Below are 144,179 nucleotides of genomic sequence, written 5' to 3' on the forward strand. Positions count from 1 at the left end.
GTTTTATATGTATATATATAACTATATATATATATATATATATATATATATATATATATATATAAAATAATCAGCTAATGAAAGCCCCCAGAGCAGTAGTAGTAAGATTTGCCTTCTAGAATTCATAGAACTCATATTTTAAAGAGAAGTAATTTCCCAGAACACTGATATTCTGGAGTATGTATTATTTATTTTAATGATCTTTAAATAAAATCTTTATTATAAGCTATGACTATCCTTAAGGCCATTCATCATATTTCTCTCGATTCTTTTGTTTGTGGAGTGCATTTCATAATGATAAAATTGGAACTTACTATCCTCTGACAAATATTATGGGCTGTTTATTTATTTTTCTTACGAAGGCCTTAATTTTTTTTTGTTTGTTTTTTGAAAGTACAGCTGGGTTCCCTGTAATAAGCAATCTACAGATTCACTTGTAATGGAAAAGTTGGAGGAGGGAAAAAGTTTTATTCAACAATATTATAACCTTAGGAAGGAAAAGAAAAGATGGTAGATATTCTACATCTTTGGTGAGAGTTGATACTTAAAAAATATCTAGTGAGGCATAATAGTAATTTTAAAACTAATACATGATTAAGTCAGGAAACTAGAACTTCTCCTAGAAGATGTTCACTGGGGCAATAAGTTTTCTTCATACAAATTAAAAATAAATTATCATATAGAGGACAAAGTTTAATGAGTAAACCTATTTCTCAAATGTTAGCTTTAAAGCTTTTAGTGGTTATTATGTGTCAGGCATGGGCTAAATGGTTTACATAATTATTTAATTTAACCCTTATAAATACCGAATAATTTAAAACAATATTGCTATTTCCATTATACGGATGAGAAAATTGAGGCTTAAGGAGAGTAAGCAATAACTCAGACCATAGCTGGTAGATACTGGAGCAATATTTAAATCCAATTTCCCTCATACTACAAAACCTCATTATTTGAATGGCACGGTCATATATATGGTCATATATATTAACAGAAAAACTCTTAAAGAAGAGTATCCTTAAATACATACAGCTATAAAAATACTTTATAACAAATGAAAAACCCAAGTTGTATCTTCTTAAGTATGTATTGGTAGCCCTTTATATTTCCAACATGTCTTCAGCAAAAGAAAATTGCCTTACATTTAGAGGGTATAACTTTAGTGTGTTCTCCAAGAATGTATAAAAAGGGAACATGTAAGAAAAAAGATGAATTGCTATATGCTTTTGTGAATTATAGGTATTCAAATCATTAAATTATCTATTTATTGATTCTAAAAATTAGAATTATCAAATATTTTAATAAACACCAATATATGTTTAAAGCTTTTCTTTGTAGAAAACATAAGCAATGACTTAATGTAAAAGAAAATTCATTATTTAGAGAATGCTTTTTCATTTTGATAAAGAATCTCTGTGACAATTATATATATATAAACTAATATATAGCTATATATATATATATTAGTTTGCTTTAAAGTAATATATATTATGTATTAGTTTGGTTGACAAGATATATGGTCTTAGCACATAACTTTCATTTAGAAGTACCTAGCTTATTCTTGTTGTCTCTATGTGAAATGTTCATATACCTGTACCTGCCAGTGCACTAGTTGAGATACCTTGTTTCTATTTAAATCATATTTAATTCATCAAAGTAAAAGAGATTTTAGTTGTACCAGATGGAAAAGGAGGAAAAAAAGGAAATATCTTGTTTAGTTCTGCTGCTTTGAAGAAAGTAGTAGCTTCTGTGGTTGCTGCTGTGACTAAGAATATCCTAAAATTTAAGTTGTTGCCATAGAAATTTATTGTTTAACCATTTTTACATGTTTATCCAGGAGGAAGCTGGAATGGTTGATCTAACATTAATGTAACAGGATTCTTTTTCTTAACAGTATTTATATCAGATGTAATTACATTTGTCAGGCATTTTAACAAGTGTTAAAAATTACATTGGTGATTCCAAGGACAGTTTGCTAATTTAGTTTTTTCCAGGTTGCTAATAAATGTCATTTGGTGTGTACAAAGAGGTGGATAAATGTGCAAGGGTGGGTACCGGAAGGATGCATTTTTAACGTGTTGGTAGAATATTAAGTAGATTGGTTTCTAATTCAGTTCTTATGCTAGCTAATTTATAAATATTATTTTTTAATCTGTAAGCTTACTCGAAGTAAAATGGAAATATAAAATGTGCTAAAGATTTAATCTTAGCACACATTATTCAGGTGAAACATATTATTTAATTTTTAAAAGATGAACTAACTCTGTATGGTATCAGTAGATACAATAAATGCATACTCAAGATTTTTAACTTATCTGATTTGCTTCAGTGTGGTGCTGAACCATAAAAAAAAGAAGGCTAAAATTAAATTTTTCATATAATTCCCTGGCATTTCTTTTATCTCTTTCTTTTAGTTATTTCTTTTATCACCAAAAATATTATTATTATGAAAAGGAATATGCAGGACATGCAAGACTTTCTTCTTAGTATCAAAACTTAAAAATATGCCAATAAATGTTTCCGTGAAAACACATGTTACAAACAGAGCAATCCTGAAAGCTGAACCAATATTGACTCTACTGTAACCCATCAAAATTTGATGGGGTTTCAGAAAAAATTGAATAGCTAAGATAATTACAGATTAAGTATTTAAGAACTACAATTGTATAATGAAATGAACCACTCAAAAAAATCATCTTAGATTATTGAAGTTCAGTATAGCCCTTTGGACTCAATCGGCAATTTCAGTATATTGGCTTAGACTTCAGTTATCTAATTAGTTACTCTCTTCCTTCCATTTATTTGTTAAATTATGCTATATTACATACTTGAAATATAATTTTATTTCCAACTTGAACTTTGCACAAGTGTACAAGGGGAAAATTATCTAATAGTTTAAAGAATTTTGAATGAGTTTGAACTTAAATATTCAATAAACAACATTAATTGGGCACTTGCTGTGGGAAAAATACTGTAGAAGTTCTTTTGGAAAAAGAGAATAAGGCATTTCTAACCTCAAGGAGTTTATAACCCACAAAACTGAGATGTACCCATCCTTGTAATTATAGGATAGTACATCATTTGCAATTATTAAAGAATACCACTAGAAACTTTTTTGTTTCTTTGGAGTAGTTTAGGTTTTTAGCCGTTTGGAAAAGTGCAATGGTGACATCAGTTTTATCACTTACTTCAGTTTTATGAGTTGTTATATGAATAGTTTAAAATCTTAAAACAATATTTTTAAATAAAAGAAGAACCTTATTACTTTGCTAGATTTATTTCTTTTTCTGTAAAATGGGAATAATGTCTGCAATTTTGTAACGTCAGTCAAGTTTTTTAACTAATCATTTCAAAAAGAGACGATCAAGCCAATTTTTACCTTAAGTGAATGATAATTTTTCAATTTGAATTATTTGAGAAGTCAAATAAGTTTAGGAAATTGAATAAAATATTTTATGATATCATAAGAACTTCAGGATAGTTGTCTTTGGTTACTTAGCTTTGATTTATGTTTAGATACATAAAACACATCACAGTAACTTTAGTATAATATTAAACATGCTTTTATAATTTTACTGTAAAAATTTTACTATAGCCATTTGTAGTTTAGTGAAACCTGATATTCAGTTACTTAGTAGTATGGTCCAAATGTTTAACATGCAGAAAGCAATAAGCAAAAGCATACATGTATTCACTTCTATGCCTTATTCCCTTTGCTTCTACTTCAATTTCTTTTCTTGGCAGAAGAATACAGGAAGGAAACATGTTCAGCTGCAGCATATCAATAGAAAAAGTCAATATATAGTGAAAAATGAGAAGTGCTTCAAATATAGATGATAAATGGCTAATCCATACTGCTATCAGAGAAGCAGTGCTTCTCAGGAAAGGGAGATGAGTGTAAAGGACCACTGTTACCATAAACGGTAATGGCTTTTACCAGATTCTGTGGTATTTATTGTATTTTCTCTTTTTTTAAGTCGAACTTTTTTTTTAAGATTTTACTTATTTATTTGAGGGAGAGAGACAGAGAGAACATGAGCAGGGGGAGAGGCAGAGGGAGAAGGAGAAGCAGACTCCCTGCTGAGCTAGGAGCCCAACATGGGGCTCACATGGGGCTCCATCCCAGGACCCTGGGATCACGTGACTGGAGTTGAAGGCAGATGCTCAACCATCTGAGCCACCCAGGCACCCGTAAATCAAGATCTTTTTAACATTTCCAAACTGCACATGACGTGAGAAAGTAATGCTCATTATTATGATAGCAATATGATTTGGATAAATTATATATATATATGTATACATATATATATACATACATACACACAAAGAACTTCTTACCACCATAAAATATTTTTACCACTGAAAATTTTTTGCCACAAAATAATAGGATAACAAAATAGTGAATGAATTTGAAAATGTCATTACCTATACACTATAGTAGAATCCACACGTTTTAGGCTATGCATTTTTGTTTATTAAAATAATTATTTTTGTCAATTATAATTAGCCCTACATGATTAAACCCATTTTATCTAAAATATATGTTGTGTAATATATGAAATGGTATCATATATTAATTATGTGCTAGTTTCTGTTCAGTTACATAATTTCTATAGCTAATCTGATTCAGTTGTGAGTCCTGTTAAGTTTATTTAATTGGATATATTTAGCACCAGTTTGTGTTTTGGTAGCTTATACAGAAAATGGTTAAGTATGGGTTTTTCATCATGGAGTTGTAAATTAGTGTTAGTGAACTTTTCAAGGATTCTAAATAATGAATCTAAATTGGTTTAATTCATTATCAGATGAATCTAAAGGAAATGAAAGTACTACAGCAGAGAGCTTAATGCTGTTAATTCCTCTGTTTCCTGAATGACTAAATGTTTTCTGGTGTTTCAATACATGCTTTAATGAAATCTAATATTATTATTATGATGATGATGATGATTGGAGTCAGGGAACATTATATTTTGTTATTTTTCAGCAAAACTTTGATTTTATGACATTTGTGTTTTTCACTAGAATGGTCATCTCTCTAACAATCAAATTTCATGTTACAGATGGTATTTGGTATAATTAGACATTAAGACATAGCAAGCAGAGTATTTCAGGAGGGTATTACATCTTATGGTGTAATATTATGAGAAATAAGACTTGAAGCCAAGAAACTAACAGCTGGAAGCAGCAATAATCCCCAAGAAATGAATTACATGGAATGTCATGTTACTATTATAACTCAAAATTTATAACCTCAAATTAAGAAGAAAGTCAGATCAGAGCGCTTTTGAATATTATTTGCATAAGTGTGACATCACTATTAGCCAGCCCAAAATTATTTATCCCACAAGCTTTTTATTAATATAGAACATTTTTTCAGCATTTTTACATGAATAGCTAATATGGTGCCTATTAAATCTCTATCCCTGCAAACCCAGTTTATACACTTGGTAAATAATCAAATACATAAATTGGAAACAGAGTTACTTTCTTTTATAAACTCAGTTTTTTTTTTTTAGTTCATAATATCTTACACTAGTATGACATACATAAAGAAGAGAAATTTCAGCCCATATTTATGTTGACTTTTAAACCATGACTGAGAAATGTTTTGACTACTGTCTTTATAATGCTGTATTCTTCAAAACTAACACAGTTCTTTAAGGAGGCATTATAGCATTGGTGTCAGGGAGATGCATCTTAATCATGCCAAGTTTAGAAAACAAAAGGCCAAAAAAGAAAGAAAAACTATGGATGATGGAAATTTTACTTTGTTTGATTCAATATGTATTTATCAATTATCAACTATGTGACAGGCACTTATCCACAGGCTCTAAAACTAAATGGAACAGACTAGATTTCTGCTTATCTGAATTTACATTCTATAGGGGGGATAGAGAAACAAAACAAAAATAATAGTTAAGATAAACTGGATTAATGAAGAACCATGAATGAAATGAAATGGGGGAGGGGCTGATAGCCTCTTTAGAATGATCATGAAAGTCCTATCTGAGATCATGCATGAACTGATTGCAAATGGTAACAGACAACCATTTGAAGATTTGGAGCAAGACAGATCCTGACAAATAAAACAGCAACTATAAAACATCCTGATTTTAAAATGTGCCTAGAATGTTTGAGAACTAGAAAGAAGGCTAGAGTGGCTGGTATCTGACCATGGGAAGGGTTGAAGTTGAAGAAACAGAGAGAAGCTGGATAATGCCTATTAAGCCATACCAAAAAATTTAGATTTTAAGTATAACAGAGAGTTTTAAGCAGTCAAGTGCTATGGTCCAAGCAGTATATTTAAATATCCATTTTGACTTGTGTTGTGAGAATGAATTACAGGAAGGCAAGGAACCGAAGGAGCTCCTGTTGGTTTGAGAGAGACATGGTTATCTTGTACAATAGAGGCAGTAATGGAGATGGACAGAAGTGTGGAGAGCTGGTGGGCATATTTTTGGTGTCAACAGAAGTCCATATTGCAGCAGATATGAGTGAAAGATAGAAAAAATAGTTGTATGTGAGAGTGTTTTCTTTATCAAACAATTTGATGGTGGTGTCTTTTGTTGAGAAGGGAAATCTGAAAGAAGCAAGTGGTAGGTTTGGAAGCTGGATTTTGAACATGGTAACTCTGAGATGCCTATCTACATGTTCTAGGTAGGCTGTTGGACATGGACATATGGAGATCAGGCACAGTTTAGAGAGGAAATTATACACTTGTCATTTATCATTAGCCTTTTATTTTTGACTGCATTTGGTAGAATTAAAAACTAAGCCTGTGGTTGCATTTAACTGGTATACTCTATCTTCAGGGCAGATTTACTCAAAATTTAATATAAAGTTGATTTTAGAGGAAAACGAGGTAGAAAAGTTATAAAACATGTGTAATATCTTTAGTATCTATACATTTCCCTGAAAACACAAAACTATATATAAAAACTTGCAAACTATTGATTTATGAAAATCAATTGTAGACAGAAAAAATCATATGGGAGAGGATAAAAAACAGCTTGTGACATAATCATACACTGTAAATTTTAAATTGAAATGCTTAAGCTCTTTGCTTTAATAAGCATAATTCTGAGTGAGAAAGAAGAAATAAATCTTACCCACCACAAGTGATAAAAGACTTCTTTTCATCCAAGAGGAAAGATTTCTGACAAAGGAAGAGAACTTTAGTAATCAATAATAAGAAAAGAATGAAGATCAGGTCATTCTTAGTTGGTACTCAAAGGTTGGACTCCATTATGGATGCTTTAATTTTACCCTTGCCTATGGTCAACTCCGTGGTCTGATTATTTTTTAAAAACCCTATGATACATTTGGCTTTTAGTCCAACACTTGCATAGACAGCAAAATGACATGCATTTCATGTTTTCTTCATAGAACCATTTATCCACGTGTACCATTCAGCTCACCATCAGTAATGATCCCCAATCCTTTATAATGTAAGTGTAATTGAACTAATTTTCTGAGTAAATTGTGATAACCTTTCATTTATTGTAGTCCTGCTGTAACTTAGATTTTCATTTCAGACATTGTATAAGCATAGTTTTCCATCATCATAAGATTCTGAGTGGCTTCAGTTTTTTCTGTATAGGTGTGATGCCAAGTTGTAAATACTCAGTTTATTTATTATTTTTTAAATATTTTGTTTATTTATTTGACAGAGAGAGAGAGAGATCACAAGTAGGCAAAGAGGGAGTCAGAGAGAGAGTAGGAAGCAGTCTCCCCGCTGAGCAGAGAGCCCCATGCGGGGCTCGATCTCAGGACCCTGAGATCATGACCTGAGCCAAAGGCAGAGGCTTAACCCACTGAGCCACCCAGGTGCCCCAATACTCAGTTTATTTTTAAAAAGAAAGTTAACTGACTGAGTTAACTGCTTATATTTTCATAACACAGCCTTATGGTGAGAAAGTTCAAAGTCTTCAGGATCATTTATGGGGTCCACAACAATGAACCTGCAATCAGAAGGCCTGGATTTTGGATTAAGTCATTCTCTAACTAGCTCTGTGATCCTAGACAAGGTTCTTGATTCATACCTGAAATGAGACTGTTGGACTGGAATAAGAAATCAAAAAACTTTTTCTGTAATGGTCCTGATGTAAGTATTTACTCTTTGTAGACTAAGAAGCACAATCTAGGACATTATACATATTACATACATAACATATATACATATATATATATGAGAGAAAATGAATTTCCAAAAGTATGTATTGACAAAATTTAAAACTTTATTCATACATACTGAAATTTGATTTTATATAATTTTTACATGTCACAAAATGTTATTTTTATTTTTCTCAAGTATTTAAAAATGTAAATACCCTTCCTAGCTCACAGGTGGCATAAAAACAGGCAGCAGGACTGATGTGGCCTGTGGAAGGTAGTTTGTGAATTCTTGGACCAGATAAACTCTAAATTCATCTAATAAAGCTCAAATAAAGTCTTTATTATATAGTCATTATAATATCTCCAATTATTTTGCTCTATGCAAGTTATGTAAAATTTTCAAAATTATACAGGATGTTTGTCTAAATTTTTTCCATTCAGTGTTTTATATTTTAAATTATGTCAGGGAATTGCATCAGATTATAATTATAACTGTGTATAAAGTAGCCCAGGGATAAAATAATGATTGAAGAGAACTGACAATAAATTAATCATGTTTGATCAAGAATTATTAGAGTGGTTAAGAGTCCCATCTCTAGAATTAGACTGTATCAATTCTTATCCTAGCTCTGGCGAGCAATGTGAACTTGACCAAGTTATTAACCTTATTGCTCCTAGATTTTCTCACTTGTAAAATGTAAATGACAACGTAGTGCCTACTTCATAGCTGTGCCGTGAATAGTAAATGTGTTAATACAGTTAAAGTGCTTATAAGAGGTTTTGATACATTATGAACTTTCAGAAAGCATTAGCCATTAATTGTGGCTCTCTGTTGCATAAATAATTTTTAATAATCCTAAAAACAATTATAATTAGTAGGTCATTTTTTAAAATCGCTATTTTTCAAATAAAGAATCTGAGGATTAGAAAGCAACTTGCCTGGGAGAATGCTGCTCAATGCAGAGGCAAAATACAAAGCCAGATCAGAGGGACTTTAAAACAAGTACATTTTAACTACACAACCATGTATTTGATGAGAGATTATCAATGTCTATCCACTCCAACCTTCTGTGACATTTTGCTGACATCCATGTTGTTTTCCCTAGGATTGCAGGTCTATAATGTTATTTTACTATAGTCCCCATCCATACTTACCTGAAAATAAACACATGTATTTTTTTTAATCTGATACAATTAAATTTACCCCCCTTCCCCAACTTGTTCAATTACTGGACAGTAACTGACATTCTAAAATTTTGTTTCTCTTCCTTTTGTACCTCCACTTCCTAAGCTTCTTTTAAATTTCTGCATTGTAGCTGATGTTAGCCAATGCACTGAAGGAAAAGAAAAATAAAAAACAAAACAAAACCCCTCAAGCTAAATGGCACTTGGATATGTCAAAATTACTTAGTACAACAATTCTCTGTAAGAGGTGGGATACTTAAAAATATTTAATAAGAGTATGTAACAAATAAATGCATTTTTATTTTTTTTTATTTTGGGACCATGACCTGAGCTGAAGGCAGAGGCTTTAACCCACTGAGCCACCCAGGCCCCCTAAATGCATTTTTAATGCTAGCATTTCGACGGGACCCTTGGTAGGAAGAGTGTTTCTTAGGGATTCTGATTACATATAAATAAGATATGCCAGCTAACATTTTTTTTTTTGCATTTTATTTTATTTTACCATTGTTATTATTATTATTTAAAGTAATCTCTACACCTAATGTGGGGCTTGAACTCAGAACTTTGACATCAAGAGCTGCATGTTCCAATGATGGCACCAGTCAGGCACCCATTTTATCATTATTTTTTAATTGAAGTATGGTTGACACAAAATGTTACATTAGTTTCAGTCATACAACACAGTGATTCAACAAGTTTATGTGTTATGCTATGCTCACCAGAATTGTAGCTCACTTCTAAAAAAAAAGCTTTAAGTAAAAAAATCAGAGAGGTTGCTTCTGATCATATCAGAAGATGAAAATGGGGAATTTTGCCTTTTTGCTGCTTCCAAAATGTCCAATAGAACTGGAAAGGGAATTTAGACTAGTGTTTGTATAAGGCAAATTCTCCACCAAAATCAATTACAGAATTAGAGCAATTATTATATTTGGTTTTGAAAATTCTGTATTAGTTATATATCAGGGACCACAGTTCTTTTTGCTTGATTACCTGTCTTCGAATGACTGTATGATATAATATTGTTGCTACTGTGAGAGCACTAATAATCTATGACATCATTTTGGAAGGCAATTAATTTCACCTTCCAATACCAAAAGTGAAGCAGGCTAAGATGTCAGGATACATTTGCTTGGGATAGGAAACTTGCTTTTTCTCCCATGAAGTGCTTGTACTATAATCTGTGTTGATTCTGTCATTTATAAAACCATGTTCCATGATTCCAAAGGTCCAGGAGATAACAAAAAATCTGTAGCCTCTAAAAATGATTTCTTGACTTCAAAATTTGGAGAAATACTGCATTGTGTAACTTAAGTAAAAGTCTTTACTCTAGGACTTCTCTGATGTCAAGAAATACTCTGAAGCTCTGTCAGATTTCCCATTTATTGACCTCAGAAACTCTACCCTCCTGTCACCTACCACCATTTATTTATTTGTTTCTTTTTTCAGAATCCTTATTTAGAGACTTGAGGGGTGAAAGAGAGAATTGTCTGATGTACCTAATCTAGGAGGGAAAAAAAAACAAAACAAGCTCAGATCTTAACTAAATTTATAAGGGTTCTAAAATAATAGGCTTAGAGCTGGTTACTTCTGACAGGAAATTAATAATCCAGAGAAATATTAATGATAATAAAACAAAAAGAGAAGCCATTATATTTACTTCCTATGGCTTTCAGGCATTTCTGAGTCCAAATTGTGTTCCATTTACCATGAAGAGTTTGGACTTTCTTCAATTGTGCCATCTGTTGAAGCACAGGATAGATCACTACTTCATGACCTAGTGGTTCAAAATAGGTTGTGTTTCAATAAATATAGAACACTCCATTGAACAGATTTTCTCTATTAATCTGATTTTCAAAGATTCACCATTTAGTCCCATTTCTTGGGAATAAGATTAATTGATCACAGTAGAGCTTCTTAGAAAACAGTGTACAACTCCAAATTATCCCAGTCCCACTTGTCTATGAGTTGTCTTTTTCCTATATGGACTTAATTAGCCTTACAAAAAACATAACTAATAATAAACTAATAGTCTATGCTGATGAATAGACTAATTAATCTAATTAATTAACTAACTAATTAATAAATGCAGGTCCTTAAATCTGTAACTGGGTTACTTTCTTACCCAACTTTATAAGCAAGTTTATTTCCTCTAATTTGGTGTGTTAAAATGCTGATTGATTTTCCATCTAAACTTATCAATTAGCACCATACTTAATGAAACAAAAGGTCAATTTGTTCTAATTTGCTACTGTTTTGTTAAATCAGTAAGCACATTCTACTTATTGAAGAATTCACCTTTCTTCTTAACTCACCTTCTTTTAAAATAGTTCATAACTATGCTAACAGTGATAAATAGATATTATCATTCATTAGCAAATCTGTACCCTCTAAATTCCACTGACATTTGTAAGTTCTTGAGCAAAGCTCATGTCATGTCATTTTTTATCCTCCCTGCTTATTTGGAGAATGATAGTTGACTAATATTAGATGATTGAATGAGTACTTATGAAAATACATACCGTTATGCTTTAAATATGGTTATAGAGTGGCAAGGCAAAATTATTATTTTCAGAACCCATACTCTTCCTACAACAAATATTTTCCAAACCAGAAAGCATGATATTTATAAGTAAATATTTCCATTCCTAGGTTTGTTGTGGAGATAAAGGTGGCTAGATTTCAAAGAGTGTATCAAGCTTTATCTTCTTGTTTAGTTAATCATAATATATTTGCTAGATAGAGCTAGGAATAGATTTATATAAAATCAGATTTACACAAAAGGTAAACAAGTCACAGGCTTGTGGCTACTAAGAGATTTTTTAAAAATCCACTGGAGTCTTTCAGGAAATATTTTCTCCTAACATGTGCACACATACCCCTATAGTGTAAGCATGAGAGCAGTTGTAGACCACAGCCTCTGGGGCATTAACTCATGAAGGATGGAATGGGACAGAGCAACACTGAATATAGGTCTATATTGAAAACAGAGAAATACTGTCTTTTTTTTTTTTTAATGTACAAGTCCAAAAGAATGATGAGAATAAAAATGGTTCATTTACATAGTTTATTGAATAAAGGAAAGCTTTGTTACAGATTTATTAAAACTACTTAGTTAAATAAAACTGGCATAATGTTTTACCTATGTGAAATTTGCCAAATACTTATCACACAGCTCTGAAATAAGTGTCAAATACACTTGCAAATAAGACGAGTTCTTGAGATAATTTGAAATTTAAGCTTTCATTAAAAATATGTACTAAGAATTGTCAGTTTCTATTAAACTCAATCACATCATAACCCAAATTGCTTTAGGCCAAAGCAAATTAGTTATTCAACATTGATTTTCTTTTCTTAGTAATACTTTATAATTCTTGTAATCTTTTTTTATATTTCAAAAATAGTTTTATTCATAGGCAATGATTAATTATCATCCTTAAGAAATTACAAAGTTTATTGTCAAACAGAAAGCTTTCAATTCTTAGAAAATTTTAAGGACATTTATTGTTTTGTAACTGAATTTGAAGTTCATTTCCTAATTTACGGCTATAAAATAAACTGTGTCTATGAATGTTAGAGCAGAAACAACTGTATTACAAACTATGTATTCCATATTATAAACTTTAATTAAACTATATACTGAAATCTTAAATTCCTTTAGGTTCTACAAGGGATCCTGCTTTATCTGATTTTATTAGTGACTTTAAAACATTTTGATAGATTCACATCAGCCGCTAAAATTAAGATTGGGTTTTTTTTTTTCATGATCATGGAACAGAAAATTTTTCTCTTTTGACAGAAAAAAAATAAGCTCTGTGACTCAGAATCTTCTTAAAATTTTCTTAAAATCAGATACATTCTAAGAATGTTTACTTCTGTTGCTGAAGTATTTAATCCATGTTTAGAGACATCAAAAATTTTGTTGATTTACTGAAAAAAAGCTCCTACCTAATCCATGAGTGTTTGGGAAGAAAATAAAAAACTCAAATTTAAAGGAAAAGTACATGTACTGTTTGCTCATTACTGCTCTGGATAAGAGGAGAGAAACTCTCCAAAGTGTGCTGTAGGCATCAAAGGAGTTGATAGGAAACAAATAATGGACTTATGTTGCCTTTGTGTTGTAAACACAGTTTGAGTCTTTCCCCTTCTGTAATGCATTATGGTTGACACCACTTTGAGATAAAATTAAATGTGATTTTGACCCAAGCTGTGTAGCATGAATGCTGCTGCAGAGATAATTTCTCCCCTTCCACATGTATGTTTCAGAGGGTTAGGAAGGTAGGACAAAAATGCCAGGAGAGCATAGTCATTTTGGCCTTCTAAACAAAGGAAGCCTTAAGACCTTTATCCTACTGATCATGAAAAGGAGAAGTGAATCTGTTATTCAGATGTAAAAAGACATTTTGTAAATTGGGCTGTTTGAGTCTATGGGACCATAGATAATTATGAATCACATTATTTCAGCAGCCTGATATTATGGCATAAGTACTTTACCATTAGAGTTTTTCTGTATAATGAAAGTGCAACTCATTTGCAAAGGTTATTTGTTCTATTGAATTTGTTTACTCAGTAAAATGTATGTTTGAGCTGTGTTTCATTTATATTAAGGAAGACTTTGTTTTGTGTTATATTTCTGAGTTATGAGATTGCTTGAAGAACATTTCCCATGCATTTTCATGTTTATCTATTATTTACAATTAACCTAAGGCCTAGACGACTCAGAATATGGCTCTGCGTATTCTCTCATATTAAGAGTAATTGTATAATTAATTACAATTCTTCTTTTAAGCCAACCCTAAAATCTTTAAATTTGTGTGAACAGGTAAACAAGTTCTAATATATCTATCCTCTAGCTGATACTGAAAACCAGCTCAGAGAAGGAAAAAGTTACTGTTTAAAGAGACAGTGCCAAATTGAAGATACTTACTGGTACTCTAAAAACGTGGCTAGGGCTAAAATATATCACCCCGAGACATTAGTCGGGAAACCTGCACAGTTAATGGGATCCCTCAGTTTGACTAATTGTTGGCATTAAGAAGGAAATTTCAAGGTCTATTAAGAAGGAAAATGAAAACCCAAGTGCATATGTGGTTTAGAGTATTTAGTGGATTCTGGCAAGGACATGGACAAAAAGTGATAAACAAAAATAATAGAAAAAGTTACAAAGAGGCCTTATGAAAGACAAGTGCTGTAAGAGGGACAAGAAGTAGCCAGGGGTGATCCTGAGAGTAGCCTGATCTATGGTTGAAAGAATGATTATTCCTCACATTGGTAGTATATACCCTAACTGTAGGTATGTGTCTTTTAACTCAAGCTGACTTTGATTTTTAAGATTTTATTTATTTGCTTGAGAGAAAGAGAGAGAGAAAGCACACAGAGTCATGGGTGAGGGACAGAGGAAGAAGGAGAAACAGACTCCCTGCTGAGCACAGAACCCAGAGTGGGGCTCCATTCATGACTTGAGCCAAAGGCAGACGCTTAACCGACTGAGCCACCCAGGCACTCTTGTACTTATTTAGATTTAATTTTTAAAATGTTCCTGTAATATTCCCAAACCTTTGGTTTATGCCTGAAGACAAATTATTTCCTATGTGATTTTCAAGGAAATAGACCAATGAGAAAAACATCTAGGGTGACAAGGCATCTGAAATTAGGGGTATTAAAATAGCCACTTACCTTTTTATTAGTTAAACACAATAGTTTTACTCTTGGTAATCCAAATCAAAATGAAACATACACATTATTTTGAAAATTAAGCATATGATCAGTCACTGGAATTATTGAGTGGCCAGTACATATGGAGTGCTGCATTGACATTCACAGATATTTATAGATATTTAGTTCCCATTATAAGGAAGTAAATACCACCTTTGAGTAAACATCTTTGTGCTACTGGTCTACTTGGAGCTTTGTGTCTAGGAGTTAGAAACCTAGATAAAACTCTAAACACTCATATTTTTGCTTAGTACAGATGATGCTAACCAAATTCTAACTGATAGCTTGTCAGGCTGAGCCAAGGAACAGAGGTGATGCCTGTATGTACCTTTTTATTAAATTGACCTCATGACCTGCAAGGATTCCTGCTTCTCCCAAGTGCTAGAAGACACTTGTGTTAACAAGCATTTATTGAGCAAAAGGCAGTGAGCTAGGTGTTGCATATAATATGATAAATAAAACAGCCCAATTTCTCCAGGAATTCACATTCTGAAAACATTTCTTGTCAAAATGAAGTTGTTGCCTTGCCTGTGCAAAAATTATCAGAGGTGCTTGTTTCAAGTGCGGGTTCCTGGGCATGGTCTTAAGTTTACTGCTTCACAATCTCTGGAGTTCTGGTAACCTGAATTTAAAAAATAACACCCTACATATTACTTATGCTTTTTTACTTACAATACTTTTTTTTAAGATTTTATTTATTTATTTGACATAGAGAGAGAGATCACAAGTAGGCAGAGGCAGACAGAGAGAGAGGAGGAAGAAGGCTCCCTGCCGAGCAGAGAGCATGATGTGGGGCTCGATCCCAGGACCCTGAGATCATGACCTGAGCCGAAGGCAGAGGCTTTAACCCACTGAGCCACCCACGCGCCCCTACTTACAATATTTTTGAGTCATAGATTCTTTTGCAGAAATTTATTTTTAAAACAATATAGTAATAGTAGGCTCAGGGCATTGCAACCGTGGAAAGGGGACATGTAACCCAACCTGGAGGAGTGGGAAGGCATCCTGTAAGAAGGAACATCTTAGGTCAGCTATCACAGTGGGCCCCCTACAGCTCATGTGCTGTTTGGAATGGGAAGCATTCCAGGCCCTTTCTGGCAGCAGATAATTTCTAAATCAAGGAAGAGATGGTTTGTCAGAGACTGGTAGAGATAAGGAAATGCAAGGAGTTTGTTTAGGGGGAGAATAAAGGACAAAAAGGAGTATTAAGAAAATGTTTAGACACCAAATCATCACAGGCCTTGAATGTTACATTAAGGAAATTTGGATTGTATCTTGTATTTCAGTGGTTTTGATATTCAAATGCAAATAAAATTAATTATTAAAGAAACAAGTCCAGAGAGGGAGACAATGCAGAATTTTTAACACGAAAGCTGTTCTTCCCCAGCCAGTCGTTGCCATGGGGAAATGTGGCATAGAATTGCCAGATTGTCCACTCCTTCAAAAATAGCCAAAAATCTGGTGTATTCATTAGAATTAGGTTCAGCTGCAAATAACAGGATATCCTAAAATAAGTGTTTCAGCAACAATGAAATTATTTATTGCTCACAAATTAGTCTTGAAAAGTGCAATCTGAGGCTAGAATGTCAGTTCTGTTCTACCAAAACTTTATGGAGCCAGATTATGTCTAGCTCATTTCTCCACCATCACTGGGGTCTAACTCTCACTGTTGTGATTTGTGTGTCTAGGCACCAGAAGAAATGAATGAGATGATGCAGGAGGATAGTGTTCTCATCTAGATAATGTTGCTGGAAACTACTATAGAGTTGTATTCTATGTTCACCTGGCTAGGTGCAAGGAAGACTATAAAATGGATTTTTTATTCTGAGGAACCACTGCTCATTAAACATTTCATTAAAATGCAGAATGGTTATTGGGGGACCAGAAGCATTTTTTAACTACATTCAATTACACATGAAATATTAAGTATCTATCTACTGATCACTGTGTATAATCAACGCTAGTAAGTCATATATACTAGTGAGCATACATGACCTCCAAGCTACCAGTTTATTAATGGGGGGTCTTTGGCTTATAGGAGTCTCTGGAGATTATGAAATAGCAGATTAAGCTATTCAATATGTAGAGGAGGGATGTGTTCCTAAGCTATTGAATGGTCAAATTGTTTAAATTTGTCTAAACTATATTGTTGGATAAAAGGGAGAAAGAAAATTAAGGAATTATTTCCAGAGTCCCAGTTTGATTTATTTGACAGACTAAGATACCACTAATTGGGACCAAAAAAGTACCAAAAGAATCATTAGTTTTTAGGGGAAGATAAGTCCATTTTTACCCATTCTAACTGATAACTGTGCATTGGCATACTGCATGCATTTTGATATCAAGACCAAAGAAAGGGGAGAGGTTTGAATTATAGATTTAGAACTTACAGATATGGCAAATGAAGCCATCATCATAGCAGAAATCACCAAGACACACAGAGTGGGTATAGAGTTAAAAGAGCAGTGATAATGGTACAGAATACTGGCAAAATGGTTATTCAAGAGTTCATCAAAGAGGTCTTAAGACCACACTCTTCATGAAAGTAAATGAGTGAGAACGGATGGAAGTTTGATTATTAGCTCAGCAGATGTGCTGTAGGTAATGTCCACTGAATTTATTAGTTGGCAGTATGCTAATTAGTGAAAGGAGGTTTCACTCAGTAAAAGGAGATGTCTTGGGAAGGAAGACAAATTTTAGGTGTGGATGAGTGAATGGTAGGTGTGGAAGTGGATATAAATAATTATTATAAATACATATCTTTTATAAGCATTGGGTAAGAAAGTATTGGACACAGCTAGGGGGTAAAATAAGATCAAGGGAAAATCATTGGTTTGTTTAGAAGGGAATAAATATGAGTTTATTTATTGGATTAGAAAAAGAGACAATATAGAGGAAGACTTTGAAGGTGTCTAAGTAGGATATGATGATGACTTGCCCAGGGTCTGAGGAAGAAATGACATAAGACATAGTAGCATGGCTTACTATTTAAGGAGGTTATTGGTGATGTGGCTGTACATAAGCTTTAGTTTGGGGTTTGAGAATTTATGGACAACTATTCCTCATCAATACAGTGTTCATAATTAATTTATCTTCTGTGAATAAAGGTGGCAAGTGCCAATGAAAAGAATTCAGGGATAGATCAGAGGCTCCAGCTGAATTAGGAAACAATGATTTTGTAATGAGGCCAATTAGCAGAGGGATTTCTCTCTCTCTCTCTCTCTCTTTCTCTCTCTCTGTGTGTGTGTGTGTGTGTGTGTTAAGCCTTGGCAATGGGATGAAAGGACACACATGATATTAACGCAGATATGAATTTGCTGAGCCTATTTAGTGAAAACATAATGGTACAAATGTGCTAGAGGATCTCAATAGAGAATTATTCAATGGATAAATAATTGGGTCCAAACTACAGAGGAAAGAGAAAGAATAGTTCCGGTAGACATTGACAAGTTGGAAGAATGGACAATGGTGGTCTTTAAGAATCTGAAGAGCAGATTTAGCAGAAAGAAGCTTTAGAAAGAACTGAAGAAAATGGAGTTTGTAGTCAAAAAGGAGGATGCTGTGAATTAGATTCTGAGCTGGACTACTCTGGGGTAATAAACTGAAATAAAGGCAAAGTCTTAGGTACTATATTTTCCAGGCATTTCAAAGGCTATTAGTTGTTGGCTGGGTATATATCAGTACTTTATAGACATGTATTATGCACTTTACAAAGATCAGGTTAAGATTTTGATACATAGGCCTTGGAGTAAAAATAAATCCTCTATTTCCAACACCTAGTTGATTTTTAACTACTAAAAGGTCACCTAACTTTTCTCCATTTTAAATACTGTAATGATAAAATGGAAGTTGCAAAATTAATTACCTTCGATAGCGAGTAATGAAAAAAAAATAAGCTTTTCAAAATCAGAAATCAGCTGTGTCATTTCATAAAGAACATCACAAACAAAAAGATAAAGAGAGAAGTCTATTCTCCCTTGCCCGTTTGTAGCTCACTGAATAAACAGCCCTCTGCAGCCACTCTCCTTCCTTGGCTTACTATGCAGGACAATTGATCATCACTAAGACACACAGAAGGAGGAGTTGCGGATGTTCACATTGATTTCACTGAGAGGTCATAGTGATTTTTCTGAAGTTCCTAATGCACTAAAATCTGACGAGAATTTCAGAGAGATTACAAATAGGACATGAGCCATCAACATAGTCCCTCAACTGCAATTGGGGAATTTCTTGAACACTGGGGGAAACAGGAGATTCCTTTATTGTTTTTAAGAAAGAAGTTGTTTCAACACTGAAATTGACAGTATTTCTCAAAATAGTTCCCAAGAAACTTAGTGTGTATGTATATATGCATATATACATATGTTTTTATATTTAGATAAACACCAAATCCATTTCAAGATGAAGACAGCCTAATATTTTTACACTTCCAAAAGTAATGGGGATCATAAAAGTAGAATTCAGGAATTTTGGGAAGCATGTGAATTCAAGCAAATGTCTTACCCTAAAGGAGTAATAAAAATTTCTTATGTATCAGCCAGTGGTAGGGGTTTATTTCTATCATGAGTTAGTTTTGATAAGGGTATGGAAAACTAAACCTATGATGAGGTCAGGAATTTTAGATCATGAGGTGAGTTAAAAACAAAAGCAAAAACAAACACCACCAATTAGGCCATGGTCTAAAAAATATTTTGGAGCCAATTATACATGGAAAACATGGCTGTGATTTCAAAGCTAAATATTTCAAAAAAAAAATAAATAAATAAACATCTAGGGGTTCCAGGGTAGCATAGTTGTTTAAGTGACCAACACCTGGTTTTGGCTCAGGTGGTGATGTCAGGGTCATGGGACTGAACCCTGCTTTGGGCTCCTCACTCAGCATAGAGTCTGCTTGGGATTCTCTCTCCCGTCTCCTCTGCCCTTCCCTGCCGTGCCCTATCTTTCTCCTTCCATTTCTCCCTCTCTTTCTCTCTCTCAATCTCTCTAAAATAAATAAATAAATCTTAAAAAAAAAGGGATAAACATCAAATAAAAAAAACTATATGCAATAATATTATTTTAAAGATTATTGGATTTTTCTGATATTTTCAACTCTGAAACAAGATAAACTTGTTTTAATTTTCCTTCACATCAACAATTATTTTACTAAATCAACTTGGATTTTTCACTGAGCTGTTCAGTATTTTGTAGTATGCATTGTGCTTCCTTGTGGACCACAAATGATACCATTGGAAATTTGCCTAATAACCATTCTCTTGTTTTGTAGGATTCAATTATAATCATAGATTTGGAAGATACCTTAGAGATCAGTCTAAACCAACTTCCTCATCTTTAAATTTTAAGTACAAAAAATTGTTTGTAAAACACTTCTTTCCTAGCTTCTAGTTTGAAATTCTTATTATAGCCAAAGCCTGTTTCCCTGAAATGTGGGTGAATAACTAATAAGAGAGATGGGGGAATAAATGAAGGAGATTGTTCACTCTCTGTTTTTCCAAAGTGCTATTTACGGTTAAGGAACTTCATTGGTTTAGCTGAAAATTCTTTGCATTTCTTGTGTAGCTAATAAGGTTGTAAGATGACATTTTGAGCCATTGCAGAACAGAGAGGAGACTTTAGTCAGATTTAAGAGGTGTTGAAAATGGAAGGTAACTAGGCAGGATTACTTCTAATGTTGGCAGATGGAGAAAGAGGAATTGGGATTTGCATTCTTGGAGGAAGGGGGTTGCCTTGGCAGATGGCTGTAGTTTATGCTGCTTTTTGCTCCTGTAGTCTACAAGCCCTTATTCTTGCCGAATTCTCACATTGTACTAGACCCAGGAGTCAATACCAGTGGTTTACAGTTTGATAATCTGTGTTCTCATTTTGTAGCAGGTAGAAAGGTCAAGTATACAGAAAACCCCATTTTTACCGAAGTGGCAAAAATATGCTTCTGAAATATTATAATTCTGATTTAATTTGCCCATAATAATAATTTCTTAACTGAAATATGTAAGTGAGTCAATTATTCTAAGGTGTTATGTTTTGGGGGGACAGCAGGTTAAGACATAATGATAATAAAATGCAAAGATACATAGAACTGCACATATTGATCAGTGACTATAGAATTACTCGTACAGACCACTCATAAATTATATTAAGGTGTTTTGTAGATTTTTGTGAATGGACCTAAATCCCTACCATCCTTAAACTTTATTGATTCTTTGTAAAAATTAACCTTGTGTGCTAAACAATATGAATTTACAAATTGTTTTTTGAAGCAATATTCATATGCGAGTTATGTTTTTTTTAAATTCATTTATTTCTCTGTTCAACAGAAACTGTTCTACAAATTAGAGATAATACCACGGTCCTGTGTTCAAGGGATCTTATGGTCCAGTAAATAAAACTGCTCTTATATTCTCTATTTTTTATGACATAAAATTTATATCATTAAATATAATTTATAGATTGATTCCTACAACCATAACTGCATATAATTGTATAATTTATAAATATATTTTTAAAAGTCAACCTATTAGTTTTCTTACCTGCAATTGAGTTGGAGTGTTTTTATTATTGGAGAAGGTGGTAGGGATGATAGTATTGTGACTTTGCTTTGAAACTGATATTAATTGGGATGTTTTTGGAGTTTCATTCATTCATCAACTATTAATGAAAGCCTGAGATGTAACTAGCATGGAACATGTTTGTAAGTTGTGCATGGAATTATCTCCTTGCAAACATAAAGCCATCAGCATAGTCTTTGTATTACATTTAACAGAATTGGAAAAGATGAATGATATATTTGGTAGTAGATGAGAGAAGGATCCAAGAGTCATTCTATTCCTGCAGCACAGATAAGTGGGAATCAGTTTCCTGCTCTCTTCAAGGCTCATGCTGGGTACGACATGTGACATTTTCCTGTGATGTAAGGTAACATGTTCCAAGCTCCCTTGATGTTTTCCAGGAAATACAACTTCTTAAAATAATTCAAATATTTATATTTTCAGTGATAATTACATTATTTTCAGAAAATGTATGAGGATCTTGAGATGATGTTTATGAGCCAAAAATATTACTCCAAAAACAGCCAGACAGATACATTTTCCTATATGCTTTCCCAAATAAAATAAGGCCAAAGTTAAATATTTGCTCCAAAAGAGTCGATGTTGCGTTAAGGTATGGGTCTATTCCTTAAAGGATTTATTCTTCATAGAGAGTATTATTAAGCTTTTCTTCTTTAAACACCAGTGTTTTTCTCTTGATATTTCTCTGTGCTCTGTCATGGAACAATTTAATTGCCTTCATATAATCCACAGTGATTGGCTTTACCCATGGTGTTTACCATTATTCCAGGTTATTATCCAGTGTTCTAGGATAATTTGTATTTGTCCTTTACAAATCATCTCATTACATTTCTTACTGTCACTGTAATAACAAAATAAGTCAAATGAATTTTCAATGATGCTCTGATTAATTTTAAGGATAGTAATATTTTTTAAGACTTTCCAACGGTGCACATCACATGGTGACAAAATGTTTCAGTTAGTAAACGTGGATAAAATACAACTTATTTTTACTATTACAATACACGTTTCTATTTTCCCAAAATCTGTCAAGAGGAAAATCCAGACACTTCAGTTTAATTTATTTGCTAATAAGGTTAAATTAGCACATTTTTAAATACAAGTCAAATAATCATGAATTTAAATTGAACTTAAAAAGTAAAATGACCTGTGTAATAATAGTTGTCACAGTCACAAAGACTGAGTGCCTAGGTAAGTTTATCACAGAGCAGATCTAACAGTTCATATTTTGTAAAGTAACCTGACCTACTCTCACTTTTTCCACGAATTTTTAGGTAAAGGAGCTGCAGAAGAATCCTGCCATTCAGAGTATTTCCCACTAGTGTTGGAAAACATTAGATCAGTCCCTGTCTGGGAAAAAATGTTTTGTTGATTCTGTATTTTATGAAAATTTGCCCCTTTATCACAGACAAATACGAACAAACATTTTAAAATGCCAAATACAATGTTAGTCCTTTTCTAAATAGATTAACACAGGGACAGTCCAAATGATTGCAAGTCAAAGGGAATTGTGAGATTGCAAAAGAAAAACTGGCAACCAAAATGGTTATTCTTTATACCGATATACAATGTACTATAATATACTATCCCAAATAGGTACGTATGTATCATAATAATGTGGTTCTGTCCTTACAGGCAACTTTCAGTCTTCACATTCTAACCATTGTTTGCTACACTCAACTAGAAAACAAAGATGTTCTCCAACAACCTCTTACAAATGATAACCATGATGGCAATTGAAGCCACTTTCAAAAATACAAGCTTCAGACACAGATTTCTATAACAATAATACATTTTTCGTATAAAGTACTATGTACAGAACAATCTGAATAAAATGTTAGTGCTCTTTTAAAGCATTTCTTGTAGATTTTGCTTGATTTTTAAGAAATAAGAGTAGATATTCCAGCAATGTTACTCTTGTAGATAGTTGCTTTTTACTTGGTATTTACCGCTGCAAATATACAATCCTATATATTTGTTTTAAACTTTTTAAGTACTTAAGTGACTCCTCAGATGGCCTAGTTACCAAAATGTTTGAAAGAAGGAGGATGTTACTTTTATTAGTATGTGTTAGTGTTTGTGAGGTTCTACTTATAATTTTTAAAATTTAAAATTTTAAAATTTTAAAGTGCAACTTACTTTAACTTGGGTGGTCAAATTATTTTTTGTGTGATTTTGGAAAGGAACTCATTTATGGTTTTGAGAACTTATTGGTACTTTATAATTTAATTATTCTACATTAAAATAAAACATTATGCAGAGAAATAAAGATAGTTTTACATGTTTCAAATACAAGGACAAATAAGGAATCAATTTTCATATTTTAGTAAGGTGTTAGCATTTGCCTCAGTACCATCACTGAGGAGAAAAATTCATAAATATTTGGTAAAATAAATGTACATCTAAAATTTTATTGTAGGAAATTTAGAGTCTTTAAAATTTACCATGGGCTAGTAGAGATATTCAAAAGAGCACCCAATTAGGTTAATCAAATCTTGAATATGTATCAGATAAAACTTGAACTTGAAGAGACTTAAGGTCGCCATCAGGCTACCCTTACCTTATTTTTTTTTAAAGATTTATTTATTAATTTGAGGGACAGAGAAAGAGAGTGCATGCACACATGCAATTAAGGAGAGGGGCAGAGGGAGAGAGTCTCAAACAGACTCCCTGCTCTGCATAGAGCCTGACGTGGGGTCCATCTCAGGACCCTGAGATCATGAACTGAGCTAAAACCAAGAGTTGGATGCTTAACCAACTGAGCCACCCAGGTCCCCCCCTACCTTCTTATTAACTTAAAAATTTCCATTGTCACTTAACTGTCACTGTTTTATTTTTTACATATTCCTTTCAAATTATCACTAAGTTTCAGAAAACTTAAAAAGCAACTTTTCAGACACCTGGGTGGCTCAGATGGTTAAGTGTCTACCTTCAGCTCAGGTCGTGATGTCTAGGTCCTGGGCTCCTGGCTCAGCAGGGAGTCTGCTTCTCTCTCTCCCTATGCCTCTCCCCCTGCTTGTGCTCTCTCTCTCTCTCTCTCTCTCAAATGAATAAATAAAATCTTTTTTAAAAAAGCAACTTTTCCTTGGAAAACAGTTTGTTACCTTGCCATAATGAATAAAGAATGGAGTGGCTATTGTTGAAGGAGTGGTTATGAATGGTCTAGGCATTTCTAATATATAAATTGATCTTTAAAGACTCTTTTGAGTCAGATAATATAATTTGGAGAAGGTACCAATTACAGAGCACAGAAATATAATTATTACAGTAACAGTGGGAGGAAATAAGAAGCTAGCGGGGGTCAGGAATTCACATCCCTAATCAGTACTTTTGTGTACAACTGAAGTTAAAACAAACTAGACAAAAGGATGGAAAGTTCTAGAAAGCATCACATGCTTTGATTATTTATCAAAATGTGATCACTCTAACATTTTTATAAATAAAGTATATGATAAACTCAAAAGTTGTGAAAATTATTCTTAACTAGTAGAATAAATAGAGAAAAGGCAGGAAGTAAGGAAGCTGTTATGGAGACTTATGCCAAATTTGACTTAGTTTTGAACTATAGTACTACTGGGGATATAGCAAAAAAATGAGTATGTCTAGCTAAGAAGATTAACTTCATAAGCCTCCCTAAAGTTGGCATTTTTGTTATTGTACCAAACAAACAAACAAGCAAAAAAAGAAAAATCCAGAAAGTTTAGGATTTGAAGTTATCAAACAGAAATCCAAGTAAAATGAGTCAATATCATAAAAAATATATACAGGACGTTATGTTAGGCCAATAAATGTTCAATGCATATTTGTTTGAACACCCAGAATTAATCTGATGTGGCAAAATTACTTAAAGCATTTCCCGAGTTTCCTTTATGCATTTAGTCAATAGAATTGCATCATTCTTATCCCAAGCTTCCTATACATTGACCAGTTTAATTTACTTAGTAATTTGACATACATCCTCTTACGGACTGATTTCTTTGGTGCTCAACCTCAGTCACAGGATGAAATAGGAAATAGCAATAAATACACAGGTTCATAAGTTTACTGAAGCTATAGCTTTCTAGGTCATACACTTGTGATACAAAGGAGTGATTTGTTAGTAACAAGCTTTAACATTTATAGACTATATTTCCTTAGCCACTTCTTGGAACTGAAGAATTCTAACTTAATTGCCCTCTTTAAATCAGATTTACTATAGTTTTTTCCTTAGCAGCATTTCAAGAATAACCATATTATTCTCCAAGGGAATATCTAATGGAGTCTTTTAGCTCGGATCTTTCCTTTAGGCCCCACATGAAGAAATCATATCAGAAAATATCAGGGGTGCCTGGGTGGCTCAGTGGGTTAAAGCCTCTGCCTTCCGCTCAGGTCATGATCCCAGGGTCCTGGGATCCAGCCCCACATCAGGCTCTCTGCTCCGCAGGGAGCCTGCTTTCTCTTCTCTCTCTCTGCTTGCCTCTCTGCCTACTTGTGATCTCTGTCAAATAAATAAATAAAATCTTAAAAAATAAAAAAGGAAAAAAATAGTATTAGTTCCTCTCCAGAGGTCTTCATGAAAGCCCTTCTTCCAATGCCAGCGATGGGGGGATGGAACACGGGTGGAAGCAAGGCTTACCAAATTACAACTTTTCATGCTTATCTAGTCATCTTTACACTGTCTCATTAAGTGGTTGATGTATATTCAATTTGTAGATATGATATAAAGATTTTTGTTTCCTTACCTTATTTAATTTTCATCAGTGACAGAATAACTGGGTACTAATAAGTTAGATAGGCAAAATGAGGTTTACTAACACTTAAAGCCTCCTGCAGTAGTATTCTAGAAACCAGTTTTTTGAAAAGATAAATATTCCCCCCAAAATCTCACTTTTTATTACTAGAATGATAACTGGGTATTAGAAATAATGGGAGAAACTATAATTTTTGTTCTCTCCGTTGAAAGTTTTATTTTGAAAATTTATTATTTCTTCTAAATCATATATTATTATGATTTTAACTGATCAGATACAACCCAAATAACCAAAATACTGTAAATTCTCATGAGATTAGAAATTATCTAGTTTCTTTTCACAGTTTCTCTTTGTGATCCAATGATCAATTTACCAAAATATGAAAGACTATAATCTTTAGCTATATATCCTGTAACACATCCTACATTCTCATTGCTTAATTTTGAATTATTACTGTATATCCTTAAATATGACTTTCTAGAATGTTCACTGACCATATAGATAACTAGACAATGATTTATTTTTGCTCAATGGATATTTCAAGATCAAAATTTTTTTGAAGACTTTTAAGGAAAATTTATCTATTTATTTGAGAGAGAGAGAGAGCATAAGGTGGAGGGAGAGGCACAGAGGGAGGGGGCAAATAGACTCCCATCTGAGTGGGGAGCCTGACATGGGGCTTGATCCCAGGACCCTGAGATCATGACCTGTGCCAAAGGCAGATGCTTAACTGACTGAGCCACCCAGGAACCCCTCAAAAACCTTTAGAGTTAAACATGTAATTGTCCTACTATTTCTCTATATTTTTAGTATAGAAATTTGTATGCTTAAGAGAAAATTATCATTACTCAGAATAATTCTCTATTACTGTTTTCTTATGTATCTTTTGACCTCGTTCTTGTCATGTCTTACTACTACAACATATTGGCCTTCCTGTTGTTCTTTAGAAGTATTAGATACTATTGTGGAGGAAGACCTTCTTCTGCCTGGTGGTCCTTCTAGCGGGACTTAGAGTCAAATTGCCATGAGATAATTTGACAGGAGAAGATCAAATTTAATAGTATATGTATGGGGAAATCCATACAGACATAACATTCCAAAGACAATGCAACATGAAGCTTACATGGACTCAGGTGACAGGTAGGGTCTGAGAATATAAAGGGAAGAAGGGCAATTACCTGGAAAGTGAAAGGACTTGTTTTGAAAACAAAGGTTGCCTTATTATGCAGATAAGTCTCTTAGGTAAAGGAAGTCTCTGTTAATAGCTCTCTTAATACAGGGTCTCCTTTCCAGTGTAAATTCAGGCAGCTGAGGAGCAGAAGAGAGTTTTCCCTGCACTACTAGATTTTGATTACTTTTAACTCAAAATAATATTCATGTGAAGTGGTTTAACTTGGGGTAGCCTGCCCTTGGCACCTATGGTATTTACCTGATACTGCCGTAGGGCCTCTACACTTCCTTTGCCGCTGCCTGGAATTATCAATCATATAATATCTATATGGCTGACTCCCTCACCTCCTCAAGATTTTTGCTCAAATGTAATCTTTTCAGGGAGGTCTGCCATGACTTCATTTAAAGTTATAGATTCCAATTGCTACAAACCATCTCCCTTTCCCTTGTCTAATTAATTTTTATGCCATAGTACTTATCACCATATTAATACTATATATATATATATATATATATATATCCACTATATATATAATTTTTTGAACACTTAAATGTTCTTTCTTTTTTGTTGCAATGTAATTGACATATAACATCGTATTGTATTAGTCTTAGGTGTAAGCATAATGATTTGATACATGTATATATTACAAAATGATTAACACAGTAAGGTTAGTTAATGTGATTTTTTTTCTCATGATGAGAACTTTTACGATCTACCTATTTAGCAATTTCAAATATACAGTGCAGTGTTGTTAACTGTAGTCACCATGCTGTACATTACATCCCCATGGCTTACTAATCTTATAACTGGAAGTTTGTATTTTTGACCACTTTCACTCATTCCCCCTTCGACCCTCCTTTGTCTACGGCAACTACCAATCTGTTCTCTGCATCTATGAATTGTTTTTCTGTTTGTTTTGATTCCACATATACGTAAGATTATACAATATTTCATTTAACATGATGCCCTCAGTGTCCATCCATGTTGTCACAAATGTCAGAATTTCCTTTTTTTGAAGAACCAAATAATATTCCAGTATGTGTGAGTACGTGTGTGTGTGACATTTTCTTTACATTTTTTAAATTATTTTTGTATATTTCTCCCAGTTATAAGCTAAATTTTATGAAGTTTTTTTTTTTTTTAAACTATTTTGTTTGTTAGTGTATCTCCAGTGTCTAGAATAGTTCCAAGTCAGCAGCAGGCACTTACCTATTGAATGCATTCATTTTTTATTGGCATAATTTTATCAAGTCTTCAAAGATTTAAAATTGTCTTTGTCAATTAAAAAAATGCACATGTTTAATTCACTCAAAAAAGTATTATTTTTAACGTACTTTCAATGTATCAAGCCTTTTGTCAGGCATGTTGGTTACAGAGAATAAAGTGCAAGATCTTTGCTGAAAGAGCTTCCTTCTGATTGGAATTCAATGACATTAATAAACCCTCAAGGTCAGTCACTGTAATGGAAGTTGTAGAGCAGGGAGAAGCATAGCTAAGATGACATGAAAATAAGAATCGACTTGTAATCATGTGAACCTATTCAAACTGCTTAACATCACTCTATCATTGGTCCTCACCTATAAAATAAGGATAAAACCTTCCTTGTGGTATTTTGTGGGGAATAACTCTGGAAATAAATATAGATCAGCCAGCTCTGGTTGGCATGTGGTAGACACACATTTAAAATTAATCTATTCCCTCTGTATTGTTGGGTTCTACCTAATAACTTTTCAGCATTCACATATCAAATGGTAAAAATAATAGACACATGGAAGTACAAAAATTCAATGTTGGAGTAATATTATAGATAAGCTAAAATCTGATAGGCAGAGAATCATTTTGAATTAATTAAGATTAATTAACTAAAATTAAATTATAATTATATTTTATATTATAATCACATTATAATATATACTTTTATACAATATATAATGTATAACTATAATATGTAAAGCATAATATTTTATATTATAATTATAAATATAATTAAAATTATGTTTTTCTAGTAGTATATATAATAGATTTAGAAATGAGGAAATGGAAGAAGAGATACCAGTTAAGTTATGCTAATATTTCACAAGAATATTAATGCTGATTTTAGGAGATTAAAAAAATGAACTTGTAGGAGAGATATTATAGATGTAGAATCTGCTAAACTTGGAAAATTATTACATATATTGATCAGGATGGAAAAGGAGAAATCAGAAATGACCCCAGGGCCTTGATTATGAACAGAGGCATCAATGAAAGCAGAGACTGGCTATGGGGTGAACGGTGAAGAGACATGATGAATATAATTTGAATATAATTGTAAATATAATGAATTCGAAATACACAGTAGACTGTTCTTTCATGCAGACAGAGAAAGAAGGTTAGAGGCCACTTGTAGGTCTTTGGGGTGCACTGGAAGACAAAGGAGAAGAGATTTAAAAGAATGAGTAAGAACTTGTCAAGAATAAACACATTTATAGAATTATCAAGAAGGACATAGATAGCAACAAGGGTAATTAGTAATTCAACAAGAACAAATTTAAGAATAAAGGGATTTTCCAAACAGGATTTCCTCAGATGTAGGAAGGAAATAAAGAAGGGAAGGAGGAAGGAAAAGGAAAGATAAAACTGTAAACATTTTGTATAGGAAGGGACCCAAATATAAAGGGAAACATCTTGGAATCTTTGAATGTCTTGATGGTGGAAAATTGGCTGCAGAGAATAGGAGGCCTCGAGAAGTTTGGGAGCTTGTAGAACATGGGTAAGATTATGGATTGCTACTAGAAGAGTGATTGGCAAGGGTATTGAGAGTTGAGGAAAGGCCTGTGAAGCCCTGGGAAATTCTTTAATGCACATTCATGGTGGTGTCAGTCAGCTGAACCTGACTGTTTGGAAGCATAAAAATGTATGGTTGGTAGGTTTTCAGGAACAGAGGACTGGCAAGGAGTGAATTAAATGTCTTTTATCATGGTAATATTATTGAGTAGGAGCAAGCCTAGGTTTTTGAGGCTGTGGGGAAGAATTTGAGGACTAAATGAGACTATCATGGAATGCATTGAAATCACAACTTTTCCTCAACACACAAGTAGCCATGCAATTGTCTCTTCCATTTACTTCTCAGACTCCTATAAAAGGCAAACACTTCACCTCAGATAAAGGGATGCACCCTCCTTATTCAAAGGGAAGCAGAGGAACTAATATCATTAACAATTCTTATGATTGACTCACAGTCATTTGGAGGTACATAGATTATCAAATGATGGCATTCTTATCAAAATCAACATGGTAATGTAAAAGCTTGCACAAAAGAAATGAAAGTTAGAAAATTTAAAATAAGCAAAGAGGCAAGATTACACCATTGAGAATGACTAATTTTAATTTATTGACAAATTTTAATTTATCATATGCTAATTCTTAATTAATTATGACTTTTAGACACCCCACTAACAAATTATAAAGCAATTCAAATAGTTTACAGCTTTATCTATTCCTCACTAAGAATAGAATCTTCTTTTTTATTGTATATTTATATTTTACCTTCCTCAGTTAATGTTCACATCACTGTTTTGGTATTAGTTGCATTTCCTATATTTAAAAATTCCATTATGTATAAATTTGGAAAAGATTTAAAAATCAAGAGGAATAAAAATGTTTTAAAATACTTACCTAAAGTTACTTTCTATATTTTCTAAAATTTTTGTGTAGCTAATTTGCATTTTAAAAATTGGGTTGTAATCATACTACATATAGAAACCTAAATACATTTTTCTCTTTGCCAACTTTTAGCTATTTTTTGTTTAGAACACAATAATTACATTATTTGTTGATAATTATATAATTTTTAAAATTAATATTTATTTTTACTGCATAAGAACAACCTAGTGGATATAGTGACTTCTTTCTCCCCTTTTATTGCTAGCTTTGGACTGCCTTAATTCTCATAGAAGATAAAAATAAACCAAGAGAGAAATGTTAGCAGCAGTCTACTCCAGTTGCTTCAGACGCCAACCAACATACTTAGGACCCCAGAAAAACAAACATCTATTCTGCCATCATCCTAAATTTCCTCCAGGCAACAACGCAAATAGGTAGAATGGAAAAATATAAATATGCAAATGCAGGATTTATTTGATTACTGCCATCATTACTAATTTAGGCATATCACTTTTATTGCATCTGGTTGCTTATGACTAGCTGTACTTAAGTATATCTTCTTAGTGATAATCTTCCTGTAATTCAAAATTTTAGTTGTTTTCAATGAGTATTTTGACCTTGATTTAAGAAGTAGAATGCATTGGCCATAAGGCTTATAAATTTTAAAAATGATATGGCCTGTTCCGAATGAAGCAAACCTGAATTCTGGGCTTCTTGCGGGGGGAAATAAGTAAACGTTCCTTGAACACCTCTTTCAGTTTTTGGACAAAAATCAAATGAACAAAATGGATACTCAGAAAATGCTGGTATTTTATTTAAATTTGTCTTTAATGGAATTTGTCAAGGAGAATCTATACTAAGAAAGATCTGAAAAGATTAAGAACATAAATAATTCATCAAACATAAGAAAAATAATAACTTTCTTGATTGCATGTCACAGTCTAAATGTATCCTTCCCAAATAGTATCATATGGCTCTGAATTCTGTAGCAGCTTTTACTAATGCCAGTCAGTCAATAAGCATTTCCTAAAGACATCTTTGGGATGTAGTGCTTTGCTAGGAACCCATATCTTTTCTCCTGATAAATCTGAAAAATAATTTAGTGAGAAATGCAAACTAGCTTCACACTTATCTCCCACTGTATATGGTAGAAAAAGAAGGGAAGAATGACAACCTATATCAGCTTTTAAAATTTTATTTATTTGGGGAACCTGGGTGGCTCAGTGGGTTAAGCCTCTGCCTTAGGCTCAGGTCATGATCCCAGGGTCCTGGGATCAAGCCCCACATCGGGCTCCCTGCTCAGCAGGGAGCCTGCTTCCTTCTCTCTCTCTCTGCCTGCCTCTCTGCCTACTGTGATCTCTCTCTGTCTGTCAAATAAATAAATAAAATCTTTAAAAAATAATAATAATAATTTAAAATTTTATTTATTTATTTTTTAAAAGATTTTATTTTTTTATTTGACAGAAAGAGACATAGCGAGAGAGGGAACACAAGAGCAGGAGTGGGAGAGGGAGAAGCAGTCTTCTTCCCACAGAGCATGGAACCTGAGGCGGGGCTGAGGGGCTTAATCCCAGGACCCTGAAATCATGACCTGAGCCTAAGGCAGACAATTAACAATTGAGCCATCCAGGCACCAAGTTTTTTTAAATCTTTAAATCAGAACAGTTACCACAGACAATTTTGGACCAGAGCTGAACCCTAAATACTTTTGTCTTCCTGGTCCTACTTCTCCTTTAAATAAATATTTGAAATTATATGTTAAGCCTGTGTTGGTATAAAGGCAAATATATTGGGGCACCTGGGTGGCTCAGTGGGTTAAAGCCTCTGCCTTCAGCTCAGGTCATGATCTCAGGGGCCTGGGATTGAGCCCCACATCTGGCTCTCTGCTCAGCAGGGAGCCTGCTTCTCCCTCTCTCTCTGCCTGCCTCTCTGCCTACTTGTAATCTCTCTCTCACTCTCTCTCTCTCTGTGTGTGTCAAATAAACAAATAAAGTCTTTTTTTAAAAAAAGACAATTACATGAATGATATATATTAGAAATTTTATACTTATGAGTACAGATTTTCTTCTCAGTTCAAAAGAAATTAAAACAGCTCATAGGCTGTTAAAAACTGTGGGCCTTTCCTAAGCACTGTGAGTAATGGGACTACTTCCTCTACTTTATAACAAGTCACAAACCAATTAACTTTTTACCTCCCTGCTTTGAAATCATTTAATGCTTCTGGATATTAAAGATGTGGGATTTTTTAAGCTGTTACTGCTGGCTGCATTTGCTAGATCTCCTTGGATGATTCTATTGTTTGTTTTTTAATCTTATTTTCTCAGAGTGAAATGGACATGAAATAGGATGTGGAAGTCCCCTCGAGTGTGTAATTTAAAGATGCATATGTAAACCTGAACTTGCTAATGATTATTCTTTTGTATCTTCTTTGCAAATGACAACAATTGTTAACTGTGTTGTCAAAGGATTTTTACAGGTATGAGAACCATTGCTTCAGCCTGTGAAATGGGCTCCAAGTACCACTGGATATTCACTTACACCTGGGATGTTATTTGCAATATAGGGTCCAACCATAAAATCAAAGTTTCTCAGAGTGGAGCCTAGGAAATTTATTTTAACAATATCTGTAGGTGATTCTTATGGATTTAAAATGTGAGATGCAAATGTTTAATAGTAAAATCTCTTGAAAGTCTGAGATTTTATGATTTTAAGGTCAAAACCTATAAAAAAAAATGAAGTATATACTGGGGTAATATATTAGGAGTAAAGTGGCCCAGACTTGTTTTACCTATTGAATATGAAAGGGAAGTAACTTCCTTTGTTTCCCCCCCCCCTTTATTTTCACTGTTGAAGGCAGGAAAATTGCTTCTGAGTCACATGTGGAGCCTAATCGAGTGCTAACAGAGAATTTTCCTCATGTGTTTGATTGTACACGGGGATGCTACTTCTTAGATGCCTGTGGTGTTTATGGCCTGCATGTTGCCTTGATCTAGGGCCTCTGGGATTCATTCAGTGCTTTGACGATGCACTAAATGGCACCTAATGCTTTGTAAGAGTTCAAGAGTCTTCCTTGTTGTTTAATTCATTCCCAGTGAGTGACTCTGGAGTAGAGGAGACAAGAGTTTATCCCACTGGTATTCACTTACTTGTGCAAATAGACATTAAAAAAAAAAAAAATACTATCTCCTGCATGAGAACACACTGAGAAGGCCTTACTGATAGATTTTCATTTTTTACAAAAAGATTTTTGTTGGTTTGTTTCTAAAGAAAGATTCAGTTTTTATGGATTAGAATAATATATACCTGCAGAAAATTTGGAAACATAAACAGGTAAAGGTGATATTAGACAACTCTAAGATCTTAACACTTAGCTCTATCCATTGTTAACAGTTTGGTTCTCTCCTTTCTGAAGGTCTGTGATGCATTACAGACCCACACACATAGTCACATAGTTGAGACACACTGTATTTATGATTTTATCCCTTTTAAAATAATATAAAATTATTTGAAACTATTTGTATCAGTTGCATAATATTCTATCTTATGGACTCACATTATAATTATGCATTGCTGTTACAGGAAATTCAGGGTCTTTCTAACTCTGCTCCATTGTGGATACCTATTAAACTATTTTTAATTATACCTTTAGGAAGATGAAGTAATTAACATTATACTTGCTGAAAATAGGGTATTTTAAAAAAAAATTACTGATACATGTTATAAGATCAGTTTTCATAAATAATCTTTCATTTTTATTGCAAAACTAACAAACATTAGTCTTGAGAGGAAACACTTGTAAAGTCTCTTGACATTTGAGATATTTGACTCAATGACTGAAAAAAAAAATATATGGTGGTGGAATCTATGGCAACGACTAATTGGAATACTGAGTAAGAGAAAGTAATATTTCAAAATGTCCACCATCTTGTTAATATGACATTATGGCTTTAGAAACCCTATAGTAAAGAAAATCATTAGGTTACCAAAAATTAAGGAGTTGGGGTAAGCATACTGGAAGAACTTTACAGAAATAGGAAAGACTGAAGAGTATAAGAGAAAATTAAAAAAAAAAAAAAAGATATGAAAAGAAAGGAGATTTATAAGTCTTAGGCCTGTGAAAAGATTTGAATTTATCACCTATTGTTGAGGTAGATACTTAGTGTTTTGTGGCAGAATAATAATGCCTCTTGGATAACTACCATTTACACATAGTGTAATCATGAAAGACTTCAAAGATAAAACTGAAAAAGGAATTTAAGTCTTCACCCTTAGCCTCATCACAAAAGGAAAAAAATTTTTTTTCTAAGATTTTATTTATTTATTTGAGAGACAAAGAGTGAGAGCAGGAGTGAAGGGAGGGGCAGAGGGAGAGGGAGAAGCAGACTCCCCACTGAGCAGGGAGCCCTGAGGCAACAGGGGACTCAATCCCAGGGCCCTGAGATCATGACCTGAGCTCAAGGCAGATGCTTAACTGACTGAGCAACCCAGACATCCCAAGGAAAAGAAAAAGTTTTAATTAGGTGCTTATGCATTCCAACATAGAGAAAAGAAAGAGGGAAATTATAGGAAGGGAAGAAGTTCATTTAAAAAAAAAAAGGTCAATATTAGGAAGTTAGCTATGACTAAGTCTTTCTAAGACTCCGTTTTCTGAGAGACTGAATAAAGAGAATAGACATAATTTAACATTACCCTGAGGAGGTAATTTTGCAGTTCTGTTTGTATTAAGTACCAGTTTTTATACTATCAGGAGAATGACTCATTAATTGCATCACCATGATCCCAGGGATTTTGGTCCCTGAACCCAATTAGTTTAGTAAACTGGACAATTTCAACACAGGACCTAGGATCTCTGTTGGAACTATAGGGGAGGAAAAATGTTTCATCTACCTTTCTAGGTTATTTTGGCTGGTCTATTCATCATACTGACACAAAACAGATTAACAGGAGAAAAACAAGTTTAATTACATATGTTCAGGAGCCCCATAAAAAAAATATGGGACCTAAGGACTAGTCAGTCAGTTGAAGCTTGTATACCATCTTGAGCTAAGAAATGAGGGAGGGGCCTGAGGATTCAAAGGGGTGGAGGATAATTCACATGACTTTAAGGAGAGCAGATGTCTGGTAATTAAATGTTTGCCCTGCCGTATAGGTAGGTCTTTCAGATAAAAAGTTATCTCGGTTAATAGGTCTCTTTTTGGGTGAGCCCCCCCTTCTCCCCATCTAAATTCTTTTAGGCAGTTAAGGGAGAGAGAAAAGTTTTTCTTGAATCTGCTGGGTCTTGATTGCCTTTAGCTCAAAATAATTCATATGCCAAAGTGGCATATTGCAGGGTCATCTATTTTGCTTCCTTTCAGTCCCACTTTTGAAACTTTCTCAAGAAGTTTCACAGCCCGGAAGTTGAGTTGATAGATTGCTCTATCTCATTGAAATAATCTCTCAGTCCTTAGCCTGAAGAATAGATCAGTTTAGTTAAACAGTTGTGTCTCATTTTAGGAGGCAGTGATGCAGGTGGGCTCCAGATGTTAGGCCTATGGTGCAAGCAATCAGGTATTTAATAAGTATTTCTATGGAAACAAGAGGAAAACAACGGGAATGAAGTGGAGTGGGCTGTAATCTCAGTTTCTGAGTTATGAATGCAACCAGTCAAGGTCTAGCTTGGAGGGTTTTTAGAGGAAGGACAGGGAGAGGCAATCTGATAGATTTCCCTGACTTGTAGTTTGACTGTCTCTGATAATCTTTTGAGGGGTCCATATAGCAATAGGCATAAAGATTTCCCGTATATGGGCTATTGTAGTGATTTCCCTGAAATTTATATCAAGTTGCCCAACTTCAGCTTTCATGGTTTTGGAAAATGGGCTGCTTTAGTTCTCAATGACTCTCAAATCTGAAGGGTAGAAAAAAATTGGAAATGTTAGTTTGAAGCGTTTTAGCCCACTATCAAGGATATTAAAAGATTTTAGGATCCAGTCCAGTGGAGAGATGGAACCTCAAAGACAGTTTATGGCACTAGGATCTGATACCTACAAAGGTATATTACGGAAGCATAATTTTTCTCTCTACCATCACCTGCATATTTATCAAGGATAACCACAGTGAGATCAATTCATTTGCAATTTAAATCTAGTTTTAAAACATTTGGCCTGTTTATTTACATAAGAAGCAAGACTAGTAATTGACTACATATCTTTCAGTCTCCTTTGCTGGAACTTTTCAGAAGGAATCTCAGATTGGACTTTTAAAAGCCTCTTCAGACTAAGAAATCAAGCCAACGATTCCCCATCAGACTTTGGCTGCCGCATCTATATATTTGGGTGAATTCCTCCTTTCTTCTTGAGTCCCCTGAATATCCTGAGTTTTCTGTCCCTGCTAGGAAATGACCTTCCTTTCTCACCTGGTAAATTCACTGGGAACCCTGTAAACAGGGTACCTGCACAGTATTTCCAAGGAGTTTTATTGGCTCCATAAAGTCAACCTTGGTTCCTTAAAGCTGTCTGGTTAGATCTGAGTATGCATGTGTCTCTCAGACATTTCAGTCAAAGCCTTAGTAATATAACCAATATTTCTAATTGTGTCCTTTTACAAGGAAAACAGAGTCTCACTGAACTTCTGCAAATAACTAACTGTATTGCCATAAAAAGAATACTCAGGAGTGTTCCAGCTCTGAAGGGATCAGGTAGAAAAAGTAAGTGTTTCATCTTTGTTTACAAAGATACATTTTACCAGTTTGTTGTAAGCCATAGTTAAGAGAAAAAAAAAAAAAACTTTCATTAAATCTGTTAAAACAAAAACATTAAAGAAAAAGCAAGATCATTAAAAGAATCATAATCATCTTTCTCAGCTCATGCAATCCCATGTAATTAATACTTGTTCTTCTTGAATCCAGTTTTCCATTAGCTTTGGAAATTCAGTTTTATGATCTTAAAATTATCAGGAACCTGTATTCTAGAGTGCTTTCCTTGAGTTTCCTTGAAGATGAAGATGAAGCACTTTTGCAAACACTTTTGCAAAATCTCACGGTAAAACAATAAGCGTCTGTTAATGACAAGACTTCAAAATGACCATGAATAAAGGCCTGATGAGAGTTTACTACAATGCAGTTGATGAGAAAATTTGCTTATTTCTACAACACAAAACATTTTAGGGTAATGACTGGAATTATGACCGATAACATTATACCAGGACATACTAGATTTTTAGGGGATTCATATAGTTTGTAGAACAATACAACATGAAGAAGGAGAACACTTGGTCAAATTGGATCATAGGTAACTGTGAAATAATTATCCATTTAACCATAGTGACAAAGACTTCAAAGACCAACACAGAAAATTAAATAGTTATAAAAAACAAACTAAAAAAAACCAACTTTAACTCTTCTAATAAAGACTCAACTTTCTTAAGTAATCAAAGACCTGACACAGACACAGGAAATTATTTTGATTAATTAAACACAAAATCCTTGTTCTTTTAGGCAGACTACTTTATAATATAAAGGAAAAAAACTTTTATAATTTCTTATAAATAACAGAGCAATAGTCCAAGAAAACTTTGTCCTTTTAAGAGAGAGAATAAGACAAGTTTTAATTTTGTACCACTTTTGATATTAAAATTCATTTAACTTAATTAAGTTTGTTCTAATCATAGCCAGCTTGACCACACATTAATATTCCTTTCTAAAGATTCCTTTTTCATAAACCTTCTGTAACTTTTTCACATTCAGATTTTATCTTGTTTTTCTCTTTCTCACTTTAAAATAATGAGCATCTCTTTAGACAAAATTATTTTCTTTTCCCTCAACAAAAGTACATTTTTACATCTCATACCCTTTCTTACCAAAACATATTTAACTTAGCTTATATACAGAATTGTTTCCCTTGTCTTTTTTAGTTGACTACATTTGTTAATTAGAATTCTCAACCTTTAGAAACTTTAACTAAAAAGTAAGCAATTGTAAACTGTTACACCAGAATTCTTCACACTGGCACATTTATGTATGTATTTCAGATTTTCTAGACATACATGCTTCCTAATAGTATATGTTTTATTTTCAATTTGGCATGCGTGTTTACTAATAGACCCAAAGATCCTTTAGTTCTTCTGTAAAAGGAAGCCAAAAGGAGATAAATTTGTGTTCAGAAATTAATGCTTCAGTATTTTATATTATTCGTAAATGATCTGAATAATTGACAAACTTATCATTTAGCTTAACTTAGCAAAACTTAAAGGTTTCAGGCTACCAAAAAGATTTGGGGAAACTATTTGAAAAAGTCACCTAAAGACTTTGTATTCTATTTATATCTATGTAAATCATTTGCTCTTAACAATTACGTTTAGATTACTCATGAAAACTTCATGAGACATTAGACAAAGTCAGCCATCATCCAGCCTATTTTTCTTACAGACAAATTCTTGTAAGATATCTAATATAAATTTACTGGACTAGTAAACCGAGGCAGAAAAATGTCATATGTCTGTATTATATTCAGTGTTGATAACTCTAAAGTCACCTTTTTAAATTAAACTTGTGAACGTAAACTAGGTTTAATATTGACTATCTTTCCAGCTGATATGAGTCTGAAATGCATTTGGGCTACTTTCTGTTATATTTCTGAGAACTTTAAGAATGCAAAATTTACAAGCCCTTAATTTTAAGCCAATTAGATAGAACTCTTTACAAATTAATTTTGGCAATATCATCTGGAGGTAGAAAAATATTATATGGTATACATACATAGACATACATAAACACATAGACCTCCACAGAAATCTCATAGCTTTCATTCCAAAACTTTGGCCATGAATCTGGTAAAACACTCAATAGTTTTAAATACTTGAGTCTCTGGCAGATAAAACAATTTAGAGTTACCTGCTAAAAAACTTTTCGCTAATATTTATGAAGACTTGTAAAATTTGTATTTGTCCCTGACAAGTGATCTTTAAGCAGGTTGTGGTCTAGAGTTTGGGCAAGAGAGCCTTTCTAGCAATTGTATTTTTTTTTTTAAGATTTTGTTTATTTATTTGACAGACAGAGATCACAAGTAGGCAGAGGCAGGCAGAGAGAGAGAGAGAGGAGGAAGCAGGCTCCCCGCTGAGCAGAGAGCGTGGACGCAGGGCTGGATCCCAGGACTGATCCCAGCACTGATCCCAGCACCCTGGGATCAGGACCTGAGCTGAAGGCAGAGGCTTTAACCCACTGAGCCACCCAGGCGCCCCTCTAGCAATTGTATTTTAGCAATTGCATTTTAAAAGACTCCCTGCCCACCGTTTTGTTTTGTTTTCTTCTTCATTTGTAGGAATTTTCTTCTTCAATTGTCTAATTAAGAATTAACATTTACATTTCAAAAGTACAGGGAAAGACTACAAGTTCCTCCAAAAAGCAGTCCGGTTTCTTAAAGCCAATATTGTATGTAAGCCTTTATTTGAGATAAATAGGGAGGTCTTAGGATCGGTAACAAGAAATAAGTGGATGTCGAATTGTCTCTGGAGTTGCAGTTTTCATTTTGCAAACATTTATAAGGTAAGGACCATTGCTCCCAATTGCTCAAATAATTGGGTTGTAACTCAAATGACATCATAGGTTAGTCTACCCATAAATCCTTTTAAAAGGAGTTTAAAAGGTTTTTCTTTCCTTCTGGGTACATAGTTTTATTTTAGCTTAGGAAAGGAGGCCAAATTAAAAAAACAAACAGACAAACAAACAAACAAAAAACTATCATGTTCTGAATAACAGCTTCCAATCTGGCCAATCTCCAATCACGGAACTATTAAAAAAATAAAAAGGCAAAACCAAAAAATTTCATTTAAATATATTGCCAATTTTTGGGACACCTGTATAGCTCACTCGATTAAGTGTCTGATTCTTGGTTTTGGCTCAGATCATGATCTCAACCTCTGGAGATGGACCCCCACTTGGTACCGCGCTCAGCAGGCAGTGGGTTTGAGATTCCCTCTGCCCCTCACCCTGACACACACTCATACTCTCTAAATAAATAAGCAAATTAATAAATAGGGCCTAAAGAAATTCTGGTCATCTATTTTCTACATTAGGTTCTTTCTTTTTTTTCTTTTTTCTTTTTTTTTTTTTTTTTTTGCCAAGGGCCATCTGGTTTGTCTAAGAACTAAAGTATATAAAGTACAATCATGGGAGGGAATAACACTTGTTAGCAGCCGATCAAGGTCTCTGTGAGTGAGGTTGTAAATGGACACTAATCTTTCTAATTTCTCTCTAAATTTGGTAGGATCTTCTGAAAAGTGGAGGTAAAGGAGCTTAATAATTGCTGTCTAAGGGACATGAATTGTTTGGGTGGGGTTCTAGGATATATCTGCAAAAAGACATAGTATAAGAAGGCCAGCTAGAAGGTGTGGGAGCATGCTTAGAGAGCCCGGCAAAATAAGCTTATGTCTGAGCCTTATTAGCTGTCCTGGGTGCTTCTGTTCAATTTATTTCCTGGCTTTTTAGTATTTACATGAATAAGCTGTATACCCTGGAGTGCTCTCTGGAAATCTTACAGGGAAAGGGAAACTAAAAGTAGCAGGGGATTGTTAAAGGGGTTTTCTGGAGAAGGTGGGGGATTTGCGGGAGCTAAGGTAATTTGCTAAAGAGATAGGGCCAGATTTTACAAATGAGAATTTACACTGGGCGCAGAGCTTAATTTTTGTTCTAAATGTAATTTCTGTCCTTTCATCTTGTTAAAGGTTATAAGTATACTTATTAATATCTATTTTTTAATTTGGCCTTTCTGATGCCTGCTGGCCAGGTCCAGGGACACAGAGGTGGTCCTGTAGGACCAACCAAGAAGGTCCTTGGCTTTATGTAGGATGGAAATCAAATGTAAACCAGCAGGGGGTAAGAGCAGAATTTGTTGAAGACATAGAGAGGGCGGATACATACAGAGCATCTGGGAGACATGGAAAGGAAAAGGAGCAGGAGTCTCATCTTTGTTTGGGTCTTGGGGGGGCGGGGGTTATTGAGGATTGTGGTCTGGTCTTCATGTCCCCTCAGGCATCCAGGAACAGCATAAAACAAAGACAAGGCCCCAGGTATTATTTCTTGGATCCAGGGAGATCTTGGCAAGTTGACATGTCTAGCTTCAGTGGTCTGGAATCCGCCTATGATAGCTTCTTCAGGTCTTTCTCACCTGGCCCTTCCTTAGATGGTATCCATTCTAAAGAAATCACTAGTTCCTTGTCCTTTACAAGGAGGACATATGCTATTTGCACGACAAGTCATGCGTAAAGTGGGGTGGCCATGCAGGTGCTAGCATGAGTAGAAGCAGGAAAAGGAACAAAACCGGATTTTTATGGAATCCTTCAGTTTCCCAATCTCATTTCTGTAACTACCAATAGAAAATCGTTTAAACTAAGATCTCTCTAAAACAAAACAAAAAAGTTAATATTGAAGTTTGTCCAATTCAAAGAACCCATCATCTGGCCATCAACAAATAAGATCTTATTTTAATCTCAACAACAACTCAAACCAGTGAGCCTTTTCACAGCTTAACTATGGGTGCAAGGGCCATCCCCAGGGAGAGTGTAAGCGATGCAGTCTCACAAGATCCAGAAAGTTTCCTTCCAGATTTAGACTCAAAAAGCAAAGACTTCATTGTCACAGGTGCTAAGAATGGTTTAGTGTAAGAGGCATCTCTGGTTTCTCATGAGGATATGAGACACCACCAATCACAGACCCATTCCACAGACTACTGGAATGGGACTTCTCCAGCGCTAATGAAATAACGAAGGCTGAAGTAACAGATGTCCCTTCTGGACTTGGATGCCTTATGACAGACTCCCCTGAGAACAGGCGCAGTTAGACAAAGGGAATAATGCCTAAGACCCAGCTCTCTCTTTGGATCTGCAGCCCAGACAGGTGTTCACCAGATGAGCACAAGTACGTGAATCCTCCGGTTGGTGGAGACTAGAGAGAACAGGGTCCCTGGTCACAAAGCCAAGATCCAAAAGCATAGAAGAAGAGGAAAGGGAACTTCGCCCAAGTTTTTGTTTTTGTTTTTGTTTTTTAATATGCACATTAACAGCTTCAGCTAAGCCTTCAGTCTATCAGAGCCAAACTAAAAGCTAAGAAGTTTGAGCTGCTGGATTGGGGATTGGGCAGTGTTTTAGAGCACCTTGTTGAATGGAATTTTTTCGAGCTTGGCAGATGACCTAGTGTCAATCTAAGCCATCCAGTTGATGTAGTTTTTTTAATTTTGGTGAGGTCCAGAGCCAACGGCTGAGAAAGAATTCTTGAGGCATCTTTGATGCAAAAAGGTGATTTTATTAAAGCATGGGGACCAGGACCTGTGAGCAGAATGAGCCGCTGCACAGAGGTTGTGAGGGGTGACTGATTATATACTGGGGAGTGGGAGGAGGTAAGGGAAAAGGGAGGTGTCCAAAAGGACTCGATACGCTAAAGAAGACTCAGGATCCTGGACTCATTACTAATGTCAAGCTAAGGTCCTTTTCCCTTCTAGTAAGGCATTAGCATTAAGACAGCTGGGAGCTTCCTGAAGGGATGTTAATGTTACCCTCTGCCTGCCTCAAGTATTTGTCAATGGGCTGCAGGTTATAAGGAAATTAAATTTTACCTACATTTCCTGTCTTTGTTTCCCACATCACTGTAGAAGCGTGGATGATGTTAGGGCTCCAGGAAATGGAGTCTGTCTGTCTCTAGAATTTAGGTTATGGATGAGAATGCTTTTTCCTTGTGAATCGCTAAGACATTGGTAAACTGATGGAGGCTCATGTCTTGCAGGGCTGTGATTTCTATTTGATAGCCATTTGCTTTTCCTTTTCCTTAGTATTAGGGCAGCTGGGAATGCATGAGGACTGTCACACAGATCCCACCCAGGGGTGTGTGTGTTTGTGTCCGTGGGGGTGGGGGGTTTGCAGGGTGTCATCTTGTGCTTTGCCCTCAGCTTGCCTTCTGCTTCCTCATCACAGTGACCAACTTGTCCTAACATGGGAATCTCTAAGTTAGGTGGTAAGTGCTCTAACAGCTCTTAAGTGCTCAATCCATGCCCACCAAGTTTTTTTTTTAACTCTGGCTTCTAAATGTCCCTTAGCAATAACCTTTACCTCATGTGCACATTTCAGTAAAAGAAATTTTTCTTTATTTACTTACCTGAGAGACAGAGAGATTGAGCACAAGCAGCAGAGAGGGGCAGAGGGAGACGGAGAAGCAGACTCAGCTGCCCTCAACAGGGAGCCCGACTTGGTGTGCGGCTCGATCCCAGGACCCTGAGATCATGACCTGAGCCAAAGGGAGATGCTTAACCGGCGAGCCACCCAGGCACCCCGCCTCATGGGCACATAAACTCACAGCAAAGTTTGTCAAAATAGATGCAGGTCTGGTGAGAAATATGAACTCATCAGTCTGTGAGACCGGCTCTATTAGCAGGCTTATCGGACACTGATGCCCGCATTCTATCCTCTGGTATTCCTCCTATGACAAATGTCAAAAAGAAGGAAGCAACAAAAAACAGTGATCACCCCTGGGAAGAAAAAGATCAATGCAAACTTGTATCAAATCTTCACCAAAGTCTCTATACCCAAGGAACTAGCTCCACGGATATTTTCTCCCGCTAACCTACATTTAGAAAAGGAAAAAGGACTCACTACTCTAGCTCCCACTGGGCCCTGCAGGTAGAGATCCAAGAGACTGACCTGGTAAAGATTCTTACTTTCTTGTCATAGATCCCAGCATCTCTCAGCTACAGAAGCCCTAGAACCAGCGGTGTCCACCCAGGAAGGCTTATCCATGTGGGTCTCCAACTGGAGGGGAGAAGAAATGTTTCCTTTATCCTTCTAGATTCTTTTGGCTGGTCCTTTAATTAAATTGACATAAAGCAGATTAACGGAAGAAAAACAAATGTGATTACATATATATGGGAGCCCCATAAAAAATATGAGACCCAAGGAGCTTCAGTCAGATATAGCTTATAGTCATCCATGGTCTTCCAGAGCTAAGAAATGCAAGAGGGGCCTGCGGCTTCAAGGAAGAGGAGGGTAATTCACAGGACTGTAAGGAGAACAGATGTCTAGTGATTAGCTGTTTGCCTTGCAGCACTGAGAGGTCTTTCAGATAACAAGTTATCTCTGCTTAATGGCTCTTTTTTTGGGCCAAGCCCTCTATTAAATTCTCTCTCTGTCTTTTATTTTTTTAAGATTTTATTTTAAGATTTCTATAAAATCTTAAAAAAGAGGTTTTAATCTTTTTTTTAAGATTTTATAGATTTTTTTAAAGTTTTTTTAAAGATTTTTTTTTAAGGTTTAAAATTTTATTTTTATTTTTATTTTTTTTTTAAGATTCATTTGACACCGAGAGAGAGAGAGAGAGAGAGAGATCACGAGCATAGGCAGGGGAGCAGCAGGCAGAGGGAGAGGGAGAAGACTCCCCGCCAGGCAGGAAGCCCAAGCTAGGATTTGATCAGGACCTGAGGACCTGAGCCAAAAGCAGCTTAACCATCTGAGCCACCCATGCGCACCTATTTAAATTCTTTTAGGTAGTTAAGAGCGAGGTAGAAGTTTTTCTTCAATCTGCCAGTCTTGATGGTCTTGGGCTCAAAATAATCCACAAGCCGAAGTGGCATATTTGGAGGTCACATACTTTGCTTCCCTCAGGACCAGCTCAAACACGGGCATCTGATCTGCACATACCAGGCTAGACTCTCCGGTATATTTTCTTATTCAGAGCAACATGCCTCAGAGGGTACAACATGCCCTACATCAGGTTTTAGCTTTGTCGCCATCAACCTTGCCTTTTCACAGGAAGACAAAACCTGAGACCATCACTTTATTTCCAAGAAGCAGACCATGAGCTTCCCAGACCCTAGCTCTCTGAAAAAAAAAAAAAAATGGTCTAGTATTTATTTATATCAAAAATGTGAGCAGCCCAGTCAGGATTGTCAACATGAAGTGGAAACTTCACATTTATGGCACGATTCAACTATGTGGACGTTTGATTTCATAATTGTGTTCTCAGTCAGGTACAGAATCGGATTCCTGTTTTTCAGAGAAGTGTTAGCATACAATAAATGGTACGATTTGCAACAGAGTCTCAAGATAGATATTCCAGGTAGATACTCAGTCAGGTTTCTTAAACAGCCTATCGTCAGTTCCTAGAAGCAATTTGACACTCGTTGACAAAGTGAAGTCATGAACAAAGGAGCCGGCAACGCAACTATATCATCAGCAGAGAAATGACACTCTCTGCAGTGGCTCTGCCCTGGACAGGACCCAGCTTGGGGATGGATAGTGACATAAGGGCATCAAAGCTGCTAAAGCATTCAAAGACTGCAAAGTAAACAAGTAAGTGCTTTAAGGAGAAACTGAAGCAGAATGTTAAGGATTCAGCAGAGTTTTACATGCCTGAAAACTCCTGGGGCAGACTCAGGAATCGGACTTGAAATGGAGATAGAATTTTTCTCTTTTTTATATATATAATTGGAAAGGCTATAGCAACAGATCCTGCAAGAGTGGGTGCTGTTGGAACCCAGAGAAGCCTTTTCATTTGTTTGCATGATGTTTTTGATTTTTAAAAATGTTACTGTATGATACCAAGTGTATCTCCTTCAACTTAAAGAAATAGTGACAAAGAAGAGTTTGCTGAGCACTCACGAAATCCAGGCATAAGACACGGTCCCTGCTCATAGGGCTAACCAACAACCTAGAAACAAGTACTTCAAATTATAGAGAGACCAAATTGAGTATGTTCCAATACAACTTTCTAGACAATAAAATCTACTAACCCATAGAATCATCACCTAAAGGAAGTGACTCAGGTAGACTACTAAAATCACTAAAATTTGTAGAACAAAACAGAACACGCTGAGGAAATAAGCCAGAATCTGAAAGGTGCCTGTCTTCTGTTTCACCCCAATGTCATCTAGTTGGATCCCCCATGCTGCTTACTTTTTATGTTCTTTTTCTGCCTCCAATTGAATAGATAGAAGTACTTTTTTTTTCCCCGTGTAGGTATTATTATAACTTGCCTGACTTTTGAGATAGGACATATGATGTAATAAGTTAGAGACCAATATATATTTTATATTTCCTCTTTTTTATCAGTTATAGTCAGAAACTAACACATCACACTGAAACATTTGATTTTTGTAATATCATTTCTTTGATATCAGTCATCATCAATTGGCTCATTAGCAAAAAAAGATTGCTAAGGAAAATTTTTCTTATACATTGGAAGTGGAGAATCACTCTGCCGACATACCCGTATGCATTCTGATACTTTTAAAGTGGTTTTATATAGTTGCCACAAGTGTGATTTCCATACCAAATCATTCAAAGTTACATATTGGGATAATCTGACCAATGTAGTCTGAGAAATTACATGGAAATTGAGGTGTTTTCAGAATTTAGGAATATAATATGACTTGGCAATGGTTCAGATCAACATATAAGAGATTAGAAAAAAATGCATGACAGCTTGTAATCCTTTAAATGAGATGTTGGTAGGATGCAATTATCACATTGATGGAAATTTATCTAGTAATTTAATGAGGACTAAACTATTTTTAATGCTCCACTGATGAAAAAAATACATTGAGAATTTTAAAAATTTGAGACCTCTGCAATTTGTAATTTCAGATCTTTAAAAATAATGTATTACAACCTATGTCCAAGCTGTCGTTCTCAATAATATTTCTATTAATATTTTATATACTATTTTATATAAAGTACAGTCACCATGTATTATGCCATGAATTTTTCTTAACCTTATGAGTTATTATTGTCATTCTATAGATAAGGAAGTTGAGCCTTAATGATAATAAATTACTCAAATATTAAATGGTAGAACTAGGAATAGAATCCAAATTTGCCTTGATGTCTTCTCCATCTGGTACATAATTTTATTTAGTTAGATCAGCCTTGTTTAGTTCATCTGTGTAGAAAAACCAGTACATTTTGAACTTGTGGAAATACATACAGTTTGGACCCATCCTTATTGTCATATTCAAAACTTCTGATTTCCTCTCATACACACCTTAGTTTTTAGCGACAGTGAAACAGCTTGAGGTGTTCTGAGGTATTTGCTGGAAATACCTTTACCACACTACAATGTCAGCAGATTACTTGGAATTTAACCCTATTTTGAAATCTTCATGTTTCAAATAGTCTTTTTATTAGAAGGAGAGTTTATGTAATCAAAGATGGGGGGTGGGGCTGATACAAATGTGATGATGTATCCTGAGATATTCCTCCCGAGATTTTTTAGAGTAAGCGAACAAGAGCCTCATCATTTTCTAAAGCCAAAAGTAGGACTGATGGCTTGAAAATCTTGGCATGAAATGAAACACAATACCTGAAACTGGGAAAGCTGTTGGAAATCCAGTTCATCACAAACAGAGTAAAAACTCATTTCATCAAGGTAGGCTTTGTTGACCGAGACAATGCTGGATTTCCTTTTAATAAATACTCAGCTCCCTCTTTTTCGTTAGCGCATGTACAATCTTAGTTTAAAAAAAGGGGGTATGTTAATTTATGGAAGAGCAAGAATTATATGTAGAATTTATCATGTTCCATATAGTATATGTATCAGGCAGATAATATTCATGTATAAGTGTCCAATACATGAATGATCACACAAAATAATGAACACAAAAGTCAGCTGTCCTAGATCCTAGTTCTGATTGCTTTGCATATTTGAACAAGTGATTCCTAGAACACTCTCTTTCTTACCATCTTAAAATATACCCCAATGTACAGGGTTCATGTAAGGATCAAATGAAATGAGGTATGCAGAAGTCTTTGTAAAGCATTACGTATATTTTAAGTTATATTGAAGATGCAGAAAGAACTCTTTGAGATTACTTCAGTTCCATAATTTTAAGTTAAATGTTAACATTATTAGCAATCTTCAGAATATCTTTTTTGAAAGGAATATGCACATATATGTTCTATAATTTAAAAATTTCTATATTGTTATATGTGTTTATTTGTGGATTTACTTTAAAACATTTTAAATATTTTTCCCTTAGATTTCTTTGCTATTTCTTTAATGTTTTTAAGTTTTTTAAAATTCAAATTCATTTATTAATTAAATTATATACTTATTTTTTTTAATCTACCTGCCTCCTTTTTCATGTATCATCAACCAGGTAGTAGGTAGCAATGATTATTGATTTGGATTAGGAAACTTGGAGGTTACTTGCTGTGTCTATTGTCCTGGGACAACAATATTACAGTAGTGACCTATTTAAATTTTTATACTTGTGTATATATGTACAAGTATATAATATACATATTTGTTTTTCATTGTATAACATGCTTATAACAAAAAGAATTTTATTTTAGGGAAAACAGTGAGATTTATAGAAAATAAACCAAAATGAAATGAAAACTTATGGTACAATGTTGAAAATACAGGATACTTTATATTGCGATGTTAGTAGGTTCCAGCTAAGCTGAGTTTAAAATATGCAAAAAAAAAAAAAAAAGGATTTTACTTTTCTTTTTCAAACACAGAGAAAGATATGAAATATGCAATATATGCAAAACTGATATTGAACCAAATACTTAACCTGTTTTATAGAAAATGCATTGCAGGCTTTTTTCAAAGACTATTTTCTTCTGTAATACTGCCAAGGTCAATGTGATCTTAGTTTGGCCGAAGTATTCCAGTCATCACATTAGGAAAAATTGCAGAATTGCATGCTGTTTTCCAAATGTCAAGAACTTACCAGAATTTATATGCTGTACTTCTGCTTTTCCATACAAAAAACTTAAATCTGTTAAATGGAAAAAAAGTTGCTTTCATTTTTTTCACATAGAATATTTGCTTTATGGGGACAGTAAAAGGGATGACAAAGTAAATCCCATTAAATCTTACTATCATGGCAAGTTAGGAAGATTTTATATTTTCTTTTAGCCTACTAAATGTAACTTTCCTTTTTTTTTTTTTTTTAAGAATTATTTATTTTAGAGAGAGAGAAAGAGTACAAGTGGGAGGGCATAGGGAGAGAGAGAGAATTCTAAGCAGACTCTGCACAGAGTGCAGAGCCCAACACGGGGCTCCATCACAGGACCCTGAGATCATGACCTGAACCGAAACCAAGAGTCAGTTGCCCAGCCAACTGAGCCACCCAGTGGTCCCAATCTAACTTTATTTTCATCATAAATAACTTACTTCCAATACTAAATTACTAATATTTATTTCTCAAATATTATTTAATGAATGTTAATGAACATGTAACACTTTATTTGATGAAGATGATTTAGAACTTCTGTAGTAATTCCTCCAAAGAATTGATAGTGAAATTTAGTAAAGTCTAAATGGCATGTAATTAATTCATCTTGATTCTTTTGGAAGAAAAGAAGTAAAAAAAATAAAATTTTCAAAAGGCATTATTATTTCCAGAGGACTTTCATTTAAACATTACATAATTTTTTTTCCTACTAAATTTTCCCCCATCATTTCCAAAAAAGAGAATTGAAGTTTATAAAATGCAAATTGATCTATTACTCTCATAACCTTTTTTTAATCTTCTTGTCTCCTTCCTGAAACTTTTGGAGATTGGCATTTGAGATGATTTTTTCCCAGCATATGTACAGAAATCTTCCAAAAGATGTTGAAAATACAGGATACTTTACATTGTGAAGCAGCGATCTGTAACTGTTCCTCTTCCTCTTTGTCTCCCCTCTCCCTCTTCCTCCTTTCAGGACTACTTTTGGGATTGAGCTGACCCCACGGTTAGATCAGGGCCTTTTCTCAGGAAATTGCTGTTCCCTCAATTCATTCAGTTATCCAATTAACGAAAGTTTGTTTTTGCTTTTTGTTTGTGTGTTGAGCCACATTATTCATGAGGCATTATTTTAGGGACTACTGTTACATGAATGAAGACAATGTTCAAATTCCTAACCTTCATGAAATTAATCTTCAAGCTGATTAAAAAGTAATAAATTTGCTTTAATATAACGTGATTTCAGAGTGTTATACAAAGGTAATAAAATTGAAGCAGAGGATAGAATGTGATATAGGTGAGGGGTGACTGTACTCAAGACTGGTGCTATTTCAGCCCAAATGCTCAGAGGTCTCTTGGTGGAAATGGTGTTTGTGCACAAACCTGAAAGATGAAGAGAAGGAACCAGTGTGGTCAACAGTGTATGAAGAGGATTTTAGACAATATCCTAAATTAGGAAAGTGGAAAAGCAAGAAGCCTATTATAGCTATTAGTAAATGGGAGTGTGTAGGCAGATGAGGTCAGAAAGAGGCAGGAGCCTACAGGCCATGGTGAGCAGTTGTACCAGCTACGTTAAAAAAGTTAAAAGTAAGAGATCTTCTCCTTATAAAATGAACTAATGTGTACTAAAATTTTCACTACCACATCAAAGCATGTCATGAAACCCATATGGAGATGGACAGCTGATATCTCATGGATTCATTTTGATTATTAATCAAGTGGGAAGTAATAGAAAGATGTGACCTATTTTCAGCAGCTGTGCTAGTCTGGTTAATGTGTAACTTAGTATTTCAGGATCAAGGGTAAATATCCTTGAGCTATTGAAACTATTTGGCTGTCTTTAAGGGTGAACATTCAGTTGGGGGCACCTGGGTGGCTCAGTGGGTTAAGCCTCTGCCTTCTGCTTAGGTCATGATCCCGGGGTCCTGGGATCGAGCCCCACATTGGGTTCTCTGCTCAGCAGGGAGCCTGCTTCCCCCACCCTCCCTCTGCCTGCCTCACTGCCTGCTTGTGATCTCTGTCTGTCAAATAAATAAATAAAAATCGTTTAAAAAAAAAAAAAGAACATCCAAGGAACTAATACCCTCTAACTTCACAGGCATTATTTATAGGGGTATTCCATATTCATCCACGGTCCTCTCTCTCTCTCTTATTCTTTGTAATGACTATTTCATTTACATTGTCTTTGGACTCCTACTCTACCTCCAGCTTGCTTTATCACTGCAAATGACCATCTTTCAAATAATCAAGAAAAATACAGATCATCTGTCAGAGTTCTTTCAACTCACTTTCCTCTGTGCCTTTAGAATCCATGCAGTATTTACGTTCTTCCTTCTGGGATTAAAGCAAGAAATTTGCTTCCTTTATCTTTCTTTCCAGAAAAATCCCTTCATCTGCATTCTGAATACTGTCTCATAATGCCTATCAGAAAGTTCAATTCTTAGCTTAATTTTTTGCATAAATCATCAGTTTCCATCCTTCCCTCCCTCTCTCCTCCACCCCTTACATTCTTCCTCCCACTTTCCTTCTTTCCCCTTTCATCTTTGGTTTTTTTTCTTTAAGGGGGCCAAATTTGCTTAATTTTTTCCCAGCATTAAACAAAATAAACAAATACTAAAAAAATGTTCCTAATTTATTGTTCTTCCTTCTAAACCTACTGATCTATTTGGTCTTTCCTTTTACTATGGAAAAATTTTCATATAGTAGTCTACTCTATCTGCCTTTATTTCCACAAATCTGAGTGGATAAAGTATGCCCTTTATCATAATATGAAGGTTCTGCTTTTACTCCATTTCTTAAACACATTAACTAAATTTATCATTTTTACATATTCTAACAGAAACCTTTACTACATTTTGCTAAATCCAGTGGCCTTCTTTGATTCTCATTCTTTTGACTTCTTAGAGTATGTGATATTGTTGACCATCTCTACTGGAAATATTTTTAACAGCTTTATTGGAGGGTAATTGACGTATAAAGAACTGTACATATTTAATGCATTCAGTTTGATGAGTTTGGACTGTGCAAACACCTGTGAAACCATCACCACAATCGAGGTAACAGATATGACCAACACCTCCCAAAGTTTCCTGTGTCCCTTTTTGGCTTGTTTGTTTGTTTTGTCTTAAATACTTAACCTAAGATCCACCCACTTAACAAATTTTGAGGTGCACAATGCCATGCTTGTAACTAAAACACAATATTGTACAGCAGTTCTATAGAACTTACTTGTCATATATAAATGGAACTTTATACCCATTAACTAGAAGAAGAGTAGACCCTAAACATAGTAGAACATAAATGTTTCACCTGTGAGCACTACACTTCTAGATTATCTCTTGTAGTTTCTTCCTGCCTTTTCTTAGTTTCTTTTGATAGTAATCTCTTCCTTTGCTCACGCAGTAAGCATTTATGTTCTCCAGGGTCTCCTCTTCTTTTTTCATTGACCTTATGTGTGCTACATGGTAATCACAAATCATGGATCAAACTGATTTAATAAATATATCCTCCACTCATATCCTTCTTCAATTCATATTGTGATGATGATGACAGGAGTCATGTACTCCACAAAGGAGGAACCTCAGCGTCTTCAACCTTCTTTCCCTCAACCCACATCCAGTCAGAGTCTAAATCCTTCAGATCAGTGCTTCTTTCTCTGTGGTAAAACATGTTTTAAGGTTTCTGTCTTTTCTATTACTGCTCTAATTCCAATCTATTTTAATAGTTACTTAATAAGCAATATTGCTTCTTGACTCTTTCTAAATGTAGACTTTATTCAATCTTAAGTTCTTATAAAAATACTTCCACTGTCATTCATATAACAAAACAAGCAGTTTTAACCACCTCCAGCTTGCCTTGCCAAATCCTTACACAACAACCCTTCACAAATTCACTTCAGACCACAGCTAGAACTACACAGAGTTCACTGATCCACAAATACTTCACTTGCTTTCTTTGCTTAAGGTGTTCCCTTGGTCTGGTATGTCCTTTAGTACCTTAACGATCTGGGGAAATCCTAGTTATCCTCATGGTATCACACATCATCTCACACATTATCTTTTCTTCCAAGTCTTTTGTGAACATTCCAGGCCTACTTAGCTTTAAAGTATAATTAAACAAACAAACAAATATACAACATAAACTTTGGAGTGACTCAATTTGGATTGAACCATTAATGTTCAAGAATCATATTTCAATTTTTAAAGTTCTCTGAGCCTTAATTTCTTTTCTTCAAGCATCAAACTAATAATGTCAATATTATTGACTTGTATTGATGACTAAATGAAAGATGTGCAGATTTCAGAGTGCTCTGGATGTTCTTGGTACATAGAAAGTAGATAGTAAACAAATGATGCCTTTATTTGTAATGATTTTCTTTATTATTACATTTTTAAATTTAATTATAGTTATATTTTTACATATTTACCACCTTCTTAATAGTATGCTTTATTATCTTCTAATTCCTGGGTATAGTACTGGGCTGAGAACAAAGTAGATCCTTCCTATATGTCTGATGAACTCACGAATGAAGAAATTCCAAGGGATAATAGGGGAGGGGAGCCCTTTGCCTCTTATCAACAGCGATTATTTCCTATCTATTTAAAATTAGATCTAATTTCCAATGGTTTTTAATATTTATTATATGGACGTTTGTATTGATGCACAAATGAAAAACAGTCTTATAAAAAAAAAAAGAAAAGAAAACTAAAGTAACTGTTATGCTGGCTACCTCTACCATGAACACAAAACAACAAGACAAACTACTTCAAGTAAAAGACGTTGTAGGTGCAGATCTCTGCAGAAGAAATAATATTATTGACTAGTCACTACCTTTACTCCAAATCCCGAAAAGAAACTTCCAGCATCCCCAGAGCCTGTCAAATGAGACGCAATAAGATGACTACATAACCCTTGATGATAGCACTTAATTCAGGGAAAAGGGTCTAAATGTGATCTACAGTAATCTAGTTATGATTTTTTAGGGGAAATTGTTGATAATACTTGTACAACTTTCTAATTAGATAAATATGTGTGTATTATGTATTCTCTGAAGAAAAAAATAGGACATCCTATTTTTGTTCATTTTATTTTACTCTTGCAGGAAAGTTTTGCTCTAGAAAGTTTTGATTTGTGGTGGCAGATATTAAAGCACATAGAGGTCAAGAGAAATAAGGAAGAGAGAATCAATGAGATGTGGCAGATTCATGTTTTGCATTTATATTACTCATAAAGAAATGTTGTAGACTATGATAATACATTTAATAGGGAGGATCTTGAATTAATGTTCTGTTTTCTAAGGAAAAATTAGAAGGTTATTTTCTCCAAAACACAGCAAGAATGGATAATGTTAAATTACCAATTTAAAATTGAATTTTCATAAGCAAGAAGAGGATATAGAAAAAAAAGGAAGCTTAAAATATGTTTATATAGTTTTGAGTCTGTTTAAAAGGTCAAGACTAGACAACTAACTGAGGAAAATTTCCTCCATGTGCTTTAGACAGCTCTTAAACAAAAAATGAACTTCTGCATTTCAGTTCCAAACTGTATCTAAAGCATATGATAGCCCATTTGGTAGACTTATCTTGATATTGTGTATCATAATGATGACTGAGACAAGGAATAAAATTGAATCTAAGGAGATAAGCTAGTATAAAAATGAAGGATTTACCTTTCTATCTAAATGCTGATCACAAAACTATTGTAAAGTTCATTGGAATTTTTTTCAAAGAAAAATTCCTGTTATTTAAATAGACAAAATGTTAGCTACATACATTTTAGCTTTTCTCTGAATCCCACTTCTAAAGTTCTAACACCACACATATACAAAATCAAGAAAACAAGTAATTTGATGATGAATATAATAAAATCTACATGCTATTTTGGGTTTTTAAGTTCTACATAGTACCTGCTGCCTGACCGAGAGATCATGTTGATTATACAATTGGTGACCATTTGTTTTTCGCTTTTTGTGACAAAACTATGTAGGGGCGTGTGTGTGGGTGTGTGCATGAGGGTACACATGCAAGGGAGAGAGACAGACAGAGGCAGAGACAGAGAGACAGAGACACCACAACCTTCTTAGTACCCATCTGTCCAAAGAAAAAGATGAGTCAGTTACAAGATAAGAATATTATTTATATATTTTTAAAGGTCTATTTATTTATTTTAGAGAGGGAGAGAGTGAGAGAGTGGGCATGAGCAGGGGTGAGGAGGGTGGGCAGAAGGAGGCAATCCTCAAGCAAACTTCCTGCTGAGTTCTTAGCCCAGTCTGAAACTGGATCTCATTACCCTGAGATCCTGACCTGAGCCAAAATCAAAAGTCAGAAGCTTAACCAACCAAGCCACCCAGGAACTCCTACTTTTCTGGTTTGAAAACAATTCTGAAATTGACAAGAGTATGAGGTATGATTTTTATGATGAAGATTTCTGAGATCAGAAGGGGAGGCAGAGACTATTAAAAGAGTCAGAACAAACATATTGCTAATATGTTTCCTTTTTGCTTTCATTCCAAGAATGCAGCAAACAGGGGCAGCAAAATGTACTTAGATTAATGAGGGAAATATTCTGTCAATTTGAAAATCTTCCAAGTAATGTTACCAAAATGGATCTTTTCTTGCTAGTGTTTTAGTTATCTGAGAACCAATTGCAATTCTGAAGACTATGCATCTTGAGTCTCACAAGTTCTCTTGACTTTCACACCTAGTTGGCTTATTGCCAGTAGAAAATCTACAGCTGTTACTGACATTTATTTTAAGATGTTCCCTGTCTGCTTGTACTTTTCTGCAGTCTGATGACTCAAACTTGAGGAAGATGGAAAGATCAAATTACCCTGCTTATTTTTGTCTGCCTGAAGTTTTGATAACCTAACATAACATTTCAAATTAAGATGATCATTTTTACAACTGGGAAAGGTGAGAATAAAGAGAATAGGTCCCCAGGCATAAGTCTATCATAGCATGATAGCAAGTGTTGTATTATTTTGAAATTGGCTAATTATTTGTCTGTCTCCCTCACTAAACTGTGAGCTCCTTTAGAAACTGTGTTTTGTTCATCTTTTATTCCCAGATCATTTAATATGTCTCACACATAGGATGATACTTAATAGATGTTTGTTGAAGAAACTGAACTAAAAGATCACAAAATCAAAGACAAGATAACTGTACGTCACAGGAAAAATAAAGATGTTAATCTCAGTGTTGATATTTTTTCCTTTTCGTTTCTGAAATGTTGCAGGTTATAGATGCTCCATTAGGAATTAAGATGTAAACTTTTTTTATTCTATTGTTTTATATAAGTATATTCATTAATAATTACCGTCAGCTGAGAAACTGATTTCGTACAGTATAAAAGTTTCAATAATGGCACCTAGGTATCTATATCTATATCTATATTTATAAAAATATATAGTATCTATGTGTTTGAGATCTATGTCTATATATACATTGTAAATTACAGATACATAGAGATTTAAATGTACGTATATATTTCTATATATTTAAGATTATAGATACATATCTATTTGTAGATTTAAGATTATAGATACAGATCTGAAACACATGGGTACACATACACAAATATTCAAGATGTGAATGTTAATTATATATCTTTGTTCTAGAAATAGAGCAATGGTATATTTTAGGACTGAAATGTTAGAGTGAACCAAGTTGACAGATGTCATTTCTTATAAGTTTATTGATTAAAAAAAAAGAAAAAAATAGAAACCTTATTTAGATTATAGTCAGAGTAGCTATGACATTGACTCCACAAATGCAGAGAACAGAAAGTGTGTGTGTGTGTGTATGTGCACACATGTGTGCACACTCATGTGAGGGTAAGACTTATCCTTTAGAGTCCAGAAACATGTAATAGATCTAAAACCTCACAGACCACTTGTGGTACCATGATTTTCTTTTATTCTGGCCAGATCTTTTCTGAAGTAGTGGCTCCTTAATCAATCTTCTCCATTAACAAAGACTATGGGGGGGGGGGTGTGCATGCTCACTTGAATGGGGATTTTGAAAATTAGAAAGTAATTCTTTTTTTAAAGAATTATATTTTAGGGGGCACCTGGGTGGCTCAGTGGGTTAAAGTCTCTGCCTTCGGCTCGGGTCATGATCCCAGGGTCCTGGGATTGAGCCCCGCATCGGGGTCTCTGCTTAGCAGGGAGCCTGCTTCCTCCTCTCTCTCTCTCTACCTGCCTCTCTGCCTACTTGTGATCTCTAGCTGTCAAATAAATTAATAAGATCTTTAGAAAAAAAATAATTATATTTTAGCATTTTATTTAGTAGAAATAAGGTATTTGAGAGAAAGTTTTGGGATTCTTACTGAAGAAGGTAATTTCTACGTTCTAATTTTTCCCTTGAACATGGAATATTACCTATCCAGAAAATGTTAGCTGATCACTTAACAAAACTAAAACCTACTTCTAATTTGTGGACTGTAAGAATATCTAATTCTATCTCCTCTTCTCTGGATCCCTGTTATTTACATAGCTCAGGGAAAAAAAAAAAAGTATTTCTTCCTTTGTTGTGGAATAATTGCTGAAAAGCCTTTGCAGTTCTTTTATAGCATTACATGTTATGTTTTGTGGAATATAATGGGATTTTTTAAAAGGGTAATTTACTATTTGCCTCTATTGCTGCAACAAATAGTCACAAAACATTTTGCAGCATTCTGGCACCTGCACAAGGCTGTGACTTATGAATATGCTAATGAGACTGCATCCAGAACTGGCAACAATTCAGGCCTCGCACACAATTACGGTTCTGGCAGCTCCTGGGGCTATGATACCACGTCTGACAAGAAATATTTAGGTTAATTAATACAAGGTATAGCTTTTTACATTTGGAATATGTAGAACACTTTTAACATTACAACTATTTGAGAATGAAGATGTTTTACTTATAGCAATGATTTCTCACTAATATTATTGGAACACTTGACAGATTTTAGCGGTTGCTTTGTACTACTTAATGCTGAAGTCCTAGAAAGGTTATTTTTCTACAAAGCTTGTTTTATAAATAATGACTGTAATAATTTTATTCCCTGTTAGAAAGCAACGTTGGATGCCAGAAGCTGTTTCCCCTAACATTTTCAGAAAGGATTCCTATTGTTTTACCTAATGTGTGGTAACATCCCTTTCCAAAGCTGCAAGTGGTCAGCTTACAAAGCAGTAATTTCCTCCAATAACATAGCAAAGCCCTGGGTTTGCCATTTCTGCTGAACAAAAACTCTTCTTGTAAATCTTTTAAGTATTTGTTTGGTGTTGGACGCTTCTTCCAAATGTAAAAGCGTATAAATATTCAAAAGTTTACCACAATGTGTTACCTCCCTTTAATGGCTGGATTAAGATGGTTCAGCAAAAGCAAAGCTGGGACAAAATAAAAATGGCCTGCCTAGAACCAAATCATACTAAACCCAGAGCTTTCTACTCTACTGTGTGTGCAGTTCCATATTCCATGCTTAGCAAGTCTTCGGTTTTATGTTATTTGTTTTGTTTTGCTATTCATAAATTTACATATGTTTGTTCTTAACCTTAGTATTTCTCTATGCATCTCTGAAAAATCCCTATCTGCTCCCGATGCAAAAGCAAAGATACCAATGTGACAGATGCTTCAGATAAATTTCATTCCTTCCCAACACTCAGTCATCATTCTCGAGGTTGGGAATTTTTCTCTTGCCTTTTTTTAAACAAACATAACTGAGAATACCACCAACTACAGAAATAGGGTGTCCCTAAACTCAGGCTTTCATGGGAGTCAAGGAGGCAGAGGGGTTCTTGTTTTCAGAATCCAAATCAAAGCGTAGTTTGAAAGGCACTCCAGGATTCTGATTGTCTCTTTTCACATTATTGCCCTTGTGCTTGTTAACTGAGTATCTTTGATACAGCATGGAACAAAAATAAAGAACACCTAGATTATGGAAAAAATGGGTAGATCTTCATTCTGTTTCTGTGACAACTCCAGGACATAATTAGTGAGAAGGTTAAGGGCATATTTTTGGGTATAAGTGAAGCTTCAAAGCTATACTTTATAGGAACATGTATTTCTGACTGATTACCATGATGGCACTTATGGCAAGATTTTTTTTTTTAACTGATAGCTTTTTATATCCTATTTGTTATAGTCCACAAATAGGTAATAATTATTTGCATCCTTACTGTGACTAGAGCATAGACACTTAAGACATTTTTCCTTTGTCTTGAAAGGCCTTTCAACAGGACATTTATTATTTGGGAGAACATCCCAATATCCAAGGTCTGTCCTTGAAACTTGCACTCTAAGGTATTTACTATTGGCTACACGTATTAGATGGCTTATCTGTGTTGATCATTTTCTCAGAAAATTGTCCTTTTTTTCCCCCAGTAACTCAGACATGCCCTCAGTAATAACAATTCTGGAATTCCATGTGATAATACATTCCATTCTGAGGAGTAAGTTGTTCCTGAAATGACATTGAAAGAAGACAGTTACTTATTAACTGTTATTGTGAGTTGAATTGTGCCTTCCCCCTACCACAAAAAAAAAAAAAAAAAAAAAAAAAGATACATTGAAGTCCTTAACCCTGGTATCTGTGAATGTGACCTTATTTGGAAACAGGGTCTCAGGCACCTGGCTGGCTCAGTCAGTTAAGTGTCTGCCTTTGGCTCAGGTCATGATCCCAGGGTCAGGGATTGAGCCCCACTTTGCATCAGGCTCCCTGCTCCATGGGAGGTCTGTTTCTCCCTCTCCTCCCCACTTGTGCTCTCTCTCTCTTACTATCTCCGTCACTGTCTCTCTCTCTCTCAAACAAGTAAATAAAATCTTTTTAAAAAAAGGAAAAGAAAACAAGGTCACTGCAGATATAATTAATTTAGAATAAAGTCATAATGGAATAGGGTGAGCCATTAATCCAATATGGCTGTTGCCCTTATAAGAAGAGGTGAGAGACACCACAAGAGTACCTTATGGTGAAGGAGGCAGAGATTGCAGTCAGGTAGCTTCAAGCCAAGAAACCACGAGGATGGACTGTTACTACTAGAAGGGAAAGCAAAGAAAGATGATACTGAAACTCAGAGGGATGGAGCCCAGCTAATATCTTGATTTCATATTTCTAGTCTTCAGACTGTGAAAGGATAAATTTTTGCTGCTTTAAGTTGCTTAGTTTGTGGTAGTTTTCACAGCATCTTTAGGAAACTAACATAGTAACAGAGTTGATGTCCAGTCAGTATTCACTACAATGACCATAACTGTTGTCACAGCTGACATCATTCGTACTGACTGTAGCACTCAATGGCTGGTGCCCAGGCTATGCTGGTTATTTATTATTTTGAAGATTCCCCATTTTGTGAACATGGGATCAGGATAAGAAAAATGGTTGAAAGGTTAATGATGCATGAATGCGGAAGTCCACAGTAAGGAAACTTTTTCCTAGACAGTTATATTGAAGGGTAATGCTGAATTTTGTTGTGAAGGCTTTATTATTTTTTTTTTTTCAAATTTTAAAAATGTCTTTCGTTTATAACCTACTGGTTTATTTCTCTATTAAATAAATTTAGAAGCTTTCCCTACTGTCATATATGCTTTTGTTCTGGTCTACTTTGTAAAGATCTTAAAGGTTTAATATCAAGAAGTCTTTTTTTATTTCCCTCATTCTCATTATGGGCATCTCATTCTCAGTGAAAGTAAAGTGAAGTATTGTGTTAACTGAAGAATGACTACAAAGGTATACATGTAGTCTTTTGCCTCTAAAAAGTATGCTTGGTCTTGGTTCTGACTTCCATAGGTCCAGAATGGGGTGGACCATTTGATGACCTAAGGAGCTTGGTTTAGGAATTTAAAGAGACCATAACCATAGCACCAGGTTATGGCTGGCCATGGCTGACCACCAGGTGCCACTCAAAGATATTAATTCTAAACCAAGGACAATTCACAATTTAGAGTTATTTTTAGACCCGACAAAGTCTAGGTTCACCTAATATTTTTATTAATCTTGAAGGTCTAAACTCAATTAAGTTCAGTAAGTTAATACTGGATATTTTACAGAATGGTAGTCTTTAGGCGTGACATAGAAGTTCTTACCTTTTGAGAACTTTAAAAAAGGAGGTAAAGTGGTGATAGGACTTTGGAAGTGAAGGGTGCATAGAGTGACTATATAGCCCAGTCTAAAGGTTTACTGAAAACCTCTTGGTGAATATAATATTTGAACTGAGACTTAGAGAAAAATGAAAGTAAGACAGTCAAAAATGTAGGAAAGGCCTTATAAGCATGTGAAGATATATCCCTCTGCCCCAACTCAGTGGAAATGAGTAACATTATAATTGAATTTGGAGTCAGGAAGAGAGATAAGATTGGCTAATTACTAGAGAATAAAAGGAAGATTATGACAACGTCACGGAGGATTTGTATGCAGTCTATGACCCTCGGCTTTATCCTGTGAGAGTCTGGAAAATAGAACACATTTAATCAGAGCACCATCGTGTTTTCACTTCTGTTTTAAATAAAACACTTGACTGGTGATGTGGAAAACAGGTTTAAAGACCAAAAGCTTATAGTCATTGGAAACAGTTAAGAAATTGTCATGGTGACACAGAAAAGACACTGCAAATCTCTGAACTAGGACAGTAGGAAATGAGAACAAAACCCTAATTTTTGAAAAGTGAAAGTTTTACCATCTAAAAACAAAGGACTAGCGTATATAATGTATATAATATGTGTGTGTGTATATATGTATATGTGCATTGCATTTACATATATTTATATATGGATATATATTTGCTTTCTCAATATGTAAAGATATGTATTTACTCCAGTAATTTTTTAGTTTTGTAGAAATAGTAAGCAATCTAAATACCCATTCATAGGATGAATTACTATGTGGCTTTTTGAAAGAATGAGTTAGGAAATATATATTCATATGCATGTCACAAAAAGATTTTCATTTTTAATTATGTGAGAAATGAAATTTATTAAGCATTATAAATATTATTTTAGTTTCACAAAACTATAATACTTCTATAAAAGTATAAATATGTAGAAAATAATGATATACTATAAACTTAACAATGTTTAGCCTTGAGAGATAGGATTATAGCTGTGTTTCTGTTTTTAGGTTATTTATTTCTATTTTTGTGATTTTTTTCCCCAAATGGCCTGTTTTGGTATCATCTTTTAGAAAATGTAGCCTGAGTAGAACAAATATTTGAAGAAGTAAGTTTTATAGGACTTGTAATAAATTGGTATAGGGAATAATGGATTGATTCTCTTTCTCTCTCTCATTTTTTTAAATGAGGTCACTAAGATGGCTTTTAGTGCCACCAACTGAGTGAGGAATTGCAAATGAAGAATATTTTGTTTGATTTCTGAATACAGGGAAGACAGTGATTTATTTTTAAATTTAAATCATTAATTTCACATATATTTTATATATTTCTAGCATATGCAGGAGAAGGTTTTTGACCTTTGAAAAGAATTTGGAACTGGAGATACAGACTAGGGATCAACAGCCTAGAACATAGTAGTCAAAGATTATAGTTTAAAAATAAATGATCACATAAATAGTTATGCTGACTCAGCAGATGAGTTCAGTCAGGGAGAAGATCTGCTGACAAGAAAAACTAGACCCTGAAGAAATGTTTTCTGATATGAATAATAGAAGAGCAACCCAAAGTGGGCATGGAGACCATCTAGTCACATTTCTCTTGTTTTCCAACAAAGACATTTCAGATCTAGAGGGACTGACTCATCCAAAGTTGCCTGGTTAATTAGAGGCAGAACCAGGACTAGCAACCAGTGCAATTCTATACATTCTTGGTCCATTTGTTTCTCTTTCTCTGTACTTCCAGAGGAGCTTGATTTCCAATTTTTAACATTTTTACCACTTTCTAACCCCATATATACCTGACCTCTTTTGAACCCAACAGCAGCCATTAAGTATAAGATACAGATGGTCTGTCCAACTTTACAGCTGATACAAGGTTCAATAGCTTTTACAAAGTTGATTGTTTGGTAAGACAGAGTCAGCTTTTGAAGCAAGGCTCTCCAGAGCCAATTTTGGGTCTCTCACAGCATCATCCATCATGTCTAAAAGCAATCTTCAACTTACTCATATGTCTCTTGGCTCATAGCTGTCATCCCAGTATTTGGGTATGTTCATTCTAGGTTATGTTCTTGTTGAGTTCATTCTACCCAGAGTCTCTTTTCTTCTACTCAAAATCTATGAACTTAACTTAATTTTTAGTCACAACAGATAAGATTTTTAATTGGTTCATAAAAAACGTTATATATAAAAAAAATTAGTTTGCTGGTGTCTGTGGTGCATATTTTTCACAATTAGAAATTCTACAATGGAAGACATGTTTTTAAAAAGTGCTCTTACGAAAGTATATTTTATTCTTTAATCTGCCCTTTTAAAATTTTTATCCCCTCCTTTTTAAAATTTTGCCCTTGTGAAGTTTGGCAAGTATCTTACCTATATATTTTAAAGTCTGAAATGTTTCTTATTAAGAAGTTGGTGTTAGTCATTAATGGGTTAATAAAGTTAACCTATTATGTGTGTAACATACTATGCCACAACTTCCTTATAATTTTCAAGGGATATGTTTCTTAAAAAGTCAATTATTTGGCTCTTTACCTCTTTTCTTCATTAAACTTTCCAACTGCTGTGTGGTGACACAATACGGTCTTTGTCAGCTGCTTAGAGGAGCTATTTGTTAATTGTTTTGCTTCAAGGACTGCCTCCTTTGTTGATGTTCTTCCACAGATCCAAAAAGTAGTTCAACAAAGAGAAAAATTTTTAAAAAAATATGTAATTTTCATTCACAGGGTATTTTTTGAGATGGAAAGTTTTCGGGTTTTATTATTTAAAAATGTACTTAATCAAGAGGGTTAATTCTTTACGTTTTTTTCTTTGGCAACAGAAGAAAAAAAAGATATTTAAAATATAGAAACAGTATGAAAAGGGAAATAAGTAATCAGTTTAGGATTGTTCAAATGGCAGCATTAGACACGAGGCGAAACGTAGTATGAAATTTGCTATTACAAAGACAAAAAGGGACAGAGAATTTCCATTGTGATCTCTGATGATATCAGGTGAGAAATGGGTTGCCATTTAATAGAATTTTAAAACTTGAAGGGATTTAGATATCATCTAAACTGTCTATTCCTTTCACAGGTGAGGAAATTGCAGCTCAGGGAAATGAAGTGATTGCCAGATTCTAAAACAATTGCCAATGGAAAACAGGGAGTAATATAATATGCTCCTGTGCCATCCATGCAGCCTGGCACTACCGGGCGGCATTGCTTTTGTTTTCCCCATAGATTTTCATCTGTTGAGGAATAAGGCTGTCCCTTATGCAGTGCTGTGTGGAGAGAATTGTGAGGAAAAGCCTGATGGATTTTTATAGATTTTTCAATTTATATACATATATATGCATATAAGATTGAAATAAGTAACCTTTCATTTCTACAGATTTATTCCTTTCAGTCTCTTAGAGTTCACAAATCCCTGATGAATTGCTACTTACTAGACTGCACAGTTTAGACCGCAGCATTTCCACAGACCGCACATTACTCTTCCCTCATCATGCTTTGTTCTTTCCCCTTCTGTGCCTCTGTCTGAATAGCTAAATTAATAAAAGAATTATATGAAATAAGTTTTTTGGTTTTTTTTTTAAGATTCGATTTATTTATTTGAAAAGAGAGAGAGACAGCACAAGTTTTTTGGGGGGAGGGTCAGAGGGAGAAGCAGACTCCCCGCTGAGCAGCGAGCCCACTGCAGGGACTCGATCTTGGACTCCAGGATCATGACCGGAGGTGAAGGCGTAGGTTTTACTGAGCCACCCAGGCGTCCCTATAGAAAACAAATTTTAAAAGACTCTCTCCAAATAGGGGCTCAGTAAACCATGTTCCGTGGACAGAACCTGGCCTGCTGTCTTTTTCCTGAACTTTCACTGCAACCCAGCCACGCACTTTTTCATTTGCATCGTTATCTGTAGCCGCTTCAGCACGCTGGCAGCGGCAAGGGGCGCTCAATGGCCTGGAGAGCTTAGCATGGGAACTGTTTGGCCATTTACAGAAAAAGTCTGCCGCTCTAAAGGACTGCCCAAGGACTTGGTTCTTATGAAAGAACACATTAGTGAAACGGGATGTCCTAGGAGAGGGCCAGATCCATATTACTGTGAGGCTAGTAAAAAAAGTAAAAGTCTCAAAATAAGAGAGAGAGGTTGGTCTTTAGGAGGACCAGTGTTCTCCATCGCATGAAAAATTCTATCTCCAAGTGTTTCTTTTTGTAGTTTCATCTTTTACAACTTAATATTATTGCTGAATTGTTTCCCTGGATGATACAGGAAACTTTGAATGACTTACATGATTCAACATGTTGAAAGATGCTAGGAAAAACACTCTGAATAAGAAGGAACACTTCCTAACAAAATAAAACAGTTTATTGTAAACATAATTAACCTTGCATCTCTATATTCTTTGAGTATATGAAAAGCAGTTTGTGCCTTGTGAAAACATTCTCTTTTTTTTCATATTCAGTGTTAAAAATTTTTTTGCATCCCTCAGGGCACTGCTGCAATAATGGATAGTAAGTGCACGATGTCTTTCTTCCTTATGTTTCCTTTCTGGTATCAGCGTTCACTGTGAGAAGGGCCCACCATATGTGGGACAGTGATAAATATCATAAAGGAATATCAAGCTTATTGCCATCTATAAATGAAATATCAGTAATAATCAACAGATGTTTGTCTCAAGCAGATTTTTTTTTTACAGTGTATTTTCCAAGAGTCAAATCTAGTGAATGACTGTCATATGCACTACATTGTTGTTTGGCATTTGTCTAATCATATGTAGTTCATAATATCATAGAATAGTCATGTGAAGGATCTTATTCTTTTTTTAACCATTATTTTTAGATAATGAAGCATAGATCCAGTTTGAAAATGGTATGATGAATCCTGAAACTTTAAGGAAATACAAGGAAAGATTTAGTTAGCGTTCTTATACATGCAAAGCAACAGAATATATAAATATTGGACAGGGGTTCTCAAACTGGATTTCCTGGAACCTCAGGATTTGGGCTGTTTCTATATAGTCAAACAGAGGCAATAGCTCAGGTTTGCCCTCTGCTACTTCAACAAGAACACAGTATACAGGTGTATTTTATATTCATTTCTCCATAAAATTCCATTTGAAAAATCAGAGAGTTACCACAAAAACATACATGAATGCCACTGCTTTATAAAACTGAAGAGCTTCATTTAATAAGGAAAAGGATAGCAATGTCAGACTTTACGGTTGGGTGACCTTCTTACTTTTTAGCCTAAACAGATCTTTGCAGAATTAAACAGTGTGAGAGATTTATGTTTAGCCAATCTTAGCGACACATTCAGCTAATTAGCAAGGTAATGAATAAGGAAGTATATTTATACTCCCAGAATAAATGCAAAAATAATAATAATAATAACCTTTATTAAAAGGAAAAAATAGAATTAAAGATCTTTGATTGATTTTGAGTTACAAATCAGGTCATATAATCCAATCTTTTCATTTTATAGATAAGGATATTAAAATTCAAGACTTCTCACAATTACTGGCAGAACAAGGGCTAGAATACAGGCACATGACCACTTTCATAAGATTTATAGATTAGGACTCAAAAAATTCCAGTTTGACGTTTAATAACTCTCTAACCTTGAGCAACCCAACTTCTCCGAGCCTGAGTATAACCACTCTAACATGGGTAATTCCTTTTTTTTTTTTTTTTAAGAGAGAGAGAGAGAAAGAATGCATGTGTGGGGGTGGTGAGGGGAGGGGCAGAGAGAGAATATTAAGCAGGCTCCATGCCCAGTGTGGTCCTAGGGGCGCAATCTCACGACCCTGAGATCATGACCTGATCTGAAATCAAGAGCTGGTCACTTAACCAACTGTGCCCCCCAGGTTCCCCTCTGGTAATTCCTGGTTATATAGCATTGTGTTTTTGTAGGGATGGCATAAAATGTTCTGAGTATGATATCTCAGGTAAATGCGACTTGTTATTATTAAGATAAGTTTAAATAGCATGTAATTGCTGGTATCCATTTTATCTATAAATACAGAAATTTCATGTAGTTTGTAGTATTATTATTAATATTATTGTACCACAAATAAATACTATTACAAATTTTCTTTTTATGTCAACTGCAGAAAGCTTATTTAATTGTATGCCTCTTCTCAGGGTTCACTAATTTTTTTTTAATTTTTAATTTTTTATTAACATATAATGTATTATTAGCCCCAGGGGTACAGGTCTGTGAATTGCCAGGTTTACACACTTCAGAGCACTCACCATAGCACATACCATCCCCAATGTCCACAACCCAACCACCCTTTCCCTACCCCCCTTCCCCCGGCAACCCTCAGTTTGTTTTGTGAGATCAAGAGTCTCTTATGGTTTGTCTCCCTCCTGATCCCATCTTGTTTCATGTATTCCTTCCCTACCCCCCAAGCCCCCCACGTTGCCTCTCAAATTCCTTGTATCAGGGAGATCATATGATAATTGTCTTTCTCTGATTGACTTATTTCGCTCAGCATAATACCTTATAGTTCCATCCATGTTGTCGCAAATAGCAAGATTTCATTTCTTTTGATGGCTGCACAGTATTCCATTGTATATATATACCACCTCTTCTTTATCCATTCATCTGCTGATGGACATCTAGGCTCTTTCCATAGTTTGGCTATTGTGGACATTGCTGCTATAAACATTTGGGCACATGTGCCCTTTCGGATCACTACATTTGTATCTTTAGGGTAAATGCCCAGTACTGAGACTGCTGGGTCATAGGGTAGCTCTGTTTTCAACATTTTGAGGAACCTCCATGCTGTTTCCCAGAGTGGTTGCACCAGCTTGCATTCCCACCAACAGTGTAGGAGGGTTCCCTTTTCTCCACATCCTCGCCAGCATCTGTCATTTCCTGACTTGTTAATTTTAGCCATTCTGACTGGTGTGAGGTGATATCTCACTGTGGTTTTGATTTGAATTTTCCTGATGCCGAGTGATGTGGAGCACTTTTTCATGTGTCTGTTGGCCATCTGGATGTCTCCTTTGCAGAAATGTCTGTTCATGTCCTCTGCCCATTTCTTGATTGGATTATTTGTTATTTGGGTGTGGAGTTTGATAAGTTCTTTATAGATTTTGGATACTAGCCCTTTATCTGTTATGTCAAAGTCTGCAAATATCTTCTCCTGTTCTGTCAATTGTCTTTTGGTTTTGTTAACTGTTTCCTTTGCTGTGCAAAAGCTTTTGATCTTGGTGAAGTCCCTATAGTTCATTTTTGCCCTTGCTTCCCTTGCCTTTGGCGATGTTCCTAGGAAGAAGTTGCTGTGGCTGAGGTCAAAGAGGTTGCTGCCTGTGTTCTCAAGGATTTTGATGGATTCCTTTCTCACATTGAGGTCTTTCATCCATTTGGAGTCTATTTTGTGTGTGGTGTAAGGAAATGGTCCAGTTTCATTTTTCTGCATGTGGCTGTCCAATTTTCCCAATATCATTCGTTGAAGAGACCATCTTTTTTCCATTGGACATTCTTTCCTGCTTTGTCGAAGATTAGTTGACCATTGAGTTGAAGGTCTATTTCTGGGTTCTCTATTCTGTTCCACTGATCTATGTGTCTGTTTTTGTGCCAGCACCATACTGTCTTGATGAAGACAGCTTTGTAATAGCGCTTGAAGTCTGGAATTGTGATGCCACCAACTTTGGCTTTCTTTTTCAACATTCCTCTGGCTATTTGAGGTCTTTTCTGGTTCCATATCAGGGTTCGCTTGGTCCTATCCAAGCCATTATCTCCACCTTCATTTATGTGTATATAAATGCATAGATAATTAGATATAGAGATATAATCATTTTATAATATCCCATTCCTTACTCCCTTTTACCTCCTTTATCACAAATAACCATTTTAATACATTTGATATATTTCCTTTTAATTGCAGGTATCTTTAACATTTTTAAATGACCATTATTTTTTGCAAAATATTAAATTTATGATTTATGATTTAACTCATTACTAAACTGTATCTTGGATTACCTTTTCTTTTCAGAGGAAAATTACATTTTGCTTCTCTAAAGTCATAGGTATGACAAGAGAATAAAATTTATCTTGAAAGGTAGAAAGGACATAATTATCTCTGAAATGTGGGTACAACTGATATTCTTTTTACATGTTGCTTCCAATTTGCTTGGTCTACGTGCTGTTGATATTTTTCAAACATTTCCTCTCTTTTTTTGTTTTCCACCTTAAGCACTCAGAGAAACACACATAAATGTGTAAGCGTGCACACATACTTATAAACACACACACAGAAGAATAAAAAGAAATGAAGAAGGGCTGTCACAGAGAAAGTGAAAAAGCTGCTTTTTTTTTTTTCAGGTCTTACTAAAATACTTAGGTGACAAAATGAGCTGGCTGGCTGGTAACCAGAATTTTCCATTTGTATGATTAATGATCGTCTGGCTATGAGTTTCAGTTTAAAAACTCATGGAAAACATTCAAAGCTTATCAAAATTGAGAAAAAATTAAACACATATATCCCAGATTTATATAGGTAAGAATAGGTCACAATTTACACATTTCAATTTCAGACCACAACTGAAAACAATTTAAAGTCAATTTTTTTTTAATAAAATGAAACACAAAGTATTCTTAAATACTATTATAGTTTATTTTCACTAGAATTTAATGGGAACAACTTGCTCTCCTGGTTTCAAATCCCAAATTTATTGTTTAATAACTTTATGGGATATCACCTTATACATGCATAAATATAAAATGATCTTATGAGAATACACAATTGAACCATTTAAATAATAACAGGTTTTATGATTTTGAACTGGGAAATCCATGGTGATGTTCCTATTCTATTGAGAAGAAGGAGAAAGTCCCTCAACATCTTTTAACATTGTCCTTTATTGGTCCTTTTGAAATAAAAGCGTAGGGTTGAAATGAAGGAGCCAGAATCACTGAATTTCCTCTGATTTTAAAAAAGGAAACAATAAGGGGATGCCTGGGTGGCTCAGTCATTTTGAGTGATTAAGCGTCTGCTTTTGGCTCAGGTCAGGATCCCAGAAGCTGGGATTTAGCCCCAAGTTGGCTCCCTGCACAGCAGGGAGTTTGCTTCTTGCTCTGCCTCTCCTCCCATTGTGTTCTCTCTATCAAATAAATACACAAATATTTAAGAAAGGAAAATAATGGGAAGAATATGAGCAAGGAAATGATCTTGAAGATATAATTTGCAAATATTTTACATGCAGGTGTCAAGGAAGAGGAAAAGGTGAGATTTGACTAATGTCTAAGGAAGTAGTAAGATACTATTGAAATGTCAGAGATAGATTTCTTTTTTTTTCTAAGATTTTATTGATTTATTTGACAGAGATCACAAGTAGGCAGAGAGGCAGAGATAGAGGGGGAAGCAGGTTTCCTGCTGAGCATAGAGCCCTATGTAGGGCTCAATCCCAGGACCCTGAGACCCAAGCCGAAGGCAGTGGCTTAACCCACTGAGCCACCCAGGTGCCCCAGAGATACATTTCTTAGTATAACTGATCGTTACCTGGTGAATTAAGATTGGAAAACTCAAGATAGTTGTTGTAAATGAGGCTTGCATTTATTCCAATCTGTATTTCATTGAAATAGTCTCTCCTTAATCTTTGCTACATTGAGAGAGAAAATTTTGCTACATTTAAATATTCCAACAAACCTCTGACCCCAAAAGGATTAAACCCCACTGTTCTAATATTATTTATGATCCCTCATCCCCACTTATAATATGCCTTTTCCTTTCTTATTATGGTTAAATTCCCTGTCAGTATTTGTAATCAATCCTTTTTTAACTGTTCTATGCTCTTAAGCTTGCTTGTTTGGCACAGCCATGACTCTTACTAAATCTAGTTCCCCACCCAGCCTGCACCTACAGACCAGCAGAAGAAAAAGGAAAAAAAAAATCACAGGAAACTGACTAGTTTTCACTATTTCTCTATTTCCTTCACTCTCTCATTGTCCCACACCATTAATGATGACCTCGTCTCTCATCCTCAGTATCAGTGGATGACCTTAAGGATTTCACTGAGAATGTCAGTATAACCCCCATATCAACCATGATATCAATATCTTTAACTATATACACTTTGCCTTCTCTGTTGCTGCTATAGATAGTTGGCTTTCACTACTAAGGCCATTAGCTTTAACACACACACACAAACACACACACGTGATTCTGCATTAGATCCCATCATCACTTTCCTAGTCAAGGACATATCTACAGCAATATTTATCTCTATATTACATCATCTATTTTTTCTCCAGATCATTCCATTAGCATAAGGTTATGCTGTAATTCCTTTCATCTTAAAAAAAACCTTATGTCCCCACTTATCTCACTAGGAACTGTATTGTTTCCTTCCTCCCCTGTTAGAGCAACTTCTTGAAAGAATTTTCCATTCTCCATCCCCTTCAATTATTTTCCATCTCTCTTCAATCCACTCCAATCAGATTTTTACTTCTATTTTTATTAAAGAAACTGCTCCCGTCAAGGTCATGAATCTCAATCTACAAGGTCAGTTCTCAATCTACTTCTTACTTAGCATTCCACAAGCATTTGCCTATTAATGAATGCTTCCTTTTTTTAAAAAATAGATTTTATTTATTTGACAGACAGAGATCACAAGTAGGTAGAGAGGCAGGCAGAGAGAGAGAGGAGGAAGCAGGCTCTCCGCTGAGCAGAGAGCCCGATGCGGGGCTCGATCCCAGGACTCTGGGATCATGACTTGAGCTGAAGGCAGAAGCTTTAACCCACTGAGCCACCCAGGTGCCCCAGTAAATATCTCCTTTTGATACTCTTTTCTTCAGTCAGCTGCATGGACAATATTTTATGCCAGTTTCTCTCCACCTTTTTGTTTCTGAATTTTCTTTTCACCCTTTTATTCATCTTTGTCCTGACCTTTTAACTTTGGATTGCCTGGGATGTAAGCTACCCTCTCTCCTTTGTTCATAGTCCCTTCCCTGTTTATTTCATCTGGACCTGTGATGTTAAAAACCACATACATATTAATATTAATGATTCCCAAATTATGTATCTAGCATTGACATCTATAGGAAATTGTTGATCAGCTTCAACAGGTTAACGCTTAATTATTTTACAGATATCCTCAAGTCATGCATAAAGTTGAACTCTTAACATTCTCCCTCTTACCTATTCTACTTTCAAGTTTCTTATATCAGTTAATAGATATTCTTTTGTCTACAGTTGCATGGCTTAGAAACTTCAGAGTGGTTCTTAATTGTTGAGAGTTGCCCTTTTTCTTACATTCCTTATTTAATCTCTCAGGCAATGTTGATAATTCTACTTTCAAAATATGTCTATAATTGAATCAGTGTCCTCTCCCACCAAGGAGACCGTATTGGTCCAAGACCATATTGGTTGAAGCAATTATAATCTTTCTTGGATCATTTCAGTGGCCTAGAATTTCTCTCTTTGCTTCCTTCCTGGGCATTAGAGTGGGTGCTGTTGTGCCCTGCCCAGGTTTCTCCTTCAGAATGATATGGCCATCTCCAATATCTGCTGGAAATATTGCTTGTTGACAAGTCACAACTAAATCCCTACCTAGGATTTTCCCTCAGCCAAAGGTAGCTGCCTTTTCTAAGCATATGCCTCCTCCTGGAATTGACTTGCCTCACCAGTTTGAACCGATTCAGCATGGACACCCCAGGTCCACAACATCCTGGGATCAGCAGAGGTCTTTGCTGAGGCCTTCTGGCATTTGAAATGATTCCTCTGCCCAATCCTGCTTTCCTCACAGGTGTTCTTCTCAATGTTCCTCAGTAGACGTCATACTTGCAGACCTCCCTCTTGGGGGCTATTTCCTGGGGAAGATGACAGGTACTTTGTCCCACGAAAGTCTGAAAATTAGCCTAAGAGAGTGTTTTAATATGTATATTAGATGCTATAATTCCGCACAGCTCTACACTATTTTCCCATTTAACTTCAAAGGAAAACCTGAAATGTCCTTAAAAGGAACTGCCCAGCCGTACAACCTTTTCCCTTGCCTCTCTCCTCCCTACCATCCATCACTGCTCTGATCTCATCTTCAAGGAGTCTTTCTAGCTCACTTCATTATAGCCTTATTACCTTTATTACTGTTCCTCAAACAGTCATCCATGAGGCCATGAGGAGTTAGGGCGTTTGTGTTTGTTTTTCCCTCTTCATGGGACACTCTTCCACTAAGCTGCTGCAAGGCCAACTCCCTTGCTGCTTGCAATATGTCTTCCAGTGAGGTCAACTCTGACCACCTTATTAAAAGTTGACACCTGGGTAAGCTTTTACCAGTCTCCTTGCCTGTATTATTGTTCATAGCTGTGTTCACCTTCTAAAACACTGCATGTGTGATTCATTGATTCACTGATGATAATTTAGTGCCATTATGTTACCACCAGATTGTAAGCTACATAAAACTGGATTTGTTTTGTTTCTTTCTAGATCACTGATACATAGGAGTAGGTATTCACTTATATTTGTTGAACGAATGAATGAATGAGCCACCTCATTCCTTAGGAGTAAATAATAGAATATATATGACAATGCACACCTGCTGGGCCAGTCTCGTCATATAGTGCATATAACAAAAAAATAGTTACCTCCATTGCTCATTGATTTTTTTTTCCTAAGTACAAGTTCCATGGAAAATTTAATAGGAGGATAATTGTTTTAAAATGCTATTCTACTAGTAACCAAATTATTACCACAAAATCACCCACAATTTAAATTTAATTATAATTTTTCTCTTCCCCATATGTACATGGTATCTGGCCATTCTTCCCACCCCCACCACTGTCATCTATTTTTTTTGCTTACTTAAGAAGGTAAACTGTACTTAACTATTCATATTTAAACAAACTAGCCAGTTAATTGTTTTAACTGCAATTTTACTAAACTCATTTTTCAGGATATACTTTACATCGGGATAGTTAGGACCACATTTTTCATGGCTGCAGAGAGACAGTGTTATTTATTTTATGATGTGAATGACCTTGGGCATAAAATGAACACAGAAAAAAGTACTAAATCATTAAGGTATATTAATCAAGACAATGGAGGGTGAAATTTTTTAAAAAATATTTTGTTTATTTATTTGCCAGAGAGAGAGAGAGAGCACAAGCAGGGGTAGCAACAGGCAGAGGGACAAACAGGCTCCCTAGTGAGCAAGGAGCCCTATGTGGGATTCCATCCCAGGGACCTGTGCCAAAGGCAGACACTTAACCAGAAATTTTTATAACCTAAAAGGGCATTGGTATATGTGGAAAATTAAGATAACACCCTAAATCAGGAGACTCAACTATTAAAAGATACATCCACACTTATTTAAAGATTATAATATATAGCATATTCTTAAAGTTCAGGGGAAAAAAAACCTACTGTGATGCTTTCTGCAATTATTTTTACTATGGATAGATAATAATCTAAATTTTATATATGCTCTATAATAATTTATATGTTTACCTACCTAGTTGAAACTATTAAAAATTTTCCATTTGCAGGATTTAATTATTTTATTTCTGTAAGTTTAATTCCTGTCCTTAGAATATCAAGTTTTCAGCTGTTTCTAAAAGCAATTCATAGTGCAAGTTCTAGCCAGAACCATAATTAAAATATCCAGAAAGTGTTCTTAAAATAATTATTTAGAGAAAATAAACTGACTCTAAAGCAGTGTCCCACCCACATCCAAAATAAGCCCAGCCTTTTCTTTTAATTATTCTGTGTAGTGGTTCCAAGAAAATAAAACCACCTTTGATTTTCCTTAATGTATTTATGACCAGGTATTATTTAAATTTTATTTAATTGTCAACATTTATCATTTTTAATTTCCAAATGACGGTATAAATATAAAAGTCCTAAAGAGCTACATTGAAATATAATAAATATCTTCAGTTTTAAATATGCTGAGCCCTAAATAATGAAGACATGATGCTATACTTTGAACTAATGAAATTAGCATTCTGTTTGTCCTAGAATCTTTTGGGCATAAACAGGTATTAATTGAATGAGAAACTTAGGAGAGCCTCAGAGAGAAAGAAGTTAGGTAAACTTTAAAAATTATTTTTGGGGTTTTGACTGTTATTGAGGTGAAACATTCCTGTAACTCAACTTTCTAATGGCTTAGAAAATATAAAGTAAGAACTCCATTGCCTCTTCCTATTAGCTATCCAATTCACCTGCTGGGGTGGGGAGCAAAAATGTAACAAGTTACTGGGTATTCTTTGTGTGTAAATATTTAAACAGATATGTATATATATTCTTCCACTGAAACCCCTTTAAAACACGGTTGGTCACATGCTATATACATTGTTCTAAATCTTGCTTTTTCACTTAATATTATAGAGATTGTTGCCCATAATATAGAAAAAAATGATCCTTATGCTTTTACTGAGATCATATTATACTTTGTAAGTATATGTCTGGACATGAATATAGAAGCAGACACAAACACTGTAATTTATTTAATGTGTCATCTAGGAAAATTCATAGTATTTTAAACATTTTATGTTGTAAGAAAATACTACAGTGACTGATCTATTTCTCACTTGAGGAAGTATATGTAGTGTGTGTATATATATATATATATATATGCACTCTTTATTTTATTTATTTTTAAAATATTTTACTTATGTATTTCAGAGAGAGAGAGAGAAAAAAAACATGAGTGGGGGAAAGAGCAGAGGGAGAGGAACAAGCAGGCTCTGAATGCAGAGCCCACCCCACGGCTTGATCCCACGACCCTGAGATCATGACCAGAGAAGAAATCAAGAGTCAGATGCTTAACTGATTGAGGCACCCAGGTGCCCTTATATAGTCTTTAAATAGGATGGCTGGATTCAAGAGAATGTCATTTATTGTGGGTTTTTTTTTTTTTAACTTTTATTTTTTAGAGATTATTTATTTATTTGATAGAAAGAGAGATCACAAGTAGGCAGAGAGGCAGACAGAGAGAGAGGGGGAAGCAGGCTCCCCGCTAAGTAGAGAGCCTGATGCGGGGCTCAATCTCAGGACCCTGAGACCATGACCTGAGCCGAAGGCAAAGGCTTAACCTACTGAGCCATCCAGGTGCCCCAGCATTTATTGTTTTAATAAAGATTTCCAAAACCATTCATAGAATACTCATTATATTCATACTCCACCAGCAGTGTATGAAGGTGGTGGTTTAACCATGCCTTATTTGGAAGCTTTAATAATAATAATAACAACAACAATAACAACACTGAGTACAATGAAGTAAAAGTGTCCATATAAGTAGAATTAGTTACCTGACAATGCTGGAAATATAAGGGGAAAGGGTTTTTCTTTTTCATTATTATTTTTTTTTTCCTGAGAAAAATAGATAAACTACTTGAAGGCCTCATTCCACATCCTATGACTGTTGACACTAATATAATGACAGAAGCATGATAGATGCTCAGGGATCATTATTATCGTGAACTGAAGTAAATATGAAGAATATGATTAAACTTCAGGAAACTAAGCAATACACTCCTAATCTCATATAAAAACAAAATATTCAAAACCAGATCGTGACATCACATGTTGTAAGGTTAGCAAAATGCCAGACTGACGAGCGTTCATTGACGAGTTAATTACAGCCACTGTGGGATTTGACTGTGATTCCTGACAGCCAGCCCACACTAAGGAGAAAAGGAAAGGGCTGGTGAACCGAATTCCTTGCAGTACCTGAAAAATTCACAGAAATTGTCAGAGCTGACCACCAGTATTACTAGCACTCTCCTCCGACCTAAATAGATTGTACAGATGTGACTGGAAGCAACAAATTATCAGTGGTTGGTCAGCTCACTTAACAGATTTTGACAAGGACAGCTCTTTATCAACTCCTTACACGAGGCGACTTTCGAGATGCTGTGTATCTTGGTAATGTACCAAGTTTCATATTTATCTGCTTCTGTTTTTCTCTAACTGGGTTTGGAAGCTTGAGTATTAGTTCTGGTTTCTTGTCTAATATCACTTTCATAAGTGTATCCTATGGCTTTAAGTTTTTCATTTTCCAAAAGAAGAAAGAGAGAATCTCAGTTTGCTGCATTTAAATGTGTATGAGGTCACTGTTCTATTGCAGAAATGTTGTTTCACCTAAGGGAAAATTTCACTGCAATGAGAGATGATAAGACCCCTGTGTAGACACTTGAAAAATTCGTGAAACATCTGAGACAACAAAAAGACAATATAATTGCAAAATATTATTATTACACAGTTATTCCAATTTAGCAACTGTATCAGCAATATCCATTTTGAGAGTATTAACTTTTGTTTTTTGTTTATTTCATTTTCTTTGATATTATTATGATATAGACTTTAAGCCCCTTTCTTTTTTAGAGAGAGAGAGAGAGAGAGAGTGTGCGAGTGAGGTGGGGAGGGGCGGGAGGAGAAAGAAAGGGAGACTCTTAAGTAGGCTCCATGCCCAGCAAGGAGCCTGACATGGGGCTGGATCTCAGGGCTCTGAGATCATGACCTGAGTCAAAATTGAGAGTTAGCGCTTAACTGACTAAGCCACCTAGGTCAGATTAATTTAATATTAAATTAAAGATTTAATCTTTAATTCAGGTTCCAAAGTAACAGAATATAAAATACAAAAAGAAGTTAAACATGTATAACTATATATGTTGATATAACGTGCTTTAAAATTATATTCTTCAGTATAGCACACTTAAAACATTTAATCATTTTTATCATCAGTTATAGTTGAACAATTATTTTCACTTTCTATAATGACATCCTTATTTTTTAAAGGTTTATTTATTTATTTATTTGAGAGAGAGAGAGAAAGTGTGAGAGAGCATGAGAGGGAGAGAAAGAGACCGAACAAGAAGAGGAGGGGGATGGAGGGAGAAGCAGACTCCCTCGGAGCAGGAATCCCAATGCAGGACTTGATCCCAGGACCCTGGGATCATGACCTGAGCCAAAGGCAGATGCTTAACCGACTGACATGTGCCCAATGACATCCTTGTTAAGTTAATTTTGATTGCATAAAGCGTCCTAAGTACATGTAATAGTATATTCCTCCTTGTGTTGTTCTAGTTCCTCAATTTAGGTAAGAATCTCATTGTTTTTATCAAGATGCTTTGGAAATAAAGGTAATATAGCCATTATGAAATTTCAGTGAAGATAATTGAATGAGTATTATTAGTCCTGTTTGCTTAAAGTAAAAGGAAATGTACATAAAACTGGTTTTATTCATGTGTAGGAAAAAATAGATGTTTAAGACTTAGCAGATAACACTTAGAGATTCTTTGCTACCTGCCAGACACTGGCATTGTTGAGTCATTTAATCTCCAAAAGAGCCTTCTGGGCTAGATACTCCTATTATCATCAGTGTTTTACTGATCAAAAAACTGGGGCACAGAAATGTTAAGCAACTTCTTCAAGGTCCTAGGCATGTGGTGGAGCTGGGGCTTGAATCTAAATCATCTGGCTTCAGAGTCTGCCTAATGCATTCAAAAAGAGTGTCATATCACACAAGTTTTCATTTCTTCTGAAATATCTTTTATTACTGGGAAATTTAGCCCTTTCCCCACTAATGTCCCTTCTGTTCATCTTAAAGTTCCTGTCAAACATGCAGAGAAGTTATGTGTGGAATCATGGCATTTTACTGGGGTTCTTTCTTTCTTTCTTATTTTTTTTAAGGATTTCATTTACTTATTTGAGAGAGAGAGAAAGAGAGTGAGCACACAAGCAGACAAAGAGGCAGAGGGATAGGGAGAAGCAGACTCCTACTGAACAGAGAGCCCAACCTGAGCCTCAGTGCCAGGACTTTGAGATCATGACTTGAGCCAAAGGCAGACACTTAACCAACTGAGCCACCCAGGCGCCCCCCCCACCCCGTGTGATTTCAGTGACATACTAAAATAAGTCCTTGATTTTTATGGCAGTTGAGAATTGTTCAATTAAAAAAAATAATAACCTAGATACTTTCACTAAAATGTGAATGTTTCACTTGAATAAAATCGAGCAAGCAAGATTAGGTTAATATCAGCAAATAAATTTCCACTAATGTTTTTATTATATATTTTAGGTAAAGTGGAATTTATGACCTAAGCTATTCTGATAATATTCTTCATTATCCATTAGAAGACTAATGTCTTGATAAATTTTATTAAGTTTATCATTTCTTTACTTAATATTACATTAGATTTAAGTAAGACTTTCTATTTGTAAGATAATACTCTAAACTTGAGTTTAGATAATGTGTATAAATTAAAATTGTGATTTACATTGATAAATTATAATTTATATTAATAAATTATATTGATAATTTATGTATACATAATGTGTACACATTATGATAGAATTATTATTATATCTTATTTTAAATGATGTCCTTGGATAACATATCAATAAGATTTCCCATAACCTATAATAATTTAGTACAAAATAGGTTTTAATGTAAACCAAATGTACTTTAAGATTCTGTGTACAAATAATATGCATGTATGATAAACACATGCATATATGTTTACATATAGTATTTCGAGGTTTATTATTTGAGAAAACTCAATTATGCAGCAAATCATCTTTTATTATCTGGTAAATGTATAAATAGGGATAATTTTTTTTCTAACTTGCCAATTAAAACAGAAGCCCCAAAAGAAAGCCAATTTACTTATTGAAACTAAACATATTTCTCTACATAAAAACTCTAAAATAAAATAGAAAATATTAAAATGAATCTAGAGGGGTTAGCTAAAATCAAATCAATCAAGCTAGTACATAATTGACATAGGTCCTTTTGTCATTTTGTATCACATGCACATGAAAAGTCAAGTGAAGCTAAGCACACTCTATTACATGCTGCTAAAATGATTTCTCTTACTTTAATTTTGTAAATGGAATTTTTAAAAGTTGGCAAAAGAACTAACACCCAGCTTCGAGAGCTGCTGAATTTTTTAGTGAATAATAGTAGCTAACATTACTGAGTGACCTATTCTAGACACTGTTCTAAGGCAGGGGTCTTGACAGAATGCTTTTGAAATAGTCAATTTTGAGGCATTGGCTTCAAAGACCAGGGCATAAGCTAAATATTTTGCATGTAGACACTTTGCATGTCTCTAAATATTAGATGACCTGATACTATTGTATGTTTAACATTTTAGAAGAACAGTTGGTAGAGATAAAAGCTGGGTTTTGACTGATTTGATTTTGGATGATCTGCTAGATATGTCTGTTATTTTCTGTAGATCTTAGGCAAGGAACAATAACCCTAAGACTGTTGGGGGGGTTAATAATTTCCCCATTATTACTTCTGTAATACAATGGACATAATAGAATTTTTGTGACCATTAAATGAGGTGGAATCCTAGAAAATGCCTAAAACAATGCCAGCAGAAGAGAGGTTCAGAAAAAATTTGATAAGTCTGAATTTAGGAAAAATAAATCTGGAACGCTAATACTGAATGACTCTAGCCTGCTTCATAAATTTGTCTGAGACAGATTATATATATGCATATATATTTTGCATGTAGAGAGGTTTACTGTATAATATTTTGATAAGGTCACTGGAAAGTTAATGGTCTAGGCACCAGTACCTTTTTTGAAAATAATATGCTGAGAGACTGAGTTTTGAATTCCTTATTGGAAAGGATTATTTTCAATTAGAGTGATGAACAGCCAACATCTTCGTAATATTTTCTCTTCAAATCCATTTTTCTTTTTTTTCTCTTGATATATGGATATTACTTTACCAGAGGCATGTTAATACTGTGATGTAATCTAAAAGAACTTTCTTCCATCTGGCTTAGGAAGAAGCGAGAAAGAAGAATAAAGAGACAAAATAATAGCAATGAGCACCAGGGAGAGAGGGCAGTCAATAAGATTAAACAAGATTTAGTTAATCTGTAAAGCGGATTGTTCAACTCTATCATTGTCTGTTACTGCTTAAAACCTGAGGTGCTGAGGAGATTAGATGTATCAGAATGATAGGTGAATGTAACTGTATACATCTATATAGTGATTTATCTTAGTAATACAGGAAATTGTAGCATTTATAGTTTTAGGTGGCTGTTGAAAGGAGGTGACTAAATTAGATTTTAGTTGAAATGGTCCACAAGTAATTCACAGGCTTTTAGAAAGGTGGAAAAGTAATGGAATACTTTTCCATGTCAAAAGCTTTGAGAAGATATGCATTAGTACGTAAAGTCAAAATCTAATATTAGTGTTGATCTTTTCCATTAAATTTTTCACATGGCCAACTATACCAAGTCTTTACTGTACATTAAACAATTAGCTGCTGTTTTCTGTATTTGTGGCTTCTTGCATGATGAAACCAGTAGACTTTTATAAAGCAATTGTATTTGAATCATGGTTGTACCTTTTAAAAAATAAGTGAACTAAAATTTCTATTTATCTCAAACTTTTTTGGTGGTATAACTAAAGTTGTTTTAACAGAAATATACTTTGTATTAAAAACTTAAGGCAGTGACTTGTCAATTGAGATTATTTAACCTAAACCAAAAAGAATGAGAAGTGTTCAAATAATCAGATAAGAAAATAAATATTTTGTGCCCATATTTTTCACTGGTAATTAAAATTTTAACTGGGCACTGGGAAAATGACAGTTGGTTTGAAACATACATAAAGGTTTTATGCTTGAGAAGATAAGAGACTGTATTTATTCATTACCACATGTTTAAATGTAGAAATATAAAGACACTCTAATATGCAACAGATAAAGCCATCAAACATGGTTCTTCTTCTGAAATATAATTTCCTAACTTGTCAATGTGCTTTCCTGGCTTAAATTTTCGTTCTTCTTCCTTAGAAAAATAATTCGAATATATTATATATATATATGTATGACTTTACCTTAATGTATATTGGTGCTTTTAAAGAGATTCCACATATAATTGTTGTAAGAAAGAAGTAAAATATCAATGCTCACTTAGCTCTTGATGTTCCTAGATATTTTATTATCAGCTTTAAATGGTAATGTGCCAGAAAATATAAATGATTAGTCTAATTCCACTTATATTTATATAACATAGAAAAATTTGTGCATGGCTTTCATCCTTTTGAAAATGGCTTATTTTTCCAATAGCAATGCATGTCAAAATGCTGAAATGACAGCTTCTTTATCTTCTTGAACCTCAAATATGATGTAGCTCATTACATTAGCACCAAGAAAGCAGGCCATAAATTACCACAGTGTGTTCAGGCATGTCTGCAGGCTTGACATTGCCTTCCTCACAGAATATCCATCATTCCAGAAATGTCCTGGGTACTAAAGGGACGGACTGCAAAGAAATTAAATCCTAAAATAGAGCCATGCGGTTTCTTACTGTTAATATCAGATACAAGATACTGTTACATCAGTTGAATTTCTATCGCACTAATGAACTCAGTAATCAAGATACCTTAGGAAGAATTTAATGCTTTTTAAAAACTATGGAGACTTTACATATGTTTACTTAGTTATAGAGTTTGAAAATGGAATGAAAGTGGAGCAAAATTAATAGAAAACCATTTGAAACACGAAAAAAAAGTATTTTCATTTTTTGGTCCATACCTTTTAGGAAATAATAAACTTTAATAAAATAAACTTCAAGAGTTGTTTATAAGCAAGTACTTTCAGGACTGATTATTCTTAAAGAATATCCTTGGGGTGACAATCAAGAAATTTTCATTGCGACACTTAACAGTGTGAACAGAGAACTACACTATGAGTAATGTTTAAGTTGCAGAGGGAAAAGAACATGTTGAAAGGTACAAATTACAATGTCTTCTGGCCTAAGAATGTTAAGTTCTCCGAGGGAACAAATGGGAAAAAGGAACTATTTAAATGCAGTGCCCATTCAGAATATTAATTAAGTATGGGAAAAATATGCTATTACACACTCATTGATTTCAGTGAGCATCAGTGCAAGGTCTTATTGTTGAGAAATTAAAAAGGACAAGACATCAGGGAATTTAAGATCCTATAATTTTTTTTCCTGGGCACTGGAAATGGAAAAATGTCTTTTAATATTCAGGTTATCGATTTACTTAACTGAACATCTAAAACAACACTCTTTTGTTAGACTTCAGATACTTAATTTTTTATCTGATTCAAGTTTTGTTCTTTACAATGAAAGCACTGATCATGTTACTCAGTCTAGAGTTAAGACAGAAGCATCAAATTTCAATTTAGGATAGCTATCTCAGAAATGGTAAACAACGTGTTGTGATATTTTGGAAAATGTGACAGACAACTGCCAAGATAAATGAGAAGGTAAACCAGTCCCCGTGGATCTGCAGCTACAGTAGAATAATGCCCTCTGCCAAATCTGCAGTGACCTTATCCCCAAAACCTATGAATATTACTTTATATGGCAAGTGATCTTTGCTGATGATGTACAACATAACACAAAACAAACGTAATAGAGTGAAAAAATGTAATCTCTGTTGATGTGAGGGCACATACCATAAAATAGTGAGAGCATCTTGAATTAGCCAAGTGGACCCCATCTAATCACATTAGTCCTTAAAAGCAGAGAAATGTCTCCAGCTGGAAGAAGACGAGGAAGGAGAGAGACACAGCAGAAGGGACGTTGGAGAGATCTGAAGTCTGAGAGGGAATCTACCTACCCACTGGTGGGAGGTATGGGTGGTGCAGAAATATTGGAGACAGCTGGAAAGCATCAGAATAAATAGAGAAAACCTCCTGACAACCAGTAAGGTCAGGGACTTCAGTCCCAGGACTGGGACTTCAGTCCCAGGAACTAAATGCCTCCAGAAACAGAATGAGTTTGGAAGCAGTTTAATTCCAGAGCCTCCTAAAAGGGAAGGAGCTTGGGTGACACCAACTTTGGCCTCTGAGACCCTAAGCCAAAAACGAGTGGAGTCCATCTGGATTTCTGACCTACTGAGGTTAGTTAATAAATATGCATTGCTTTAAGCTGATAAATTGTGGAGCTTTGTTAAAGCAGCAGTAGAAAATACAGTATAGAGACTCTATCAGAGATTTGTTTCCACTTAAATAATCAGTGTTAAATGGTCAAAAATTTGAAATGGACCCAAGGCCTTTACTAAATTGTGTCTTCTAATATAAATATGAAGAATGAAGGAAAATATTATTTGTGCACATGTTATTATAAAAATTTTTTAAAGATTTTATTTATTTTTTGACACAGAGAGATCACAAGCAGGTAGAGAGACAGGCAGAGGCAGAGGGGTTAGGGAAGCAGGCTCCCCACTGAGCAGAGAGCCTGATGCGGGGCTTGATCCCAGGACCCTGAGATCATGACCTGAGTCGAAGGCAGAGGCTTAACCCACTGAGCCACCCAGGTGCCCCTAAAAAATTTTAATACAAGCGCAGGTCCAGTATATTTTCATATCCTTCCAAATGTGAAATGAGGGGAAATCATCGTCAAATCTATATGTCAGTAGGAAATAGTAAGGTGCCTGGAAGCCAGTTTGTTGCGGTAGCCCATTCAGAGTCTGATAGAGAAAACTTGGTAAGTGGAGTCCGTTATTTGTTGACTCTCACTCCACGGCAAACTCGTATCTAAAGCTATTCTCAGCTGGTGCTGTTACTCGTGAAGCTGCTCAGTTGACCTGCTTTTTGTAAACATTTCATTCCTTGCCTCATGGCAGCTGGAGGTTCCAGCAGGCATAAGAACAACAACAAAAAAAACCCTTATGGGACGGGGTGGGGGGCGGGTATGCAATGGTTGTTTGACCTCAGCTATGATTTAAAAAAAAAGAACCAAAAAAAACCTATCCTCTTATGCAGGTGAACATTTTTACTTGGGACAGCCTAAACCCATTTAGGGCAATGGCAGTGACAACAGAAAATACAAATAATTATTAATGTTGCTGATCCCATTTCATGCAAACCACCGGTCACTCACTGTCATGGGCTGTGTGTGCCTAGATAGTTTTTCTCCACCCACGTGGTAAGTCCCATTTTTTAAAACTCTGATAGCATTTCCCTGTAAATTCTGAGTGTGTTGGTAGAAGTGTAATAAGTATTGATGGCAGCTTTTGGTAATATCATTGTATAAGATAATGATTTGAAGGTGAAAATTGGAAAATTGGCCACATATCAAGGGCAAATTACCAGAGTAAAACATGTTTCAATTTAGGATTCTTTCTGTTACTATCATGGGCAAGGATGGAAACTCTTCTAGCAAGCATCTGTCATCTAAATAGCCAATCAACTATTAGGGAAGGCTTTATGGAGTGCTTAAAGTACAGGAGAAGGTAAGGTAGAGTGCCCTGCTGTCTGTACGTAAGAATTAAAAAGAAATACTCCTTTGTTAGATTACATCTGAGTTTATCTTAGTGTGTTAAGGAATTTTGCTGATGGGGAAAAATAGTGTTTCAAAGTCCTCTTTACTCATTTAAATGTCCAAGTGAGAATCAGTAAACACTTACGGTTTCTGGATATATAAAAGCAGAAAGCTTTCTGCATCTGCTTCATTGGTTGTCAACAACTGTCTTGCTTTTTTGGTGTTTTAGAATATTGCTGAGAGCACATAACCTTGCTGTTGCAATTTTCTTTTCATGTTCCCTCTCTAGTTGCCTAGATTCCAAAGTCATCTCTTAGTTCTCCCCGTAGGCGCTGATAAAAAGGTAAATTGAAAAAAAAAAAAAATGAAAAACAAAAACCTAATTTAAATTCTGAACACCACCAACAAATAACCTACATCATATTTTGAACTGGCAATTTAAAATATGAAGGCATTTTGACCTGAAAACACAGGAAGATAAGGCCCTAGGTAACCAAACAAAATAATAAAATATTTAAAAGGCAAGCTATTTTTTAAAATATTGAATAGCAGGTAGTCCTTTTTAAATGAAATAATGAAATAACACTTCGAAGTTTAGAGAATGCTAAATTCTCTAAATGATTGTACTTATGTAGCTGTATTAATCCTTCCATGCATTATGGTTATAGTATGCTCATGGCCTGAAAAAAGGTAATGGATCTCCTATTTTGACTGAAAAATTATGATTTGGTCTTGAATAGACTCTTGCTCATTGGATTTATAAATTGAGATGACATTAACAGTAATAACAACATTTCGTCTAACACAAGATCATGTTTGGGAAACAAAAAAGAGATAATCAAATATAGTTCCAGTTTGAAGAACAAATAGCATATCAGAGTTATTTTAAAAGTAAAAAGCAGTCCAGGAAAATCAACATGTGTCAATGTAATGTGATTTAACTGTTAAAATATGAATTTGGAATCTTTGTAAATAATATAATGTATTTATGTAAAGAGAGCAAGGTTCTGAATATCAACAGGAAAATCTATTGAATATAATATGTAATAAACCAATTTTGGAACTACTTGTAGGAAATAAGTCAACCGCTAGATATTAAGTCATTTAAAATTAGGGATTATATACTTTGTATTTATTAAAATTGTTGCATTTTAAAGAGTAGTTAATAAGACAAAACTGTAGATCTGCTGAGTGATAAAATTTAATTCAGATAACTTGGTAATGAGAATGCTCAACTGATATTTAAGAATATTAAATATCAGTGGTGTATTTAAGCTCAGCCCATATATGGCATAGGCATTGAATAAAATTCAGTAAGCAGTAGTGCTGCCATGGAGAAAATTCAAATACCTTTAAGATACTTTAGACTAAAAGTCATAAGCAATAGCACATAGAAAATTGTCTATTAAGAGGATATATGCTGCAATGGCCAACATAGGTAATGTCTGTCATGGTTAGTTTTATCTCCGCAGCGCTCGGAGGCCATAGTGCCCAGTTATTAAGCATGCCGGTAGACATGCTTAGCAGCCACACAGTTAGCCTCAAGAACAGAATTACTCTTGGGGTGCCTGGGTGGCTCAATGGGTTAAGCCTCTGCTTTTGGCTCAGGTCATGATCTCAGGGTCCTGGGATCAAGCCTGGAGTCAGGCTCTTTGCTCAGCAGGGAGCCTGCTTCCCCCTCTCCCTCTGCCTGCCTCTCTGCCTACTTGTGCTCTCTCTGTCAAATAACTTTTTTTTTTAATCTTAAAAAAAAAAAAAGAACAGGATTACTCTCAATAGTAGGGGTGTGTCGTGCAGTCATTTCAAAGCCCCTAGTACCAAACCTGAGGTGTCCCTGAGAAGAAGTCATTGATAGGCCTCAGGATTCAGTATCCGCTCTTACTAGAGCTTGCAGGCTTGTGGCCTCCCCAACAAATTTCAGACTTGCTGGCCCTGGGATCATGTGAGTCATTTTGCTAAAATAAATTTCCTTACAGAGGGGTAGGTGTAGATAGATCTATTGGTTCTGCTTCTCTGCAGAAACCTGAGGGACACAGCACGGGACATACAATGTCAGTATCAGAGATATTCAGTAATTACTTTAATAAAGTTATCTGACACATAGAATTAACAAAGCGCTTCCCAAGTTCATCTTTTTACATTTATTATATTATAACACATCGGATCCTAACTGAAGCCTTTTTTCTTAAGCACCATTTTCCATGAAAAGGAAAAGCAGAGCTAAAGTTTTAAAATCCTTTTCTGTCTTATACCCACATTACCTGACTATTATCTGACTATTTTTGTCTGTGAGATTGTGTGTTTTCTGCACTGCTAAGTGGATCTTTGCTTGTGGTTGATACCCTGCTTATAAAAGCATCACATATTTATTCTGTGGTAATTTTGATATTTTTTCAATATAAACAGTAATAATAGAAAATGAATAGAAAAAGAACTAATAGGAAACGAAATCCATCATACACAATACCTACTCATTAAATATTGTCACTTTACTATTACTGGAAACAATGACATGCCAAGATAATTTTTACTCAATTAAGCTGTGGTTTAAATGGCCAGACTCTCATTTCCTTCTTCCATCCTTCTATCCTCTTCTAAATTCAGGTAACAGTAGAAGATAAGACTAGTGCACCGTTGTCAGAGGTTTGAAATAAATAGTGAACAGGGAAGAATTGAGTCAGTTGATACATGAGGTTGTCCTAATAAAACATACTTTTTGATGCTTTTTGATTCATGTTAAGTCTATATTGCAACATAATCAGGAACCCACATGAGTAGCTGCTAAGTTGTTAGTTTCAAGAACATCCCAGAGTGTCATAGATATTTAGGGGAGAAAAAAGGAAGGAATTAGGTCAAAGTTAGTGTGGCACATACAAATTAGCATTGAAATTAATGCACTATATGTCTTTCTACAAATACATACACTTTTTTCAAGTCACATTATAGAATTGAGCTCCAGAAGTTAATTTCACAAGGGATAATTTAGTTGGCTTGAAGGGCCAAATGAAGGGCCATTATATCAGGCAAGAGGCCATAGAATAAGCTGGTCAGTAGTTGATATAAATTTTGGTATTAAACATGTAATGGAATTTAGAAGGGTGGATTGCCAAAATGTGAATATAGCAATATATCTAAATAATTAAGGCATAAGTAATGAACCCATCAATTAAGATAATTTTTTTCTTTCTAGAAGTAAAAATCATAGATAAAACCTATATATCTTTACATTTTCAAATATATACTTAAATTTTTTTCTTAGAAACAACTTCCATATACTGGCAAACATTTTGCATTTTGTACACTTAAAACCTATATATCTTTACATTTTCAAATATATATTTAAATTTTTTTCTTAGGAACAGCTTCCATATACTGGCAGACATTTTGTACACATTCATCCTCTATTCTGCACAATAAGAAAGGATGCCTAAATACCTTATATTAGCAAATATAAATTAAATTGTGTATATGTAGTAAGAAATCGATACAGTTTAGAAAGTTAAAAAATAAAGGCTATAACTTCTTTCTGATAAACCCTGATAAAAAGAAAATTGAATTATCATAGTATGTTATCCCTTAAGATTGTTTGATATTAATACATTTATTTATTAGAATTTTAATATACAGTGGCAATGATAGAATAAACAATGAATATCAAGTGACCATGCACTATTGAGTGAAAAGTAGAAGGTAAAATTTATTTTTGAAAGACATTTTTGTGTGATTTCACTCTACTATCCACCCAGCCACTCAAGTATATGTACTTAAGAGCTTTAAAAATAGTTTAGATTAATAACTTTGATGAAAGTAAAAGTACAACCCATCTTCCATTATGAGAGTATCTGTTTCTGGAAGATATGAAAAAACATGGACTTTATATAAAATATACTTTTTATAACTAAAAATTTAGGTGCTGCTGGCAATGCTTAGATTTAGCATTTATGGAAAAAACTGTAATGCATTTTATGCAAATTTCTTTGAGAGCAAATGTTCAGAATGGTGATTGAAATAATTTCATATTTTTAAGTTCAGAATTGTTGAATGTTACAAACACTTATTATCTCATTTGTATCGGTGCTGGAATATTTAGATGAGGACCTGTAATTATGATTACCATTAGATTGTGGTCAGATTAATTAATTTGTTTTCAGTCTGTGTTCACCTTAAGCCGTAACTGTTTCGTATACTCAGGCACTATTTCAGTTACTGTGGGTATTGGGGCCTGAGGTAGTAGATGCTGTTGCACAGATGAGAGTAGAGGCTGACTGGGTTTTGTCCCAGGCCAGTGACTACACCCCTCCCTTTTCCTTGCACTCACAATGCAGAGGTGAGAATGTTGAGGATGTCAAGATAGTTTTGGATCTGAAGTGGTTTATAAACCAAGGTAAAATGCTCCCAGCATCAACCCCATGACTGGGACACAGCCATGTTTGTGGCAGCATGGTCGACAAGATGGATTGTGTCAGAAGACTCAAGACCAACCTCCTTCCACATGATGTTTCCCTGACTAGTCAGCAGGAAGGTCCACCAAAAGCACTACTTGGGTTTGAGAAAAGAGTAGGTTTGTGGTCTGCATAGTGGAAGGTTGGGTGAGTTCTCATCAGATGGCCTTTTTGTCTTCCTATGCGAAGACTGAAGGTAAAAGATGCCCCAATTAAAGGTTAGGAGACTGGAGGAGTTAGTGGAGGACAGGGCTGTGATCCGAATGAGTGAGTGACATTAACTTACCAGTCTGCATTGCTGGTGAGCTTCCCTTGCTCCAGTCTGCACCAGAATCAACTGCAATTATTATCAATCCACAGTGGTGGTTTTGCTAGATGAAAGAGGAAGAGCAAAAGGCCAAAGTAATGGAGAATATTGTAACAGTGATTTCAGTGATAGTCCACACATAGAAAAAGAACAGAGAGCAAAAGTGGAAAACAGAAAATGTAATAGAAGAGGGATCAAGGGGCACCTGGGTGGCTTGGTGGTTAAGCCTCTGCCTTTGGCTCAGGTCATGATCTCAGGGTCCTAGGATTGAGCCCCGCATCGGGCTCTCTGCCCAGCAGGGAGCCTGCTTCCCCCCACTCTTTGCCTGCCTCTCTGCCCACTTGTGATCTCTCTCTCTCTGTCAAATAAGTAAATAAAATCTTTAAAAAAATTAGAAGAGAGATCAAAAGAACAAAATCAAAATGAGAGGAGAGAACTGGCATGCTAGAGATATATAGAATCAAAATATTGGAAGAGTGAGATCAAATAGTATAAAAAGCCAATTGATTATTTTGCAGATAAGAGAGTTTGAAGGGATGTTGGGTTCCATTGATGTCAATCCAAGTATTTGAGATCAGCCTGAGGGAAAATTTCTGTTTGGCTTATGCCTACAGATTACTTCCACTTGCTCTTTCCTTCAACTCTCTGCTCGTTCCCAGTGCTCCACAGCTCTCCTCTATACTTCACACCAAATCTTAACTTTTCATGGAGAGCAGAGCAGAGCTAAGTCCCATTACTGTGGACTCTGCTAGGAGGTTGTCTAACTATATGCAAAGCAGGTTTGGTGTGAGGATAACTACAGAGCCTTCCTACGTTAACCTTTCCAAATAGTTTCACATAGTAGTAGAGTTTATGGTCTTACTTTCATCAAACTGTAGACTGTGGAAGTATTTTATGATTGAAATTAAGAGATAAGGACTATATTGGTTTCCCTTACATTGTACATGGCAATGCTTTGGGATACTGTCCATCCAACTCTTAAGGGCTCTAAGGAATTCTAGGTTTCAGAATACTATACTCAGAGTTGGCAAGCAAACAGCATGAAGGCTGCCTAATTGATAACTGCAGTTTTGTCTAGCTGTGTAGAGAATGAACTGAAGAATTTTTCTTGACATACTGTCTCAATCCATCACTATCAGTTCGTCAGAATTTGTACATCAGAAGCAAGATATTTGACATTGTTAGCCTTTCCTTAGGAGATCCAGAAGGATTTCACATAATTGTCTTTGGCTCTAGTACCACAGGCAAATGTTCAAGGCAAGTTACTGCTACAGGGACAGGGAGGATTTGGTTTTATGGCATTCACAAACACAATGGGCTTTCTGAAATTCAGTCCATCCAGGGCTGATCTCCACAGAGACTTCTGGAATCAGATGATAACCCAGAGTTTCTTCTTTTCCACAAAAATCTCTGTTGGAACTTTGTGATTGGATTTCACATTGTTAAGGATGCTCTGCTTCTGCTTCATCATGGTTGTGTTTCATTCCCCCAAATGTGGTGTAAAACGGTGATATATTTATTGTACCTTAGTGGGCTGATTGTTTTAAGAAATACAAAGTCATTTTACAAATTTATATAAAATTCCAAACCACATTTTAAAAAAAGATTTTATTTATTTAACAGCATAAGTGGGGGGAGCAGCAGGCAGAAATAGAGAGAGAAGCAGGCTCCCCACTGAGCAGGGAGCCCGATGCAGGGCTCCATCCCGGGACCCTGGGATCATGACCTGAGCAGAAGGCAGATGCTTATCTGACTGAGCCACCCAGGCGCCCCCACATGTGTTTCTTATATTCTTAAAATAAATATATCTAGTCAATACTCTTGTGTGTTCATTCCAACATTGTAAAATTAAGGAATTGCTAATACACAAAGAACAAACTCAGCTCCACATTTAGAAACTCAAAATTTCCAAATTTCTCAAAGTCCTTTAAAATTAAATATAGTTTATATTATATTTTAATATTGAAGCATATTTTCAGATAAAAAGGTTTTTTTTAATTTTTTTTTTTTTATTTGAGAGAGAGAGAGAAAACACAAGTGGGGGGAGGGATAGAAGAAAAGGGTGAAGCAAACTCCCTGCCCAGCAGGGAGCCTGACATGAGGCTTGATTCCAGGACCCTGAGATCTGGATCTGAGCTGAAGGCAGATGGTTAACCCACTGAGCCACCCAAGTACCCCAAAAAGAGTTTTGTTTTATGAGAGTCGTTTCATCATCTTCCCATAAATATGGGAACATATATATATATGGCACTCTCTGGGTTCTCTATCCAAGTGCATTGAAATATGTGGCTGTGTTTGCACTAATACAACATTGCTTTAATTATTAAAATTATTTATATTAATAATTCTAATTCTTTATAAGTTATTTGATTTTCAGACAAGTGCTCCCTCCCTTTTTTTTTCATTTTAAACATTATATTTTTTAATGTTTCACATTTAATATTCCTCCATTTTTAGGGTTTGTCAAGAGGAAGTATTGTTTACATGCATTTTCCGGTGATCCAACTGTTTTCCTCAAAATGTTGACCCTTCTGTGGACTACCACACCCTTCTCTGTTTGCCTTTTTTAGAATTAAAACAAGCAAACAAAAACATTCGCTGCCTGTATAACTACAAACTATATCCCAGAGTGTGAAATTTAGGTTTAACTTGTGCTTTCTCTGTTTATGTATCATATTGCCACTTGACTGCTTTATAGTCCATTTGTTTATGTACTGTCTGCATATATCCCTTAAACTGATGTGTGGCCAAAAGTAGCATACCCATTGTAGGGAACCCTATGTGGTCTTTTCCTGATTCTCACATGCTTAGGTGTCATGCTGATTTAGCTACTGTGGAAGTTTATGAAATAATTATCTGGCAGTGAAGTAGTCAAATAATTTATTAAGCCAATTTTACATATGAAAATAGGTAAATAAATAAGTTAAGCAGTGATTTTTCTTTCCTAGGGAAAGACCCCCAGTTCTCTTAAACAAGCATTTCAATATGATTTAATTGGCCAGAATAAATAAAGTTGTTTTGCCAGAAACATTGCTTCCATTAAAATGCATAATGCTATGTGGGGGTACCCGAGTGGCTTAGCTGGTTGAGTGTCTGACTCTTGGTTTTGGCTTGAGTCTTGGTCTTGGGATTGTGGGGTCCATCTCAACATGGTGCTCCATGCTCAGTGGAGAGTCTGCTTGGGATTCTCTCCCTGCCCCCCACCCTGTGTGTGCTCATATTCTCTCTCTCAAATAAATAAATACATCTTTTTTTTTTTAAGATTTTATTTATTTATTTATTTCACACAGAGAGAGCAAGCACAAGTAGGCAGAGAGGCAGGGCAGAGGCAGAAAGAGAAACAGACTCCCTGCTGAGCAAGGAGCCCAATGAGGGACTTGATCCCAGGACTCTGGGATCATGACCTGAGCTGAAGGCAGACACTTAACAGACTAAGCCACCCAGGTGCCCCAAATAAATAAATACATCTTAAAAAATAAAATAAAAAACATAAAATAAAATGTATGCTATGGGTAATCACTTGTTTGACCACTAGCTTGACATCATGATATTTGACATAAATGTCTGCTATCTTGAGAAAATTGTTTAACTTCAGGAACCCTCACTCTCATTTTTAAGTACATGAAAATAATATCTTTAGGGAAAATAATACTTTAGATCTGTGGTTTGAAGTATGTGAAATAAACTGGGAGACTACATTGTAAGCTATTATTATATAAACTGTGAAAAGTTATTATGACATACAGATGCCACATTACAACTCCTGGTTTCCTACAAGACTGTCAGAATTTATAGTTCATTCTCTCATTTGTTTTCATTGCTCTGTCGTATAAGCAACTGCATGGGTGGCAGAAGTCAGTAACAGATTTCAACAGTTTATTTCCAGTGAGATTTCTAATGAGTTTTTTTCCCCAAGACCTACTTAAGAGGCAAAGTAACAAGAACTTAAATCTGTTACTTTTAATCAAATGTGTTATAAATGCTAAAAAACATAATATAACATTTTATGTTTTTAGTTATTTATCAGGTAGTGAATTAGACAGTGAGGAATATACTGTTGTTGATAGGATATGAAAATAATATAAAAGAAGAAATTAGCATTTTAAAACAGCACATTCTTGTAAAATTATTTAAAATATTGTTTCTTTGAAAATTTTGATTGGAATATAAGAAAAATGTTATTCCATTGTCACTCCCCATCAACTCTCCGTTTTCTAAGAGAGAAAATTAGCCACATGGACTCAAATTCTACTCCTGGATCTAAATATTTGTCACTTGAAGAATTCTCTTCCCATTGTTTTTTCATTCCTACCCTTAGCTTTCTCCCTGCCAACCCCACAAAAGGCACAATTTGGCAGGTTCACAGAATTTTGCCCAAATACAAAGAGTAGGTGGGATGCGTGTCACAAAAAATTGGGCTAACGTAGTCAGCAATCCCTCTGCCCTACCCACAATCCAAAAATGGCATCTCTGATCAAGCTAGGAGCCTTCATTATTATAATCTTACAATAATTGAGTATGGCCTTATCATAGCTTGGAAACTCAGACCATTTCATTCTATTTCTAGGATTGTAGCACAAAACAAATTATAATAAAAATATCTATCAAAAATGAATTATTTCCTGTTATATTTCAAGGTATCAGGGAGCCCTTCCCAATAAAAATGTGCTAACATAATTTTCATTAAAAACGTTAAAGATATGAAGTCATTTGCTTTATTTTTAGTTTATTTTTATAAATTAAAACACATTAAAAATACATAATGTTATAATGCTTATAACAAAGTTGTAGTCATTTGCCTTCCCCTTTCCATGTTAGAATCAACCACTGTAACTCTATTATTTGTTTCATATTTTATTCACTTCCATTTTTCTCTCTAAGAAAACCTGTTATTTCCTGATTCTTCAGTTTTAGACATAGTTTATTCTTACAACGGAAAATTAGCATTTAGTTGACCTAATACATAAACTCCCTCTACTTCCCAGCTTGACACACTTCTTGTCCTAGCCTCTCTGTACATTATATAACTTTTGGGGGTAAATATTCAGGATTTAATCTATATATCCATGTAAATTTTGTTAGTGTGATAGATTGTATCTCCTCTTATAATATTCCATTGGGACTTTGTTAATTTTTGGTTTCCCTTTTTCTATTTGAATTCATCCATACAAGCACAAAATAATTAAAAATCAATTCTGTATAGAAAATGAATCAAGTGATATCAGTCAGGTTCACTTCAGTCCTAGAGGTGGAGATGTTTCTCCAGAGTCCTTCCTTTTGGTTTGTTTTGAATTCATCCTAGTCTTATTCTCATCCTGAGGACTTTCTTTTTTCATAATCTTGAAAATTTCCTTTATTTTTTTTTTGGTTGATTGTGTTCTCAACTTTGATTTTTATCTTCTTCTTTGTTTTCCTCCCTAGTTTTGTTTGCTCACATTCACCAGTAGTTCCCAAGAATAATCGGGGGGGAGGGGGAATTTTTTGAGAACCTGAACATTTGAAGATTTTATCTTTGCAGTTGATGAAAGTCTAGGTTAGAAACATATTCCCATCAGAATTTTCAAGACAGTGTTACAATGATTTCCATTCTTTAATGTTACGTAAAAGTTTATTGCCAGGCCAGATCCTTTATATATGAACCACATATTTGTACTCATCCATATAACCATCAATAAAAGGCATTTGTGAAATTTAAAATACCACATGGTTACAAATGAATTATTCAAACAACTCAAATAAAACCTTAAGGTTAGTTTTAGTTTAACCAAACAATGTGATGAGTTTGTTAATTCTTCAGGTTGTTGTTGTTTTTTTTTTTTTTTTTTTTAATTTAGAACATAACATGCTAATCAGTGTTTGAAATAAGCATTTTTTTCTCATCAGTTTTGCGTATTTCCTTCCAGATCCATGTTGGAAGGGCTGGTAGAAGAAAATGACACTTGCAAAGCTTGGTTAACATCTACTTATTTTCATCATTGTATCAAAAGACCTATCAGAGGTCAATGGACTAGAACTGAAAAGCCATCTTTCTGCTAGATTTTAAGCAGAATCAAAGTAGAGGTTATGGCTGCTTCCTTCCACCTGTATCTCCAAAAGTTAGCATAAGACCTGGCAGATAGGAAAGACACCTGGGTGTCTGCCTTCAACCCTGGGATCCAGCAGCTTTGGGTTCCCAGCTCAGCGGGGGTCTGCTTCTCCCTCTCCTTCTGCCCCTTCCCTTCCACTTGTGCTCTGTCTCTCACTTTTTCTCAAATAAAATCTTAAAAAAAAAAAAAAAAAAAAAAGACCTGGCAGGAAATATTCTGTGTTAAGTGAGATGTGTGTGTATGTGTGTCACGTATTTGAGTAAAATAATTCACTAAAATAACTCACTAAAATAACAGCATAATGTGTACAAAAGTCCCCAGTGTTAAAGATATTTCCGTGTTCCTGATATTTAATGAAAGACACATGACTCTGAAATAAATTATTTTAGCATATATGCACAATTATTTATAAATATTGATTACAGTATATATTATGTCAAACTTAGTGAATCAAAGGCTTATAAGCATGTCTAGTCAATGGATTTGCAAATTATTCTTATCAATTGCTTTGTGTATTTTTTTTGTGAAAATCTATCCATTTGCAGATGAAGTATTTATGTAGCGTGCAGTCAAATCAACCCCATTAAGACATAAAAAAATTCATTTAGCTTTTTTTAAATTGTAAATCACTAGACCTTTTTATTTGAGATCAGTGACTAAGAGGTGCTTGGATTAACCTCATTTGATATTTACGGAAAAGGGTGTCTCCAAGTCTGTCTCACTGTACTCTTCATTCCAACTTAATTCTATGCCCTTGTTCATACTTACCACAGGTTGAAGCGAAATAAGTAATGATTGCTTGACTCTGGCATTACTGGATTTCTTTCAAAATCTGATAAAACTCCAGCTGATTTTAAAACATTGCTAATTTGTTCTGCATGTCTAGACAAGTTCCCTGGATAGACAAAAACTCGGATCAAAGAGGATGTTAATTGAAGTACACATTTGTTTTTAGTGGATCCAGTATATGTTGCTTGGAAGAAAATCTCAGAAGTTGGACAGAAGTTTAAGGGAAGGTTTAAAAGAATGTGTGTTAGCAAGAATTTTTGAGGTAGAAATAACTGAGCTTGAAAGCTGAAGGAAATGAAGTATTGAATTTAGTATATATATTACAAGAGTAAGGAAAGAGGAGGTTTCAAGGCATTGCCTCATCTCATCTCCAGGTTCAGCTAAAGCATAATGAATGCTTGATTATTGCTCAAAGCAAGGAGAGAAGATAATACAGGAAGGAAAGGGAAATCATGGATAGTTGGAGATATGACAGCTTACAAACCAGTAATTTGAATATGAAAAGTGTTTTTGAAATTGATCTAATTCGAGGAATGGTAATGCATTATGCCTTAAAGGAGGACGGCAATAACTAATGGATTAAGGTTTTATTTTTCAAATAAATACATTTAACTTGTTAATAAATTAACTAAATTGGTTACAGTTTCCCTGTAAAGATATTACTAAAGGCTTTAATTTTATCAAATGTCTGCTTTGTGGAAATGGAACGTTTATATTCCACTTTAAACCATAAACATATTCTCTCACATTAATCTTTCACAGATTAAGGTGGTTTAAATAATTTGATAATTCACAACAGGTATTTATATCAATATTCCTAAGATAATTTAATTAATAAATTATTACCACATTTGAAATTTAAAGATGTATTTCACTTATTGCATACTTTGACTTATCTAACATAATTTATTTAGGATACTTTGATTATTTTTGTTTTTCTTTTTCTTTGAACCATTTTGCACAACTAAAACTAAGCTGGCGAGAGGGAAGATCTTGGGCGTGTAGAGTGTGTGGGGGGTGGGGGTGATGGATATAGGGTTTGGTGGGTAGGATGTAAATGTCATGTGGGCATAGGACAAAATTGAGTTTAAAATATTCTATAGTGGCAGACATGTTAGTCATTTTTGCTTTTTAAAGTGAGAAGTAGGTTTAAATATCACCAGAAGAATGTCAAATTTTAGGGAGCTGGGAAAATTCCTAGTTCCTTGTTTGCACAGACAATTATATGCATATATTCCTGATGAATTTTCTAACTCTGGTATTAACTTCAGATTAAGCATTACATCTAGTCTAATTTGGAGGATTTTTTAGCACTGTATAATATAGTTCTTTGTTTTGCAATAAGGACCAGAGTACAACATAAAACCATCTAAATTCTGCAAAGCTGCTGTCATTTGTTAGCAGAAAGTAGACAGATACAGCTAAATGGCATTTTTGTGAACCATTTGTAATGCAATGTTTAAGAGCCCAGAGTAAGAGCCTTTGATTTCTGGCATACATAGAAGGTGATATTCAACAATGATAATATATGCATAGAATTTTAAAAGAAAATATAGTTAAAGCCCAAATTGATTGATTTAAAGAACAATTGATTTATAGAACATTATATCTATATATCTATAGTCTGAGTCTATCTGTAGTTTCAGCAACAATAGAGAATATAGATTATTTAGATAATTACAGAATATAGATAGAAAATACAGTGAGAAGTCTCTGAGTTCCTCTCTCTACTTCACAAAACTAATAGGAATGGATTTAAGCCACAGATTCTGTTATTTAATGAGACTAAGTGTCTCATTATAATTATAGTCACAAAACACTTTTCTATCTTGTAATAGTCTGTTGTTAAACTTCTTGTGAGTCATAGCCACTGAGTCTTCCATAAACATAATAGTAAAAAGCCTTCTTTCCTACATCAAAAAGCTTAGGTGAGCTATAATCCCTCCACTTCATATACATGATGTCATTGCTACCTGAATTTTAGTACAATGAATTGAGTTTTATTTATTTCTTTTTTGAGTTTTAATTTTAATTCCAGTTAGTTAATATACCATGTTTATATTCGTTTCAGGTATACGACATAGTGATTCAACAATCCATAAGTTACCCTGTGCTCATCATGATAAGTGCACTACTTAATCCCCATCCCCTATTTAATCCTTCCCCTTAACCACCTTCCTCTGCTAACCATCAGTTTGTCTCTATAATTAAAAATCTATCTCTACTCATTTATTTCTTAAATTCCACATATGAGTGAAATCATATGGCATTTGGCTTTCTCTGACTGACTTATTTCACTTAGCATTATACTCTCCAGCTCCAGGTCATTATACATGACAACATTTCAATTTTTATGGCTGAATAATATTCCATTGTGTGTGTATATATGCACATACATTTTCAGTCTTCTTTATCCATTCATCAACTGATGGACACTTGGGCTGCTTCCCTATCTTGGCTATTGTATGTAATATTGCATTTATTATATATAATCCTCCTATAAACATCAGGGTGCATGTATCCCTTTGAATTAGGGTTTTTGTATTCTTCAGTTAAATACTCAGTAGTGTGCTTGTTGGGTCACAGGGTAGCTCTATTTTTAACTTTTTGAGGAACCTCCATACTCTTCTCCACAGTAGCTATACCAGTTTACATTCTCCCCAAAAGTGCAAGAGGTTTCCCCTTTCTCCACATCCTCACCAACTCCTACTGTTTCTTGTTGATTTTAGCCTTTCTGACAGGTGTGAGGTGATATCTTATTGTAGTTTTGATTTGCATCTACCTGATGGTAAGTGATAACAAAAATATTTTCATGTGTCTGTTGGCCATCTCTATGTCTTCTCTGGAGAAATGTCTGTTCATATCTTCTGCCCATTTTTAAAATTTGGATTATTTGGTGTTTGGATGTTGAGTTTTATAAGTTCTTTATATATTTTAGATACTAACCCTTTATCAGATATGTCCTTTGCAAATATCTTCTATTCCATAGGTTGCCTTTTAGTTTTGTTGATTGTTTCTTTTGCTGTGTAGAAACTTTTTATTTTGATGTAGCCCCAATAGTTTATTTTTGCTTTTGTTTCCCTTGCTTCAGGAGACATACCTAGAAAAAATTTGCTATGGCTGATGTCGAAGAGGTTACTGTATATGTTCTCTTCTAGGATTTTATGATTTCAGGTCTCACATATAGGTCTTTTATCCATTTTGAATTTATTTTTGTGTATGGTACAACAAAGCAGTCCAGTTTCTTTCTTTTGTATGTTGCTGTCTAGTTTTCCCAACACCAATTGTTTAAATGAATTGAGTTTTAAAACTAGGTAATGGTTGGGGCACCTGAGTGGCTTTGTCAGTTAAGCACCCGCCTTTGGCTCAGGTCCTGATCTCAGGGTCCTGGGATCGAGCCCCATTTCGGGCTCTCTGCTCAGTGGAAAGCCTGCTTCTCGCTTTCCTCTGCCCCTCCTACTCTGCTCATATGTGTTCTCTCTCTCTCTCTCAAATAAATAAATAAACAAAATCTTAAAAATAAAAAACAAGTGATGGTAATGTGAATATTATACACCATCATTTATTGTATTATTTCTAATCTGAAAAGAAATGGTTTCAATCTGATTAAAGCAAAGTTGTCCAATGGATTTTACATCATGTCCTAAAATTAGAATTTTCAGTTACAAAATATGTTACCATTTCTCAAAGATTTGCAATAACATCAGGAGGCAGAATGTTAAAGAGAACAGAATGTAAGCATTAGCATGAGATAGACTAAATGTTATGAACTAAATAAATAATAAAGTATAGCCACTCTGTATAATATTATATTATGTATAATTATATTATGTATAATATAATATAACTATGTATAATTATAATATAAACCATACATTATACATAATATATTATGTATAATGTATGGTTTATATTATAAATGCATTATATACAATACATATGTGATATCTCATCATAGTGCTATAAAAATTTATAGTAATTGCTGCATTGTGCATACTCTCTTTCTCTCTCTCTCTCTCTATATATATATATGTATATGTATATATAAAAGCTAATAGCATAGTAGTGAAAATTAAGAATGACTCTGAAAATGTATCATAGTGCTTTTACCCAAGACTGGGGCAATGTTAAGAGCATATTGTAGGGACAAACAATAACCTGAGACATTCTGTATTTGGAATCCCTGTGCTATAGGATTTTCAGTAATTATATTTAATAGGCAATTAAAAGTATGGGTCATAAACATAGCACAAATATCATAACATCATGAGTTTGTGAAGAATCAGGAATAAATGGTGCATTGAAAGCCATCAACATGGGTGATATGTACTGTAGAGTCTGGATAAGGAGGTAAGAAAAGTATCAAAAACATAATTGTGAGATCACTAATATTTGAAGAGTCATTAAAGGAAAAGAAACACATAGAAGAGGTTGCAAATGACTTCTGAACAAAAGGAGAACATGAAAAGTGTGAGTTACCAAATATTAGGAGCCAGAAACATTTAAGACCTAGCCTTTCAGATGGTGCCAGGCTCTCAAGCCAAATCAGTTGTCATGGATGCAGGCTTAGTAAAGAGCTGTGAATGAAAACAGGACTTCCGTGATTCTAACGTGTAAACAAAAGCTTCAGAATGGACACAGCAAATTGAGTATGTCTTTAAAAAAAAAAACAAAACATGTCTGTGAAGGAAACACGATATGTGAGGTGTTTGGTAAAGGGAGGTTCAGGGTACAAGGAGGCCTTCTGAAAATGAGAATAATATGAGCTAGGGAGATAGTCCCGATGAAGGAATATAGTTATAGGATAAAAGGGAAAGTGGATATCGATTAGATTGATGAGTTTCTGGAAAATAGGAGCTGGTATTACTCACAGCAGAGAGAGAGAGTAATTAGCTTTGGATTGGACAGACACATCTCTCCTGCAGCATTAAAAATGTGAGGTGATAATGTATACACATACAAAAGTTAAAGATGCTAAAATAAACCCTAATTTCTTATTTTTTACTTATAAATCAGAAGTGGGGTCTTTGGCTTCCTGGGAGGGGAATTAGAAGTGGGTAAATTGACTTAATTACAATGGTAATGTTTAGTATTTTAAATAATAGAGCAGGGTGAGAGAAGGAAGGAGGACACAGAACATAATCTTAAAGAATAAGGGTCTTGGAGAGATTGGAAGAGATGGTGGGGCTGAAAAAGAAACCAAGACAGTGGCCAGAAATGTTGAAAGGAATCAAGGGAATAGAGTTTTCATGAAGGTAAATGGTCAGAGGGTTAAATATCTTTCAATTATTTATATGGGAATATTTAATCTTTGTTTTGGCAAAAATAACTGCAATGTCAGAGCAATTAGAAAAATTTTGCAGGAAAGCAAGATTTAAAAAAAAATGGGACAGTGACAATTCAGATAAATTCAGGGAGTTTATGTAAGAAAGAAAATAGATAGCCAGGAGGTTGTGAGATTAAGGGAGGGGATGTTAATGAGAAGGAAAAATAAGTATGCTCAAGTAGTCAATGAAGGGATCCAAGAAAAAGTGTCAGCTGAAGGCAGGACAGAAAAAGATTAATTAGCAGATAAATATATCTGGAGAAGGAGGAGAAAAAAGAGTAAGATTATTATTGCCAAAAAATGTTTAACTCCTTTTTTTAATATTGGTGGCAGAAAGTTGAGCATTTGTTTGTGAATTTGAAGGAAAAATTTTCTGTTGAGAATGAGGACGATGGAAGATAATGTTTGAAATAATTTCTCTGGAGAATGGTAATAGGCAAAAACTTGGAATGATTGTTCGACAGAGCAGAGAACCCAGGTGATGTTGGAAAACGAGAATATATCCTGGCACCGGTCTACGAAGTTGAGCTATGCTTCTCTGGCAATAAAGAAGCCAATCATATGCTGTAATTCAGGTTCAGAATGTCCTCGAGGTGGAGAGAGTGGGATGGTTGAAGGACAATACACAGAGGGACTATAAATACTGACAAGTCAGTGGTTGAAATCATAGAAATGGGGCCTAAACTCAGTATGGAAAAAGGGAGCTGATGATGGGAAAAAATAAAGATCAAAGGAGTAGAGTTTTGATGAATCCCAATAATGGGTAAAGTAGAAGCTTCAAGTAGATGCAGTTAATATGATTAACGAGAAAAGGAAGGTGCAAGGATCTTTTTTTTTTTCAATAAAATAAGGGTAAATTATGACAATGTAAGTGAGCCTCACAGACCTGTGGTTTTCATATTAAAGCAAAAAAGTAAGTGTGGAAGGAGCAGAGAGGAAAGAGCATCTAACATGTGGGGGTAAGAGGTTGGTTTACTCCACAGGAATACACAGGAGACAGGACCCTCAGGGGGAAATCTGTTTTGTTTTTGTTTTTGTTTTTGTTTTTAAAGATTTTATTTATTTGACAGACAGAGATCACAAGTAGGCAGAGAAGCGGGCAGAGAGAGAGGAGGAAGCAGGCTCCCTGCTGAGCAGAGACCCCGATGTGGGGCTCGATCCCAGAACCCTGGGATCATGACCTGAGCTGAAGGCAGAGGCTTTAACCCGCTGAGCCACCCAGGCACCCCTCTGTTTTTGAAAACAGGGAGATCAAGGTCCCTTGGTGAGAAGTTTCCGGATGTAGGCTCTATACAGAGAGTAGCACCTTCTTAGGGAGTCATGAAAAGATTGGGGTAAGAGTGAGAGAGTGAAATTTGTGTTAGTGAAGTGGTGTTAATGGAATAGACATTAACATGAGATGACATAACTAATCAGATTTGCACTGTGGGTATTACCAAAGGATATTAGGCATGATATGGCAGTTTTAGTGGTGTCAATGATAAAAATGTTTAATCATGTGAATCTAAAATATAATTTAAAACATTTTTCTTGTAACTAAACTTAGATGTGGCAGGAGTGGCTGTATTTTTCTTTCAAAACTACTTTATTGAGGTATAATTTGAATGCCCTAAAATTCATCAAGTGTCAAGTGTACCATAGTTAGTGAACATACAGAATTGTATAGTCATCACCACAATCCCACTTTAGATAGTTTTCATCACCCAAAAGCTCTCCTTGTGCCTATTTGCAGTCAATGTGCTTACACCTAGTACTGGGCAAATACTGATTCACCTCTGTCTTTATAGGTTTTCCTTTTCTGGAATTTCCAGAATGGATTCTGGTCTCTTTTGTGTCTGGCCTTTTAACTAAGCCTAATATTTTTGCTTACGCGCCACTGTATGGTCACCACTTTCTATTTCCATCAACAATAATGAGGGTCCCGGTTTCCCCCACATCCATGCAAATTCTCAATACCATAACTTTTACTGATAATCACTGTGCTAGTAATATATAGTGATATTTCACTGTTATTTTAATTTGCTTTTCCTTAAGGACATGTTTGTTAGCCATTCACATATCTTCTCTGGTAAAATATTTATTCAAATCTTTTTGTTGTTGTTTTAAAGCTGGTTTTTCTTCTTAGTATTGCATTTTAAATGTTCTTTACATATTCTGAATAAAATTATTTTAGGTATAGGATTGCAAATATTTTTTCCCAGCCTGTAACTTATCTTTTTTTTTAATAGTAGGAGTAGAGGTAACTGCTACTTTGTTGAATATGGTTCTTAGATCTAGTCGTCTGTAGGCTCCTTAGAATTTTCTATATACAAGATTATGCTGTCTGCAAAGGAAGGCAGTTTTACTTTTTCTTCTAGTCTGCATTCCTTTTATTTGTTTTTATTGTTTTAATTATCTGGCTAGACTCTCAAAGACAGTAATAAGAGCAAACATTCTTGCCTTTTTGCTAATCTTAGAGACAAAATACTCAGTCTTTTCATCAGTAAGTGCAATAATAGAGATAGTTTTTCATAAACGTTTTCATTAAATGAATATATTGCCCTTTCCTTGTAGTTTATTGTGAGTTTTTGTCATTAATAGGTCTTGGGTCTTGACAGATGTTTTTCCTGTATGATACATGTTTTTGTTCTTTATTTTACTAATAAATGTGTTACTTTAACTGATATCAGGTGTTGAACAAAAGTTGCATTCCTGGAATAATTCCGGTTTATCCTGATACATAATACTTTGTGTTGTGGGATTTAGCCTGCTGATGTTTTGTCAGTAATCTTTGCATTATGTTCATCGAGTTTCTATACTTTTCTTACACTATCTTGGTCTTGTTTTGAAATCCAGCATACCATCTACATAGAAGGAATTGGAAAGTGTTTCCACTTTCTTTCTAAAAGAGGTTAATATTTCTTCTTTAAATATTTGATAAAACTTACCAATGAGGAGTGTCTGGGTGGCTCTGTTGGTTAAGCATCTGCCTTCAGCTGAGGTCTTGATCCCAGGGTCTTAGGGTAGAGCCTCAAATGGGTTATCTGCTAACAACAGGAGAGGGAGTCTGCTTCTCCCTCTCCCTCTGCCTGCTGCTCTGCCTACTTGTGCTCTCTCTCTATTGCTCTGTCAAATAAATGAATAAATAAATAAATCTTTAAAAAATCTTACCAGTGAATTCAGAGTCTGGAACTTTCTTCATGAGAGATTTTAAAAATTATTATTAACTTAATTTCTTTATCTGTGATCACTTTATCCAGATTATCTCTTTTTTATTGAGTCAGTTTGTTAACTGTTGTTTTTGTATTAATTTGCCAATTTCACTTAAATTGCCTGAATTACCAGCATAAAATTGTTCATAATATTCCCTTACAATACTTTGAGTCTCTGTAGGGCCATAAGTAATGGCTTTCTAAACTTCTGATTTTGGCACTTTTTGTTTTCTCTTTTTTATCTTAAAGAATGGTTTGTTGACTTTTTTTTCAAAATTAATTTTTGGTCTCTGATTTCATTCATTGATTTTTTGAATTCTCAGATAATCTATTTCACTTCTGCTTGAATTCATTTTCTTCTTTCTCTTATCCATTTTCTCTATGTTGATGTTTATATTGAATAAAGGTCTTTCTTTTTAAGTAGAGACAATTATAGATATCTACAACCTATTTAGCAGGATCCAATCAATTTTGATATTTTGTTTTTGTTTTGATTCAGTTAAAATATTGTCTAATTTCCTTGACTGTTTTCCTTTCAACTGTAGACATTTAAAATTGTGCTGATTAGGGGCACCTGGGTGGCTCAGTGGGCGAAGCCTCTGCGTTCGGCTTAGGTCATGATCTCAGGGTTCTGGGATCAGGCCCTGCATTGGGCTCTCTGCTCAGCAGGGAGCCTGCTTCCCCCCACCCCCACCTACTTGTGATCTCTCTCTCTCTGTCATATAAATAAATAAGATTTAAAAAAAATAAAATAATAAAATTGTGCTGATTAATTCCAAATATTTGAAGATTTCCAATTGTTTATTTCCAATTTAATCCTATTATGTTTGAAGGATATAGTTTCAATTATTTCAACCCTTTTGAGTTTGAGTTTTATTTTATAATATAGCATATATCATATCCTGGAGAATATTCCATGTGTACTTGAGAAGATTCGGTATCACCCCTTTTTGTATGTGCTGCATTCTACAAACAGCAGGTCGAGCTGGTTCATAGTATTATTCAAGTATTCTATATCCATGCTAATTTTTTATATAGTCGTTTTAGTAATTATTGAGAATGTGGCATTGCAATATCCAGCCATAATTATGAATTGTCTATATATCCTTTCAGCGTTGTCAGTTTCTGCTTCATGTATTTTGAGACACTTACTTTAGGATGCATATATATTTATAATTGTTATGTCTTATGGAGGTATGTGCCCTTTTATCATTATTAAATATTTCTGTCTCTAGTAATATTTCTTAAATTTCTATTGTATTTGATATCAATATAGCCACTCCCATTTTTTTGTGATTACTATTTGCCATGTATATCTTTGTCCGTCCTTTTACTTTCAACCTATTGGTGTTTTTGGTCTAAATGTATTTCTTGTAGGCAGCATGCATTGAATCTTGCTTTTTCATCTTACATTTTGACTGGATAATTAGCCAAAATTCATTTAGTATAATTCTCAGTATGTTTGAATTCCTGACCACAATTTTTTTTCTTGTAAATTTCTCATGTCTTTTTTCTTCCTCTGTTCCTTTTTACTCCCGTTATTTTGTGTTAACTATTTTTTTAGTGACCATCGTCCTTTTCCTGATGATTTTCTAACAATATATTTGTAGGTTTTTTAATGTATTTTCATTTATCACAGTCTACTTCAGGTTAATCTCAAGAGCTAGAGACATTTTGAGGTTTTGCCTTACTTTCAATGACAAATAGCTTGCAGGAGTATCATGGATCCTGACAGAGGACACGTAACTCATCGGGGAGAAGCAAAGGAGTTTATTACTCACAGCAATAATGGAAGGCAAAAGATGGGTACTCCCATGCCTGGTTCTTTGAAGCCTATTTCCACACAGCAAACTGAAAGAGGTCGAGTGGCACTTGCACACACAGTGAGTTCCATTATAGGAAGGAAACCCTGAGGTTAGCTTACTCAGATCTTCTCTATAGGACTGTATGCTCACCTGTGTCTTGCTCCAGTGGGAAGACACTATCTCTATCTTCCAAGGCTGTTCATTATATAAATATACAAAGGCAGAAATGTCTCTGCTGACAAAATATATGGAAATGTGAGGAACCTATGGGGAATTTCCTCCTAGCGATTAATACTGGGAGGTTAAATACAACAATTTTGCCCTAATAAACAACTTTGCACTAAATAAATACAACTTTGCACTAATACAATTCTATCCCACCCTTTTGTGCTATAATTTTTATATATATTAATCTATGTATTTGATCTGAAAAATGCAGTGTTTTAATTATTGCCTTATAAAACCATGTGTCTTTCAGAGAAAGTAAAAGAGGAAAAGAGAAGCATATTAATAAAATAATTTACATGTACCACATATTTATCATCTTGTGCTCTTGGTTTCTTCCTGTGTATTTGTGTCAATATCTGGGATAATTTCCTTTCATCCCTTTTCTTTTACTATATGTGGAATGACAGGTATACTGATAACAATTTATCACAGCTTTTGTTTCCCCAAGAATGACTTTATTTCACTTTTTTTGAAGGGTTGTATATGTGTGTGTGTGCATGTTTTCTGAATGTGCCTTATATCTAGCCTTATAGCCCCCAGTTGTTTTGATGAGAACTCAGATGTTAAACTTACCGGTGTTGCTCTCTCTGTGGTGAATTGTTTCTCTGGAGCTTCTTTCAAGATATTTTCCTTTGTTTTTGGCTTTTGAAAGCTTGTCTATTCTATATCTGGGTGTGGATCTCTTCGGTTTTGAACTTCTTTGGCATCATTTTAAAAATCAAACTTGGCCAGTTGTGTGTCATCATCCTTCATTATTTCTTCCTGCCTCCTTGTCTCTCTTTTACCTCCTAATTTCTCTACGTTGGTGGGCCTGATGTTGTCCTCTGGGTCTCTGAGCTTTTGTGTATTTTTCTTTCATCTTCTTTTCTTTCTGTTCTTCAGATTATGCACATTCTGTTGATCCATATTCATGTTCATTGATTTGTTGTTCTGCCATCTCAAACCTGCTCTTAAGCATATCTAATTTATTTATTTATTTTTTTTACTTTTCACACTAGAATTTCCCTTTGGCCTATTTTTAGAATTTCTATTATTTGTTTATACTTGCTATTCCCTTAAAGGTTTTCATTTTTAAAATAATTCTTTAAGGATTTTTTTGAACCTAGATCTAATAGCTGTTTTGAAATCATTGTCTATAAAATCCAATATCTCTGCCCATCAGAGACAGTTTCTAGAAATCAATAGTTTTCCTGAATGAGGTTTACACCCAATTATTTCTTTATGTGTCTCTTACTTTTCTCTTGGAAACTGTACGTTTTATACAACATATTATAGCATTTCTGGATTCTGATTTTTTGTTTGTTTGTTTTTTAACAGAGAAGAGTTATTGCTATTACTAATTTCTGTTGTTTTGCTTTGCTTTGCTTGATGCTGTAACTTTCCTGACCTTAATCTATGGACTCTGTTTTTTCTGCAGTGTGGTACCGATGCCTCTGCTCATTTTATTTTTTAATTTTTTATTACTTTTTTTTTTTTTTTTGCCTCCATTCCTAGTTAGTTTAGTAGGCAACCAATGATCCGGTGAAAGAGTCTGCCCAAACCTAAAGCTAGTAAGGTTTCCACTCTCTTACAACAGCTCTTTGCACCAGATTGGAGAGCATTCCCAAAGTCAGGCAGTTTTCAAGTCTTTCCACCCACCCCTCTCTTGTCTCCCATGTGTATGTGCTGAGTTTCCTATTCTGCTATAGTTTCTTGGAGGTTTGGGTCCCATGTGAATCTCCTCTGTATGTACATATAGCTACCCATCAAGCCGAGAATATGGAAGAGCTTATCTAACTCTACCATGGCTCTTAATTTCTCAGATCCCTCTGCTAAAAGTTTTGATTGGCCAGTGAACTTCCACTAACTTCAGGCATGATTTACTACCTTAAGCTAAGAGAGCTATCGGTTTTCTGTATTTGTTTCCAAGTGTGCTTGCTACTTTTATTGGGGATATTGTTGGGACTGGACTTTCCATTCTCTGAAACAAATTAAGTTTGCTGCCTCTGCCAAGGAAACTTCCAGTTTTCACAGCACTGCTCTGGTAGAACTGTCATGCTGATTGAGATGGTGGGAGGTGGGTACAGCAACAGCCCCAGCAATAATGACACAGATTCCCACTGTTCTTACCCCAAATCCATTGGTACCTCTTTAAAAAATGCTTCCGTTTTGTTTGTTGGCCTTTGACCAATTTCCAGAATCTTGAAATATATATTTGTGACAATTTTGTTCAGATACCAGTTTGCTTTTTGGAGAAATGATTTTCTGATCTTTGTATGCCCCCATAACCAAAAGATCTCCCTGTTCTTTCTGATAAGCCAAAATGAAACAAAACAAAAACTGTAATTTAAACTCTTTCACATAACAGACTTATAATTTTTCTTGGATAATTCTTGCTTAAAGAGTCCTCCCTCAGGGTACTTGGGTGACACAGTTGGTTGAGGTTCTGACTCTTGGTTTCAGCTCTGGTCATGATCTCCAGGTCTTGGGATCAAGCCTGTGTGGGGCTCTGTACCCAGTGGGGAGTCTACTTGAGGTTCTCTCCCTCTCCCCACTGCCTCTCCTGCTCATGCTCTCTCTCTAAAATAAAAAAAAAATAAATCTTAAAAAAAAAAAAAAAGTCATCCTTCTCCCATCCAGCCCACTCCTTCCTTTCCGGAGTTTTCAGGATTCTCTAGCAAAATGTGTTGTGAATTGCCATCACTGTCCTCAATAGAGCCGTTTGGATGGTTCCTCCATAATTTCTGCTGCTCTGTCCCCTCTAACAACAGTGAGAGGCCCTATAAAATTTTCTGCCTGTGTTCTCTTTCTCATGGTTAGTTTCTGTTGCCTCCTTGGGCATGGGCAAGCAGGATTGCAGGTGTCCATCCTATACTACCAAGGAAATACAGGAATCTGAGGAATTCTATGTTTGTTCTCTCAGGCCTGGACACACAATGCCACTGTGATGTCCAAGAGAAGGCTTTAGCTTGAATTTACAGCACTGGTCTTCCTTTTTTTTTTTTTTTTTTTTAAAGATTTTATCTATTTATTTGACAGAGATCACAAGTAGGCAGAGAGGCAGGCAGAGGGAGAGGAAGGGAAGCAGGCTCCCTGCTGAGCAGAGAGCCCGATGCGGGGCTTGATTCCAGGACCCTGGGATCACGACCCAAGCCGAAGGCAGATGCTTTAACCCACTGAGCCACCCAGGCGCCGCCAGCATTGGTCTTCTTTAAAGTCATTTCTCTAAAAGTCAAGAGAGTTGTACCATCTACAACTCCTCCCTCCAAAAGACTAGATCTTAAAAGCAAAACAACAAAAACAAAAATACAGGTAGAAATTATAATCTAAATATCATACCTACCTTGTTCTGAGTCTATATCCTCACATGCCATCCGGCTCTCTTAACAGTTCAGAGGATTATATGGTTGGGAGCAGAAATTAAACTTCCTATATCCTTCTGCTTTACAACAATACAGAATTTTTTTTTTTTATTTAAAAGTGCAGTATTTATGAGTTTTTATAATCTTCTCTCAAGGCAATGTTATTGTTCTGTCTCAAGGCCTGATTTGAGAGGATCATCAGATACAAGGGAGAAACATACCTCAGTTAGCATATATCTTCCTGCCACACTTGCAACAGGCTTTTCAAAAATAGACTAAATCCCTTACATTCCCTGATGAATAAAAAGACATCCAGGCCTTGACTGATCATATTTCAAGGTGAGTCCTTGACCAGAGGCACAAACTGGCAATGTGAATATCACCACATACTGAAAAAGCAAGAGCCTCTGATATCTGGGAACACTTAATTTACAACAGAGATATGTGGCTGGGAAGATTCTAGCCTAGTGGTCTCAATGCTTGCTTCAGACTTTTAATCAGCGAGGGAAGAGTTAGAAAATAGCAGCATTCATGTTCCACTTGGAAATCATGATTTAATTGTTTTGGGATATGAACACTGTTTAATTTTATGATGTAGCCACAGCTTGCTTGAGCCTTTCTGGGAGGAGTTAGCAAAAGACTCATTTGGTTCTATGGATTGATTGTACATACTCTCAGAGATGCACTGTAGAGCTAATGAAGGTCCCAGTTGTTGAAAAATGCCTAGACTGTAGTCACTGTGTCTAAGGCACTAGTGGTCAAAAAGTCTCATTTCTCTACTTCCTTTGGTAGTCTTTGATTCTCTACTTCCTATCATGAGCAAATAATTATCATCATATTCTTTATTAACATCATGTCCCCAGATTAAAACACCCCAGGCTCTGATAATATTAATGTTCTAGAACATCAAAACAGAGAACCTAATCTTGAACACAATGACTTGCTTCAGTTTATCTGCTGAAGTTCTTCACAATATAACCACTTTTTCTATTTTTTTAAAGATTTATCTATTTGAGAGAGAAAGAGAGTGCATATGTTCACAAGTGGGAGAGGGGCAGAGAGAAAGGGAGAGAGAATCTCAAGTAGACTCCCTGATGACCACAGAGCCCAAAGTGGGGCTCGATCCCATGAGTCTGAGATCATGACCTGAGCTGAAATCAAGAGTCAGACATTCCACCAACTGAGCCACCAGGTGCCCCATCGCTTTTTCTAATATGACCTGTACAGCACTTCCATCTCTAAATTTCCACAAGTATTTGTTTTTGAAGCACAAGCTGTCTGAGGCCAGCATGGTAGATTTTACTAGGCATGCCATAATAAAATACTGCAGACTGGGTGGCTTAGAAAACAGAAATGTATTTTCTCACAGTTATGAAGGCTGAAAGTCTAAGATCAAGGTGTTAGCAGGGTTGTCTTCTCCCAAGGCCCCTCTCCTTGGCTCGCAGAAGGCCACTTTCTTCATGCGTCCTCACGTGGACTTCTTTCTGTGTACATACATCTCTATTGTCTCTCCATGTGTCTTAATGTCTTTTTATAAGGACATCAAGCAGATTGAATTAGGTCCAACCTTAGAAGGTCCATTTTATCTTAATCACTTCTGTAAAAAGTTTACCTCAGAGGGGACTGGGACTTTAACATGTGAATTTTGAGGGGACAAATTCAGCCCCTAGCAGGTTCTGAAGCTCCTGAAAGAACACAGAGATTAAGCTGAAAGGTCTGTTTTAATTTGTGATTTTGTGACGACTACTTAAATTTTAGTTTAGTTGTTTTTTTTTTTTTTAACCTGTAAAATGGGGGAAAACTGACCATCATAGTAAATTAGAACATGTATTAAACTTGTCTTAAAATTATGCTGCCCACTGTTAAGATATGATTCTTTATATGGATTCCTTGTGTTTCTGTATGGTCTCTTGACTTCTGAGCAAAGAGCAAGTAGAATCAGAAGTTAGAGATAGTATATTCTTCTGGAGATATCTGGTCATCTAGGGCATTGAAGATAAAGTCTTCTCCTCATTTTAATCATTTGCTTTACATTATGGGGCAATAACCTAAAGATGGCATCCTACTCTTCCATGGAGGAATTTTGCTTACATCCTATGGTAATGAGTAAATTTCATTCTCTCTAAAAGGGAGGGTAGAGAAGTCACCAATAACTCTGACAAAGGTCAGAATCTTTTAAAATTTGGAGTTTCTTTCTTGCAGTAACATTTTCTCATTATTTCCCTGTGGGAATGTGGGGCATAGAGAACCACTATATGGTATAGCTCTGGTTGCTCCTTATGCTGTAAATGATGAAATGTCTATGCTTCTGACCTAGGAATCTTGTGTTCTTCTATCCAGGTAAATATAAAATTCTACCAGGCAAACTAGCTGCTTTCAAGTAGGGTAAAATTTCAGACTTCACGATACCTGACTAATCCCAGATAAGTACTAAATAAATGTCAGTTCTTATGATGATATTGTCAGGAATGTAGATTACCTTAAACTGGAAAGTACATAATCAATCGAGAAACTTGGTATTCCTCTCTTAGAATTCTTTCTTGAGGGTACAATTTAATTCCTACATATCTACCATAAGTAGGAATTGAAACTACTGAATTCACTTGTTCTATTTATATTCTGAGGCAGAAATAAATTAGGAACAAATACTCTGCTTGAAGTAAGTGAGGACAAATACTCTGCCTGAAATTTCTTGAATTATATTAATAATTAGAATATTTCTTAGACTATTTTAGAGATTTATTGATTTTCTTAATAGAATATTTTTACCAAACTATAATACAGTGGATGAGTTCAAAATAACCAACAATAATCATCCCTTTACACAATTGGTAGAAAGGACTTTTGCTATGTTTACCTAACAGAATCCCATAGTTTAGCTCTAATTAATGAATCTGTTTGCCTTAAAAGAGAGGTTGGGACATAGAAAATATTTTCCCTTTAATTTTTCCCCCATTACTAGAACATGCTTGGGTTCACTGTCTTGAGAGCATAATCTCAGTAGAATCTGTGACAAAAATAAGAAGCAGCGTATATAGCAGATTAACCCTATGTAATACCAAGAGTTACAATACCTGCCCTAACTATTGCACACAATAGACCAGGCAGTAAGAAGAAAAGTGCATGGATCAAAATATCTCTAAGCATTTGTATAGGATAACAAGTGCATGGGATGGTGTAATTCTACTTTGAATTTTAACATATGGCTAATCCTAAAGTTTTCAGTACCACTCATCTCCAGTCCTGTCCTATGTTTTTATTCTATTCTCTCAGTATGTTCCACTAATCAACATTAACCCCTCTCCCCCATTTTTCAGACTGTGATTTGGAAAACAATCCAGAATAGCTTTAGATGTAATCTAATTTTTTGGCTTTATCCTAGCCAGGAAGAGATCTTCAGGGGACCGCGCCTCCAGATGATTCTTACTCAACTAATTTTGAATCCTACTTTCCTGGCCTTTAAGTGTCTATGAAACTTTTTAATTATTTTAAAATTCAGGCCCAATAGTTTATTATGTTCTTAACTGATGTCTAGTAGATCCTGCTGTACTAATAGTGCTCCTGTTGAGTATGCAGGCACTTGGTATAAGTTCTCTCTCCTGTTATCACACCAGTCTGGTGGAATGGTTTATTCCCATTTCACATATTAGAAAATGAGATGAATAGTTAAATAGTTTAAGGATTCCCTTGTCAGTTTGTACCTGGAAGACCTTGGGTTTGAGAATACCAGAAGCAGGCCAGTAACTCAAAAAACTAGATGTTAATTCTACCAAGAGCTAGGCATTTCTGTCTGAAATTTTAATACATCAGTCACTACCAGGTTGTCCCTGTAACGTCTATCTGAAATCTTTTGCTTCTTCCTATCCTGTAGATAGCTTTGCAGAAAAAGTTTACTCAATGTAGCCATTATGTAAACAGAACATGCCCTCCCTCGAATTTTCTTTTTGATTCTACCTGAACTCTAACCCACTCTCATCAAATCACTAATTTTTGACTAATTGTAAAAATCTCCATCTCCCCTACCAAAACTTTCTGGGAAACTGAATCAGAATTTCATGATTTTATTCTCAGAATGGTTCTGACATTGAACTTTTATCCTATTCTTGATGTAATGTAACAGAATGCTCAGTTGTGCTTCTGTTGTTGCCCAAAACTGATAGTGGAATCCAAAATTGGGGACTGAGAAGCACCAGGCAACAGGCAATTGGAGGCCATATATCTACTTCAGCATTTAATCAGAGAGGCTAAGTTGGCTTTGCTACCCTGATTCTAATCTAGTCTCTGAACCCTCCATTTTAAGCCAAGTAAGAATGTTTCCAACAAAATTACTCACAGACTTTAAGGGTTGCCTTCCTTCTCCATTTGAAGGTCTGTTCCTTAAGCTATCAGCTACATATGCTTATTTAAGCAGGAGTTGGGGAGGGAACTGAAGTGAAAATCCTGGGCAGGAAGAAGGCACAAAATGGAGCAGCACGCAGAACCATCACTTGACGTGGCAAGGATGCATGAGTTTTCGATAGTATTTATAGTGCATGAAAATCAAATTTGAGACATGTTGCTGGTATCTCAGTCGGGAAGCCTGCCAAGTCTGCTCTCTGCCAAGCGAACAAAAGACTGTGGGATGGTAGCGGAAGGGTTGGAAGAAGGCAAGCCAAAGGAATCAACCTCTTCGCATTATCTCCTGTCTGGAAGTTTACCCATATGTACAGTGAGCTAGCCAGCCTTCAGACTGTCACACAGAACCTCAAAGATCACCTGGATATGGGGAGAAAAGAATATACAGCTGAAAGAGACATTTGTTCCTTTCTACTCCTCCTATTCCTATCCTGACCTAGTAAAGAAGTATGGAACCTAAAAGAGAAAAGAAAAGTGAGAAAGCAGAACATACCACCTACCCCACGTGGGTTATTATGGCCAGAGTTGAGCCTGCCTTAGGCACAGAAGTACAGAAGACAAGCATTGAATGAGATAGGAGATTAGACTATTACATTAGATTAAACGTGCCTGAACTTTTCAAATCTGACAAGAACCATAATACTACACAATCTGCCTTGATTGGATGAAGGCACAAAGTCACTGAATGTTGATATGTTAGTTCACACTGTTTAACAAACAGGTGAAAACTAAAATGCAATCATATTCTTGAGAGTAAGGGAAATTTAACTTTGCATTTTTAGCCATTATTGCATGCCAGTATCCCCTTATCTCTTTATTAATCCAGGAGTTTTCAAAGTGTGGTGTTCGTATCAGCTGCACTGCCTTCACTTGGAAGCTTGTCAGAAGTGCAAATTCTCAGGCCCTAACCGAGACCTACTAAATCAATAACTTGGAGGTGGGGCCCAGGGATGTGTTTTTTAACCAGCTTTCCAGATGATTTTAGCACAAACTGAAGCTTAAGAATCACTGTGTATTTTGTTTTCTATTTCACATGTCTTGAGGAAAGAGTTACACAGATTTAACTTAATATTGTAATGATAATTTTATAGCTTTGTATATTTATCACTTCATTTCTGTAGTATTTGGTTTAACTTAAAATATTTGGGATCTTTTATTACAATATCATATCAGTACATATTGTAGTACGATGTTATTCAATAATTCAAGTTGTTTATAATTTTTATGTTTTTCCAAATGAAAATGTCTCATTTCATGTATTTGTATTTGTAATTAGCTACTGATTATTTAATATAAACTATTAAAGAGCTATCCTACTGAGGAGTTACTCTATTAAGATTCCTTTAGAATATCCTCCATGGACTTTAAAAAATGTAAGCATTTCTGTAATTTCAGTATTATGCTTAATTCAGAATGACAAAGTAAATGATTAACCACATTCCCCAAATTTATAACTGGCTCAGTAATTCCTTAATAGTTTATAATTGATCCATATTGAGCTGATAAAATATTTCTATTGGTTTTGAAATTTTATCATAGCCAGCTTAAAATTAACTTCTCAGAAATGTCTTATGTCTGGTTTAATTTCTAAAATGCATTTCTAGCCTTGACATCTGATTTTTTTTCTTTCTTTCTTTTCTTTTTTAAAATATTTCTTATCTGTCTTACTATCTAGGAATATCATCATTTTAAGTTAAGAACTGGTAAAGTCCTATTCACTCTAATAATCATACACTTACATAACAGTAAAACAAGGAAGAAGGTTGTCGATAGCCATCATATTTTTTATAAAAATACAGATATATGCACGCATACACACACACACACACACACACACACACACACACACACACATTTCTAATTAAACCATGGCCTCATTCTACTTTACTCTATAGTTAGAATAAGGATCCAAAAGGACTTGCTTGGTAACTGTTTCAGTAAAGCAAACTTTTGAAAAAATTCTAATTAAAAACTCAAATTTTACCATGTTGTGAAATATAAAGCATTGCCACATTATACTTAGAAAAACAGAGGAAAGAGACAAATGATAAACATCCATATGAACACAAAAAGGCATTTCTACCAAAAAAAGGTGATCCGTACAAAAGATATTTTGACTTCATGTTAGCATTGACAGCATATTTACATGCCTTGGGGTGATGGAATTTGACTTAACTCTGCTAGAGTGGATTAGTAACAAAAATAACAATATTGCTGTGTTTTTGGATGTTCGAAGGATGTCGGGAATCTCTGTAAATGCTAAAAATACAGTAGAGTACGCCAAACAAAGGGATGCTAAGAACATGTGAGCTCTAAAATTTGTGAATTGGGGCCCGCTGAGCAGAGCAACAAGTAGTTCATTTTAGCAGCGCGCACAGACACTGCTTTCATGCAAGAACACGCTGTCACTATTCCAGCCCCTCCGCTCTCTCCGAAAACTCCCATACATGACATTTGCATTGACTTCATCAGCCTCAAACTGCACCATCATGAATACTAGCACGTATTTTGTATTCTTTGCATCAATAGCCAGGACAGGAGGCTAATCAGTGTACCACCAAAGCTTTAAACACAGAGTTGCCATTAAGAGCAATTCTCTCTCACAAAAACCTCAACTTCAAAACTGTCAATTTAGTCAGAGATGGGATTCCGCTCCCCCCCCACCCACACACACAAACTGGACCTGAAAAGCTACCTGTGTTAAAAAGTTTTAATCCTTATGGTAAAATGTCAAATAATATTTTTTAAAACTATGCCAGCTTCAACTATGAGACTTCAAATTCTAAGTGAAATGAAGTCATTATTGTATATTATTATACATTACTATGACTGCTGTATAGATTTCAAATTCTGTGAGAAATTAAATGCCGTAATGTAGTGAAATACATTATAAGTCAGACGTGGTTAGGGAATTAGTTGTGAGAATGAAACTCAGAGCCTTTATTTCTAGCGTTTGATCCCAAAGGTGACTGTGCTTTGAGCAAATATCACTGGGTTTAGACCTGCCACTGTTCTTAGAAACTCATAAACTTCCAATAAAGAGTATCTTGAGCATGACCATGAATGACCATGTATAATATTTCAACAACAGGATTGTGAACGTTTTTCTGTAAATACTCAATATTGATGATTCTTTGAGAAGATATGACTGAAATAACTTTGAAATAATGGTAGAACATTATATATATATATATATATATATACACACACACATATATATATAAAGCATATGGATATATTTATACATACACACACGTACAAATACACACAAGTTTTTTTTCTTTTTTTTTCAATTACAAATGGAAATTTGAAAAATATTCCTTTCTGGATTTTTTTCCAATTAAAAATAAACTAAAATATCTGTCATGGGAGTTGAATCTATCACTTAACCTTAAAAAAACAGATACAAGCAAGCTTTTGTAGAAATTTGTCAAGGGAAAAGAAGACAAAACATCCGTATGTTATCTGAAACTATTTAAAATTCTCCCTTTGTAATCATGTGATAGTTATGACTGAGAGAACTCTCTCCAGTTTCCCTTTTGCAGCAATAGTAAACAAGTGATCATTACCATCTATATATGAGTCAGACTGTGTTATAACGAGGTCAACACTTCTGTGTAGTAAAACTTTCAAAGCACATTTATAATTGAAAACCAATGTTAATAATAGTTTCTGAGGAGTTATTTTATACCTATGATAATAAGGTTTGACCTATAATGCCTTTTTCTGTATTTTTCTATATTCCAAAATAATCACCACAGTTAAGTCTAGTTAGCATCCATCACCACACACAGCTACAATTTTTTTTCCTTGTGATGAGAATTTTTAAAACTGACTTCCCTAGGAACTTTCAAATATATAATACAGTAATTATAACTTAGCCATCATGCTGTACCTTACATCTCCATGACTTACTTACCTTATAACTAGGAGTTTCTACCTTTTGCCCCCTTCACCCATTTCACCCATCTGTCCCCTTTCTGCCAATCACCAAATTGTTTTATCTGTGAGTTTTATTTTTTGTTTGTGTGATTGATTCATATATAAATGAGATCTTAAGTTTGTCTTTTTGTTTCATTTATTTCACTAGGCGTCATTCCTTCAAGTTCCATCCATGTTGTAAATGGCAAGATTCCTTTCTCTTTTATAGCTGAATGATATTCCGTTGTGTGTGTGTGTATCATATTTTCTTTATCCATTGATGAACACTTAGGTTGCTTCTGTGTCTTGGCTATTATAATAATGCTTCGGTGATCATGGGAATACATATATCTGTTTAAGTTAGTGTTTCCATTTTCTTCAAATGAATGTCCAGATGTGGGATTGCTGGATCATACAGGAGTTCTATTTTTAATGGTGTGAGGAACCTCCATACTGTCTTCTCTCCATAGTGGTTGCACTAATTTATATTCCTACCAACAGTGTAAAAGTGTAATGCCTTGTGTACTACATAGGAACTACAAATCAAATACATGATCTCAATGAGTTTAGAATGAATCTTCCCAGTTAAAAAAACAAAAACAACAAAAACCTTCACATTTTGTTTTGCTTTTTTCTTTTTCAGAAACAATTAACAATGTGGCTTTTCAAAAAGATTAACCATCATGGTCTTTGTATTAAAGGTTTAAAAAATATAGCATGTCTTTTTCAAAACTAGAGCAATAGGAAGGCTACCATTAATAACTTTCTTATTATGGCTACCAAAAACTGAATTAAAAATTGTAAAACATTATGGAACATCATTCAAGTAATTTTTTTTCTGGAATGATAGCATTAAACTAGCAGAAGAGTAAATTAATGAGGATATTAATTTAGAAATCATTAGCTCATATCTCATTTTAGCTGTACTGCTAAACAAATCAGAGTATCTGCAAAGGTTTTAATTATTTAGTTAAATGTGGTCTTAAACTAAATTCCTCTCCTGCCTATGTTGGAAATAGACTACAGATGATTACATTTCCATAGACTTCAAAACATAAGCTTCTTTTGGTTTGAAATAAGAATGCTAAGGTTGCCAAGTATAAAGTTTATAACTGCTGTTATTTTGGATTATGAAGAGTTATGAAAATCCAAATGTTTTACAAAGTTAAAAAGTATTCTTTTTTTTGCTCACTTATAACTCAAAAATCTCTAAAGTCATTCTGCCAAAACATGCCAAGAAGCCCAGCTTCTTGCCATATGTCTGCATAATCTTATCAAATCACTGCTATTCACGTGCACACTCTCACACACATACAAACAAGGGATGCCAAAGATTAAAAATATACATATTTTACAGAAGCTTGAATTGAGACCATGACCTTGTTTGAACGCAGTATGTCGCCTATTTCTAGGGTTATTTTTAAGCTACCATTAACAGAAATAAGTGTGTGTGTTTTACTTCATACTTCCTGTATTCCCTCCTATAATTTTAATAGAATCCTGCAAGTCAAGAATGACTGAAATAATCTAATAATACATAATTTATTTTTTAAACTTCATTTACTATGTACAGTTTTCTTCATTCATCAGTTGATAATATGAAACAATGAAATAGTGAATGGTATTCAGGAAGCACTAAATAAGCATTAGCTATAAAATGATAATATATTTAATATTTAGTAGTATTAACTATTATTAAAACACATCTATAAATGGATTCTTAGGGCCATTAATGTCTTAGGTTCTTGAAATAATTAAATTCTATTAATAAGTTGTTAATTAGATTTTTCCTTTGTGAAATATAGCAGTTTAGCAATCTGTTCTGAGGTCACGATTGTCCAAAGTTCCATATTTCCTGTTTCTAAATACCCATCCCACATCTTCCTATAATATTAGTCTTCATTTCCAGGCTCTGTGAGAAAACAGACACAAGGATTGTATTTTTCCTTGAGACATGGACCAAAGGAATTTCAAATTTGGATGTTCTAAAGTGTTTAAAGAATACCTACTTCATGCCAAAAAAATAATTAAAAAACGTTCTTGTATGTCTATGTGTTGGGGGAAAAAATGTGAGTGGGAAAAAGCAGGAGGAGGGAGCTCCTCTCCTTTTTCAAATATCACCACATTTTGTTCCAGGATAAGTAAGTCTCAAATGCGTTACGGTATAGGAGGTTCTTTCCAAGCTGATCTCCATTCACCCCTCTATCCTAATATTATACTGATTTTCTAATCCAAATCACCATGTCAAGATGTATGTCTTTTCAGATTATAATTTGCATTTTGCACATTTACCTTTTCAATTTTATATCTCTCTGCTACTTATATTCACATTATCTTGTAGTTAATTGTCCTTGTGTCATTACAGTTGGTAGTGAGCTACTTTAGTTTTGCTTTTATTCTTAGTCCTTGCTAAAGGACCCAGTGTTTATTTAATTCATAAACAGGTGAGAACATTTTTTTTTTTAATAAAAAACTATGTAACCCACACAGTGGGAACTTCCATTCAATCCCACTATAATGAATTTAGACTACTTCAATGTCACTGAGCCTTGGATGCATATATAATCACTTGGAAGTTTTGAAAGAAATCAAGTTTTGAAAGGACCTGCTCCAAACACTTACATTAAAATACCTGGAGGAAGAAGGGACTTGGCATTAATCAGTTTTAAACTCTCTGAGGTGATTCTAATGGGTAACCATGGTTGAGAACCATGGGCTTAGATGAACTTGTATCTACCTATAAAGTATAATATCACATATACTTATAAATTAGGCCAAGGCATCAATGAACTAGGTGCTGTTGAAGCTGGCTTATAATGTGTCTAATATGGATCTATTTCCTGGGCACTTTCCCACTGCACAATAATGTGAGAGATTTTTTATGTAGTTCGGACATATAGGTTTTATAATCCATTTCTTATGACTGGATTTGGTCACAGCTTTGTGACTTAACTGTGTCATTTTAATCCCTTCTACAAAATCTTTTGCAGATGCTGTTTTAAACTTTATTTGAACAAGTCACTTTGTGTTTTTCTGTGACACAGTCTATACCTATTAATAGATTGTTCTAATTCTAGTCAATTTCCTGTTAAAAAACAAAATTCCGCCAAGTATATTTGAAGATCTAATTGGTTTTATTAAAGGACTCATGAATCGGGCACCATCCCATCTGGCAAGTAGAGGGGAGCTGGGAGTTGTACAAATGGAAGGATTTTATAGGAAGGAAGGTGGGGCATCCTTATTAGCAAAAGATAAGGATTGTTCCATGCAAGGTTGCTTTTTGTTAAGGGAAAAATTGGGGTCTTATCCAGCAGATGACCTCATCTTCATTTGGGGGATGGAGAGGGCCCACATGACAGACTGTTTCATTGGTACCAATGGAAAAAGTTCCTTACTGACCAGTTAAAACCACATTTCTGGGAGAGATTGAAACTGCAGTTGGATTGGATATTAAACATCAGTTTGGGGACGCAGCATAAGTGATGCCATTTTGGACTACAGTTTTCTTTTTAACATTCTTTATTTGGATTGATTAAAAATCAACTTCCCGGGATGCCTGGGTGGCTCAGTGGGTTAAAGCCTCTGCCTTCAGCTCAGGTCATGATCCTAGGGTCCTGGGATCAAGCCTCACATTGGGCTCTCTGCTCAGCAGGGAGCCTGTTTCTTCCTCTCTGCCTGCCTCTCTGCCTACTTGTGATCTCGGCCTGTCAAATAAATAAATAAAATCATGAAAAAAAAAAAATCAACTTCCCTGGGGCACCTGAGTGGCTCAATCATTAAGAAGCAGTCTTTAGCTCAGGTCATGGTCCCAGGGTCCTGGGATCAAGTCCTGCATTGGGCAACCTGCTCAGTGGGGAGTCTGCTTCTCCCTCTCCCACTCTCCATGCTTGTGTTCCCTCTCTCACTGTCTCTCTCTCTGTCAAATAAATAAATAAAATCTTAAAAGTAAAAATAATAATAATAAGAAGAAGAAATTAAAAAAAATAAAATTCAGCTTCCCTGGGGCACCTGGGTTGCTCAGTTAGTTGGGCATCCAACTCTTGATTTCAGCTCAGGTCATGACCTCAGGGTTGTGAGACTGAGCCCTGTGCTGAGTGTGGAGCCTGCTTAAGACTCTGTCTTCCTCTTACTCTACCCCTGTCTTGTGCATACTCATGCGTACATTCTCTCAAAAAAAAAAAAAAAAATCCACTTCCGTATAGTTTTCCTTGGTTCTTTGTACATGAAATAAATCTGTGTTCCATTTGTAAGTCCATCGAGTATTTGAAGATGGTTATTATATTTATTTTTCCAAACTATATTTTTATATTCCTCTTTTGTATCCTTTGTATTACTCTGTTTGTAACAATTCTAAAGTGTAACACTGCACAAATACTTAATATTGTAGATGTGTGGTGAACTAACAAACTTAAAATGTACTTTGAGATAACCATTTTATCCAGGTAAACCAAAGTTACCCCTGCCTCCCTAATTGGTCTATATTTTTATTCTGAGGTTTTATTTTTTTTTCAAAGATTTTATTTATTTGAGAGAGAGAGAGAGCATGGGGAGAGGGGCATAGGAGGAGGAGAGAGAAAATCCTAAGCAGACTCTGTTTTGAGAAAATCCTAAATAGACTCCAAGAAGGGCTTGATCTCAGGACCCTGAAATCACGACCTGAGCCAAAAATAAGAGTCAGACTCCTAACTGACTGTGCCACCCAGGCACCCTTATTGTGGAATTTTGTGTCCAAACACAGATGTTACTTTTATCATGGCCTAATTTTAATTTCTTTTATTTCATAATTCCCATCATAGATTTTTGAAGTTCAGTTGTTCTAATATAAGGAAAAAAAAAGGATTTCTTGAGAAAACTGGAGGCAGAGATGTTTTTCAGAGTCACTTGGACACTAACTATGAGTTCTCCCTCTGGGAAATTGTGGCCTTGCTGATACAGTGTTTGTTTGGTTCAAGACCTCTATATATCTCCTTAAAAGAACCACAGTGATTGATAATTTAAGATTTTAAAAAATGTCAGCTGAAGTTCCATGCGTGAAAGGTCAGAATCATGAAACAAGTTGACGTTTCGGAACCTGGCAAGACCCTACCTTATTCAGGCAGTGTGCTATACAGGCGACTGCCTCCCTCCACCAACGACTCTGGCTCCATCTGTTTTGGCATAGTGGATAACTCATTTTTATTATGATTTTATATCCTTGGATAACTAAATTGGGAATGCAGTCTGTGTAGAGTATGTTTGTGCATGTGTTGTGTGTATGAACATGTGTAATTGGATGCTTGTGTTTTGTTTTGGTAGGCAGATATTCCTTTCCTCCTTATTCAGCTTGTCTGAAAAGCACACTTACCAGGTGTTAATTATTTCTTCCTGCTCTGGCTGACCTGTGGCATCAACATCCAAAATGACTTTATCAACGGTATTAGTAAAAATGCTGTTAAGGAACAAAGATAGGACTTTGTAGCATACCACTTAAGATAGCTCCCAGTACCCCCTACCTGCAGTTTGCAAACAATCTGTTACTCAACATTCCTGGGACATAATTTTTCAAATAGTTATATTGTCCTTCCACCATGTGAAGACACAAGGAGAAGATAGCAGCTATGAACCAGAAGAAGGACTCTCACCAAATAATGCAATCATGATCTTGGATTTAGCCTCTGGAACTGTGAGAAATAAATTTGTTTGTAAGCTAAAAAAATGTTTAAAAATGATGTCACTAAGAATTCCACTGGCTTCACATAACAGAGGTTTATTTCTCACTATTGTTCTGTATCCTCTCCTGTGGGTTCTATCTGTTCCTTAATATTCTAGAACCCACGCTAAAGGTATAGACAGAGTTGTCTAGGGTATATTGGTTTTATGGTAGCAGGTAGAATAAGCAGTGTCAAAACCATGCAATGGCTCTTAAAACTTCTGGTTGAATGTGATATGATGTCACTTCTTCCTGCATATCATTGGCCAGAGACAATCCTATGGTCCCTTGGCCCTGATGCAGATGCAAGAGGTGGATGTTTTCAGGAGAAGCACTGAAGAGATATCTTACAGATGAGGGTAGTGGATATTTGGAAAAAATAGTACAATCTACTGCAGAGTTCTTTGTGGTCAAGAACCTTGCCTTACCCATGGCCATATTTCCAGAACCAACAATAATGCATAGATCTTCATAATTGTTTGTTTATTGACTGGAAGGACTGATGAATCGCTGAATGAACAAATGATTAATTCTGTGATACTAAATACAGATGCCATTGAGTACCAAGCAAAGGCATTTAATATTTTAACTGTTAAAAGAATAAGGCCTCATTAGAAGACTTTGATAAAAAATATTATTTGAATAAAAGATAGCTAGAAATTTCTAGTGAAATTATGGAGCAAAATACAGCCAGAAGACCATCCACCTGGAGCCCTCAGAGATTGTTAAACATGCAGATACTTGAGCTAGATCTTCTGAATCAGACTCTATAGAAGGGCCTAGATAATTGCAATTTTTTGGATGGATGTATTTTGATTTTAAAGTACCCTAAAAAAATAAAATGAAGTACCTTAAAGTGCGAGAACTTCTCACTGATGCATATAAGAACAAAGAACTATTACCTAAACTTGGAGTTTAGGGAATTTGTGAACAGGTAGGTTCTGGAGAAGAGGACAAAAAATATCAGAGAGGTGAAGCCATTGATGGGATAGCATTATCTGTTAATCCTGCCTTTAAATGTACTATTTTCTCCCTCCTTTTTGTGAATCTTTCTCTCTCTTTTACATCTAAAAATAAGACTTTTCTTAGGTGAAGTTAGCAATTACTCAGAGAACAACATCGTTCTGACTTATATTTGTAAATTCTAACCAGGTTACTGGATTGTCACCTGGAGGAAGGGGATAGAGGTGAGTGATGGTGCAATAAGGAGGTGGCAGGAAGAGGTAGAATGGTATAAAAAGTGTAAGAGCTATACCAGAAATTGGAGAATAAAAAAATTACAGGCATTTGGCAGGATACCTGAGCTGAATTCTCAAACTTATTTTCGGATGTGCAATAAAGTATTACTTTTACTTTCTCTAAAGAGTAAAAGCACTTGGCACACATTAAGCAATCAGAAAAATGTTATCTATTTCAAATATATATTTTAGTTTAGCTCCCTCATATAATTCTATTTTCACATAAATGTTCATTCTTTTAGATTTTTGTCACCTGCCTATATAGATAAATATATTATAAATTAATATATAGTATTTTGTATCCTCATAAAATTTTGAATAGTCTATTGTTTTTAGTATCTTGTTTATTTAGTAATAAATTAATATAAATATTTAAATTGTGTAAATAATTATTTTTAAACATCTAGAGCCATTCCTAACGTCATCTCTAGAATTTCTTTAAACATTCTCTAATGTCACCATCCCCTATGATTGCTATTGATGGATGTTATCCATATTATATATTATGGTTGTTCAATATTTTCATATTTTTTAAAACAATCTTATAATAATACATTGATTAAGAAGACACTGGGCTGACACTACTTGTATTTGAATTCTGGTTCTCTAAATTAACCACAGCAAACCTCAATTTACTCATCTGTAGATAGATATAAAATACTGTTTATCTCAGATAATTATGAATGCTGAATAAGAGAATGTTTAAAGGCATAACACATGATAGAATAAGCAGTCAGTGAATATTAACATTATTAGACATTGGTATAATAATTGTATTATAAATGATATGAAAAACGTATTTACATATTTAATTGTACACAATTCAATTTCATCAATATCAGTACTTATAATATTACTATATTGATGAATCTGACAATTTTATGATTTTCGACACATCGATTTTATAGTAATTTTCTAGAAAGCATGCGTGGAGGTAAACCTTCTGAGTCATTGTATTCTCCCAAGGTTTATTTTTGTTCACTCATTTTCAAAGATAGTTTGGTTGAATATAGTATTCTAAATTCCAAATCAATTTCCATACCATTGATGTCATATTGTTTGAATTACTATGGCTGTGTTCAACACCACCTGTCTCTTAAACCAGCTGTTATGAATTAAGATTATTTTTCAAATTTTCTTAAAACATTTTGTGAATAATCCAGTTCTGATAATGAGAAAGTCGGCACTACATAATTTTCATTTTTTGTAGGCAATTTGCCTTCTAAAAGCTTTTCATAGTCTCCATTTTTCCTTGCAGTTCAAAATATTTACCATGATATGTGTCTTGTGGATTATTTCTCATGCTTACTTCTTAGTACTTGACAGCTTTATAAATATATAGAACTATGTATTTCTTTAGCTCTGGGGAATTTTCTTCTAATATTCCAGATTTATTTTAAAACTCTCTAGTCCTAATATAATTACTAATGTGGTTATATAAATATATGCATTAAAATTATTTTCAACTTTCCCTTATACTTGATTCTGTATATTCTTTTGGACCAACTTATAAAAAAAGCCTAATTTTCAAAATGTGTAACATCTTGATCTCATTCAAGTATAAATGTATCAGAAATCTAAAAAATCCATTTATGAAAACACAAGCAGTATGATAAAATTGATACAAAGAATATTTTTCAATAGACTTTATTTTTTGAGAGGTTTAAGTTTACAGAAAAATTGAGCAGAAAGTGGAACTTTACTGTATACCCCCTCACCTTTCCTCTAGTTTCTGCTATTATTAACATCTTGCATTACTGTGGTATATTTGTTAAGACAGATGAGCCAATACTGATACATTATTAATTTAAGTCCACACTTAACCTTAGGGTTTACTCTGTGTTGAACATTCTGTTGGTTTTGACTATTTTATCATGACATTTATTCACCATTACAGTGTTATACAAAACAGTTTCACTGCTCTGAACTCTACTGTGCTCTACCTACTCATTTCTCCCTTTCCTTCCAACCTTTGGCAACCACTAATTTTTTTTTTTTAACTTCTTTCCATAGTTTTATCTTTTCCAGAATGTCATGTAGTTACAATCATACAGTATGTAGACTTTTTGTATTTGGCATCTTTCTCTTAGCAATATGCATTTAAAATTCCTTATTGTCTTTTTATGGCTTGATAGCTATTTTTGTTTTTAGTGCTGAATCATACTCCATTGTATGGATGTACCACAGTTTATCTAGTCACCCGCTGAAAGACATCTTAGTCCCTTCCAGGTTTTGACAATTATGAATAAAGCCTCCATGTGCAGGTTTTGTGTGGACATAATATTTCACTTCATTTGGGTAAATACCACAGAGTACAATTGTTGAATCACATAGTAAGAGTAAATTTAGTTGGTAAAAATCTGCCAAAATTGTTCCCCAAAGTGGCTGTACCATTTTACACTCACCAGAAACATATGAGCATTCCTGTCACCTCATATCATTGCCAGCATTTGGTATTTTGGAGTTTTGAATTTTAGGTATGTGGTGGTATCTTACGGTTGTTTTACTATGCTATTCCCTAATGATATGTGATGTTTAGTGCCTTTCTATGTGCTTATTGGCCATCCATATATCTTCCTTAAAGAGTTGTCTCTTCAGATCTGCTCAGTTTTTATTGCATCACTTATTTTCTTATTTACTTTTAAGGTTTCTTTGTATTTCAAGATACATAGTCTTTTATGTAATAGGTGTTTTGCAAATATTTTCTCCTAGTATGTGGTTTCCTTTTCATTCTCTTAACAGTATATTTTACAAATTAAAAGTTTTTAATTTTAATGAAGTTCTAATTTATCATTTTTTTTTTCTTTCATGGATTGTGCTTTTGGTATTTTATCCACAGAGTTATTGTCAAACCCAAGGTCACCTTGATTTTCTTCTATGTTATATTCTAGGAGGGTTTTTATTTTTTATTATTTTTGAGAGAGAGAGAGAGCGTGAGAGTGAATGAGCACACATGGTGGGGGAGGGGGAGAGGGTGAAGAAGAGAATTTTTTTTTTTTTTAGAGATTTTATTTATTTATCTGAGAGAGACAGACAGAAATAGTGGCAGCACAAGCCTAGAGGAGAGGGAGAGGCAAGCTCGCTGAACAGGGAGCCTGATGTGGGGCTTGATCCCAGGACCCTGAGATTATGACCTAAGCTGAAAGCAGATGTTTAACTGACTGAGCCCAGGCACACTGAGAGAGAACTGTAAGCAAGCTCCATGCCCGTCATGGAGCCTGACGTGGGGCTTGATCTCAGGAAGGACCCTGACTACATGACCTGAGCTGAAATCAAAAGTCAGACACTCAACCAACTGAACCACCCATTTTAGGAGTTTTATAGTATTATTTCATGGTTAGTTTTGTGTTGCATTTTGAGTTAATTTTTGTGAAAAATATAAGGTCTGTTCTAGATTCATCTTTTTAGACATGTGGATGTGTAGTTGTTCTAGCAGCATTTACTGAAAAGATGATCCTTTTGCCATTGAGTTGTGTTGTTCTTCTGTCAGTATATAGTCACAACTATATTTGTACAGGAAGGGAACATTTTGAGAATTGATTGTAAAGAATTTAGAAATAGGAGTATTGCCACTTACATTGCTTATTTAAAATTTATGTTCAGAACTTTATGTTTACAGAATTTATGTTCTCGAAGGCAACGTAATCATGATTTTGGGTTCTTCTTGTCAGAAATTGTTTGTATCCCCTCTAAGTAAAATCCACAGTTTAGCATGCAACTACAGATTCTGGGTCAGAATCAGCAGTAGATAGTATCTCAAACAAAAGCACATCCCATACAGATCTGATGAACTCAAATGTCCCATCTTCAGGGAAGTCCTTCCTAACTGTGCTACTTTAAGTAGTCTCTCCCCCAAGATGATGTGTTTATTTCCTTCTTTATATTCTTACCCCCTATGACTTTTTAGTGACAAATAATAAGGGTAAAAGAAATAGGATATCCCATTTTTCTAGCTCCCTTATATTTAAGTTGGCTCTATGATTTGTGACTATAAGTAATGACTCACTTCTAGGCATGAGCATAGGTAAGCCCATATGAGGCCTTCCATTTACATTATAGCCTGGTGCAAAATGCAAGATCTTGTTTAGAGGTGGAGGAGGAAATGTTAAGACCTGAGCAGGCTAGATGACTGGTTAGCTACATGGATGGAAAGAAACAGTATCCTCTACACAGATGCTTGAGTCCACAGCAGACACAGGGCAGCAAGAAATAAACCTCTGTGTGTATAGAATTTGTGTTGTTAGCACAATAAAATCCAAGTTGTTCTAATCAATACAGTATGTGCATATTAATACAGCAAATTAGAAGAGGGGTAAAGGAAAATGAAAAAAATGTGACTATCCCAATGAGAACATCCTAAATGCAGCAAAATAATTTCAATACAAAACAAAAGTGAATTTATTGGGTCAGGTCAAGCTTCCAGAGAATTATGGGAATTTCAGTCTAATTGTATACATGTGCTTCACATGTTTGTGTGACCCATGTGCTTAGTAGTCCCTTAATTAACTAAAGTAAAAACCAAATTGAATCTAGTAATGAGATTCTCCCTGAGTTATTCTAAAATTTCCAGGCAGAAGAGCCTACAGAGCAGTCATAAGTGTAAGGAGCAAACATCATAGACCTATCTCAGAGCCAATAAGGTCAGTCCTCACTTTCTATTTATTTATATGGTTAAACTTCTCAAGTTCAAATGTTGGTCTTCATTTTTGTCTTTTCCTATTTAATTTTGCTCTCTATTTATGTTGTTCTCTGCTTTCCTATGTCCTTAGAGCACTGGAGATTTATAAACTGAATTGTCCCATGTTTCCTTGGCTGGATTTCTAATAGGTTCTGCTTATAGGAATCATTGTTGCTAGAGATCAGAAGGCAAGAGAGAAAGAGGACTTTCCTGACTCTAGCACAGCAGTTGCAGTGGTCCCTGGTTATCTGTTTTCAGTTTCTATGGTTTCTATTACCTGTGGTCAACTGGGATCTGGAAGCAGATGATCCACTTTCTGAGGTATCCTCAGGAGGTCAGTGGTTGCCTCATGCTATGTCACAGTGCCTACGTCATTCACCTCACTTCATCTCATCTTGTAGGTATTTTATCATTCCATATCATCACAAGAAGGGTGAGCACAGTACAATAGGATATTTTGAGAGAGAAAGAGATCATATATACATATCTTTTAATACAATATAATTGCTCTATTTTTATTATTGTTATACATCTCTTACTGTGCCTAATTTAGGAATTAAAATTTTAAATTTCTAAATTAAATTTAGAAATTAAACTTTCATAGGTATGTATGTATAGGAAAAACCATAGCAAATAGAGGGTGCTCTCCAGGGTTTCAGATATCTACTGGAGGGGTTTCTTGGAATGTATCCTCAGTGGATAAGGTGGGGGGATTACTGTATTGACAGTTGCGAACATTACTTAGAGTAGTAGTAGCCATGAGGTTTTATTGGACTTGAACACTTTTTGATTGTGTCAGTGCTGATCATCTTAAGTGTGTCCAGAACTACTACTGCATCCTCTTCTAGCATGCAGTAGCTGATGTAGGCTCGTATCCTCCAGTTTAGAGGCATTAGCAAATCAGATTTCTTGGTATTATCTCTTCTTCCATTTAATTTCTTCAGTCCCTGTTATCTCTCTTTCGATCATTCAGCCCTCTGCCACCTGTGTAACCATTCAGCCTTTTTGAACAACATGGATTAATTTCTGTTTCCCTGACTTAACCATAGAGTTCATAGTGACAAATATCCTTGACATATTACAGGAAGGCAACAATGAGGGAATTAACAGTTTGTCTAAAATTAATGAGTGAATGTGATATAATATATAGCAAATTGACATATTTTTATAATTTATATGAACTGATTCTGTTAGTAATCTGAAGCCTCTTGAAAAATCATTGAAAATTGAAGTAAGCAATCACAGACATGTAGGTAGCCTGAAATAGTTGTCAAAAATTTCATGCCCTAAAATTCATGTATTTTACTCTGTTGGATATATCTTGGCATTTTATTTCACGCACTATTCTAATAAGCTCTTTCATTTTTTTGTTCAGCCCAAAGCAAACTACTTTAGAACAACAATTTTATATGGGGGTGTTAGAATGACTCTTAAAAGCATAGTGACCAAAACCAAGATTAATAACTGATAGCTTAAACAAAGAGGAAAAAGTATTACCTAAAAAACAAAACATAGGAACTATTAAAGTATTATCATACAGAATAAAATGTATAGAGATACAATCATTTACTGCTTTCAAAATGTCCCCACATGTCCAAAATAATGACTTTTCCAATGACATTTAGCCATTAATAATATTTATTTTAGCTTTTAAATTTTAAAATAGCAGAAGTATACAGTTGGGTAGGTAAAATTACATAACAAATATAACACGTTTTAATTAAGTAGAATAAGTGCATGAAGAGCTCTGATACCTAAATGAGAAATTTCATACATATATATAATGTTCATGGGGGGTTTCAATTTGTGTTGATCTTCCCAGTATAATTTTTATTTGCCAAAGAGAGAGAGAGAGAGAGAGCGCGCACAATCAGGCAGAGCAGGAAATAGAAGGAGAAGCAGGCTGAGCAATGAGCCTGTTGTGGGACTGGATCCCAGGACTCTGGGATCATGACCTGAGCCCAAGGCAGACGCTTAACCAAGTGAGCCACCCAGGCATCCCTCCCAGCATAATTTCTAATGGTACTTTCTTTCACACTTACCACTATTACAGTTTGTACACTAAGGCACGGCTATGCTCTCTACTGGTAATTTATCTATCATTATTGTAAATCATGTATTTTGCTAATATTCAGCAACCAGCCAACTTCTGACACACAGTGGTAGTGGCAAAGATTCTTGGTTGTGCTGAATATCCATACCTCCATACTAAATTATACATTTTCTAAAATTATACATTCCAATTCAGAATACACAGGATTTTTTTTTTTTTTTTTTTTTTTTTTTTTTTTTCCAAGGAGTCAAGTGTGATTGTGTGGAAAAGTGGGTAAGTTCAGATCAGGGATATGGACAGAAGCATAACCTGGAAGCTTCCAGAAATTTCCTTAAGAGAGCTGGCAGATATATTTTGACTTTTCATCTCCTCCTTCCTGTCATTTCTTGAGATGTGTATGTTCCATTTTGGAACATGAGGTAAGGGGGACAAACCCTTTCAGAATATGGCAGAGTTCCGAACTGAAGAGTCCTTGGTTCCCTGGGGAATTCATAGACCAGACACAATAACTAGCTCTGGACCACTCAAAAACCACTTAAAAATAAGTGTGTTTACACAAGAGAGATATAAACTTATAAGGCACTTATTTATAGCCAAATGTAGTCTTTACTGAACTAATGGGTCTTCAAAAATTTGTCCAAAGAGTGAATCAATTATTGAATCAAGATCAAGCTAACATTCAATCAAACTTAGAGATGTTTTATTTAAGACGATTTTAACTGCAGGGTGCAGGAAATCCAATTCAAATTATTATGAACAGTAGTAATATATATTTAATCATACAGCGGAACTCTATAGTGAGCATAAGATTCAGGGTGTGATGATTTAATGGCATAGTAGTAACACAATTTATGCATACTCTTTCCATAGTCTCACTCAGTCATTCTTTGACAATTATGGTAGATTTAGAATGATTGTTGGAAGCGATAGCAATTTTATTCAGTAGGAAAGGGATGACTATTCCCCAGATCTTATAAGTGGAAAATTTTTGTGAGAAGTCAGTGGTAAACTCTTGTTGGCTTCTATTGTATTCATTCCTTTTACTGTGAGAATACTATATGTTGATTGATTTAGGCTGGGGTTTCTGGAGCAATAAATGGCAAGAGGATGAGATACTCATTAGAGTCTCAAACTATTCATAGCCCATCCAACATCTACATCAAAGTGGGGGGTGGGTGGGATGGTGTAGGTGGACAGTTGGGAAAGCAATGATTGTCTATGGAGTTTAATGATGATATCTTCTATTGCCTAGCATGTCTACCACCTGACACTGATACTTCCTTCCTTTTCATATATACTTTCAACTGAATCTCATGTCTACCATCTCATTGTAATACAAATCCTTCTTCATCAGATACACATATCTTTCTTCACGGCCTGGTATGTACATATAACATACAGATCCCCAATGTATATGTATAAATATAGAAAAAAAATTTTAATACTAGAGTGAAGAATCTCATTTGTAAAACTTCGAATAGAAAAGACCATCCACTTTCATTTGTCCACATATCACATCATATTGGAGAGGAAAAAATAAGAGCTCTCTGAGCTGGTTATAGAGTCCTCTTTAGGAAGAGTCCTCATGTTTATTGTTCCCATAGCTTCATCTGAGATTGATGCATTTTACAGTTTTATACTAAATTTTAAGTTATACTAAGAACTGTTGTCTGCCAATGAACTACAAGTACAGTTTAGGTACAAATGGCAAAGTATTATGTTACTAAATTATAAGCATTATTATTAATGCCACAGTACTAATGAGGAACACTGGAAAAAAATTAAAATTATCTAAAATACTTAGCTATAAGAACATTATTTTATTTATGCCAATTGTTACCTTTGCAAATTTGAAAATGATCAATTTTGTTTTGCAAATTACAGAGGAGTTACATTTGATGAGAGTGAATATAGAAAAAATATGTCTGGGTCAGTTTGCTTATATATTTTTCCTTAAGTTTGCTTTATAAGCAATCATTTATGCATTGTCTACATTATTAGACACCGAAGTTTAGCAGCTCATCACCATCTATTTAACTTTTTGTAGTAAAGAGTATTCAAGAACACGGAGGTAGATTTTTCTTTAAAGTTCTTTTTTTTTTTTTTTTAATAAATTTAGCTTCAAGACTACTTTTCTCTAAATATTCCTAGGGCTACAATGATCACTAGTACAGAGATTTCAAATCATTTGATCTACACAGTTATACCTGGCAGGTCGGTCTTATTTTTGCTCTTTTATTTCATTCTTTTGAGTATTTGGCAGGACTAATCATGTTGATTGATATGTGGTAAAAAAGACTGCTGGGAAAACCACTTCCAAGCAATGTGTTGCTGATGAAAATGGGGCAATTTAAGATTTTTAAATAAAGATGGAATAACTTCAGTATTACAAAATGCATGGATTTCAGTGGGAATTGGAATAAGACTTCTATTTGGACTGATACCAGTTTATAGTTATGCTAAATTGCAAAAGCCATTAGCATTTGCTGTCAAAAGAAAAACTGAGACTTAAAAATGCCTAGAAAAGTTTTCTTTATAGTTTATTGTTACATGATAAACCAGTCTGGGAAAATTATACAAGGGGTTATCAATGGTTGCAAGGTGAATTGTGCATTTCCTTTACTTTGATACATAGGCTTTCACTCTTATCAACTTTCTTGGTTAAATTATAATATGGTAAGAACAGATGATAAGACACATTTTTCAACCACATACTTCTTATTTAAAATTATCTATAGTTATTATAAAATGTTATAATAAAATGTATCTCTAAAATACAAGAGGTTTGAAGCAAAGGGATAAAGACTCTGCTAGAATCACGAAGAGTTCACTGTCTCATCAAAGAATACCATCTGAACTCCACAGGGAACATGCTCCAAATTCCACGAGGAGAGGAACATACCTGTTTTATCCATGTCTGGGTCACCAGTAGTTAGCACTATGCCTGGAACAAAATAGATGCTTGATACACATATTGAATAAGTGAATGGACAGAATGTCGAAGATATTGTCTTCTCCAAAGAAGGGTGTCAGTAGACTAATGTCAAATGGGTTTGTGAGATTAATTTGATTAAGTTCTATTAATGCTAAGACTGTGCTTGGTGGTAACCATGAAAGAGGAAAAGAAACATTGGGACTTCTGTTTGTTATGCAGAGAGATGAATTATTTCTTTTTCCTACTAAGAAAGCTTATGTATTTTATAAACTTATCCACTTTATATTCTATAATTATTTTATATTTGCATATGAATGAATAAGTAAGGACGGATGTGCCTTCTATGCTAAAATGTCTATCAACAAACAATTCCAATAAGGAAAATTCCCTTACCTATAGTATCAGTACACCACTGTCAAAAGAAACATTAGAGTAAGACCACATACTGATGTTTAATATTTTTATTGCTTAGAAGTTTCAGACATTTCCAATGATGTTGTTTAGTGTTTCATCTGTATTCAGATATAGTTCTTGCATACATCAAATAAGTGGGACCATGCTATGACAACGGTGGAAATAGACCAAAACAAACAAAAAACAGTATCGCAGGGAATTTGCACAGTTTAGTGTTGCTCCAACTGGAAAAGCAAAGGGAGAAAAAGTCCCATTTGGGAGGAAATTTACTACCTTAAAAGATTTTTCTAGGATTTCAGAAATTCTCTAAAAAGTACATATTTATTTTTGTTTTTGTGATCCTAAATCCTAAGAATACGTTTTAATTCTGTAGGACTTTAGTGGGAAAACAAATATCCACACATTTTTAGAAACAAAATTCAAAAATTAGAGAATACTAAGGACATTCAAAGGGCTAATTAGCCTAATTTAAAGGAGAGTTTCCTGCTTCCCTGCCCCAGCAAGCCTCTGACATTCAAAGGCACGGATAGGATGTTTTCATTCTACTGACATACTTGTTATTTAGAAACTGCTTTTTTACAAATGTTATTTGAGGAGTGTTGCAGTTTTTCAGTAACAGAAATACTTAACCTCTATACCTATACATAATAACTACAAACAATACAGATGAACAGTAGTAAGTAGCAGTCCAAAGGAATGGTATCAGAAGAAAACTCTGGGTTATAAGGGAAATCAAAATGCTTTAAGACATGATACAAACCCGGGGCGCTTGGGTGGCTCAGTGGGTTAAAGCCTCTGCCTTTCTGCTCAGGTCATGATCCCAGGGTTCTGGAATCCAGCCCCACATCCTGCTCTCTACTCAGCAGGGAGCCTGCTTCCCCCTCTCTCTGCCTACCTCTCTGCCTACTTGTGATCTCTGTCTGTCAAATAAATAAATAAATAAATAAAATTAAAAAAAAAAAAAAAGACATGATACAAACCTGACATCGCTATCTCCATATTTGCCAGTAAAACTATGAATTTATAATGTAGATGACACTAACAGAAAGATGTCAATAGATCTGGTTACAATGGGTATTATTTGAAATTGTAGAGGAATGATGAGTCACTAAAGCTTTGAAAATAAAGAAGTAAAAGGAAATTACCCAGAAAGCAAAAGAATGATAGTATTAGAGACAAATGTTAGTAAAACGTTAGACCCCACTAAGAGATACTTCTCAGTATCTCTACATATTCCCAGGATCTATACTACTGAAAAGATAATAGAAAATATACCAATAAGTCTGGATAAAAGTGATAAGGTATTAATTTTGGTTTTATGTAGTTGTGTTTTCTATGTGTGATTGTTAGAAGACTATGCATTCTGTGAGAGGCATCAAGAAACACACACACACACATAAATATATATATGTAAATGTATATATTTTAAAAATATATATCTACATATATAAGAATGTATATATACACATATGTAAAGAATGAAGAATGATAAGCATCACTAATAGCAATCTGTTAACTTCGAGTCCCAGATAAACTTCATAAAACATTCAGAAAATTATATGAAGACACTAATCTTGTGATATTTTCAACATTCATCACTAAATTTAAATAGGATTTTTAAATTATTTTGCTATGGTAAAAATTCATGAATTTCAGATTTATGTTCCTAAAAATAATACAATAAAATAATTGAACTTTTATATGCTATGTAATTTTCAGTTGAAAATCACATTTCTTGGAAGAGATTTATAATGATAAATAATAATAGGAGATAGAATCTTCAAATTAAAAAAATTTTTAAATAGAATCTTCAAATTAATAACAAATACTTAATGGAAAATATGGGTAAAAATGTCAAAGCTTTACAAAATTTAATTATCCTTATGCAAATAAATATTTTACTTGCTATAAACTTACTAATGATTGCATTTTCTTTCTTTACAATAATATATGCACAAATATAATCACCAAATGGCGTTGTAGATATTTTACAATATGCAAGACTCTTTCAGTCATAAAAATAAAAGAGCCAGTTATTTTGTTAGCAAAATGAGTTTATTTAGGAATAGCAGAGGAATTACAGTTTGGGATGAGCAAACTATGGCAAACAACAGTCAAGTTTGAAGAGACAAAGGGAAGGTCAGCTTTAGTAGGTTTTAGGGAGGAAATTGGGAAGTGTCGTTTGCACAGGGGTTCATTGGAGAGGAGCGAGAATGTGGTTGTGGCGGTTTCTCATTGGCTGCAAGTGGTGGTTAGTGTTCTGCCTTACTTTTCTTAAAAGCAGGAGATAAAATTCCTATGTGAAAGGAGTCCTGCCTTTTCAGGATAAGAATTATACTTTTCTGCTGGTTAGGCCGAGTGCAAGGAGTGGTACATGTAGGAGAGTGCTTCTTTAGGGCTTCCCATTTTTTTTTTTTAGATTATTTATTTATTTATTTATTTGACAGACAGGGATCACAAGTAGGCAGAGAAGCAGGCAGAGAGAGAGGAGGAAGCAGGCCGCTGAGCAGAGGGCCCGATGCGGGGCTCCATTCAGGACCCTGAGATCATGACCAAAGCTGAAGGCAGAGGCTTTAACCCACTGAGCCACCCAGGTTCCCCGCTGCACCCGACTCCGTTTTAAATGAGGTTTCCTTTACTTGTGTTCAAAACTCTTACTACCATAAAGTTCGTATTTCCTGACTCCATTTTATTTTTTTTTTATTTTTATTTTTTAAGATTTTATTTATTTGACAGAGAGACAGTGAGAGAGGGGACAGAAGCATGGGTAGTGGGAGAAGGAGAAGCAGTCTTCCCTCCAGCAGAGCTGGGAGCCAATGCAGGGGTCCATCTAAGGGTCCTCGGATCACGACCTGAGCCCAGCGCTTAACAACTGAGCCTCACAGGTGCCCCTCCTGACTCCATTTTTTTTTTTTTTTTAAGATTTTATTTATTTGACAGAGATCACAAGTAGGCAGAGAGGCAAGCAGAGAGAGAGAGAGAGGGAGGAGGAAGCAGGCTCCCTGCCTATCAGAGAGCCCCATGCGGGACTCGATTCCAGGACCCTGAGATCATGACCCAAGCTGAAGGCAGAGGCTTAAGCCACTAAGCCACCCAGGCAGCCCCCGACTCCATTTTAAATGAGGTTTTCTTTACTCCTGTTCAAAACTCTGATACTGTAAAGTTCTTTTTAACTAAATTTCAGGCTGAACTCATGATCTAGAGGCACTCGTCACCTCTCGTCTTTAAAACAAGTTACTTCTTAAATTTAAGCTTTGTTTCCAGTGTAATTGTGAGTGAATAAATTAATCATGTGCTATACCATAAAAAGAGAGAGGACAATAGGCCTCAAGGGAGAGGTGAATGCAAATGAACTGAAGAATTTAATGCTCATCTTCAGTGCAATATTATGATTTTCACTTGAGCAGATGAGAAATAGCGGGGGTGTGCAATCTGAAAATCATCAGTACAGTTAGCTCTTCCCTGTTCCCAAACTAAAAATCCATCAACAATCTGAATACCAGAATATAACTCCACAGTCCAAAAGCCATTAAAGTGGCACACTCCTCTGTACTACTGCTCTATGACAGCATACCAAATGTAACTATTTAATTATTTAGTACCTATGTAAATTTGTGTTGTGTGTGTGTGAACTTGTATCTTGCAAACACCTGCTTCTACCATGCATAATGTAAACACAGTCCCAATGAGAGGGGTTGTGTCTAGGATTCTTCATAGATTTTCCAATCTACTTCATCCTGCTATTTTGGTGGTGTTGCAACCGTGTCTAAAAATTAGAAAGAATATAAAATACATGTAATGATTTTTATATTTTTTTTATTGCCTAAAGCAAATAGGTCACAGAATAATTTAGATGGCAGTTACATTTTGTTATTTTGACAGTTTCCAGAGAGACAGCAGTGAAATGGAAGCTACTTTCTTTCACCTATGTCTAGATGTCAGGAATATTCTATATTGGCTCAATATATAAAGAGATTTTGTAACTTGCTAGTGATATCTGAGGACCATCTGGAACTTACAACATCTTAAAACTGGGTTTTGAGTACTGAGGTAATTTAGCCAGAACCAGTAGAATCCAATGTGTCATTGATTATTTCCCCTACTACTGCAGAGCATTAATTTTGTGGATGGAAAATTATTTTTTTATGTTCTTGAGTAAGCCATGGAATATATACCCCACAGCCTAGACATCAGGGTCCAATTACCACAGAAGACAATTTGCGGGGGTGGATAGAATCACCACAACACATAGCTTTTTCATATATATAACTCTTAAGAAGAAGAGATTTTGAACTTAATGAGGCACGTAAATAAATTCATTTTTATGAATCCCAAGGACTTTAGGATTTGGACAAGGGCTTCATCACTTGACTATAGCAAAGCAACTCTCCATGCTATTTTTCCTGCAAGTGTATCTCTCAACTTCCTGGTTGAAGTTGCTTTTTCAATCTTGTCTTCAAAGATTTTGTGGAATTTCTTTTGATTTATGATGTTATGAAATGTGGGGAGAGGATAGTCTGTGGTACGAAATAGGCCTTGTTTGAAAGCTCATTTTCAGTAAGCATTAGGTGAGTGAGCTTGGAAGAGTCATTCAAATCCTAAGACGTTTCAGTTCCTTCTCTGTGGTTTGCAGTGAGAACAGCTGTTTCAGTTTTAGATAATGAGTATAAATTGGACATCCAGTATAGTGCACATACCAGGTACTACAGAAATATCATGGTAGTCTATGATAACATTCTTTTTAAGACTTCCATTTTAAAAATAAAATATTTTCCAAATCATTAAATTATATACAGTGATGTCTGCAAAAAAAAAAACAACAAAAAAAAAAACAGATGTTTGCTATTCTGACCTTGAACCCAGTGATCTTTGCTCATTAATTAATAATAATTACTAACATTATTAATGTTTTGGTGATGTGTTCTTCTAAATTTAATACTTCTCAACAAATAGCATTGAACAACTGACAACAAAAAAACTAATTCAAAATAATTTAATAGAAAAAATTTAACATTTATTGAACACCGTTGGTGACATATACTTTGTTATTTTAAAAGCAGATACCACTTCCCATGTTTTTCAGATAGTCACTGAGGCTTAAGAAGTTTAAATAGCTTGCCCAAGTTTATAAAGCTAGAATTTAGGCTCAGGTTTCTTTGGTTCTAACTTTTATCCATCATGCAACAAGGCATTTCTGTACTCGTGCTGGTGGGGGATAATGAACTAGAATGCCCTACAGTTCCCTTTAGCATCTCATTCTGTGGATTCTGATCAAAAGAGCTCTCTAAACACAATAAGAACAATTCCAAAATGTATGGTATTAACTATGTCAAGAAAGGCATTTTCAATTCTATCAAAATTATGATTCATAGACAACTTTCACAAATAGAAAAAAAAAAAAAAAACCCTTGCATATTGAAGACAGTTGTAGATCAAGATTAGCCCTAGTTTCACAAAGCTTAGAAAGATAGAAGGGGGGGAAAACAACAACAAAAAACCCTACAGGTGTTCTACCCAGGGCAGGTATAAAGTTTGAAGTTTTAATTACAGATTATTTTGTAATATGTAGAAAGGAGACATATGCACAGTTCTTCCTTGTGTATTAGATATTAAGTTACATGTATCACATTATTGCCACAGTTTTCAGGTTCCTTAGAAATAAATCTCCCGTATTTATTTCTACATTGCCCTCTTTCCCAAGGGCTGAATAATCTTCTTCCTCTTCAAGCTCTGATATTTCTTCTTTTCATTCTTATCCCACAAAAACCACTCAACTCATTTCCATTCTCTTATCCCTCTTCAGTTTTTTTGTTTTTTTAACTAACATGTATTCTATTTCTTCTTTTTCACCTTTGGGTAAAGGCCCATATCTGGCCTCCAAAGCCATGTAAGTGGTCTGTGCTTTGAACAGTTCTTTCCCTACACTCCCACCCCTGCTTTGCCCCCATATATTCTGAGACTAAACTGTGTGCCCCATGCTTCTGAACATGGTCTTCTTTATCAATGAAATCTATCCTCCATATCTACCCCTTTCAGTTATGTCAGACCTTTAGGTCTCAGCTGCTGTATAATTTGCTCTGGAAGGGCTTGCCTTTTTCTCTTGTCTAGGTTGGATCCATAGTCCTTTTTTATTTCCACATTTATAACACTTATTACACTTAAATTATTTGTTCATTGTCTGTTTCCCAAGAAGGGCAGTATCTTTTTTATTCACCAGGGAGTTCCTAGGTCTGAGCATGATGCCTGGCATATAGTAAATACCCAGTTCAACTGAATCAAATTTTTCTGTCATGAAAATTCTACATACATTGATGTGGGCACTGAAGCTAAGCTTAAAAAAAATGTAACATATGCAATGCAATATGTGAATAGAAAGAATGATATATGGTCCATGCTGTCAATTTAGTTTATAACCTGGCTCACATCTATTTCTACACAATTGAAACAATTATTTATATTTTGATGGAGGTCAAATCGTGGTAATTAAGGATAGAATTTATCACTTACTCTTGTGTACAGACCAAAAAATGTAGAAAACTGGGACTCCAATGAGTTTTGAATGATCTTTTCTATGGTTGAAGGGAAATTCAGATGTACATAGTTTGCACAGAGAGAAAAGTTACAAGGTTGGTCACATACAATTTTTAAGATAAATATTTGTTATGACAAATGGTAAGATAATGAGTCTCTGCTAAAAACAAAACAAAATGATCCTTTTTTATTACAGGCTGTCCATTGCACTGGTACATATAATTAAGACAGGAGAAGTTTTTATTAAATCCTCTCTGAATTTGCTTGATTATATTCTGCTTTTAAGCAATCTGTAATCTATTCAGAATCTTTTTAGAGATCTTGAATTTGATTGTTTTAATTATAGATCTGAGCTTCACATAAAAGATTGGTTTCCTTTTCTGTAATGATGGGGAATCTAATGGCGCACACACACATACACTCATGATAAAATCCATGAATGGTATGCCTGTCAAACAAAATTACTTTTCCTTCCATTTTTTTTTTTTTTCCTTAAAACACATTCATCAGAATATCAGAGTCAAAGTCAGAAACTCTGGCTCTGCTCCTTCTTAGCCATAGGATTTAAGTAGTTTTACATAAATCTCAGTCTCCTTCCTAGTCCATAAAAAGTGATATTTCCAGATCACTTTCTTGGTGATAAACAGTAACTGGAGAAAAGTTTGAGGATTATAAAAACTGTCATATAAATTCAAAATAATAATTTAATCTAGTCATCTCTATTTTTTC

This window comes from Lontra canadensis, unplaced genomic scaffold, assembly GCF_010015895.1.
Source record: "Lontra canadensis isolate GAN:19392208 unplaced genomic scaffold, GSC_riverotter_1.0 scaffold26, whole genome shotgun sequence".
Classification (NCBI taxonomy): Eukaryota; Metazoa; Chordata; class Mammalia; order Carnivora; family Mustelidae; genus Lontra; species Lontra canadensis.